Source organism: Bos javanicus, chromosome 20 (assembly GCF_032452875.1).
Source record: "Bos javanicus breed banteng chromosome 20, ARS-OSU_banteng_1.0, whole genome shotgun sequence".
NCBI classification, from domain to species: domain Eukaryota; kingdom Metazoa; phylum Chordata; class Mammalia; order Artiodactyla; family Bovidae; genus Bos; species Bos javanicus.
The window spans coordinates 62,176,875-62,303,915 of NC_083887.1; the positions used below are offsets into that span (position 1 = coordinate 62,176,875).

Here is a 127,041-nt window from a genome sequence, read left to right on the forward strand (position 1 = left end):
CTTCCCTGGTGGCTCATCTGGTAAAGAATCCGCCTGCAATGTGGGAGACCTGGGTTCAATCCCTAGGTTGGGAAGATTCCCCTGGAGAAGGGAAAGGCTACCACTCCAGTATTCTGGCCTGGAGAATTCCATGGACTGTATAGTCCATGAGATTGCATGCAAAGAGTTGGACATGACTGAGAGAATTTCACTTTCACTTTCACTTTAGGAGGGCATCACCTCGGAGGTAAATGTCTCCCTCTAGCCCTGCGATGGTTCTGAGAGGTCTAGGGGGTGAGGGTGGGCATGGAGGGCCCAAACACCCGGCCTCTGGCAGCCATGGGCTTTCGGTTCATTTCACTGATGCCCACACAGTGCCCACCAATGACACACATCCAGGGCCTCACGTGGCCCTGCCCACCAGGCACCTGGGACATTGCTGTATCTCTTCCTAGATGGGCCCTGTCCTCCTGCAGCAACTCCTGGGGGATGACAGTGGTGATTTCCCACTGCCTTTCAAGCTTCTCATGCACCCACCCCCACCCCCAGCAGTGCCCAGAGGTACCCTCTTGTACAGGGAGGGTACCCTCACAAAGGTCTGCAGCTGGCCTGGTGGAATGTGAAGTCCACAAGCTGTCCACAATCTCTACTCACTAGGCTGTAGTTTCCCCCCGAGCAGAGCAAGGGGCAGATTCGGGGAAGGACTCCCACCTCCCTGGGCCCTGCCTGCAGAGTCTAAGAGCAGTGGTCTCCCCGGGGCAGCACAGTTGCACACGTAATGCAGGAAGAGTTAAAGGCTCCTGAAGTCATGGATTCCTCTCCTGGCCCGGGGAAGCCAGCGTTCCTAGGTCACATGTGAGATTCTACATCGGTGGGAGACAGAGTCAAAGGAACCCACAACTAAACTGAACACTTGCCTCTGGCCCCTGAGAGACTGAATGGTGATGAAGGGCTGGAACTTTGGCCTCCAGTTCTGCTTCTCCCACTTGCTGGCTCTGAGATTTTAGACAAGTTACTTCAAGTCCTGGAATCTGTTTACCCACCAGGGAAATGGGAATACGAGTTACCTACCCCAGTGGAGCTGGCCTGATGGATGCGAAGAACTGACTCACTGCAAAAGACCCTGATGCTGGGAAAGACTGAAGGCAGGAGGAGAAAGGGACGACAGAGGATAATATGGTTGGATGGCGAGTCAATGGACATGAGTTTGAGTAAACTCTGGGAGTTGGTGATGGACAGGGAGGCCTGGCATGCTGCAGTACATGGGGTGGCAAAGAGTCTGACTGACTGACCCCAGTGGATCCTTGTGAGGTTTAAGGCTTCTATGGTACATAAAGATTGTAGGGAAATGCTGGCAAATTGTAAGCCCACAAAAGGACGGAGCAGCCTAGCCTCGGGGCACAAAGTGGAGGCCGGGGCTCCTGCTCACATCTCTCACTCTGGTGATGACTCAGGCCTCTACCCCGAAGAGCCTAAGCAGTATCTACAGAGGTCAGGCAAGAGCCAAGAGCTCACAAAGGTTCAGTATCCTCAGGTCAGTCTGAATTTTCAGTGATGAGGAGGAAGAGGCCCAGCTGGAAGATTCTGGAGAAGCCAGGAGGCTCTGACACCATGGCCGGTCCAGACTCTCGCCCCACTCCCACCCCAACTGCCTGGCATCAGGCCACATCAGCTTTCCCTCCCCCATCATTCCCCACCAATGCCCCAGCCAAGGCATCTTCTCCTGTTTAAAGGGCCCAGAATGTTAAGTTTAATGGGCAGGCAGGAGTGGTGGAGGAGAGAAGGGGAAGGATGTGATTGGCATGGTCCCAGCCTCACATTGCCCTGGGGGTCACTCTTCACTCCCCAAAAGCGTGTTCAGCTCTGAGCAGCTGTTTGCCCATTTGCCTGGCTAATGAATGCCCCACCAGGTCTGGCAGGCTCAGGCAGGGAGGGAAGGGTGAGGAGGAAAGAGAAACCATGCAGAAGGGAGGAGTTGCCTGGGCCTCGGCCACACGCAGAGGCTCACTTCAGTGTTCACACGGGCACATGCACAGGTGCATGCATGAATGCATACAGAGGTGCACACTTATGCACACACGCACATATATACCTTCTGGCTCACTGATGGCAGAGGCAGTGGTTGTAGGACCATCCAGCATTCTCCTCTGTTGGTGAAGCCCCAGACCACGTCCCTGGATGATCACTCTTTGTCCAGCGCTTGTAACATGTCTTCTGGGGCTTGAGTCACTGAGATGTGACAGCCGCAGGCACTGGGCAGCTGTAAATATTTAACAGACTTAATGGCACCCCACTCCAGTACTCTTGCCTGGAAAATCCCATGGACGGAGGAGCCTGGTAGGCTGCAGTCCATGGGGTCACTAAGAGTCGGACACGACTGAGCAACTTCACTTTCACTTTTCTCTTTTCATGCACTGGAGAAGGAAATGGCAACCCACTCCAGTATTCTTGCCTGGAGAATCCCAGGGACAATGGAGCCTGGTGGGCTGCTGTCTATGGGGTCGCACAGAGTTGGACACGACTGAAGCGACTTAGCATAGCATAGCATAGCATAGGGAGCGGTGGGTGGGCCATGATTTGTTACTGTTGTTGTTTAGTTGCTAAGTCATATCTGACTCTTTGCAACCCCAGGGACTGTAACCCACCAGGCTCCTCTGTCCATGGGATTTTCCAGGCAAGAATACTGGAGTGGGTTGCCATTCCCTTCTCCAGGGGATCTTCCTGGCCCAGGGATTAAACCCAGGTCTCCTGCTTGGCAGGTGAATTCTTTACCACTGAGCCACTAGGGAAGCCCGCCATGATTTGTAGGGCTTGCCAATTTCTGGGGTGTAAATGCTCTCTTGAGGCTAGTTTCAGGCCATGACATGTCACTGAAAGTGTGGTCAGGAAGAGACTCCTCGGACCAACTGTGGTGAGCATCCCTTCTGCTCGGGTACCAGGGAATCACGGGTGATGTGAATAAAAGTTAAAAGACCACAGTACTCAACCCTCGCAAGAAACGGAACCAAACACCAGCCCAGCTGCTGGCCAAAGTTTGTTTATTCAACTGACAATATTTATTGAAGTAAACAAAAACCAGGGATAAATCTTAGGGGGAAAAACAGTCCTTTTGACTTTTGCCAAAATACATAATTAACACTGACTCAGTGGACATGAGTTTGAGAAAACGCCAGGAGATAGTGAAGGACAGGGAAGCCTGACGTGCTGCCATCCGTGGAGTTACAAAGAGTCAGCTGTGACTTAGAGACTGAACAACAACAGTTAACATAGGTGGGATGCTTTTCAGTCTAGAAATTGGCAGGATAAACATCACCAGGTAAGCGTAAGCTCAGGGAGACATCATCTCTTGAAATTTTTGTTTGTTTTGGTTTAAAATAACTTCAAAAGGCTTTATAATGCACAAAGCCAGAAAAGAACTTACTAGAAAGGCACCTCAATCTAACTGAGGTCACATGGAAGGAGTCTCTGCCTCAGATGTGTGGGATCGCTTTGTATGAAGGGTGAAGGGTCGTGTGAACCTTCTGGAGTGACTAGCTGGGGTGGGCAGATGTAAACTTCCCCCTCCTGAGAAAAAAACTAAGTCCTTCTGTGAGCAACAGCCTCGTCCCATTGTTCTGCAAAATCCTCACCAAACAATTTCTTTTCATTCCTCTGCTTTGGCCTAGTTGTGTGCAGCTCACATTTTTATTAGGTTTTTTAAATAAACCTGAGATGACTCTCAATGCAAACAGAGAAAGCCTCGGTTACAGTCCATTTGAAAAACCGCTCACTAGAATAGGGGAAGCGAAAACACATTTTTGTATTTATCTAAAAGCAATGGAGCCTCAAACAGTAGTTAAGATTATAATATTCTTGAGGGAGGCAAAATCCTCAATTCCAATATAAACTATACAATTGGTTATCTCTATACTGTTAAGAAAGTGTCCCTGCCAAATGAGCTAAATATACTCTGGACAGTCAGGATCCTTTACAGAACAGCAATCTGAATGAAGGCAAAGAAGAGATAGAAACAGAACACCACCCCCAGACAGTAACCCAAAGCAGAAGACTGTAAACCTATTGGAAATGTGGGTTTAATGTCTCATCCTCCAGGAGCTCATTAGTGACACTGTTGGGCTATCAGAGCCTAGATTTATGAGACTCAAACTTTAGGACTGATAGACACAAAAAGGTGAATGTCCAGCCACAATCCCACTGTGGGAGGTAGGAGTCAGGACCAACCCCAAGTTCAAGCTAAATTGGGTCAGGAGGGCATGCAGATGCTGCCTTATCAAAGCGTTCTTTTCAAAACCTTTCTTTATAAAATAACTTCCACCTCTTGAATTTGAAAGTTACAAGAATCCTATCTTGTACATTTTTCCAGAAACTTGGACATTGAATGAATGGAGGTGAACCTGCTTTTCCAGGTAATGGGGGATAGAACAAGAAAAGATGCAGCCTTGTGTTCCTCAAAAGTCAAGGCATGAGGGTCCTGGAGTCCTCTAGTTGATTCCTTCTTCCACCATTTTGAAGTTGTACAATCCTTGGCAAGTTACTTAACCTCTCTGAACCTCAGTTATCCTCATCTGAAAAATAGAGGTAGTAATAAGTATCATCATACGTAATCAGCATTACTGTTGAAATTATTCATTGAGATACACCAGGCACGTGGTGAAGGCTCACCAGTTGTCAGCTATTGGTTCTACATTTCATTGCTCCAGTTCTCCCACATTTTACCATTTCTTCCATGCATATGACAGTCTGCAGCATCCTGGCACCGTGTCAAACTTTAACTGCACATCTTACAATCAATTGAGTCTTGGTTTGATGAAACACAGTGTTGTAATTATCAGTACTATTATTACCAAAGAGATCTGACCATAAAACAATAATGAGACTGCTTTCACGGGCTGTGGACAATAAGCAGCCTTATTATTTTAAAACAGCATGGCACAGACTTCCCGGCTGGAAGACTCTCCTGGGGGCCTCCATGCTGTGGGAAAGAGGGATGGATGTTGCCTTCTAGCAGTAAGTGACTTGCTATAGATCTGTCTTGTCTTAAGCAGCTCAAGATCTGAAAATCTGGATCTCTAATTTAAAAATTAACTAGGAGATCATACTTTAAAATAGAGACCTTCACAAAAGTATCATCCATTTAAAGTAATGTTTCTCAACTCAATTTTTATCACCTCTACCCCTCAAAGATTCTTTTTAGATATTTTTGTCCTAATCACTTCCCAGTGGAATATTAAGACTAAAGACATACTGTATATCTATTTATGTATTATATATCTGTGCTTTGTTCATAAAAAGCTATACAAATTATGCACTGAAAAAGGATTTTTCACCACCCTTTGAGTGCAGAATTACTCCCCTTGAGAGTGCATGCTTTAGAAACAGATCTTAGAGAGCATTTGAAATACTACATGACAGGACAGTTTTATTTGCACTCAATTTTTACATGACATGTCAACTCTGAAAAGAAGGAAACCCAAATACTCCTTGGAAGGAAAGTTATGACCAACCTAGATAGCATATTCAAAAGCAGAGACATTACATTGCCAACAAAGGTCCATCTAGTCAAGGATATGGGTTTTCCAGTGGTCATGTATGGATGTGAGAGTTGGACTGTGAAGAAAGCTGAACGCCAAAGAATTGATGCTTTTGAACTGTGGTGTTGGAGAAGACTCTTGATAGTCCCTTGGACTGCAAGGAGATCCAACCAGTCCATTCTGAAGGAGATCAGCCCTGGGTGTTTTTTGGAAGGAATGATGCTATAGCTGAAACTCCAGTACTTTGGCCACCTCATGCGAAAAACTGACTCATTGGAAAAGACTCTGATGCTGGGAGGGATTGAGGGCAGGAGGAGAAGGGGATGACAGAGGATGAGATGGCTGGATGGCATCACCGACTTGATGGACGTGGGTTTGAGTGAACTCCGGGAGTTGGTGATGGACAGGGAGGCCTGGTGTGTTGCGATTCATGGGGTCGCAAAGAGTCGGACACGACTGAGTGACTGAACTGAACTGAACTGAAGTAGCATATGTGATAAAATGTTCACAGTGAGATGTCCACACCGTGTTCATTACAGGCCAGTGTCTCTAGTTGTTTTTTAGACCATGCTACCTGAGCAATTCACCAGGAAGGTGGGACGTATATCAGCTGGATTTGCCTCTACAATTAATGTAAACTTGCCTCAAAGTCAGGTTGACATTTTTTGATATGCATAAGTGTTTATCCACCTCGTGACAAGTAGCCGTGGATCATGTCACTCATTCATATGATAGTTATTAAAATCATTTCTGCAGTAGCTCCCTGATAATTTTCCTTATCTCACCTTGCTTTGTCGCTGAAATCAGCATCCTGGTTAACCATCTTCCTGAATATTTTCTACAGTTTAGCCCCAAGGGCAGGATTCTCTGCATCCCTAATCTCACTGGTCTTGACCAGGATGAAGTTTCTTGGGCCCCAAAGGAAGGAATCTGGAAGCAGCAGAAACAACTGCTTCCTGCTTCTCACTTCCCACTTGCTGCTTCTGGCTTCTCACTTCTCACTTCCGGCTTCCAGTTTTGGCCCAAGCTTCCGGTGCCTCTGCCTAGAGGCAGAGACTTAGTGCAAAGATGGACAGATGATACTCAGGAAATGAGCTCTGTGGAGCTGAAAATCTTTGCACAGGAGGAGGAAAGAACAGAGGCTAAAGGAAGGGGAGGAATGAGGGGAGAGGGAGCCACACACTCTGTGAAGGCAGCAAAGGGAGGGAGCCAGTGGGGAAGAGCCAGGAAAAGGGGTAGTCACCCCACAGGGTAGAACTCCAAGGAAGTTGGACTGGACTCGGGCCTGGGGCTGCAGCCGGGGGAGCCCGGATGCCCCAGCCCCTGCTTGGATTACCCCGTCAGTAGCCCAGAAGTAACCGAGATGACCTGACCCAATCCAGAGACCACTCAGAAGCAGGCTGGGAGGTTGCCCTGGGAACTGCTCCAACCCAGAGCGGGGTCTCCCAGGGACCCAGAGGCTGGGCTCAGGATAGCACCCAGACTCCCCACCCCACTCCCAGTGCCCAGCAGACAGGCAGCTTAGGTGGCTTGTGTCTGAGATGTCGTTTAAAGAGGGTAGGCCCTCCCACTCCACAAGAGAGAGTGGTTCCTAAAATGTTAATTTTAAAAAGCAGCCTGAGATCATTTTCCCTGAGTTATAGCCCAAGTAGGGGCTCTAGGACACTCAATATGACCATCAGCTCTGTCCTGTCGAACCTCAGGGAAAAGGCCTGAAAGAGCCTTCTCTCCATCCCCGGACTTGAGGGCCTTTGCCCTCCATGGAAGGCAGTATTTGTTCTGATATGGATCTCATCCCTGGTTGCCTTGTCTGGGCCTTACTGATGTAGGCGGGGCCAGCACTGGCCTCATAGCTCCTCTTTCCTTGTGTGATGACCTGCCAGGGTCCCTGACCTAGAACTTGCTTGGCAAAGCTGGAGGTCCTCAAGAATGAGAACTGTGGAGGTTATTGAAAAATGCACCGTTATTCCTGAAAAGAGGGTCCCAGGCCTGGTAACCGTGACCCTGATTTTCCTCCTAATCATAAATAAATGATAGCCTCTTTTTTCTTGTTTTGATTAGTGGAGAGGATCCAGGATGACGAGGGCTGAGAGGTGGACAGGGGCATTGTCAAGGAGTTGAAAGGGCAGAGGAACAGGAAACAAAGACCATCTTGCTGGACTCTGCAATTTCTCCAGGGCTCTGCTCTGCTTCCACCGACTCTCACAAAATAGAGGTGGTGTCGAGGAGTTCATATCATATCTGAAGTCCAGAATCGTGCCGGGCTGACTGAAAACATTGGCAGGAACCACTTGTAGTTTTAAGCTGGTTGATTGCATATTTAATTTAACTCCACTATTGGGGTAAATTCAAAAGTCACTTTGCAGAACTTCACCTGACAAACTAAGGGGGCTGAGACAGGTGAGCTGGTACTGACACAGGATGTATCAAGAGACTGTAGGTGTGCTAAGAAAGCAAAAATTAGAAGCTAGAAAGTTGAGCACTGGACAGACTTGGTAGAAGAAGGCTCACACACACACACACACACATACACCCTTTGTTATCCTGTTTTATTTCCATCATTGCAGTTAACACAACCAGAGCACACTTCATGGGCTTACTTGTTTGTCACCTGTCAATCCACCATTAGAACGCCCCTGAGAGCAGGAACCCTATGTGTCTTGTTCAACTGCAGGGACCCCAGAATCTAGAACACCTGGAGCCAGAGCTCATCACTGTTTGGGAGGGAGGGGAAGGAGGCTAGCAGCTGGGTTCTTGTCCCATAATAGACACTGAAATCAACCACACTGAACAGCCCTGCACAAGTTGGTGATGTCAATCTCCTCCATACGCAGCAGGCCAAGTACAAAACCATGGATGTGGGACAATGACCATCTCTAGAATTCTAAGGTTACCTAAAGGGCAACTGTATAAACCAAAGAGTGTAAGATGGAGAGAAGGAGAGTCCTTCCCAGTTCCAGAGGCTGGAATAAGCCCTGGATAATTCCAAATAATTCCAACCATGATAAACCCGCTTAAGAGGGGAGTTTGTGGTTGGCACTGTACAGTGAGCTGGAAACCCCAGAAATGGTACCAACAGTAGGGTCTTGTCCCCGGAATACTGAGGCTCACTTTCCTTGGTTTGTAACTTTGCCCTGGTCAACACAGTGGGAATGCATTGCTTAGGGTGATGTATACATAGAGTCCTGGCCCACAATGTATGCTTAGCCCATATTCTGATGTACTTACGTGGAAGGAACAGAAGCTGTGTGGTCTGTCTTGATGCGACAACAAGCACACTTGACTGGGAGATGTTTCTTTACTCTGAGCATAATAAGCCAGCTCATTTATAGCAAGACTGTGTGTAAACCTAGCTCCAGTCTACACCGGGACAACACGTTAAGATGCATATCAGCCAACTGGAGGGTCCAAGAGGTGGACTGTGGTCAGAGGATGCTGGGCATGCACCCAAGGAAAGAACAGGGGTGTGGACCCTGGAAAACTAAGGGCTCAAAAGGGCCTAGAAAGCTTATGGAAGCATCTGACAACGAGGAAAGAATGTAGTCACTCAGGCTACAGAAGGGGAACAAAAAAGTTAGACCAATGAGATAGGGAAGAAAGACCAGCTAAATGCAAAGAGGCTTTGGTAACAATTAAAACATAACGAAAGCTGAGCACCAAACAATTTATGCTTTTGAACTGTGGTGTTGGAGAAGACTCTTGAGAGTCCCTTGGACTGCAAGGAGATCCAACCAGTCTATCCTAAAGGAGATCAGTCCTAAATATTCATTGGAAAGACTGATGCTGATGCTGGAACTCCAATATTTTGGGTACCTGATGCAAAGAACTGACTCATTAGAAAAGACCCTAATGCTGAAAAAGATTGAAGGCAGGAGGAGAAGGGGACAACAGAGGATGAGATGGTTGTATGGCATTACCGACTCAATGGACATGAGTTTGAGCAAGCTCCAGGAGCTGGTGAAAGACAGGGAAGCCTGGTGTGCTGTGGTCCATGGGTCTCAAAGAGTCGGACATGACTGAGCGACTGAACTGAACTGAACTGAAAACTTTATAACAATTAATGTACAATAGAGAAAAGGATGGCTTCTAGAATTGTTCTGACCTGGACTGGGGCCCTAACCTGCATCTACTACTTCTGAAAGTGAAAAGTCGCTCAGTCATGTCCAACTCTTTGCAACCCCATGGACTATACAGTCCACTGAATTCTCCAGGCCAGAATACTGGAGTGGGTAGCCTTTCCCTTCTCCAGGGGATCTTCCCAGCCCAGGGATCAAACCCAGGTCTCCCGCATTGCAGGCGGATTCTTTACCAGTTAAGCCACAAGGGAAGCCTTAATTCTGAGGTCTTGGCCAAATTACCCAATTTCCTTATGCCTCAGGCTTATTATCTCTAAATTAGGAGACATGACAGCAATTTCTTCAAAGTTTGCTGTGAAAGTTAAAATTGAATAATGCATGTAAGACACTTTGCACAGATAGTAAGTGCCCATAAACATAGCCATGATCATGTTATTATTGTGGAAAATTCAGGACATACTATTATGGGCTATCACCACCCAGCAACCCATGGTTTCTCAACACCTCATTATTGACTGTTGAAGCAGGGAGCTTCTGGAGGAAGTGAAGGGTAAAACTCCAAAGTTTGGAAAAAAGTCAAAGTTGGATCTGTTACCATTCAAAGTATTCAATGGGTTGAATTGTATTCCCCAAAAAGACACGTTAGAGTCCTGACCCCAGTACCTCAGACCATGACTGTATGTGGAGAGAGGGTCTTAAAGGCTGAAATCAAATTAAAATGAGGTCATTAGTGTGGGTCCCAATCCAATAAGATGGGTGTCCCTATAAAAAGGGGACATTTGGACACACACGGGGCAAGACCCTGTTGAGAGACACAGAGAAGACGGCTGTCTACAAGCTGAGGAGAGACTCCTGAAATCAGGTCCTCCTTCCCAGCCTCAGAAGGAACCAGCCTGCAGGCATCTCGAGTCTGGACTGCTGGCCTTCCGAGCTACACGACAGTAAACACCTCTGGTTCAAGCCCGTGAGTCTATATGGTACGTTGTTACGGCGTGTTTGCTCAGTCATGTCTGATTCTTTGCAACCCCATGGACTGTGGCCCGCCTGACTGTTCTGTGCATGGGATTTCCCAGGAAAGAATAGTGAAGTGGGTTGTTGTTTCCTCCCCCAGGGGAATCTTCCTAACCTGGGGATCAAACCCACGTCTCCTGTTTCTCCTGCATTGGCAGGTGGATTCTTTACCATTCCTCTACCTGGGAAGCCTGTTAACAGCAGCATAAATAAACTAAAACAGGTCACCACTCACCAAACATATAGGGTGACTTGGTGGGTGGAGATGGCTATGGGCAAACTACCATCCGTCGTAAATACAGACTCCTGGGCGCCAACACCAGCAACTGATCCAACTAGGTCAGGACGGGACTCCAAATCTGCATTTAAAAATCACCCCCAAGGTACAGCAAGGGATGGTCGGTTTAAAGGCACTGGATGGACAAGCTCCAGAGGACTCTTCAGCTCTGTTAACCATCCACATGAAGCAAACATGAGAACGAAGGTGTCTGCACACACATGTGTGTCTGAGTGTGTGTCCACATGTCCAGGGCTGTGTGCTTTCTAAGCATATACCCATGTTCAGAAAATAGCTTCAAGATTCTGCAGATGAGAATGACCGAAGAAGAGCAGAGCATACAAGTTGAGTTGATTTGTCTTTTCCAGAAGCAGCTTATCTTGGGCCAAGCAGCCTTGGCAGCTGAGTCCTGCTCCCGCTGCCAGCACAGCTCTGGCTGACAGCCACTCAGGCAGCTGCCAGGGGTCTGAGGGGCAGCGGGGTGAGCGGATCCAGCTGGGGTGATGCTGGGGCAGCTGCAGCTGCCCAGTGCCCGCTGCGCACGGCTCCTCTGCAGAGCGCAGGTGCTAGAAGCTGCTGAGCACGACAGCTGTTCCACCAAGTGAGCATGGGTCAAAGCGGGAATGTTTGCAAAGTCCACACCTGTATCTGTGATGTGCCATAGTTTCATTTTCAAAGAAAGAAATAGCAGCAGCTCAATACAAAGTAAGCATTTTTCTGGCATTTTCTTTTGTATAAATATTAGCCAGTTCATATGTATAAGGCCATTTTTCCACAGGAGCTTAGATATTACGTCTATGCATAAAGATAGCTGAAGACCCAGCACACTATGCAAACCTATGAGAGGACAGCGAGCCCCAGCATGTGTTTAAAAATAGGTGGGGATGTCTGAACTCATGTCAAATTAACAGTCTGCTTCTAAAGGGGGATAATTTATTAATAGCTGCATAATATTCTCCAATTGCATTTAACTTAACTAAAGCAGACTGAACAAGTTCTATCAAGCTGAAAGCTATACCATTCCCCTCATTCAGCTCTGGGTTGTCTTTTTTTTTTTTTTTCTCCTGTGTAATGGTTATCTATAGCTGCATAACAAATTGTCCCCAAAATGTAGCTACTTATTAACAGATGACTGGATAAAGAAGATGTGGTACATATATATAATAGAATATTAGCCATAAAAAAAAGCACAAAATAATGCTATTTGCAGCAACATGGATGGATCTAGAGATGATCATACTAAGTGAAGTAAGTCCGACAGAGAAAGATAAGTGAAAGTGAAGTCACTCAGTCATGTCCAACTCTTTACGACCCCATGGACTGTAGCCTACCAGGCTCCTCCCTCCTTGGGATTATCTAGGCAAGAGTACTCGAGTGGGTTGCCATTTCCTTCTCCAGTGGATCTTCCCGACCCAGGGATCGAACCCAGGTCTCCTGCATTCCAGGCAGATGCTTTAACCTCTGAGCCACCAGGGAAGCCCTATCCCTTGCAGCTTTTTACATTTAAGAAAAAAGATGCAAAAAGATAATATCATATGATATCCCCATATGTGGAATCTAATTTTTTAATGATACAAATGAATTTATTTACAAAACAGAAATAGGCTCACAGATTTTTAAAACAAACATGGTTACCAAAGAGGAAACATGGGAGGGAGGGGTAAATTAGAAGCTGGGGATTAACATACACACACTACTATATGTAAAATAGATAACTAACAAGAACCTACTGTATAGCACTTGGGAAATCTACTCAATATTCTGTAATGACCTATATAGGAAGAGAATCTGTGCTCGCTTGTAACAGACCACCCCTTGTAGCTTTTTACATTTAAGAAAAAAGGTCTCAGGCTGATAAACCGGAGACAAACAGACCTGATTACTGGGTACCTGACAGCAGCTCTGTTTTGAAAAAAGGCAAGAAAAAGAAGCAAGCAAGACTCTCACTGCTTTGTTCTTACCATATACCCCGGACTGCGAGCTCCACCTTTGTGATCCCCCCGACTGCCCATGTTGGGGGTGGGGCACAGTTCTTGAGATGTAGCCTGCCGTGTCTTCCCCCCATGACTGGCAGAGGAATAAAGCCATCTTTCATTCCCTCCAAACTCTGTCTCTGTATTTCTATTCAGCATCGGTTACAGCGAGCCAAGACTTTGGTGACATGGGCAGAGCTGAAACAGGAAAGAAGCAGCCTTTACCTGATTTCACGTCGTAAAGAAGCCAGTCTGTGCCTAACCCTTGAGGCTGTCTCTCTTGGTGTCATTAAGTGATGCAGTTGACAGGGGTGGGCAAACTTCCTGCAAAGAATCAGACAGTAAACTTTTTTTGGCTTTAAAGGCTATATAACCTCTGTCCCAGCTATTCCACCTTACCATGAGAGCACAAAATCAGCATTAAGTAATATGTAAAAGAGTGGGCATAGCTGTGTTCCAATAAAACTTTACTTACCCAACAGGCATCAGGCAAAATTTTGTTCACAGGTGTAGTCAGCCAAACCTTCAGTTGAGAATAGCATATATTCTATTTGGGAATAAAATAAAAATTAGCAGTAAATGCACAGTAGTGCTAGTATGATCCTATTTTGAACAAAGGTATTTTGGTCACATGTATAAAATCCTTCATCACAAACAGATGCAAATCATATTGAGTCCGTAAGGATAATCACCGTCCAAGTAGAGGACGCATAACTGGTGAATTCTCCTGTTGTTTTTCAAGTCGTGTGACAGTTGAGTCAATGGGGTGACCATGGGAAGACCTGAAATTACCTGATACTTTCCCTTTGCCATTCTAATAATGAATTTCTACCAAATCAACCAGAAGAGGAGTACTATTTATGTATTTATTTCAGTTAATGATATAACAGAAAAACATCCTGCTGTCCATGAAAATCCTATGTGTTTGGGGGATACAGATGAAAGACAAAGCACATGATGGAACTTACTAAACCTAAAGCTGAAACTCCAGTACTTTGGCCACCTCATGCCAAGAGTTGACTCATTGGAAAAGACTCTGATGCTGGGAGGGATTGGGGGCAGGAGGAGAAGGGGACTACAGAGGATGAGATGGCTGGATGGCATCATCCACTCGATGGATGTGAGTTTGAGTGAACTCCAGGAGATGGTGACGGACAGGGAGGCCTGGCGTGCTGTGATTCGTGGGGTCACAAAGAATCAGACACGACTGAGCGACTGAAGTGAACTGAGACTGAAGACAGAGGAAGAAGGTTGATGGAGCTCCTTTGAGTCTGAGCACCTGGAAACAGGAGTCAGGCCATTATCACAAGATCAAGGAAGTTTGATGGAATCTTTCTGTTAGGGGGACCACTGACCCAAACTGCCCACCGTGGCCAGGCACAGTAGTAACCACTTACATTAGTTATCTTATGACAGGATGTCCTGGTAAGGAACATGGAGCTAACAAGCTACCACCAACTAGAAGAATTTGGGAAAGATCAAGAGTAGAGAGGAGATTTCAGTCTGTATGTCCTACCAACCTCCAGAATCCTTCTCACAGGAATCCATTTGACTGAGTGATGCATGTGCCACCAGGAAGGACCCTGAGTCAGACTGATTGGTCAGAGACAACCCAGAAACTAAACAATTACCGTAAAGCCTGAGACTGTGAACCATGTGGCAGACCAGTCCTCCTGGGTTCCCCAACCCTACTACTCTCCACTTTGGTGTTCCTCCTCAGTGATGTCTCTTGCTTTGTCAGCATGTGTTATCTCCTCGGAAAATTCATTTTTGAGCACTAGATAAGAGCTGACTTCCACAGTGGCTCCGACAGTAAAGAATTTGCCTGCAAGCTCTTGCTCCTTGGAAGGAAAGCCATGACAAACCTAGACGACATACTAAAAACCAGAAACATCATTTTGTTGGCAAAGGTCCATATCAGTTCAGTTCAGTTTCCCAGTTGTATTCCATTTTTTGCCACCCAATGGACTGCAGCATGCTGGGCTTCCCTGGAGTCTGCTCAAACTCATGCCCATCGAGTCGGTGATGCCACCCAACCATCTCATCCTCTATCATCCCCTTCTCCTCCTGCCCTCAGTCTTTCCCAGGATCAGGATCTTTTCCAAAGAGTCAGTTCTTCACACCAGATGGTCAAATGATGGAGCTTCAGCTTCAGCATCAGTGCTTCCAATGAATATTCAGGACTGATTTTCTTTAGGATGGACTAGTTGGATCTCCTTGCTGTCCAAGGGACTCTCAAGAGTCTTCTCCAACACCACAGTTCAAAAGCATCAATTCTTCGGCACTCAGCTTTATGGTCCAACTCTCACATCCATACATGACTAGTGGAAAAACCATAGCTTTCACTAGACGAACCTTTATAGGCAAAGTAATGTCTCTGTTTTTTAATATACTGTCTAGGTTGGTCATAGCTTTTCTTCCAAGGAGCAAGTCTTTTAATTTCATGACTGTAGTCACCATCTGCAGTGATTTTGGAGCCCAAGAAAATAAAGCCTGTCACTGTTTCCATTGTTTGCCCATCTATTTGCCATGAAGTGATGGGACCAGATGGTATGATCTTTGTTTTTTGAATGTTGAGTTTTAAGCCAACTTTTTCACTCTCCTCTTTCACTTTCATCAAGAGGCTTTTTAGTTCTTCTTCACATCCTGCCATAAGGGTTGTGTTATCTGAATATCTGAGGTTATTGGTATTTCTCCCAGAAATCTTGATTCCAACTTGTGCTTCATCCAGCCTGGCATTTCACGTGATGTACTCTGCATATAAGTTAAATAAGAAGGGTAACAATATACAGCCTTGATGCACTCCTTTCCCAATTTGGAACCAGTCTGTTGTTCCATGTCCAGTTCTAACTGTTGCTTCTTAACCTGTATGCAGATTTCTCAGGAGGCAGGTAAGATGGCCTGATATTCCCACCCCTTGAAGAATTTTCCACAGTTTATTGTGATCCACACTGTCAAAGGCTTTGGCATAGTCAATATAGCAGAAGTAGATGTTTTTCTGGAACCCTCTTGCTTTTTTAATGATCCAATGGTTGTTGCCAATTTGATCTCTGGTTCCTCTGCCATTTCTAAATCCAGCTTGAACATCTAGAAGTTCATGGTTCATGTACTATTGAAGCCTGGCTTGGAGAATTTTCAGCATTACTTTGCTGGTGTGTGAGATGAGTGCAATTGTGTGGTCATTTGAACATCCTTTGGCATTGTCTTTCTTTGGGATTGAAATGAAAACTGACCTTTTCCAGCCACTTCTGAGTTTTCCAAATTGCTGGCATATTGAGTACAGCACTTTCACAGCATCATATTTTAGGATTTGAAATAGCTCTACTGGAATTCCATCACCTCCTCTAGCTTTGCTGGTAATGATGCTTCCTAAGGCCCTTGACGTCCATGTATTCAAAGCTATGGTATTTTCAGTAGTCACGTACAGATGTGAGAGTTGGTCCATAAGGAAGACTGAGCACAGAAGAATTGATGCTTTTGAATCACAGTGCTGGAGAAGATTCTTGAGAGTCCCTTGGACTGCAAGGAGATCAGACCAGTAAATGCTGGTCTGGAAAGGAAAATCAACCCTGAATACTCATGAGAAGAACTGCTGCTGAAGCTGAAGCTCCAGTACTCTCCACCTGATACAAAGAGCCAACTCAGTGGAAAAGATCCTGGTTCTTGAAAAGATTGAAGGCAGAAGGAGAAGGGGGAAACAGAGAATGAGATGGTTGGAAGGCATTACCAACTCAATGGGCATGAGTTTGAGCAAACTCAGGGAGATGATAGTGAAGGACAGGGAAGCCTGACATGCTGCAGTCCAAGGGTTTGCAAAGAGTTAGACGCAACTTAGTAACTAAACAACAACAGATAAGAGCCACTCTCGGACCGTGGAAGGGGTCCTCCTTCTTGCAAAATTTTCACTCATCATTCATCTACATAACCAGGAAAATATTCCAAACAATGAACTAAAGGCTTCCAGTGCTCACTCTTCCATTTCCTCATTTAGACTACACTTTGGAAATCCCAAACATTCAAACTCAGAGTGCCAAGAGGCAGGGGGATTTTTCCTTTAAAAGAGGGTAATAGTGGGTAAAAGTTAGCAGCCTCAGGGGCAGCATCAACCTTACCCTCTTGTGCCTATACATTGTTGCTTTTATTCAGTTGCTCAGTCATGTCTGACTCTTTGCCTTTACATGGGAACCTGTAATGAGACTCATTCACAACCTCCTGGGATAATATGGGGAGTTGTTTGTAGTCACGGAGCACTAATACACATAATCAATCAATGTCTTCTCCTCAACTGTGATCAAAAACTGAAGAGATTTAACTTTTAAAAGGGAGACTGATGTGATGTTCATAAATCAGTGAGCTAAACATTAGCCCTCGTGTCATAAAATCAGTTAATGATCCTTTCTGTGGTGAATACAGTTCTTAATCAGTAACGCCCACATTACTGTATATGATGCCTCCCTTAAAATGTCTCAGCCAATGCATCTCAACATGCAGCATTCACTTTCTTAACAATCACGTGAAAAAATAAGGGTATATCAGGAATTCAAAAACTGCTTTGGAATTTCAACTTCCTAGCAGGTCCCGAAAAATTATAGAAAAAAAAAAAGTCAAATGTTTGATGGTTCTCAAACTTTAGCATGAGTGGGAATTAACTGGAAGGCTTGCTAAAATACAGGTTGCTGGGCCCCACCCCAGAATTTCTGACTGAGTAGCTCTAGGGTTGAGAGCTTCCATTTTTGCGAGGTCTCAGGCGACGCAGGTGCTGCTGGTCCAGGGACCACACTTTGAGAACTGTCGACTGAAAAGAATTGCACAAGCTAAAAATTAGAAGATGAGCATTCTGCATCTCTGAATGTTTGGAGACCTCCCTTCTCTTCCTTAAGCTCCCTTATTTCCTTTCCATTTATCTACTAGTCAAAACCCCACTCACTGTGCTGATGGTGGAGACATTAACTGAAGTGGTGATTGGGGATGATACAGATAAGAGGTTGAACAGGAAGGATGTGAAGGCAGAGCTCTGGGAACCTGGGCTAATGAAGGGTGAGACTGAGGGGCTGGGACAGAACCCAAGAAACTTCATGGAGCTGGGGACATGGATTTCCAAGGGAAAGAAACTCCTGTTGCACAGAGTTAAATTCCCTGATTTTGGCGGTGTCCGAGTGCTTGTAAGCGAGATACTAGAATTCAATAGTACAAAAGAGCAGGCAAGACTGTCACCTGGAGAAACCAGGGGTAAGCAAAGTGAAAAGCCCCCAAACTGACACAACTTGTTGACTTGAAAAGATCCACAACCTAAAAGCTGAGAATTGTGTTTTATTTGGCAGACACAACTGAGGACGTAGGCCTGGGAAGCAACCTCTCAGACAGCTTTGAGGGATTGTTCTCAAAGATAAGGCAGGAGCCAGGATATATAGGGAGATTTGCAAACAGAGACCAGGCAGTCGGAATATCAAAACGCTACTGTTAAACAAAGGAAACCAGACATCTCAAGTTAATGAATTTAACTTGAATTAATGAATTTCTCTGTCAGAAAACTAAGATCATGGCATCCGGTCCCATCACTTCATGGGGAAACAGTGGAAACAGTATCAGACTTTATTTTGGAAGGCTCCAAAATCACTGCAGATGGTGATTGCAGCCATGAAATTAAAAGATGCTTACTCCTTGAAAGGAAAGTTATGACCAACCTAGACAGCATATTAAAAAGCAGAGACATTACTTTGTCAACAAAGGTCTGTCTAGTCAAGGCTATGGTTTTTCCAGTGGTCATGTATTGATGTGAGAGTTGGACTATAAAGAAAGCTGAGCACTGAAGAATTGATGCTTTTGAACTGTGGTGTTGGAGAAGACTCTTGAGAGTCCCTAGGACAGCAAAGAGATCCAACCAGTCCATCCTAAAGGAGATCAGTCCTGGGTGTTCATTGGAAGAACTGATGTTGAAGCTGAAACTCCAATACTTTGGCCACCTGATGCAAAGGGCTGACTCATTTGAAAAGGCCCTGATGCTGGGAAAGATTGAGGGCAGGAGAAGAAGGGGAAAACAGAGGATGAGATGGTTGGATTGCGGCATCACCAACTCAATGGACATAAGTTTGGGTAAACTCTGGGAGTTGGTGATGGACAGGGAGGCCTGGCGTGCTGCAGTTCATGGGGTTGCAAAGAGTTGGATACGACTGAGAGACTGAACTGAACTGAGCTGAACTGTGTATCGAAAGATGCAAGAGTCTGGACTCACTGAAATCATTCCTTTGATCTGCCCTCAACTATCTGTGGCCAGAATCCTCTTCTTTCCCGCCCAGATGCCCTCAGGGTGCACAGTTGGGGGTGGCTGCAATCACAGAGGCAGCCTGCTTGGCTCCATCCTGAGTGCCCTCAGGGCTCACCACTGGGGGCAGCTGCAGTGGCTTGAAGGCTGCAACTTCCTTTGTTTACTGATGGCAGGCAACATTTTTCATGCACAGACCCATTATTCTGAAGGAGTCTGTAAACTTTCTATGAAGGCTCAAATAATAAAATTTAGGCTCTCCAGCCTGCTTCATATCTACCATATCTCAACTCCAGCACTGCAGCATGTGGCTAGTAACCATAGACAATACACAGATGAATGCACATGGCTGAGTGTCTATAAAACTTTAATTAAAACCAGAGGCAGGTTGGACTTGGTTCATGAGCTGCAGTGTGCCCATCCCTGCCCCAGAGGAGGAAGGACCCTCACCAACAGACCTACCCTGGCTCTCAGGGTCTGAGTCACATCTGAAGGGCATAAATCCCTCCACGCCCACAGTTTCTTCCTGAAGGGTCTCGCTTGACCCGAACAGAGAACCACAACCACCAGCACACCTGGATTTTATCTTTTAAAATGTGTCCCGGAGGAACTCTTTGTTCAGTACACCTGCACAAACAACACGGCATGTTAACATCTCAAAGCTTCAGGATCTGGGGAGTTGGCCGGGGTTCAGCTGGTTTAGAGAATATCAGAAGCTGACTTCTGTCACTGGTCACCTTGCACCCTTTCAGCCTCCAGTCATCCAGAATATAAGCTCTAAAAAAGCTGAGAAAAGTGAAAAGGAAAGTTGCTCAGTCGTGTCTGACTATTTGCGACCCCATGGACTATACAGTCCGTGGAATTCTCCAGGCCAGAATACTGGAGTGGGTAGCCTTTCCCTTCTCCAGGGATCTTCCCAACCCAGGGATCAAACCCAGCTCTCCCTCACTGCAGATGGATTCTTTACCAGCTGAGCCACAAGTAGCCCCCAAAAAGCTGAGAATTTATCTTCAATTTCTAGAAAAGTGCTTGGCATGGAGTAGGTCCTCAAAGGTGTCTGCTGAATTAAAGAAAGTCTATAAAATCAGGAAACCCCTTTTTAGTCTTGAGATTTCTAGGTCTGTCCTCAGAGTCTGGTAAGGGACTGTAGTTCCCTCCTCCTGCCCTTATAACCCTGGGATGGTAGCGAAACTGCTTAACTCAGATAGGACTCAAACCCAGCCAAAACCCAGACAGGGGCCTGAACCCATGGGCTGGGATTCAAATCCACCATCTTTTAATTAAAATCACACACCTGGTCTCAGGACTTAATGAAGCTCAGTTTTTGTTTTTGTTTTTTTGTTGTTGTTGTTGTTTTTGTCTCACCACAGAAGGAATTTGGTGAGAGGGAAAGTACATGGGTTTACTTAGTGAGAAAACACATTCCATAAACAGAATGTGGTCCTTAAAAGAGCAAGAGTGATCCTGGGAAAAACACAATTCACAGACAGAGTGTGGGCCATTTCAGAAGGCAGGAGGCTCTGAAATACTGCGTGGCTAGTTTTTATGGGCTGGGTGATTTCATAAGCTAATGAATGGGAGGATTAGTCCAACTATTTCAAGGGCAGGGATTTCCAGGAATTGGACCACCACCCAGTCTTTGGCCTTTTATGGTTGGCTTTGGAACTGTCAACTGGCGGGCATGTCATTAGATGCTAATATTTTATAACAGGGGTTTGTTGTTATTTTTCAGTTGCTAAGTCATGTCCAACTCTGTGACCCCATGGGCTGTAGCACGCCAGCCTACTCTGTCCTCCACTATCTCCCAGAGTTTGCTCAGATTCTTGTTCACTGAGTCAGTAATGCTATCTAACCATCTGATCTCTGCTGCCTGCTTCTCCTCCTTCCCTCCGGCTTTACCAGCATCAAGGTCTTTTCTAATGAGTCAGTTCTTCACATCAGGTCTAAAGGATTGAAACTTCAGTTTCAGCATCAGTCCCTCCAATGAATATTCAGGGTAATTTCCTTTAGGATTGACCGGTTTGATCTCCTTGTCCAAGGGATATAGGCTATTGGAAGTCAAATCTTTCACTGTCTTGGACCTAGTTGGTTCTAACCAATTTATGTCACATCTCTAACAGTAATGTCATTCTTTTAAAGGTTATGCCTTGCCCTCTTCCCTTGTGGCTCAGTAGGAAGGACAGGGCTTCCGGGGGCAGGGGGCCAGGCATGGGGGGGCGACTTGGAGCCAGTATATGTGTATCAGGACCATCCCCTGTGAGTGGGTGATAAGAACAAGGTTCCTTCCTCTTTCTCAGCTACAGTAGCTGAGGATCCTGCTGGAATCTCAAGGACCACTCAGTTCTCCAGCCATGTAAGTGACATTGGAAAAACTTGTGAAGAACACCAGGGAGGAGCCCAGGATAAAAGCAGAGCGCTGTGGGCAGCTGATGGAGAGCCTGGAACCAACACTGTGTCTCATGGGATGGGGCAGATTTTAGCACCAGAAACTCCAGCAGGGTAGTATCAAAAAGAGAGTGGCTGAGGGGAGCAAACCTTCTATTTATGTCACAGATCCACTAGAGACAATACTTTTTATTTACCTGCAACCTGCAAGCATGGAAGGAGAAAAAACTAGACCCTGAAGTCTGAGAATCTTCCAACAAGCAAGAGATTTGACATAAGATGTATAATCTATGGTGGGAGCTAAATTGATACAAAGCCAGGGAGCTTTTGCAGCTTGAGTTCCTAACAGTAGGCGTGATTTATGCACTAGCACTATTCCTCACTAGGTGTGGGTTTAGGGCTTGATGCAATTCTCTTACACGTATTTCTGACTTGGTGTTATACAAGGAATGGGGTTAAAGATTATATTCCCCAATGAGTAAGCAGCAGATAACAGGAGAACCCTGACTAGTACACTACCTATGGGAGGTCTTTTTTCCCCCCCCCATTAAGACCTTCAGCTGGTTGGAGGGTAAGCTGCTTTACTCAAAGTCTACTGATTTAAATGGTAATCTCATTCTTTACATGTCTTCAGAGAAACATTTACAGTGCTATTTGACCGAATGCCTAGGTGCTGTGGCCTAGCCAAGTAGACACAAAGATGAACATTTGCCTGGAGTTATCCTCTGATGGTGTTGTAGAGAGAGAAGCTCAGGTATTGGTCCACATTTCTTCCTGAAGTTACAGGAGCCCTCTCCTTAATTCCACGAATTCTTCCAGTATTCTACAAGATTCCAGTAAATATTCAGAGTTGGTTTCTCTTTCTGAGACGAAAAAGGAAGAAGAGAGGGGAGGGGAGGGGAGAGAAGGTGGGAAGGGGAGCAGAGGAAAGAACAATAACATCCTTAAGTGAAAAGGGAGCAGTGAATAAGCCAAATCCAGCCCAGGTGTGGCCCAGTAATTACTCTCCCATCTTGCTGGAGTGACATCACACCACGTTTTAGCTCTTCTGTGGACCCTGCAAGGATTAGCTTAAGTGTAACTTTTCTTTACCCAAACGTTCCATGGTTCTTTGTTTTTCTTTTTTTGTGTGAAGTTGCTCAATCATGTCCAACTCTTTGCAATCCTGTGGACTGTAACCTACCAGGCTCCTCTGTCCATGGAATTTTCCAGGCAAGAGTACTGGAGTGGGTTGCCATTTCCTTCTCCAGGGGAATCTTCCTGACCCAGGCATCGAACCCAGGTCTCCCGCATTGCAAGCAGACGCTTTACCGTCTGAGCCACCAGGTAGGGAGATGAACAGTTACATTGTAAATTTCCAGCACGCTACTGAAAGTTGTATATTTTCTTTTATCTTTTCTATAGTCAGTGGCAGTTTATTAATTTATGTCAGTGAAAAACTCTGAATGGTGCCCCGGGGGCCCCTCCAAACCTGAAGGATCGGCTCAGGGTATGTTCTTATCTAAATTAATAGCAATCATATTTCCCAAGCTTGGACCTTTTTTTAAACATTGAGCAACAGTTGAGCTGACTTTTCTTGCAAACATGGTAAGAGCTAGGATACTGGCTAAAATCATCATTTACAGACTTCTCTGGTCTACAAAAATCACACACAGATACTTTAGCCTACATGGAATAATTAATCAATTATTTGGCTGAGATAAAAAGATGGCTTAAAAAGAAACCAAGGTAACTTCAGCAGGGAAAATAGGCTTTAAATTTGTAGAAGAAAGTACTTTCTATTTCTAACCCCAGAACTGTGAGAGAGAAGAAAACTGCAAATGAAAGAGCTCAAAGGTTATCTTCCAGAATCAAGGCCAGGTATACACTTATTAATAGACTATTATCAGTTTTTTTGGAGAAGGCCATGGCACCCCACTCCAGTACTCTTGCCTGGAAAATCCCATGGAAGGAGGAGCCTGGTAGGCTACAGTCCATGGGGTCTCAAAGAGTCAGACACGACTGAGTGACTTCACTTTCACTCTTCACTTTCATGCACTGGAGAAGGAAATGGCAATCCACTCCAGTGTTCTTACCTAGAGAATCCTAGGGACCGGGGAGCCTTGTGGGCTGCCGTCTATGGGGTCACACAGAATCAGACATGACTGAAGCGACTTAGCAAAATTATCAAATTCAAAAATTAGCAAAATTATCAAAATCAAAAATTATCAAATTCAAAAATTAGCAAAATTATCAAATTCAAAAATTATCAAATTAGGCAAATTCAAGATTAGGGTATAAAAAATTTAGTGTATGTTCACACTGATTCCTAATAAAGAGCTGAATTCATGAACAAATTAACCTAAATCTATAAAATATGTGTGCATACTCAGTTGTGTCCAACTCTTTGTGATTCCATGGATTATAACCCACGAGGCTCCTCTTCCCATAGAGTTTTCCAGGCAATAATACTGGAGAAGTTTGCCATTTTCTACTCCAAGGGATCTTCCTGACCCAGGAGTGAACCCACACCTCTTGGGTCTCCTGTATTGGCAAGTGAATTCTTTACCACTGGGCCACCTGGGAATCCTTATAAATCCATAAAATAACCATATTTAAAACCCTTTCTGAGACACATGTACCCCAGTGTTCATCACAGTACTGTTTACAATAGCCAGGACATGGAAGCAACCTAGATGTCCATCGGCAGATGAATGGATAAGAAAGCTGTGGTACGTATACACAATGGAATATTACTCAGCTATCAAAAAGAATGCATTTAAATCAGTTCTAATGAGGCGGATGAAACTGGAGCCTATTATACAGAGTGAAGTAAGTCAGAAAGAAAAACACCAATACACATATATATGGAATTTAGAAAGATGGTAACAATGACCCTATATGTGAGACAGCAAAAGAGACATAGATGAACAGACTTTTAGACTCTGTGGGAGAAGACGTGGGTGGGATGATCTGAGAGAATAGCATTGAAACATGTATATTATCATATGTGAAATAGATCACCAGTTCAGGTTCCATGTATGACAGGGTGCTCAGGGCTGGTGCACTGGGATGACCTTGAGGGATGGGATAGGAGGGAGGTGGGAGGGGGGGTTCAGGATGGGGAACACATGTACACCCATGGCTGATTCATGTCAATCTATGGCAAAAACCACTACAATATTGTAAAGTAATTAGCCTCCAATTAAAGTAAATAAATAAAATTTTTTTAAGCCAGTAACAAAAAAATACAAAAAATAAATAAATAAATAAATAAAACCCTTTCTATTGGGGAGGTGATCTAGGTGAACATCATCAACATAAAAATGAAACTTCACTTATGTGGCCTTCCATCCCAAAACTCATAACCTCTGTTTAACAATGAAACAACAAGCAAACATAAATTGAAGGATAATTTACAAGATGATATAGTAAGCAAGAATCCTTATCTATTTTTTTCCTGGAAGCCTGAGGGAACATACAAAGAATAAATGATAGACTCTAATGCCTCCAGGATTATTGATATGTAGTGATTCACTTTCTCCTTTGGACATAGAGAATACTTCTATTTAGGTTTTCCAAAGTATATTGTTTTCATCATTTTTCAAAACATATTCATAGAAAGTATTTCTTGAAAGCAGTCAAGACATTCAGATTGCCTAATGAGAAAAAGGCACATTATGCAGTTTGGAAGAGAAAAATGTGGCCAAGAGTATCCTGTTTGAGGTTTTTGCCATTCCTTACTTAAAAGCCTGTGAAAAATGGGTTTTTCTAGTTCTGTGGAAAATGCCATTAGAATTCTGATAGGAATTGCACTGATCCAAAGATGGCTTTGGGTATTATGGACATTTTTAACAATATTGATCCTTCCAATCTATGAACAAGGGATATCTTTTCATTTGTTTGTGTTTTCTTCAATTTCTTCCATCAAAGTCTTGTGGTTTTCATATTCATTTCCTTGGTCATATTCCTAACTATTTTATTGTTTTGCTGGAATTGTGAATGGGAAGGACCTTAAGGGCATTATACTAAGTAAGATAAGTCAAACAGAGAAAGATAAATATTGTATGACATCACTTACAAGTGGAATCTAAAGGAGTTAAACTCATAAAAACAGACAGTAGAATGGTGAGGGTAGGGGGGAGTGGGGAATGGGAGAAATCTTGTTCAACGTACAAATTTGAAAAGTGAAAGTGTTAGTCACTCAGTCATGTCTGAATCTTTGTGACGCCAGGGACTGTAACCCGTCAGGCTCCTCCATCCACAGAATTCTCCTGCCTAGAATACTGGAGTGGGTAGCCATTCCATCCTCCAGGGGATATTCCCAGGGATCGAACCAGGGTCTCCTGCACTGCAGGTGGATTCTTTACCATCTGAGCCCCCAGAACTAGTAGATAAAATGTCTTGGAGATCTAACACACAGGATAGTGATTATAGTATCTGTATTCTAAACATCACAGTTCCTAGAAGACTACATTTTAATTGCTCTTACCACAAAAAAAGAGAGAGAGAGAGAAATGATAATTATATGACATTATAGAGGTGTTAGCTAACGCTAAGGTGGTAATCATCCTTTGATATATAAATGTATGAAATCAACACATCATAAGTGTTAAACTTACACAATGCTGTATGTCAATTACATCTCAATTTTTCAAGCCTGTGCAAGGCAGCCCTTTTGAAAAATCATGTCAGCGACACTATTAAAACTTGGAGACTGCTCAGACTGCCTTTTCAAAGGCAAACAGCACAGCGGGTGAGTTGTGTGAATCCAGAAACAGCTGTCATGAGTGGGGAAGCCCATCTCTGAAGGCCATCCTCACACTTCCCTCCCAGCTGACATTGCTGGCCCAAGGCCAGTGAGTCAGCCTAAAAGAGGGGAGCCCCTGAGAGTCCCCCTGCTGCCTTGGGCCAACCCGGGGCAACACCCCCAAGCCATTGTAACCCTGGCCCGTTGTAGGGTAGACATTACCACTGACTACAGTGTGGTGATTGTATTTTAATCCAAACATAAATATTTTTCTTATTGTTAAATCAACAAGTGTCTGAAGAATGATCTAGGACAGCAGTTCTCAAAGTGTGGTCCATGGAGGTTTTCTATCTATCCACGGCACTTGTGAGGTCAAAACGAATGTTTTTAAATACTACTGAAATGTTATTTGCTTTTCTTTCCCCCCTCTTATTCTCTCAAGTGTACAAGGAAGTTTTCCAGAGGTTGTGTGTGTTAGTTGCTCAGTTGTGTCCAATTCTTTTGCAACCCCATGGACTGCAGCCCACCAGGCTCCTCTGTCCATGGGATTCTCCAGGCAAGAATACTGGAGTGGGTTGCCCTCCCTTCTCCTTCCCAGAGGTTACATGACATATTGCAAGAGACTGAATGCAGAGGCAGAGTTAAGAGCCCAGCGGTCTCTTCAGTGGGACTTAAACCAGGACCTTCTGGTGCATCATTACTCCCACCTCACGTCAGGCCGGACCAACCAGGCCTCTGGCACGTGGGCTGCTGTTCCCTCCACGTTTCTCTCCTGGGGTAATGCCCTCCTGCTGCCTTCTGTCACCAGGAAGGTTCTGTTCCACACACTCCCTCCCTTGAAACCTATTCCTTATCACTATTCCTAACCACTCACAAACCTGCAGGAATCTCCTTTCTGTCCTAGAACTTTCATTGTCTGTTTTGTATTTTAAAATAAATGCCTAGTTGGATGTTGATCCAAAATCTCTAACAAGTAATGTGCTTTGGCTAAACTCATGCTTAGCCCTTTAAAGTGTAGCCAGAACTTTCAATGTGGTGTCACGTGTATAATACTTTCTGTGAACATTCTAGAGGGGCATGTTACGATCCCCACCTTTAGGTGAGGGCGCTGAGGCGCACAGCGAGTGGTTTCTCTGATGTTGCACATTTCGTGTGTGAGAAGGCTGAGACTCAAACCTCAGCCATTCACAGGTTCTCCTCCTCAGACTGATTTCACATGGAAAGCTGAGTCGAGGCTTCTGGGCCTGAAGAGAAAGGAGTGAAGCCTAAGTGTCCTTTGGCTGGTCATCTGTCACTTAAGCTCTCTAAATGTGACATACTCACAGCCTTTCACACACACACACACACAAACTAAGAAGAAAAGGGTAAAATAATGTCTTAGTACCACTAAACCTGGATGAAAGTGAAAGTTGCTGGGTTGTGTCTGACTCTTTGCAACCCCATGGACTATACAGTCCATGGAATTCTCCAGGCCAGAATACTAGAGTGGGTAGCCTTTCCCTTCTCCAAGGGATCTTCCCAACCCAGGTCTCCTGCATTGCAGGCAGAGTCTTTGCTAGCTGAGCCACCAGAGAAGTCCAAGAATACTGGAGTGGGTAGCCTATCCCTTATCCAGCAGAGCTTCCAGACCCAGGAATCGAACCGGGGTCTCCTGCACTGCAAGTGGATTCTTTACCAACTGAGCTATCTGGAAACCTGGCTAGATTCTTTAAAAAGAAAAAAAAAAGCTAACAAAAGTACGTTGTTCTTCTATTTCAGGTTTCATACTCCCTTGAGATGATTTTATCCTGCTGAAAGCCTCTTTATTCTTGATATCTTTGTCATGTTTGTTTTTCGTACTTATAGCAATTCATATACGCTTGTAGGACATTTTATACAAGGGATAAATGCTAAGACATAATACTGAGTAACTATTTGAATCCCCGCCTGAGAGGTGTATTATTGCCTCCACTATAATCACAGAATGTGGAAGTAGCTTGCGCAAGGTCAAATAATGACTCAGTGAAACAGCCAGAAACAAAGTTATCCCTACCCTCCACCCTCATTTCTTGCTAAAACACATTTTTCATAAAGAACTTACGTAGCATTTGCAATTCTGTGCCAAATCAGTATTCATGGTTGTCGTATTCCCATCTTTTTTGCAGTTTCTATTTTCCAACTTCCAAATAAAGATAAGAGGAATATTTTGCTGAGATTTGAGCTGGTTTTTTTTTTTTTTTCTTCAAATATCCTTAGCTAAAGGATGACCTCAGATGTGATGAAAAGTGACCCAGCTGTTGAATCACTTTTGCAAAATGCCTCAAAATGCTTTTCAATTACCCTGTGACTAACTGACAAGTTGGGGTCCAATGAAACCCTGAAGGACTCCGTGTGTGTGTGTGTGTTTGTGTGTGTGTGAGAGAGACAGAGAGAGAGAGAGCCGGAGGGAGGGAACGAAATTGCCCACCATTCTTATTTGGCTTTGGGACATGCTTATCTATCTTCTTCAAGTATTGTATGTGACTTGTGGGTGTCAAAGAAATTATATTTAAATAAATATTACTTAAACCCCCACAACATAATATACTGAGAAACATCCTGGATGTTACAAAGCAAAGTTCAGAGTGGCTGCTGCCCTCACCTTCCAAGCAAAATCAACAATGGAAGAGAAATCCTGTGAGGTGAGCAAGAATATAAAAATTCTCATCCATTAGACAACAGCACAAGAAGACAGAGGCATGGGTCAGCACGAAATGAAAACGCAATGTTCATCAAACTGATTGATAGGTGCGGTTATTTTAAAACACCGTGGGATGATTCTTGTATTTAATGAATACAACCCAGACAGCATATTAAAAAGCAGAGACAATACTTTGCAAACAAAGGTCCATCTAGTCAAGGCTACGGTTTTTCCAGTGGTCATGTATGGATGTGAGAGTTGGACTATAAAGAAAGCTGAGCACCGAAGAATTGATGCTTTTGAACTGTGGTGTTGGAGAAGACTCTTGAGAGTCCCTTGGACTCCAAGGAGATCCAACCAGTCCATCCTAGAGGAGATCAGACCTAAGTGTTCATTGGAAGGACTGATGTTGAAGCTGAAACTCCAATACTTTGACCACCTGATGCGAAGAGCTGACTCATTTGAAAAGACCCTGATGCTGGGAAAGATTGAGGGCAGGAGGAGAAGGGGATGACAGAGGATGAGATGGTTGGATGGCATCACCAACTCAATGGACATGAGTTTGAGCAAGCTCCAGGAGTTGAGGATGGACAGGGAGGCCTGGCATGCTGCAGTCCATGGGGTCGCAAAGAGTCAGACACGACTGAGAGACTGAACTGAGCTGAACTGAATAAGAACTGCATATAGACTGCATCACCGACTTAATGAACGTGAATCTGAGCAAACTCCAGGAGATGATGAAGGACAGGGAAGCTTGGCATGCTGCAGTCTATGGGGTCACAAAGAGTTGGTCTATGACTTTATGACTGAACAACAACAACGAGAACTTCTTCTGCAGTAACAGCAGTACATACCATAGTACATTCTACTTATAAAGCACTTTTAAAGGTGCATCCAAGGACCGTGGCAAGAGCTGGGCTCTCCTGGGTCTCCCCAGTGAGAGCTTGTGCTTGGCCTTTCACATCCCTGAGGACCAGCCCGAGTTTAGCCTTTCATAGGCTTGGCTCCTTCATCCTTGAGGGCAGAGAAGCTCTGGTATCTCAGGATCTTATGGAGAGCAGATGATGGAGAGCTATATGGGTGTGCAGGGGGCACTGGGAAGGCCCTGGATTCTCCAGGCCTGAGGGAGGGCAGCATTCACATCTCCAACTTGCAGATAAGGAAACTGAGGTTCGGAATGTTTCAGGGACGTAACTGAAGGCACAAAACACACACACACAGAGGAGAGAATCTGCATTTTCTGTTTCTTCTTTGAATACTTTTCCAGTGTTTACAGCATTCATATTAAGTAGTGTCTTAGATTCAGTGCCATTTTCCCCAGTATCATTTGGGATGACAAGAGAGCCTTCTTAAGAGAGGAAGGGAAAATTAGCTCCCAAAACTTACTTTAAAAGGCAGCCAGTGGTGGGAGGCAATGGGTTTGGGGCTTAATGCTCTGGTTTCTGGTACCAGGATGCACTCAACAGGGTTGTGTCCCACATAAGTCCAACGATCCTTTCTTTTCCCTTTTGTTTGCCTTTTTTCTTGGTAAAAATGGGTCAGCCTATCTTACTCCCAGAGGTATGGTGCACTTGTAAGATTATTCACTCAGGAATTCTAATATTTATTGTGTGCACATCCACATAAAGAGTTGTGTCTGACATTTATCCTCAGGATAGACGACTTGTGTGCCTGGACACACACACACACACACACACACACACACGAACATATAACACACAGAGGGACAAATGTACTTATGAGTGAAAGTAGAGTATCAGAAGAGACTCACGGCCACCTGAACTCGCGCCATCTCCATTTGCTGTTGCTGTTCAATCACGAAGTTCCATCCAACGCCGCGACCCCATAGACTGCAGCACGCCAGGCTCCTCTCTCCTCCGTGACTGTGTTTAGTTCTCATTCTGTGTGTAGACCTCATTTGCTGCTCTTCATTTATGCAACAGTTGTGAGAGTAAATGTATCTACACTCCAGAATGATGGGGGAGAATGTCTATCTGTGCCCACCCCGGTTTTGGGTGCTGAGAATGCAGCGGGCAAGCTGGACAGGAACTCTCTCCTTGTGGGGCTGAAACGGACTGTGCGTCAGAGGAGAAAGACAGCAATGCCCAGGCAGAGAGATGATTGATGAGGATGAAGAAAAAGTGGTGAGAGTCAAGGGCCTGGGCTGCCTTCTCTAGATCAGGACCTTCTCTAGGTCAGGCTAGGCTCTTTCAAACCCTTATTCAACAATGGGGAGGTGTTAGCCATGCAAGAATCTGGGGGAGATGATCCTAGGTGGAGGGAACAGCTAATGTTAAGGCCCAGAGGGAAGGACTAGCTTGTCACATGGGAGGAACATCAGAGAGGCCAGTGTCCAGAGTCGCTGTTACAGAGGAGCTTCTGGGGACAGGCAGGGCCCCATCACCGGGGAGGGGTTGCATTTAGCTGCATGTCAAGATACCATCCACAGAGGCTGGATCTAACAGGGGACTGTTTTCCACAACAGTCTGGAGGCAGGGTCAGCTGCTCTGTAAAGCCTCCACAGAATCTCAAAGCCCCACCTCCATCTGTCTTCCTGCTCTGCCACCTCTTGCATATGGCTTATATGCCACTGGTTGCCTCATGGGTGCAGTACAATCACTCTGGCTTCTACCTTCTGTATGAATTCAAGGCCATCTGAACAATGAAGTCAACAGGAAGAAGAGTGGTCCTCTTTCAAAAATGTAGAAACTTCCCCAGAAAACCCCAGTCAACTTCCACTTGTATTTCAATGGCCGGAACTGTCTCTTGACCACTCCTAGCTGCAAGGGAAATATCGGTATTTTTTTTCAAGCTCAATTCCTTAAATAACAGTATTTTCTGCAGTAAAATGCAAGGGATTAGGCAGGTACTCCCATCATAATGAATAGTCCGGATTCTCCTTTAGATGGGAAGGTCTCTGTGGGTAGGTGGGTGACTCAAGAGTTCAGGTTCTACATATAAAACTAGGCACAGCTGTTATACCAGAAGGTCTTGATCAGTGTAGTCCCAAAATAGGTCTCAGGCAAGTATATGGATACTCTCAGTCCTCATTGCAGCCCAGTGGGGACCAGAGCCTCCAGGGCCCCTGGGTAGTTAATTCCTTCCTCAGAAGGTTCCTTACCTCCAGGGTTACTTGCAATATCATGGGTCACTGAATCTAAACTGCCATCACTCTTAACATATGACTTTATGTGCCACTAAGGGGAAAAAAGCCATACCAAAATCAGATTGGTTATATTCTTTGCAGCCAAAGATGGAGAAGCTCTATACAGTCAGCAAAAACAAGACCGGGAACCAACTGTGGCTCAGATGATGAACTCCTTATAGCAAAATTCAGACTTAAATTGAAGAAAGTAGGGAAAACCACTAGACCATTCAGGTATGACCTAAATCAAATCCCTTACGATTACACAGTGGAAGTTACAAATAGATCCAAGGGATTAGATCTGATAGACAGTGCCTGAAAACTATGGACGTAGGTCCATGACATTGTACAGGAGGCAGGGATCAATACCTCGCCCAAGAAAAAGAAATGCAAGGCAAAATGGTTGTCTGAGGAGGCCTTACAAATAACTGAGAAAAGAAGAGAAGCAAAAGGCAAAGGAGAAAAGGAAAGATATACCCATCTGAATGCAGAGTTCCATAGAATAGCAAGGAGAGATAAGAAAGCCTTCCTCAGTGATCAATGCAAAGAAATAGAGGAAAATAATAGAATGAGAAAGACTAGAGATCTCTTCAAGAAAATTAGAGATACCAAGGGAACATTTCATGCAAAAATGGAAACAATAAAGGACAGAAATAGTATGGACCTAATAGAAGCAGAAGATATTAAGAAGAAGTGGCAAGAATACACAGAAAAACTATACAAAAAAACACGGCTTAATGACCCAGATAACCACGATGGTGTGATCACTCACCTAGAGCCAGACATCCTGGAATATGAAGACAAGTGGGGCTTAGGAAACATCACTAGGAACAAAGCTAATCGATGTGATAGAATTCCAGCTGAGCTATTTCAAATCCTAAAAGATGATGCTGTGAAAGTTCTGCACTCAATATGCCAGCAAATTTAGAAAACTCAGCAGTGGCCCCAGGACTGGAAAGAGTCAGTTTTCATTCCAATCCCAAAGAAAAGCAATGCCAAAGAATGTTCAAACTACCGCACAGTTGCACTCATCTCACATGCCAGCAAAGTAATGCTCAAAATTCTCCAAGTGAGGCTTGAATAGTACATGAACCAAGACCTTCCAGATGTTCAATCTGGATTTAGAAACGGCAGAGGAACCAGAGATCACATTACCAATATCCACTGGATCATCGAAAAAGCAAGAGTCCCAGAAAACACCTACTTCTGCTTTATAGACTATGCCAAAGCCTTTGACCATGTAGATCACAGCAAACTGTGGAACATTCTTAAAGAGATAGGAGCATCTTACCTGCCTCCTGAAAAATTTGTATGCAGGTCCAGGAGCAACAGCTAGAACTGGACACGGGACAACAGACTGGTTCCAAATCGGGAAAGGAGTATGTCAAGGCTGTATATTGTCACCCTGCTTATTTAACTTCTATGTAGAGTACATCATGTGAAATGTTGGGCTGGATGAAGCACAGCTGGAATCAAGACTGCCGCGAGAAATATCAATAACCTCAGATATACAGATGACACCACCCTTATGGCAGAAAATGAAGAACTAAAGAGCCTCTTGATTAAAGTGGAAGAGGAGAGTGGAAAAGTTGGCTTAAAACTCAACATTCAAAGAACTGATCATGGCATCCAGTCCCATCACGTCACGGCAAATAGATGGGGAAACAATGGAAACAGTGATAGGCTTTATTTTCTTGGGCTCCAAAATCACTGCAGATGGTGACTGCAGCCACAAAATTAAAAAATAAAAGATGCTTACTCCTTGGAAGAAAAGCTATGACCAACTTAGACAGTATATTTAAAAGCAGAGACATTACTTTTCCAACAAAGGTCCATCTAGTCAAAACTATGTTTTTCCCAGTAGTCATGTATGGATATGAGAGTTGGACCATAAAGAAAGCTGAGTGCCAAAGAATTGATGCTCTTGAACTGAGGTGTTGGAGAAAACTCTTGAGAGTTCCTTGAACTGCAAGGAGATCCAACCAGTCCATCCTAAAGGAAATCAGTCCTGAATACTTATTGGAAAGACTGATGCTGAAGTAGAAGCTCCAATACTTTGGCCACTTGATACAAAGAACTGACTCACTGGAAAAGACCCTGATGCTGGGAAAGACTGAAAGCAAAAGGAGAAAGAGGTGGCAGAGGATGATGCTTAAATAGAATCACTGACTCAATGGACATGAGTTTGAGCAGGTTCCGGGAGTTGGTGATAGACAGGCAAGCTTGGCGTGCTGCAGTCCATGGGGTTGCAAAGAGTCAGACGTGACTGAGTGACTGAATTGACTGACTGAAGGGGAAAAAATGAGTCCAGTTAAACTATAACACAGTGTTTTCTAACCCAGAATGTTTTTCCTGTACTTCTTAGAAATGGTTCTTTTAGACTTAAGTTTTTAACTATATAGCACTCACAGAAATTATTCTTACAATTAATTTGGTTACATGTCCTTCAAGTGTCTATTTAGAATCCAGATCGTCAGTGTCTGTGTATTCCTCAGTATGTTCTATCAATAGTGTTAGTGATGGAGCATCTCTTAAAAGTGTCCCACTATTGATTTCGGATTTTCTTCTAAGCTGCTGACAGCTGTCTGCAAGTTTGGATGTGAATGCAAGACAATGACAACTACATCATGACTGCTGCCTGGCCAACAGCTCTCTTGCTAGTAGTGCCACTGAAATGGGGGGAATAGTTCCAGATCCACCTTTAGTGTGTGCATTTCTACACGTGCCCTGAAGCAAAGAGCTGGGCAGCACTGGGTGAGACCTCCAGTTAGGGAGGCTGAGGGAGCAGTGGAATGTGAGCCTGGCGCTTAGTGGAGGGACAGGTGTAGAAAGATAGGTTTGCAGATTTGTGACCCACAAGCACACAGATAATGGGCCTCATGGGCCAAGGAAGCCAAGGCAAGGCGGAGAAAAGGGTTGGTGTTGAGCCTTGGGATTCTCAAGTGTTTAGAAACCTACAAGAGGAGCCAACCAACACCACTGAGAATTAGCAGCAGGTATCCAGTCCAAACCCTGGATATCAAGGCAGTGATAGCAAAGCCTGATGTCAGTTAACGAAGAGGGGCACAGTCAGCGAGGTCAAGTGCTACCCAGAAGTCAATGAGGATGAGAGCTGAAGAGTGACCACTGGACTGGGCAGCAGAGAGGACATGAGTGACGTTGATAAATGGACCTTCCTGGTGAGCGGCAGCCTCTGTGGAGCTGGATGACAAACAGATGGATTGGACTGGGTTGAGGAGTGAGAGTGGGTGAGGTGGTCTTCAAGCAGCTGTGCTGTCAAAGCTAGACGTACGGCCGAGAGAGATCGTGGTGTTTCCATTTCAAAACCACATGACATGTGTGGATACTAACAGTACAGTGGGATTGACTGTGCAGGAGAGGATACGAGTCGTGGCAAAGTGCTTGAGAAGGTGAGAAGGACGTGATCCAGAGTACGAGACCAACTCAGCTTTGGGCAGAATCAAGACCCATTGCAAAGCCATCATCTTGGCACAAACGCACAACCTTCCAAAACCTTTATCCAGGTTTCCAGGCTTCACAGCACTGCCTCATCTTCTTTCGGGGGTGGGGGACACCCCCGAATGTCCTGTTTCTAGCATCTTTTCAATAAATCCTGCAGCCATGAAATTAAAAGACGCTTACACCTTGGAAGAAAAGTTATGACCAACCTAGACAGCATATTAAAAAGCAGAGACATTACTTTGCCAACAAAGGTCCTAGGCAAAGCTATGGTTTTTTCAGTAGTCATGTATGGATGTGAGAATTAGACTATAGAGAAAGCTGAGCACCTAAAATTGATGCTTTTGAACTGTGGTGTTGGAGAAGACTCTTCAGAGTTCCTTGGACTGCAAAGAGATCCAACCAGTCCATCCTTAAAGGAAATCAGCCCTGAATATTCATTGGAAGGACTGCTGCTGATGCTGGAACTCCCAATACTTTGGCCCCCTGATGGGAAGAACTGACTCATTTGAAAAGACCCTGATACTGGGAAAGATTGAAGGCAGGAGAAGGGGACGAGAGAGGATGAGGTGGTTGGACGGCATCACCGACTCAATGGACATGAATTTGAGTAAACTCTGGGAGTTGGTGATGGACAGGGAGGCCTGGCGTGCTGCAGTCCATGGGGTCGCAAGGAGTTGGACACGGCTGAGTGACTTAACTGAACTTCAATAAATCCGGGCTATTCTCGTACCCCTGGTCGGTCCCCGTTGGTGTCTCATTTCCTAACTGCGGCTCCAGATGTGAGTTGGACGACGTGGCAGACCGGCCGGTTCCCCGACGACGACACGCACCACCAGCCTGGGCGCCCAGCTCTGGAGGCTCAGCTTCCCCACCACGGTCACAGTCCTTCTGGCGGGTTGGCGGACCACCGCCCACGTGGGTGACACCCTCCCGCTGGACTACGCTCACCCAGTCTCCCGCTCCTGCCTCGCCAGCATAGCCAGCGTCTACCGACGCCCAGCCCTCCCCGCGCCCCCTTCTTCCTCCTCAGCTTCAAGCCTTGGCGTCCTACGTGGCGCTAAGGACTGCGCATGCTCAGTCTACGGGGCGCGCGCGGGGGCCGGCGGGGCGGGGCTGGGCTGGGAGAGCGCGGTGACGCCACTGCGCAGCCGCGGGTGGGCGGGACCGTGCCACGTCGGCGCGCGCCGGCCGCGCCCCCTCCCGGTGGCCGCGGTCAGCAAGCCTGTGCGCGACCCCGGAGCGCAACGCGCGCGCTTCTCGCTGTCGGCGCGCTTCCCTCCTGGCCGCCCGAGCCCGCCGCCGCCTAAGTCCGTCCGAAACCGGCTTCGCACCATGTCTTCGCCTCCCGAGGGGAAGCTGGAGACGAAAGCTGGACATCCGCCCGCCGGTACGGACGCATTCCCACTTTCTCTCCTCTCGCGGGTCCGGAGGGCGGGCTCGAACCCGCGGGCATGGGGCGCGGGGCACGCGGGGTGCCGGGCGGGGAGGCGGCGGCCCGCCGGTCCGCTCGTGCGGTCTGAGGTAGACTCAGCCCCGCGCGGGCGACACCTGTTTTCTTTACGCGAAAACATCGCAAGTCCGTGGGAGTTGCGTGCAGATTAGACTGACTTGAAAGAAGCCCAGCCGAACAATGTGTCCCCAAAAGTTTGTGCGGTGAATGCTTCCTTAGAATACACAGATGCTTTAGAAAGGAAAACGAGGAGCCGAAACAATGACAAATCACAGAGTTCTCAGCGTCTTGGCGATGATTAATTGTAAGCTGACAGCATTACAAAAAAGAACCAAAGGAGTGGAAATCTTTTTTTTTTTTTCCTTTCGTTAACCACTCAATATGACTTTTTTTCCCGCCCTCCAGTTTCTTTCTCATTCTGCTTTTCCTCAAAAGTGGTTTTGTTTTGTTTTGTTCTGCTTTTTGCTTCTATACATCCTAAACTTCTGAGACAAGGAAGTTAAATGCTGGAGTCTTTTTCTTCGAAAATGAGACTCTGAGCAGCCTTTATTTTCATATCGTCTCCTCCCCCTTTTGAGCACAGTTCCTGTTTGCTCTTTCGAATCTGCCCAAACAGGTCGATTGCTTTTTTCACCTCTCCTTTGAAATGACCATCAATCCATATGGACGGGCACTAAGGGAATCAGAGGTGACTGACTCCCAGTGGCTTCGGCGTGTGGGGTTTTTAGGGTCTTCATTCCACACGTCAGTGAAGAGTATCAATTCAGTCTGCTAGTAACAGAGGCCTGAGCCAAACATGGCTGCTTTCTGTGGAACATTTATGCCATCTTCTTGTTGAAGGAAAGATTTCCCCAATTTCTGCCTGCCGTCCCCACCATAGGGCACTAATTCTTTGTCTCCACAGTGAATATAGCAGTTCCTTAACATATGTTGCATTCCAGCGTAGGTCATACTTTTCATTAGTGAAACAAGCTCTCAACAGCAAGACAGGCACCAGGAAAGAAAAATGGCTAACCGATGCATGGGGGTGGGGGTGTGAGAGGTATGGGATTGTAGAAAACAGTTCCACTGTAACGGAAAATAGATTTTGGGGACCTCTGTGTTGAATTAGTTTTAAGTTAAAAAAGAACTTCAAAGCGTTTCCTTTCATGATAACTCTGGCCTATAAGTCCTACCACTGCGGGTTCTTGCCCAGCTGCCTGATGACCTGGGCAGCCAGGCAGGAGGGAACACCTTCGTTTACACTGGTGACCCTCAGCCACACAGCCGCAGTCTGCTTGGGGCTCCCCTGTCCCCAGGGAGTGAGTAGCAGTAGAATGTCCGTGTTGGGACTATACCAAAGCAAAGTGGCAGTAATTGCATACAGAGACAGCCATATGGAGATCTTTAAGATCGGAGGAATAAACTGTTGCTATTAACTCCCTGGGAGAAATTTCAGGAAGGACTCTGAGTTTTCTCTGAATTGTAAACAGCTAAGCTGTGTGAATCACGAATTAAGTATCTTATTTATGTCCAAGGAGAAGGGAGCCAATGTATTTGTGCTGGCATAGCGGTGAACTTGAGTTCTGAGTTTGAGGCTGGTCACTTCTCTAGGGCTCGGTTTTCCTAATCCGTGAAATGGGAGGTTTGTGTCAGATGGTCCCTGAGGAGATAGCAGGGCAGAGCTTCCTTTCTGCGCTTAATGTCACCATCTATAGGATTGGAGCCCAGGGACAGTCAGTGCCTCAGATAAACTCCTCCAGTGACTTCAGGTTAGTGACTCTTAAGGCTTTGAGACCCCAGTCCAGCAGGAGCCACTAAGGAAGCCGTCACTGTCATCCTGGCTTTCGCAAGGGTGGTCACACTTGGCCAGAGCTGGAGGAAGGGCCTGGCATTCTGGCCCAGGGGTACAGGTTAGAAAGAGACCTTTCGTTGGTTGCAGTGTCTTGCCTCTCAGTTAGTACCGCACAGAGACCTCTGCGTGGAAGCCTTTTCTGGCAAAAAGGTCTGGGTGGTCTTGTTTACTCCAGCATGACCAGAGAACAGACAGTTCTGTAGAGTGAATGTTAAAAGAAAAAAAAGCATCTACTATAATAAAGGGTAATCATCACGGATAGCCCAGAACCCAGTTCCTAAGTCAAAATAACAGCCTTGAAACATTGGGAACACTTTCATTAAGTGCTTAAGTTGGATGATAAAATCTTGTGCCTAAGTCTGCAATCAAAAACAATAAAATTCTCCTCCGTGACTCTCTTCATGTTCTTTTGTGTTTTCTCATTATTGTTCTCTGAACCAGGTACGCTTCTCTGCACCCCACAACCTCTACCTGTCTGCCTGTGCCCCTTGCTTCTGGGCCTGGGTCCCGTTGATGAGCAGGGCCTGGCTCTGTGATACCTAATAAATAGCTTGTGAGTTTCTCCACATCCTCTTACTGCCTCTCACTTCCTCCCTGGCACGCGAGGCCCACAACTTCCCTCCACTGCTGAGCTGTCTCCAGCGTGTCCTGGTGGTGCAGGCGGGACTCTCAGCCAGCTTAGGCAGCAGCAGCATCATGGAAATCGTAACTCATGTTTGCCGAGTGTTACAGGGCGTGGGGTGCTTCCCGGGTGGCACTAATGGAAAAGAACCCGCCTACTAGTGAAGGAGACGTAAGAGATGCAGGTTCCATCCCTGGGTCAGGAAGATCCCCTGGAGGAGGGTATGGCAACCCACTCCTGTACTCTTGCCTGGAGAATCCCATGGATGGAGGAGCCTGACAAGCTATGGTCCAGAGGGGTGCAAAGAGTCGGATAGGACTAAGTAACTTAGTATGTGTGCATGCTTAGGGTGTGGGGTATAAGGGAGAAAAATAACTTTCCCTTTATTCTTCTAGGTTTCTGGCTGAGATCCCCCTTATGATAAAGAACAGACTAATAAAGAAAAAGAAGCAGTTCAATAACATATATCTCTCCTGTATGCATAGCAGATGCTCAAGAAAAATGAGTGACTCCCAAGCCCCACCTTAAATACTAATGATAAAACATGCCCTAAAACATGCCCTGGAGAGGAGGTTCCCCTTGTGGGAGGGAGCCAGGAAATGCCTGGTAAGCCAGGGGAAGGTCGTTATGCAGAGTAGGATTCTCCTGTGACTTAGTCATCTTTCTCTTCCTGTTAGAAAAAGAGATACTTACACGTGGAGATCTCCCTTTGGAGTGTAAAAGTTCCCAGCAAGGGTGACTTCTCTGTATCCAGCTTTTCCTTGTGTGCTGTTTCTTAAATCAACTCAAAATCATACTTGCCCAAGAGTCAGGTTTTGGGGGTGGCAGCCTGCTCCCCTTCACCAGTTAGTTCTAAGTGCTTGGCACTAATGAACAGTCACCTTGCAGTTGGGATCAAGGGGACAATGCCGTTTTTAAACCTGGCCAAGCCCTCTGGAGTGTTGCCAACACCCCCAAGTCAGTGACTTCAGGGTGGCTCCCCTGGGCGGGGGGGCGGGGCTTTGCCTCCTGGAACCTCAGCTGCTGCTGCTGAACCTCAGCAGCCCTTCTCAAAAGGGCTCCATTCTTCACCAGGTCCTCCTTCCGGGACGTGAGGTTAATGAGGCTCCTAAAGAGACTCGGAGGAAGGGGACTGTGTGCATAAATACAGAGTCCACCCACTGAGTGCTGGTGGGCACTGCCTGGCATCCTGTGATGTGCTGGTGGCTGGGTCCTCTGTAAAAGTAGCCAAGTCTTCATGATTTGAGAGCTCGCCACTGCTCTCGGCGACCAAGTATTTGTGGAGAAATGAAATGAGATTGCTGCTTTTCTGGGAATTCTTGTAAATAACAGATGAACCGAGTGAGTGAGGTTCTGTTTCATCTAATAGCAGAACTCTGATCCCCAACAGAAGGGGGGACTCGGTGACAAGCCACACTGTGACTCACTCCTGCCAGTTTCCGTGAGTTTCTGGCAGTGGTGGGAATAACGTCTCTTCATAACATACGTTTTGCCAACCCTGGTCCCCTCCCATTTCCCCAGGGGACGCAGACTGTATGTCAGTAAAGTCCTCATAAATCTAGTACGTGATGGCTTGAAGTGTTACTAATCTTGTGTGTGGTTTCCTTTCAAGAGTAGACTTTATGTCCCTTCTAGAACTGAGTCAAATGGAAATACAAACACAATTCTATTCATTATAGTGGAAAAAAGACCACTTTGTTTTTCTTTAGTAACTTCAAAATAATTCAGTTCTCTGGTCTACTGATCATTCAGGATGCATTTAAAAGGTTGTGGGTGACACTTCCCCCTGAATTACCTCCCTTTGGAGGTTTCGTATTATCCAGGCCACTCTGTTGCTAGAAAGGCAAGACTGATTTGGTTTTTATTGTATTAGCCATGAAATCAAAGGTGTGCTAATCATGACCCCCAGTGTGCTCAACCCAGTCACACTGATCAGCGCTTGAAGATACAGGACAGAGGTGTCTGCCTTTGCTCCTGTGTGGGTGTGCTCTGTTGCTAAGACATGTCCGATGTCCGACTCTTTGCAACCCCGTGGACTGTAACGCGCTAGGCTCCTCTGTCTATGGAGTTTCCTAGGCAAGAATACTGGACTGGGTTGCCATTTCTTCCTTCAGGGGATCTTCCCGACCCAGGGATAGAACCCACATCTCTTATGTCTCCTGCAATGGCAGGCAGGTTTTTTTTACCACTAGTGCCAGTTGGGAAGCTCGCCTTTGCTCCTGAGATGCCAAGTAAAAAGAGAGACCCTTTTAGTCACGGCATTTTTTTGTTTTTTTCAAGAGCTTCCAGTTGGGGTGGACCAGGCACTTCTACGACGTGTTTAAGATTTCCCCTCTGTGCTCTGAGACTTTGGCTGACATGTGCCTCCTCCCCCTCACTTCTGTGAGTGTCCTGTTCAATTCATAAGATGCCTGCACACTCTTACTTGGTCTTGTGAATGGCCTCCCCTTCCCAGCTTCATAGACTCTTTTGTTTGTATAGGGACTATACACTTTTGTATCAGGTCCTGTGTTAGTTACAGTTATATCAGCTGTATTACGTTGTATTCACTGTTGTAACAGACAGGTCCAAATCGCAGTGGCTGAACAAGTCAAGGTTTGCTTCTGTCTGGACTCCTCGGAGGGGACTGAGCGCAGGCTGAGGTGTGGGGGCCTGGAGATGCCACCTGCAAATGCCAGGTGTCACTGTGTTAGTTTCCCGTGGCTGCTGTAGCAAAGGACTATAAACTTTGTTGTTTAAAACAGCACCGCTCTATCGTCTTACGGTTCTGGAGGTGAGAAGTCCAAAATGAGTCTCACTGGACAGACATCAAGGCATTTGCAGGGCTGGTTCATCTGGCGGTTCCAGGGGAGAACCCCGTTTCTGCCGCTTCCACTTTCCAGACGCCCCCACGCTCCTGGGTGTACGGCCCCTTCCTCCACCGCAACAGTTGTTCCAGCCTTCCTCACAGTAGGCACGCTGATGCTCCTGTGTCACATTTCAGGTTCCCCTTGTGGACACAGTTGCCCAGCCACGTACTCTAGAATAGCCTTCTTATTTTGAGGTCAGCTGATTAACAACCTCAGTACCATCTGCAACTTTAATTCCTCCTTGCCAAGCATAGTCACAGGTGGGGGACTAGAGTGTGGCCAGCTTGGTGGGGAGGGGGACATTACCCTGCTTACCGCAGTCTATTTTCCCTGGAATCAGCCACGACCCAGGTACATGGCCCCACTCACTGCAGGGAAGACTGGGGTTGTGGTCAGTGAACACTGTCGGGCTGCCTGTCCCCGAGAACCTCCAGGCAGGGATCTTGCTCTTCCCTGGGCTTTCTGAAACCAACCTCCCTGAACTCAGTTTCCCGTGTCTGCCTCTCCCACTCCTCACCTTTGGACCAGTCACTGTGGCAGGTCTTGGCCCCATCACCACACAAGCTGAGCACCGAAGAATTGATGCTTTTGAACCGTGGCCCTGGAGAAGACTCTTGAGAGTCCCTTGGATTGCAAGGAGATCCAACCAGTCCATCCTAAAGGAAATCAACCCTGAATATTCATCGGAAGGACTGAAGCTGAAACTCCAATATTTTGGCCGCCTGATGGGAAGAGGTGACTTCCTGAGAAATACGCTGATGGAGGCCACGAGTTGAAGTAGCCAACAGAGAATGAGATGGTTGGATGGCATCACCGACTCAGTGGACATGAGTTTGAGTCAACTCCAGGAGATAGTGAAGGACAGGGGAGCCTGGTGTGCTGCAGTCCATGGCGCCATAGAGTCGGATAGGATTGAGCAACTGAACAACGACCAGGCACTCTGACCTCTGGGTCACAGCCGCAGGGGGATGGAGCCCGCACTGCGTGGAAGACCCAAGGCCTCTCTAGTCCCAGCCCACGCGCGAGGTCTCTGAACCTCACCCCGCCTCTGGAGAGCGAGCAAGGTTCCTCCGTGTCAGTTAAGGGCCTTCCCACCCTAACACCTTTCGCCTCTGAGTGGAGAATAGCAGTTTCCCTTCTTTCATCCTCTGTTTTCTCAGAGAGGAAGCCATCAGGGGTGCAAGTTCAGCAATTTATCGGGGACTCATTTTTTCGGGCAAGCATCACCCGTTGTGGAAAGCCCCTGTGGGGACTGACTGAACGTGGCCGCGGGGCTGGGGAGCTCCCGGGGTCCCCTTAACTCAGAGCCGCTGCCCCTCTTTCTCCCACTCCTTGCGGCGCGCCCCTCGCTCAGGACGCCAGCCTCCCTGGCTGGGCGTGGCTTCTTTGCTGGCCAAGGAGCCCCTCTCCGGGTGGGGCCCCTCCTCTTCGCTGAGAATGACCGCCTCCCTGTGCCTTGGTCCCACCCACTGTCCCCATCCCAGGGCCATCCAGTCTCGTGCCCACTTCGCTTTCCGGCCACAGCGCTGCTCTACCTGGGAGGATTTGGTTCACCCCTGATCTGCACCTTGGGCGTCTCTGGTTTGCTCGCCTTTTGTTCTCGCCGGAACAATTCTCAGAGCCTTTCCTGGCTTCTTTTTGGTGGGTTTGCTTTCCTTTGAATCACATTTCAATAGCACTTCCCTGCAAGAGCAAAGGGAAGCCTCTGCTCGGGGGTCCTGCCCTGCTGGTCCCCGGGGCTGGCCCCTCCCTGGCTCCGGGCGCTCTTACCGGCTCAAGCCCGCTGGGGACACCCTCCTCTTCACCCTGCCTGGCCCGCAGCTGTGGGTCTTCCTGGCCTGCTGTTGAGGGGATGGAGCCGTCTGTTGGGGACCCTTTCACAGCCAGGCACCCCTGCACCTGGCGGGGTGGGGGCTGCCCCGCCCCAGGGCGCACTGTCCTCGGTTGCTTCCTCCCCTGACAAAGGCCGAGGTTTCCTCCGCCCTCTTTGCTCTGTGGGCAGGAAAAGCTGCTTCACAGAGAGCTTTCCACATCAAACGCACTTTCTTCCTGGGCAGGTTGGGCCTAGAACCTGCCCGGAGGCATCTCTCTGAGGAGCACTGATGCTCTGTTTCCTGGAATGTTCAAGCAGGAAAAGGCCTGTGGGGTGAGATTAAGGGCACCGGCTACCTCTGCTCGCTGTGGCTTCCCCTCCTCCTGGGGTTGGGGTTGGGGGGGTGATCTGCACCACAGGGTTAGGGTGAGGTGGGTGGGGTGGTAACTGGCCAGTGGTTAGAACAGGGCCTGGCACGTGGCCACCCAGTGGGAAGGGTTATCCAGGGTCCTCAACTCTTCCAAAAGCTTCCTTAGATGGTGATGGGCTGAGGACAGTCCTGGAGGTGGTCAGCTGCTGGGGCGGGGAGTCCCTCACCATGGAGGGCGCACGGCTCGCTCAACGATCTGGTGTTCAGGTCCTGCCACCCCCACTTCACACAGAGGAAACTGGGAGGAGGTGGTAAGCCACCAAGGACACACACACAGAGGGCTCTGAGCACTGGGTGCTCAGTGTTAAAACAAACCTTAATAACAAACTTAACTAGCTTAATAACAAACCTAGACAGCATATTAAAAAGCAGAGATATTACTTTGCCAGCAAAGTCAAAACTATGGTTTTTCCAGTAATCATGTATGGATGTGAGAGTTGGACCATTAAGAAAGCTGAGTGCCAAAGAATTGATGCTTTTGAACTGTTGTGTTGGAGAAACTCTTGAGAGTCCCTTGGACTGCAAGGAGATCCAACCAGTCCATCCTAAAGGAGATCAGTCCTGAATATTCATTTGAAGGACTGATGTTGAAATTGAAACGCCAATCCTTTGGCCACCAGATGTGAGGAGCTGACTCATTGGAAAAGACTCTGATGCTGGGAAAGATTGAAGGCAGGAGGAGAAGGGGATGACAGAGGATGAGATGGTTGGATGGCATCACCAGCTGGATTGACATGAGTTTAAGCAAGCTCCAGGAGTTGGTGACGGACAGGAAAACCTGGTGTGCTGTAGTCCATGGGGTTGCAAAGAGTCAAACACGACTGAGCAACTGAACTGAATGAGAGTAGCCAGGAGTTGAGCATTTGTGGGAGTCAGGCCCTGATGGAGGTGTTCCATGTGGGCTCCCTCTTCAGTCCTCAGAAAACCTCTGGGGGTAGAGCATTGCCACCCTTTCTTCACAGATGGGACCCGGAGGCAGAGTGCCAGCAGCTTGCCTGGACACTCACAGACACACAAACACATACACATGTAGAGCTGGCACTTGAACCTGGGGATCTGGCTCCCAGAATTCATAACTAAACCTTAACTTCTGCCCAGGATTCCTACCAAGAGGAAGCTTGTTATTCTTTACATTTGAAGCTCACATTTGAATAACAACCATCACAACAAAAGTCTGTTTTAGTTTTTACTACTGTCTCAGAAAAATACTTGCATTTGCAAATAATTCTGCAAAGATTTCTGCAGAAGTAACTCTTCCTTTGTTTTTCTGACCAATGAAGGGTCCTAGTGACAGTGATAAAACAATCGATAAATATATGCTGTCATATTTTTTGGCAGTCATGCAAGTTAAAATGAATCTGTCTCAGCCTTGAGTTATTATTATTGCCACTTTATTGCAGCATTAATCACCACCCATACTGTGAGAGACTGATGAAGTTAATTGTTTTTATAAACTGGATTAAATGAAGTGCTGAAATGGAGGTGTGGGTCTGGGAGTGTGTGCCTACTTCAAGAGAGGAGTGGACAGGCTCCCTGCGAGCTTCTCAAGACTTGATTATTTTGAACATCACCTTGACATTCATCATCTGTTCCTTTTGTAGTGAGTTGCACACCCTTTTTACTTTTAGCCAGTTGATAGAATACACCCGGGACTTACAGTGTCAAGGTGTTTTGTCTGCCAACTTGAAATGATTCAGAGATTATTTTTAAATGGGCATCTGTATTACTTTGTGCAGGCTGCTATAACAAAATAGCACAGACTGGGTGGTTCCATCAACGGAAATTTATTTTCTCACAGTCGTGGGGCCCAGGAGTCCAAGATCAAGGTGCCAACAGGTGCAGTTTGTCCTGAGGCCTCTCTCCTTGGTTTGCAGATGGCCACCTTCCCTCTGTGTCCTCATGTAGCCTTTCCTCTGTGCACGTGTGTCCCGGGTGTCTCTTCCTCTTCTGATAAAAAGACCAGGCCTATCAGATTCGGGCCACCCTGTGTGTGTGTGAGTGTGTGACTCTGTGTGTGTGTGAGTATAAAGTCAGTCGTGTCCGACTCTCTATGACCCCATGGGCTGTAGCCCGCCAGGCTCCTCTGTCCATGGGATTCTCCAGGCAAGAATACTGGAGTGGGTTGCCATTCCTCTCTCCAGGGGATCTTCCCAACCCAGGGATCAAACCCACGTCTCTTATGTCTTCTGTATTGGCAGGTGGATTCTTTACCACTGCACCAGCTGGGAAGCCCTAGGGCCACCCTAACAGCCTCTTTTTCACTTGATTAGTTCTCTTTTTTTTAGCTGCACTAGGTCTTTGTTGCAGCATGCGGGCTTTCTCTAGTTGAGGTGCCTAGGCTTAGTTTTCCTGCAGTATGTGGGATCTTAGTTCCTGAACCAGGATCAAACCCAGATCCCTTGCCTTGGAAGGCAGATTCTTAACCACTGGGCCACCAGGGAGGTCCCCTTAATCACCTCTTTAGAGGCCTGTCTCCACACCCAGTCAGGTCTAAAGTTCCAGAGATCAGGGCTTCAATGTACGAACTTGGGGAGGTCATAGTTCAACTCATAACAGCACCTTTGATCCATTTCTTATGGACATGGGATAGGATTGGGATAAGTGGGGCAGGAAAACGCTTTTTTTTTTTAATGTTTAATGGGACGATTCTAGCCTTATTGTTCAAACAAAAGCATTCATAATCTTACATTTCAAGAGAGTGGGTAAAGAATAACGTAAACATAATTGTAGAATTTTCAGTCTCCATTTCTTAAGGTTTGGCAGGCTTCATAACCCTGGAAATCTTGAGAAGCCACCTGAAAATGGTATTTTTGTTTTCTTTTTCTTCTTTAAATCTTAGCCCAAAGTGAGGGTGATCTCGAGGAGCAACACCCAAAGAAGAAACTAAATTGAGAACAGTTAGTCTGAGCCTTGGGCCCCCAAGAGGCAGGAAGTGACTTGGTGTCTCCTCTTCTTCTGATAAGAACACCAGTCGTGTTGGGCTTCCCTGGAGGCTCAGATGGTAAAGAATCTGCCTGCAATGCAGGAGACCTGGGTTCGATCCCTGGGTAGGGAAGATCCCCTGGAGAAGGAACGGCTACTCACTCCAGTATTCTGGCCTGGAGAATTCCACAGACAGAGGAGACTGGCAGGCTACAGTCCATGGGGTCGAAAAGAGTTGGACATGACCGAAGCGACTTTCACTCATGTTTAATTAGGCAACCTGCCCCCTCCACAACACACACACAGCCTCATTTAACTTAAGACCCCAGCTACAAGCTGGGTGCTCAGAAGCCAAACCTGTGGAGAAAGGGTGCAGTCAAAAGTGTCCAGCAGCACAGTGGGTTGGTGAGGAAGCTGGTGTGTTTCAGCCTGGCCTCCAGATGGAGAACTGAGTCTCCTTGAGAATTTGTAACTGCAGATCTGCCTGTACATGGGCAGTCTGTTCAGATTTACACTTTGGTCTTTCCTGTCCTGAGAAATCAGATGTAAAAAGGATTTTCTGCTGCCCTTACCCTTGGTTTGATAGAAGCATGCACAGCATCTCTCCAAGGGGTGCTGCCTAGACCACCCCTGGAGGATCCCCACAGACAGAGGCTCACTGAAGACGGTCCCCCTAAATGAGCCAGATTCAGGAAAACGAACAGTGGGGGTGAGACTCCTGATGATAAAATAGTTACGTAGGACTTCCCGGGTGGAACAGTGAATAGGAACCCACCTGCCAACGCAGGGGTCACTGGTTTGATCCCTGGTCCAGGAAGGTTCCACATTCTGTGGAGCGACTGAGCCTGTGCCCCACAACTTCCAAGCCGAGCTCTGGAGCCTGCGAAGAGCAACTCCTGAGCCCGTACTCCACATGAGAAGTCACCTCCGTGAGAAGCTTGTGAACCACAACTAGAGAGGTGCACAGCCCCAACTAGAGAAGCTTGTGAGCAGCAACTAAGACCCAGCACAACCAAAAGTTAAAACTAAAAAAATTAGGTATACAACCATAAGACAAGTATGCCTAGAATGATAAAATGTATAAAAGAATCAAAAACATGGGAAACAAGTAAAATACTCTCAAATAAAGACCAGATGAATTCGAGGGGGGAAACGCTCTAGAAATGAAAGGATAAAATGATTGGAATCAAAATCAGTCAGGATAATTATTCCTACTTCAAAAAATTTCAGGATAAAATCAGATTTTTGAGAGAATTACTGGACAGGATTATACTTCTTTCTTAACAAATGGAATATCCACACTGAAAAGAAGTGGTGGCGGCAGCAGGGAGAATCTCGTCCCAAACCTAGGCCAGCAGACGTGTCATTAAATGCAGTCTTTTATTTCTCGTGCCTCCGCTTTACCTTCCTCTGAGCGAGTGCCTCTGGGTACCAGTGGCCATGCTGCAGCCACCAGCAGCTTTCTGAGTTCTCCCAGGGAAATTGAAAACTAATAAACCTCAAGTGTATAAGCCTCAAGGTGTCTCACATTCTCCTTCCTGTTGGCAGCATCACAAAGAAAGCAGTCCTGAGCTGTCATCAGCAGGGTCCAACTTAAATTTGGCTGTACCAACTCAATGGACATGAGTTTGAGCAAACTTCAGGAGACAGTGAAGGACAGGGAAGCCTGGCATGCTGTAGTCCATGGGGTCACAAAGAGTCAGATGAGACTTAGCAACTGAACAGCAAGAACAACTTAATTTGAAACACTGGAAGAAGTGGCCTGACCAGCTGGCTGTACTTTGTGATCGAAGCAGGGCTGTGACAGAACATGGAGTGGCTGTCCTGGGGCAGAGGGGGAGGGGTGTGGGTAGGTTGGCGGGTGGGTAGTGCTGTGAGCCCCACATACTAACCCTGGACAGTGAGCTCAGTTAGCAAAGTCTGCTTTCCATTAAGTGCTGGGAAGCTGCCGTGCACCTCTGTCTTAGTCTGTTTGGGCTGCTACAACTGAATACCATCGACTGGTGGCTATAAACAAAGGACATTCTGGAGGCTGGAAGTCCAGGGTCAGGCCAACAGCAGATTCAATGTCTGGTGATGTCCTGGTTCACAGACAACTATATTCTCTGTCCTCCCTGGCAGAAAGGGTGAGGGAGCTCTCAGGGGTCTCTTTAGGAGCGCGCTAATCCTGTTCATGAGGGCTCCACCCTTATGACCTAAGTGAAAAGGAAGGAAAAAAGTGAAAGCCACTCACTCATGTCTGACTCTTTGCGACCCCATGGACTGTAGCCTGCCAGGCTCCTCTGTCCATGGAATTCTCCAGGCAAGAATGCTGGAGTGGGTAGCTGTTCTCTTCTCCAAGGGATCTTCCCAACTCAGGGACTGAATGGTCTCTTGCAACAAAGGTGGATTCTTTACCATCTGAACCACCAGGGAAGCCTGATGACCTAAGCACTTTCCAAAGCCCCACCTCCAAACAGCATCACTTTGGGAGTTAGGACTTACAGCTTCTCTTCTCATCTAAACTCCTCCAATTTAGGACGTGGCTCTTAACCCCTTTCTGGAGATGAAGCATTGAGACTTTGAGCAGCTGACTACTCTGAGAACATGTAGCTGAGGACATGGAGGGACCTGCTGACTCTAAAACACAACGCTGTCAACTGCTGTGTGACACTGGCTATTCATATAAGGCCAGCATTTCCAAACTTTATCCCGTGGAATACAGGAGTCCGAAAGGATGATAACCAGCATTACTGGGGAAGGAGGGACATTCTGTGGTCAAATACACTTGGGAAAGACTGCACACTCTGTGTGCCCACGTAAAGCTTACAGTGCATGCTAAAGGCAGAATATCTGTCTTGAGGAAACCCGCTTAGTTTGTTCAACCTAGCTCTTTCCACACTTACTAGATCCTAGAATCTCCATTATTATTGCTGCTTTTTCTCTTGCAAAACAGCATTAACGTATTAATTATTAAGGAGATACAAGTAAAATTATAATAAGATACCACACCTACTAGAACAACTATATTTACAAAGAAATGCAATAGCAAGTGTTGGTAAGCATGTGGAGAAATTGGAACCTCCACTGGTTGGAGTGTAAAACAGTGCCATGGCTTTGGAAAGCATTTGAAGATCTTTCAAGAGAGTGAATATGGGATTCCTATGTCACTCAACTATTCCACTCCTACATATGTACCAAGGAAATAAGGGTATAAGTCCGTGTGGCCACACAAAACTTGTGCATACACAGTCGTTCATAATGGCTTTATTCCCAGTAGCCAAAATGGAAAAAGCACACATGGCCATGCACAGATGAGTGCATCTTAAAATGTGGGCTGTCCATGCAGTGGTGTATTATTCAGCCGTGAAAAAGAATGAAGGGACTTCCCTGTCGGTCCAGCGGTTGGGACTTTATCTTCTAAATTCAGGATGTGTGGGTTCCATCCCTGGTTGGGGAACTGGGATCCCACATTTCTCGAGGTCAAAAGGCCAAGAGAGAACCAAGACAGTGTTGTAACAAATCCAATACAAACTTTGAAAATGGTCCACATCCAAAAAAAAAAAATCTTTACAAGAAAAAAGGAAGGAAGTCCTGACACATGCTACAACATGGGTAAACCTTGGAAGCATGATGTTAAGAGAAAAATCTTGTCACCAAAGGCAGCGTATTTTACGAATCCATTTGTCAGATGTCCGGAATAGGCCAGTGCAGGTGACTGGTTGCTAGGAACTGAGGGGAGAGGAGGGGTTGGAGAGGGACCCTTGATGGGTTTCTGTTGAGGGTGATGATATTGTCTGACAATGATTGTGGCCACAGTGGTGTGACTCTGAATATACACAAAACTGCTGAACTGTACACTCTAACTAGGGGGACCACATCGTATGTGAATTATATGTCAATAAGGCTGTTTTTTAAAAACGAACTTAACTTCTGCCAACCCCAGGGTTTCACAGCACAGTCTGGGAAAGGCCGTAACCAGAGCGGGCTTTGTGCTGTGACATGGCCGATGTCCTGTGTCGCCTGTGGCTGTATCCCCATCAGAGCACCATCGGCATTTGAGAGAATGTCACAGGCAGGGATGGAGTGGCCGCTGCTGCCTCACAAAACCGTACAAAACCTAAAAGCCGGCGGCCGCTTTCTCCACGTGGTTTGTACTCTGGTACCACCGCTGCTCTTACCAACTTGAAAGGAGACCAGACACACAGATGAGCCTTGGAAAGTTTCTAAGTGGCTCCAGAGCATGAGACAGTGTTGAGCATCCTGTCATACTAAATCTCCCACAACAGTACTGGGGCTTCAACACGGTTCAGTCCCTGGGTCAGGAGGATCCCCTGGAGAAGGAAATGGCAACCCACTCCAGTATTCTTGCCTGGACAATCCCATGGACAGAGGAGCCTGGTGAGCTACAGTCCATGGAACTGCAAAGAGTCAGCTGTGACTTAGTGACTCAAGAACTGCAATAATAGCACTATTCTCCATGATTAATAGCTGTCACTGCCCGCTGGCCTGGACTTGGGGCCACAGGACAGCCACACACCTTTGAGTAGCTCCCCTGCCATCTGGTGGTTGCATGTCCACACTGATCACACACCTTCGTCTTCATTTCAGTGAAAGCTGGTGGGATGCGAATTGTGCAGAAACACCCGCATTCTGGAGACACCAAAGAAGAGAAGGACAAGGACGACCAGGAGTGGGAAAGCCCCAGGTAGGAAAGTTCTGGATTCACAAGTCACCCTTATTCGGTTAAACATTAACGTTTGTTCTCTGCTGCTTGCTTCTGATAAACCCTGAGCTCCTGGGGCCCTGTGCTGTGAGCTTTTCCTCTCCTGCTCAGTGAGGAGGGGGTTCTGTCCCCCAGACAGAGGAGAAACAGGACAGCTGGAGCACGCCTTCTTCTCTTGCCCCGAATAAATCTAAGTGGATTCATCCGTCTTTGGGCAGAAGCCCTCCACCACCACATTGAAATCACCCACAGACCTTTGAAAATGCTGTTCTGGTTGAGTCTCTGGGCTGTCAGGGCAGAGAACCACTGATTTAAATAGTGTTCACAAGCGTTAGAGCTTTGCCAGTTTCAGCCAAACCTTGAATCATTGAGGCCACACCCTGATGAGTAACTGAGTACCCTTAAATGACATCTTTGCCCCCAGATCCCTGGGTCCCCAACAGCTCACCTTCCTGCAACACCACCATCTCTGTTTACACCTGCTTTCCTTGCAGGTTCTGATGTCAAGTTTGGTCCAAAGACCTTGTTACAAGCCCATCTCCTTCCACCTGTAACACACAGCCACGCGCCACCAGTCCCCACCTGTCTGAGCGTGTCCCCAGAAAGGGAAGTGAACACTAAGCTTTGCACCATGTAACTCATCTCCAGCCGCGTCTCAGCCAGAGGAAAAGGAAGTGTGGAGAGCAGCCAGCCCATCTTTGTGCATTTCATTCCAAAAGTCCTAAATAGCAGGTGGAATGCTCCCCAGGTTACCCATGGGAGACTGAAGTCCGCAGAGGCCAGTGCTTGCCACACTGAGTAGGAATGAACCCCAAGCCCAGGGTCCCGAGCAGACCAGGCTTCCAAAAGAATAGCTCCTGACAGCAGGCACCCTCCGAGAAGGACGTGCATGGGTTTGGTGACCCCACATATCTGCTTATGTATATGCTGTGCCATTGGGTATTTTCTGGAAAACGTTGAGTGTCACTTAGGGCGGTCCCTGGAGGGGAGGACAAAATCTGGGGAGAAGTTTCTGAGTGATTATTGCCCATTTTAAGTCATGAGATATCAGCACCAGGAAAATCAGCTCAAGTTCTGGTTTTTTAAAAGAAGAAGGTGGTTTAAAGAAAAGTCTCGAATTTTCTTCCACTAACTATTTTCACAGATTTGTGTTTGGAACATAACCACATCACGAATTCTCCTACAGGTCCACGGTCCTGTATCTGAAAACCGTGGGGCCTAATTTATATCATAATTCAGAAATTCTAATGTTTTGGGAGAGGAAGCAGGTTTTAGCAGAAAAAGACCATATGCATTTCATACAGTACCCATTGTGGGGTCTCGAGCAGCCTGTTGGAATCTGTGTATGATGTTTATACCAGCTGAGATGCATTTTAAAGATTTACAGACTTGGACCAGTTCAGGGTAAGTTTTGCCTGCATAAAAGAGTTAGAACGTTAGGTGTTGAGAACATTCTTGGACTTGGAACCGAGGATAAAAACATGTGACCTGTAGCATTCTTCCACTAGAAACCTGGAATGTCATTTCCCTTCAAATCCACGGGTTCCTTAAGAAGGAAGAGAGAGGATGAAACAGAGAGCTGTATCTGGGGGGGTGGGGGGGGGCGGGAATCCTGGGAAATTAATGAAATATGCTTTTCTGCATGTTTAAGTGGAATAAGGGACAAATAGCTACTTCTGTGTGTAACACAGTGTCAATACAGTGACAGCTGATCATTTCTTATCGTGTTTAGAAATAACGACAGAACAGCCCATTCATTTTCTATTGATTTTTTTTTTCTCTTGAGATGAAATACAGCATTTATGGAAGATGCACAATGTGAATAAATGTTCCAGAGGGTGAATGATTGCAAGAGAAAGGAGGGGGATACCCAGCACCCTAGGTTTTAGTCTCTTACCCACCATGAAGGCTGGTTTGCTCTGGAACCAGGTACTTTTGAATCAGGCTGACTGCAGGGCGGGGTTTGCACATGAGCCAGGGTATGTTTGTTCCCTGCAGTCACACTGTTGCGCCATGTTCCTGGTCCGGCTGATGGCTCTTGTCCTCTGGACAATGGCTTCTCTCCTCGCTGCTGTGGGTTAAACCCCCCACACACCGTTGACAGAGGCGAGGAAGCCTCTGTAGACGCTGCAGCTCTCGACATATGTTGCCAATACAACATCCAAACTCCCCGCACCAGACCTGGTATTCTGTGTAACAGTCCACTTCCACCACCACGCAGCCTCCGTTTTTCTAGGGCGCTGATTGAATAATTTAGTTAATAGCGATCACTGATGGTATTACAGAGTGCAGGGAACCTAGCCCAGTTCTAACGGGGGCTCTGCCCATGTTGATTCATTTGATCCTTGCAACTACTCTATTCTCATCCCCCTTTGGGAGTTGGCTTTTCATTATTATCCCCATTCTGGATTACTACTCCCACTTCAATCACTCAGAGAGATTAAGTGACTTTTGCAAAGTCACAGCAAGTAAGGGGCAGAGCCATCATCCCAGACTGGAAGCTGGGTTCAGAGCCCCCTACTCTTAGCCCCTGGACTATGTGTACCAACTGAGTGTCTGTTTTGTGCTGAGCACTTAGTAAGTGCTCCCCATTGGGTTTAATGTTCACACCACCTAAAAGCTGCCCATTACACAGATGAAGAAACGAGGCTTAGTGAGCTTATCTGACCCAGTCAGTGGGTCAGATTAGGCCAGGATTCAGCCCTAACTCTGTCTTGACTTGGAATCCCGTGTCCCTCGTGTCATCGTGAAGTCGCTCAGTCGTGTCCAACTCTTTGCGACCCCATGGACTATAGCCTGCCAGGCTCCTCTATCCATAGAGTTCTCCAGGCAAGAATGCTGGAGTGGGTTGCCATTCCCTTCTCCAGGGGATTTTCCCAACCCAGGGATCAAACCCAGGTCTCCTGTATTGCAGGTGGATTCTTTACCATCTGAGCCACCAGGGAAGTCCTAGATCTCTCTATAAGATAAACACTGATTCTGGGCTTGCCCACAACCTTTCCTATATTCCTCAAGCCCACAGTCCCACCCATGCAACCTCACCAAAGTAGATGGCCTAATTACAGCTTGTAACAAGCTTTTGGGACACTGGGCTGGTTTTTCTTTACATATGGAAAGGCCATAGTTATTTCCAGAAATTAGTCAGACATGTAATGTTTTACATTAATTTCTTTTGGAAATGTCATGGCATGTGACTTCAAACTTCACATTACCCTCATCCTAAAGTTTTCTATTTTACCATGTTTTGAGCCAAGCGCTCTCCAGATATGAAAATAAGTGCATAAGCTCAGACGCCAGTTTCCTCCTTGGGTCTGCGTTTGCAAAACTCTCTGCTTTCCTTCCTAGATATTTAAAGCTGGCTTTGCGTTTACTGATTCATCTCTGGTGGCTTCCTTTCCCAATCAGAAAATCAAATACTGCTTGCAGAGAAAATGAACAACTGGAGCATTAAAGAGGTTGTTGTATGACCCCAAAAAACCTCAAAGCCCTCTTACTTGTACTTTTCTTTTGCAAATCTTTATGTTACCCTTTGTCCCCTTAGTCCTATCATTTTTCATATATTAAAAAGATAATTCCTTATACCACCAAATTGTTTTAAAATGCTATTAAAAAAAAATAATGTAGCAGAAATTTGAAAATGTTTTCCAAACATTCCCATCAGGCTGAATTCTAGTTACCTGCGGCCCTTTGTATCCAAGACGAGTAAGAGGTTTCATTGTTGTGAGCTCATACTTTCCTGAGTGGGTGCAAGACTCGATCTCAGAACTGACCCAATCAAGGAAAGCTGTGATTGTTTTCTCAAATCTGTCTGCTGAGCATATTAAGTCAAAATGTCCAGTTTCATTATGTAACAGAGAAACTGCAGACATAGAATGGACTTCAGGGGTCATTAGCACCCACTAACATACAGGGTAGTGGCGAGCATGCGCTGAGGCCCGAGCGTGAATCGAGCTGGGTAGAAAGTATTTTAAAAGGTAGGCGGCAAGAGGAGTAAAGTAGAAGTGGAAGGGTTAGGTGTGGACTGGGGGTGGATTGGGAAGGGCTAGAAGGAGTGAGGTAGGGGAAGGGGAAGGGTCAGGAAGGAACAGCCCTTCCTGAGCTCCACAGTTTGTACAGGACTGACTTAGGGCTGTGATGCTGTTTCATGTTCACATACCTCCCCCATCAAAATAAGCAAACAATTCCAATCTTCCAGGATGTGGGAAACACCCAAGATGGAATACACACAGTAACAGATGGCCCTAAGTGTAACACAAATGCTTAGTGTTATCGACTGCAAGGAGTACAGTGGAAAAAAATGACCTAACCTAAGTAACTTCAGGAAACGTTATTTTGACTGGATACTATAAGGCTAAAGACAAAAAAAATGCAAAAAAAGAAATGCATAACTGCTGCACTCCGATTAGTCAGTGCTTCATACAGGACTTTGGGTCAGTGATTCTGAAATTGCTTTATGTGTGCACCAAGACTGAACAAGATAAATATGTTGTGACTGATGAAGAGTCAAGTTTCTCACGGTCAGAAAAAGGGGAAGACTAAGATAACTGTAATATTTAATTAGAATTAGAGGTATTAGTATGAACTCAGGCTTCCCTGGTGGTCCAGATGGGAAAGAATCTGCCTGCAATGCAAGAGACACAGGTTCCATCCCTGGGTCAGGAAGATCCCCTGGAGAAGGTAATGGCTAACCACTCCAGTATTCTCGCTTGGAGAATCCCATGGACAGACCAGTATTCTTGCCTAGAGAATCCCACGGACAGAGGAGCCTGGAGGGCTACAGGCCATAGGGTCACAAAGAGTTGGACACGACTGAGAGACTAACACTTTACTTCAGTATGAACTCATAGCTTAACTGGATGAATAGATGGACGGATGGATGGACAGTAGGCATAGATGCGAACATACATATGTAAATAAACATACATGGAAGAGATACATACATCCGAGCTGTGTTCACTGACAGGGCATTAAAGAACTGTCACCACATAGCCATGAGCACCCTCTAGGGCCAGGATCTTGGTTTCCAAACACCATTCCCCAGTCAAGGGTATTTTGGCTGCTGCTGCTGCTAAGTCGCTTCAGTCGTATCCAACTCTGTGTGACCCCATAGACGGCAGCCCACCAAGCTACCCCATCCCTGGGATTCTCCAGGCAAGAACACCAGAGTGGGTTACCATTTCCTTCTCCAATGCATGAAAGTGAAAAGTGAAAGAGAAGTCACTCAGTTGCGTCTGACTCTTTGCGACCTGTGGACTGCAGCCCACCAGGCTTCCCCGTCCATGGGATTTTCCAGGCAAGAGTACCAGAGTGGGGTGCCATCGCCCTCTCTGAGGGTATTTTGGAGAAGTGGTTCATTCCAGAACCAGGGCTGGAAAAGTACCAGATGAGCCTGGCACAGCTTGTAGTGCCATAACACAAGGAAGTGTTCCCAAAAGGATGGGGACATGTCAGAACAACACAGAAACCAACCAGAAGGCGCACCTAATGGCAAAGCTGGAATAATTTGTGATAACTTAAATAATGATAGTATTAGATTATAACCCCTAGAGTAAAATAGATATCCATGAGTCCATACTGATATAAATAATTGAATACATAGATGAGAAGGGGCAGCTCTTCTTTATAGAAGAATTCCAATGAATAAATGTGTAAACTAGAATATTACCAATAGGCAAACACCGCAGTAATTGTTGTCGGCAGGATACACTGAGGGATGCTACAATTAGAGGGCAAAAACTCAAGGAGAAATGGGCTATTTGCACAGTCTGTTTCCCCTAATATACTTATTAATTGCTAAGCAAGGAATTTACATGGAGACCACGAAATTACAGTAGAAGACACTCATTTACAGTAGAAGACCTGAAATAAGAAGGCAGAGAGTTGCTCAGTGTTATGTGGCAGCCTGGATGGGAGGGAGGGAAGTTTGAGGGGAGAGTAGACACATGTATATTATGGCTGAATCCCTTCGCTCTTCACCTGAAACTATCACAACTTTGTTTGTTAATTGGCTGTCAGTTCAGTTCATTCACTCAGTCCTGTCCACCTCTTTGTGACTCCATGGACTACAACACACCAGGCTTCCCTGTCCATCACCAACTCCTGGAGTTTACTCAAACTCAAGTCCATCAAGTGGGTGATGCCATCCAACCATCTCATCCTCGGTTGTCCCCTTCTCCTCCTGCCTTCAATCTTTCCCAGCATCAGGGTCTTTTCCAAGGAGTTAGCTCTTCGCATCAAATGGCCAAAGTATTGAAGCTTCAGCATCAGCCCTTCCAATGAATATTCAGGACTGATTTCCTTTAGGATTTGATCTCCTTGCAGTCCAAGGAACTCTCAAGGGTGTTCTCCAACACCACAGTTCAAAAGCATCGATTCTTCAGCTATACCCCAATACAAAATTAAAAGTTTTTTTAAAAAGGTAGGGGGAGCAGAGAGTCATCCCGTTGGACCTCAGATGGAACTTGCATATCCATGACGTTCCTTGTTGTTGCTCTGTGTCTGTGAATGACCGTGAAAGTGCTGTATTTGTTTCACAACAAGCTTTCACCTGTTGTTCTTCACCGTCACTGATAACTCCAGCCTGAAACAGTTGTTACTAGATGTAGGCTGAGTTACCATGGGGCTGCTGTAACAAATGCCACAAACTGGGCAGCTTAAAATAGCTGTATTGTCTCACAGATCTGGAAGCTGGAACTCCAAGATCCAGGTTTCCTCAGGGTTGGTTCCTTTGCTGGCCATCTTTGGCTTATAGATACATCACTTTTTTTTGTCTATGCTGTGCAGTACTCAGGCTCTTGGTTCCCCAGAGAATGAACCTCCTGAACTGGGAGCTCAGAGTCTTAACCACGGGACCACCAGGGGAGTCCTAGATACATCACCTTGATCTCTGTCCTCATGTGGCCTTCTCCCTGTGTCGTCTCACCTTCCCTCTGTGTGTGTCTCTCTCCCGTTTTGTAAGGACATCATGCATGCATGCTAAGTTGCTTCAGTTGTTTCCAACTCTTTGCACCCTATGGATGGTAGCCGCCAAGCTCCTCTGTCCATGGGATTCTCCAGGCAAGAATACTAGAGTGGGTTGCCATTTCCTCCTCCAGAAGATCTTCCCGACCCAGGGACTGAACCCGCATCTCTTCTATCTCCTGCATTGGCAGGGGGTTCTTTACCACTGGCGCCTCCTGCAAAGCCCCACTCATATTCGATTAGGACCCACCCTAAAAGCTTCATTTGAACTCATTTACTTCTCTGAGACCCTGTTTCCATAAAAGGTTAAATTCTGAGGTCCTGAGGGTAAGAGCTTCCCATAGTTGGGGGTGGGGAACGAATCAATCTCTAGTAGATGCCAAATGATAATCTGTGGCCATTATTAATGATTCTTTCAGTTAAAGTTAATTCTTAAGTAAAAAATGGAAAATTGAAAACATTGAGGTTAAGAGATAGTACACCCTATACGCCTGAGAATTTTTATCTTTAAGCCATTATCTTCATGTTTGGACTTGAATGAGGCTTGTGAGCCAATTTCAGCATCATCCTTACTTTGCAATAGGATCATCTTTTATATCCAGGCTAGTCGTCAGCTATCTTTTAGAAACATTGTAACCCTTTCCCCATAATGTGTGGAGTTGCCAGTGGACTAGGAGTGCTGAGTGCCAGCCATCCACTCCTGTGCTGTGTGGGTGCCCCGGTTAGCAGGCAGGACCCATGACATGGCAGCCAACCCCTGCCCTCAGCCACAGGAAGAGTCTTAATGAGGTGGGGTGTTGAATAACAGGGGATGTCCTTGTGATGGAGTAACGGGTTATCAACTGCTTGTGGACTGAGATGCCACCTCCAGGGAAGAGCCTTCTTGAAGGTACAGCAAGATCCTCCAGATAGAAGGCACATGAGGCACGTTGTCATGGCAGCAGGAAATAGCGATGGACGGTCCTGTCTGCCTTGATGGGGACACGGGGAGAGTCTCGTTGCTGTTGGGCAGCTCTGTCAGGTTTGCCCGGGAGTCTCAATGGTCAGTGGTTCTGTGTCTGTAGGCCACCTGGGCATGGATGAAGTGGTACAGTTTGTATGCTGACCAGCGAGCTGTGAAAGTCATTGTTTTGCCTGGAGCTGCTTGGGCTGCAGAAGGTTAACAGAGCTCATGCAGGTGCCCGGGTCCCCACATGGCAGCCCGGGTCAGTGGGTAGCACGGGAGAACCTGCCAAGGGGTAGGGAGCATCTGTCTGCATCACGGAGTCTGCAGCCCCTCCTCAAGGCAGCCCTCCTGTCCCCATCACTCTGCAAAGGCTCAGGTACACCTGCTGGCATTTCCACCTGGGTTATAGTAGGACCTTCTCACCAGGCAGCCTGCCTCCCCTCAAAGAAGCAGTGAAGTCATTTCCTTAGGGCTTCCAGAATAAAGTGCTACAGACCCAGGATTGTCTCACAGTCCTGGGGGTCGAGACATTTGAGATCAAGGTGTTAGCAGGCCCGTGCTCTCTCGGAAAGCAGTAGGGGAGGATCTGTTTCAGTCCCCCTCCTGGTTCCTGGGCTGAGGCAGGAGAACTCTAGTGTTCACACGGCTGTCTCACTGTGTGTGTCGGGGGCCTGTTTCCCTTGTTCATAAGGATGCCAGTCATATTGCATCAGGGCCCACCCTAATGACCTCATCTTAACTAATTCTTGTTTAGTTGCTAAGTCGTGTCCAACTCTATGTGACCCCATGGACTGCAGCACACTGGGCTCCTCTGTCCTCCACCATCACCCAGAGTCTGCTCAAATTCATGTCCATTGAGTCAGTGATACCATCTAACTATCTCATCCTCTGCCACCCCATCTCCTTTTGCCTTCAATCTTTCCCAGCATCAGGGTCTTTTCCAATGAGTCGGTTCTTCGAATCAGGTGGCCAAAGTATTGGAGCTTCAGCTTCAACATCAGTCCTTCCAATGACTATTCGGGACTGATTTCCTTTAGGATTGACTGGTTGGATCTCCTTATAGTCCCAGGGACTCTCAAGAGTCTTCTCCAATACCACAGTTCAAAAACATCAGTCCTTCAGCACTCAGACTTCTTTATGGTCCAACTCACATCTGTGCATGACTCCTGGAAAATCATAGCTTTGACTAGTTGGACCTTTGTCTGCAAAGTTATGTCTCTGCTTTTTAATATGCTGTCTGGGTTTGTCATAGCTTTTCTTCCAAGGAGCAAGCGTCTTTTAGTTTCATGGCTGTAGTCACCATCTGCAGTGATTTTTGGTGTTCAAGAAAGTAAAATCTGTCACTGCTTCCATTAACTATGCAACAAGTTTATTTTCAAATAAGGCCACGTGCTTAGCTACTGGAGGTTAGGACTTTAACATAAGAAGCAGGGGAAGCAGAGGGACACACAATTCAACTGTTAACAAGCTTCAGCACCTCATGGCATGAGGCACCGGTTGGCAGTGCCCAGCTTCCGTGACATCCCACAGCAACAGCAGCACAATAACTTAGGAGCTATGAGGCCCACACGGCAAATGGCTCCTGCTTCTGTGCGAGCATGTACAGTTGCCTAGGCGGAGCACTGCAGCAGTCTGCCCCTCCCATCCCGGTGGGTACCCTCTATCAGGGGAGTGACTGTGCACCCCCCAAATTAATTTTTTTAATTTTTTAAAAAAGTATTTATTTTACTCATTTCCTCGGTTGCACTGGGTCTTAATTGCGGCACGCGGGATCTTTGATTTTCACTGAGGTATGCAAAGTCTTTTAGTTGTAACATGTGGAATCTTTAGTTGTGGCATGTGGGATCTAATTCCCTGGCCAGTGATCGAACCCGGGCCCCCTGCATTAAGAGCTCGGAGTCTTAGCCACTGGGTCACCAGGGAAGTCCCCCCATCAATTTAAAAATTGCTGTTTGCCTGCACCCCCATATTTGTATATTCATTTTTAAATTATGCTCTGCATATTTTGCTACTGTTATATACATTGTAAAATGTATACAAAATGAATATTAATGTATGAGATCAAGGTGAAATAAGCAATGTTTTAAATGTCCTGCCAACCATTATGACTTTTTATTGTCATTAGCTCATATCTCAAGGTCCAAATACCCTTGAGGTAGTGTTTCTCATTAATGATTCAGGATGTAAATCTAAATTTCTAATGTCCTTCCTGGTGACTTCAGGTTTTGTGGGAAAGGATGGCTTCCTGTCAAGTCTAATTAGATCTTCAGTGTTTGTAATGTGGTTCGTGAAAGACTTGTACCAGGGCAAGAAGCTTGAGCTTGTCTCTTTTTTATTGTGCGTATCTTGGTGGTAACCTCAGCCTCTGGAGGGTTCTTTCTGCAGTAGTTTTTGAAGCCACATGTTCATTTTGTTATGTGTGTGCTAAGTCGCTCAGTCGTGTCCTACTCTTTGTGACCCCATGGACTGTAGCCCGCCAGACTTCTCTGTCCATGGTTTTCTCCAGGCAAGAATACTGGAGTGGGTTGCCGTGCTCTCCTCTAGGGGATCTTCCCGACCCAGGGATCGAACCCTAGTCTCTTACGTCTCCTGCATTGGCAGGCATGTTCTTTACCACTAGCGCCACCTGGGAAACCCCCTCATCTTGTCACAGTTAGTTTAAATTCATTCATTGTATATTTGAGCACAGTTCTAGGTTCTTGAAATGTATCAAAGGTAGAACTAGAGAATTTACTTAGCCCACTAACCAGACAGTGTCATGCGTATGTTGTCAGACACAGGAAGCCAAGGAAGGGGCACCGGGCCCTGCGGGTGGTGACCCTGCTGCTCCACCCGGAGCCCCAAGGACCAGGAGGCCAGGTGGGGGACAGTCAGCCACAGACGGGCAAAATGGTCCCTGTGAGTAAACAGCGCTGATGCTTAGTTGATTGTGTTTGAGGTTTTTTTAGATAGAGGATAGATGTAAATAAAATAATTTGCACGTTTATCCTTTTCCTTGACTGTGCTGTGGCCTTCTAGAGACAAGGACTGCCTTCATCATTGACTTATGGGTGGGGGCTCTGACAGGAGTTCCCTGGTTGTATGCGTGTCCTCAGTCACAAAGTCACATCCGACTGTGCAACCCCATGGACTGTGGCCCAGCAGGCTCCTCTGTCCATGGGATTCTCCAGGCAAGAATAGTGGAGTGTGTTGCCATGCCCTCCTCCAGGGGATCTTCCTACCCAGGCTTCCCATGTCTCCCGCTGAGCAGGAAGATTCTTTACCCCCATGACACCGGGGAAGCCCCTCTCTGGTTGTATGTAGTTCCATGTCTTCCAAAACCCATGGCTACATGTATTTTAGGATGATCGGGAGGAGCACAACGAGGTACATTAAGAAGTTTTGTCCAGAATTGCTCAATGAATACAGAGCCACTGGTGTGGGATGCAGAATACTTTGTGTCCCAGGAGTCGTGGGCAGTGGTGTCATCAGGAACTCAAGAGTCTGAGCTCCCCTTAGATGGGCCCTGAGGCAGGCTGGGGTCTGGTGGGTGGTGAATCAGAACCTCACCATGCAGTGGAGTGAGGAAGCATGTGGGCATCCCTGCGTCAGGGGAGCCTGGCTGGACCCTGCCGGGGTGAGGCTGAGAAGGGATGTGCGACAGGCTCCACTGTCCTCCGGCACCTGGCGCTACTGGTCATGGGCTTGGAGGCAGTATTTAGCCAGTATCTGGTTCCGTAAGGGATGCAGAAACGATGTGTGATTGATGCGCTCTGAGCATCCGCTTCCCTCCCTTCACAGTCCCCCAGCCTCCTGACCAGACCTCCACGCTGCCCTCCGCCTTTCATCAGATGGAAGTAGGGGAGAAAGGAGATGGAGCTATCGGCTTCCGTCTCCAGACACAGCCCTGTGCATCTGCACCGGAGCCAGCCTCTTGGAATGGATAATTCTTTTGTTTTTATGGTGCTCCTCAGAGGGTTGCAATATTTATCAAGAGCATTTCCTTATTACATAAACATAGGAACTGAATTTAAATCAACTCTCCAGTGGCTGGATTTTACAGAATGCAATATGTAATAATAACGACATAGAATAATGCTACCTAGAAAAATAACTACATAGAAACAAGAGCCCTTTATTGAGTTTATTACATTACAATGACTATGCCTGAAATTTTTAAGCCCTCTATTTAAATAAACTCTATTTTTAAAAAAAAAGAATGAATGAGGAAAACAAAAATAAACTCTGTTGACTTCAACTGGGTCAGAATGCACAGCACTCAGAAAATGCTTAGTGAATCAGTAATAATGAGCTTAGCATTTGATTCTTTAAAGGTAAATAGTTAATTAACTTAGTAACTTGGTTACCTCTTATTTTCCAGCGGGTGAAAGAGGTGAGCCAGGTAAGGTCGGTGTTAAGGAAGAAAATTCTTCCTCCTTCTGGGGTATTCCATTGAGCACTCAGCTCTCTCTAGGGAGAGATTGACTTTGATTTCTGGTTGTGTACATCTTGTAGGGGAAGATATACTCATTAATGTGCGCCAGAGTCATGAGGATGGCATTATACTCAAGAAATTCTTATAGAATCGTTGGATTAGAGCTGGACACACCTGAGAGGTCACCTAATCCAGATTCTCCAGGGGGAGCTCCTGACAGATAAGATGCCAGATTTTATTAAGGACCTAGAAAGGTCAGATACCAGAAGCAAAACATCTATTGGGAAGAGATCCACAGAGATTTTTATGTTAAGAAGAAGCCCTTGCCCACGTATGGGTATATACGCAAAAGTATTGAAAACAGCGTCTCCAAGAGTTATCTGCATACCCGTGGCAGCATTATTAACAATAACCAAGAGGTGGAGGCAGCATAAATGTCCATCAGGGATGACTAGGTAGCCAGCATGTGGTGTAGACATACAGCGGAATACGAGGCAGCCTTAGGAAAGCAGGAAATCCCGTCACAATGCCACAGCATGGATCAACCTGTGTCAAGTGAAATAGGCTGCCCAGGTGCTCGGTGGTAGAGAATCTGCCTGCAAAACAGGAGACGTGGGTTCGATCCCTGAGTCAGGAAGATCCCCTGGAGAAGGAAAAGGCAACCCACTCCAGTATTCTTGCCTGGGAAATCCCACAGACAGAGGAGCCTGGCAGGCTACAGTCCATGCGGTCGAAAAGAGTCAGACATGACTGAGCAACTGAACAATAAAAACAAGTGGAATAAGCCACTCACAAAAGGACAGATATTACACAGTTCTACTTACGAGCTGGTTGGTGTGCTGGTAGGGGTGGTTGGCTTCTTTCCCGGCACTTCAGGTGAGCACAGCCCCACAGGGGAGCATCCCAGAACGTTCGAGAAGAGTATGTCCTTGGCACCCCCAAGAATTTGTCCAAAAGTTGGACCGCCACCACGAACTTTTTATTCTGGCTAACTCTGAACTTGTGTAAGTCAGGACTAAAGATGAAAAGTGGGGGAGCAAAGATTCCAAATGGCATCTGTTGCTCCTTTTGTAGCTGATTCCCTCAGTGTGATGGTGGTGAAATTTAGAGCGTCTTCAGCCAGGCTGACTAAATTTAGAGAAGTAATTGCTGTTTACCCTTCTGGGGACATCGTGGGAGGCCTGAGAATGAAAGGATGGAAAGCCAAGATGACAGAGTAGAGACAGCCAAGTTCTGGTTTGGGTGCCCGTTTTCAAAGATGACAGTGGAGTATAATCTTTAAGTTTGATTATAGGGGGGCTAACTGGTTTCCTTGTCTTTAACAACATTCCTTCCTACAGAATAGCTGGACCTTTGCTGCTGAAGTTCACTTTATGACACAGAGATTCAGTAGAAAGCGGACCAGATGCAGTCATTTTTTGACAGTTTTGAAATCTACACTTTTTGCGGAGAAAGTACCATTGATACTCTGCACTACTGGATAAGTTCTGGGAGTTGAGAGAAAAGCTAAGATGGTTAACATGTGAGTGTAGTTACTGAACCTGCTGTTCAGTTAACAATGAAGAGTTGATACTCTGAGCCTGGGAACATATATGAAATTTTGACAGGTAGGGAGAGACTGCAGCTGCCAGGGAACAGCATTAAGGGGCTTTTGCGGACAGGTTGGGTGAGCGATGCTCCTGCTGGAGTGTGAGCTGGGCGGGGTCTCCCTGCCGCCTCCTCCTCCCCATGCCCTCCTCTCCTCACTCACACCATGCCTGAGGTCTCCACGTACAGGTGTTTCTCTCCCAGCAGCTGCAGCGGGTCGTGACCAAAAACACCTACCGTCAGGCAGGATATGCTCCTCCTGGCCCTCGGTTCATTTGAACCTGGGACTTTGATGATATCCATTCACTTGGACTTACTGGCGGGTCACCTGTCTGAAGAACATTCACAGAACAGTGAGTATAGATCGGTAGCACTACTTTAACTTCTTGCACCCAGAATCTACCACTCTGTACATCTATTTATATTTCATTTCCCTGAAGCTCTGAAAAATAAGGCCAAAGGAAAGGAGTGCTGGTCCATCAAAGGTACCCAGTGTTGTCTTTCTTGCCTGCCCCTTGGGCTGTCTAAACCTTTTCCCCAGCATTTTAAGTAACTCCATACTTACATTTTTTTCTTTTTTAATAGCTGCTGCTGCTGCTGCTGCTGCTAAGTCACTTAGCAGCAAGTGGAGAAGGAAATGGCAACCCACTCCGTGTTCTTGCCTGGAGAATCCCAGGGATGGCGGAGCCTGGTGGGCTGCCGTCTATGGGGTCGCACAGAGTCGGACACGACTGAAGTGACTTAGCAGCAGCTGCTAAGTGATGCAACCCAGTGATGATTAAAAGCCAAACATGGACTGCAAAAATGAATGGGGAGAATATTGATAGTAAAACTCTCAGAGTCCCAAGGAATTAAAAAGAACATGAATAAACAATTCATAAAACAATAGAAATTTGTCAACAAATATTACTAGTAAACAAATAAAATTAAAAGTAAACAAATAAAAAAATAAGACTTCACTTTCTGGTGTCTAAAAAAGTGAACTAAAAATATCCTAATGTTATATGTAATTGTCTATTAAATCTCTATTATATAGAGATTGGATATCTCAATCCTAAAAAATGTTTTAAATTGCCTACAGATTTGAACACATCATTTTCTTCCACCAAACCCTGATCCCCTCCAGGTTTTCCACTCTTATTATCTTTTCCCAGCTTTAATGAGATATTACTGACATATACATAAATTCAAGGTGTGCAGCATGATTTGATAGGTATATACATTGTGAAGTGACCACCACAATAAGGTTAGTTAACACCTCCACCCCCTCAAGATAATTAACATTTTTAGTGATGATAAGATTTAAGATCTACTCTCTTAATACAGTATTAAGTTATATAATAGTATATGTGTGTGTATATGTGCTGTTCTCAGTCATGTCCAACTCTTTTGTGACCCCATGGACTATAACCCGCCAGGCTCCTCTGTCCATGGGATTCTCCAGGCAAGAATACTGGAGTGGGTTGCTATGCCCTCCTCCAGGGGATTTTCCCAACCCAGGGATCAAATGCAAGTCCCCTGCATGGCAGGCAGATTCTTTACTGCTTAGCCATCAGGAAGCTATAAATACATACATACATACATATATATATACACACACACATATATATGCATACATACATATATATATGACTATATATATATATTGGAGAAGGCAATGGCACCCCACTCCAGTACTTCTGCCTGGAAAATCCCATGGACGGAGGAGCCTGATAGGCTGCAGTCCATAGGGTCGCTCAGAGTCGGACAGGACTGAGTGGCTTCACTTTCACTTTTCACTTTCATGCATTGGAGAAAGAAATGGCAACCCACTCCAGTGTTTTTGTCTGGAGAATCCCGGGGATGGTGGAGCCTGGTGGGCTGCCATCTATGGGGTCACACAGAGTCAGACACGACTGAAGCGACTTAGCAGCAGCATGTATATATATGACATCTGTAACTGACAGCTCCCCGTTTCCCCCACACTGGCTGGCTGGCAGGTAAAGTAAAACCCAGATCCTTTACAGGTTGCAGTTTAACAGGTGGGGTGGAGGTAGGAGGTGTGGACAGCGTGGGACTTGCCCAGTGGTGCTCAGCCAAGCAGCAGTGCTCCTCAGGAGCGGACAGAGCCTCTCAGGTTTCAGAGAATTTATGAATCACCTCGGAATGCCATGGGCTGGCGGGGGCAGGGGGTGTGGTGCGTGGGCCTGAGGTTCCGGGAGGGTGGCATGGTGCTGCCTCCTCCCACCACACTTAGAGTAGTCAGACCCCATCCCTGTCTGTCTGATGAAGTCTATGTGCCTGTCAGAAGTGTATCAACACTACGCCAAAGGTTGCATATCCAGTCGTATCTGACTGTTTGTGACCCCATGGACTGTAGCCCGCTAGGCTCCTCTGTCCATGGGATTTCCCGGGTAAGAATACTGGAGTGTGTTGCCATTTCCCCCTCCAGGGGATCCTCCCCACCCAGGGATCCAATCCACAACTCCTGCATTGGCAGGAGGGCTCTTTACTGAGGGTTCTCACCTGAGAAGCCCATGTTTTATAAAAGGTAGAGAATGTTATATGAACAATTTACCTTTTGGCTGTTCATAAGTAGTTATAACTTCCTAATTGGTCACCGTATTTATAAGTCCTGCAAAGAGAAGGAGGCAGACACTCTGAGAACTGTCCAGAGAGCAGGACTGAACCCTGTTTCTATGGGACTTGAATCTATTGAGAAAGCATCTATCACTCAGCTGGGTGCGTTTATGACTATGTCTCATCTTAATCAGGCCTCAGGGAATAAGTTTAGAAGATGGTCCCTGCTATCAAACAACCAATTCAACATCATTCAGAAAGTCTGATAGTCAAATAATGATAAATACCGGCCGCTCTTAAACTAGTGCTTTATATACTTAGTCTTATTTTGTCCTCCCAACCTACAGGAAAGGTGGACGTTTATTTTATGAATGAGGAAATTTGCTCAGAAAGGCTAATGATGTGCCCAAGGTCATTCTGATAGAAACTGACAGAAGTAGCATTTGAACCCAAACCTACGATTCCAAAGACTCACGCTGCTATATTTAAAGTGGACCATCAAGGACCAGCTGTACAGCGCAGGGAACTCCGCTCACTATTATATAACAACCTAAATGGGAAAAGAACTTGAACAAGAAGAGATACGTGTATATGTATGACTGAATCATTTTGCTGTACACCTGAAATTAACACAACATTGTAAGTCAACTATACACACATATAAAATAAAAAGTTTTTTTAAATATCCTTTACTATTACATTAAAAGAAAAATCAAAACCCACAACAAAGACTTGCTATTTTTCTGCCCAGCCCTTGTCTTCTGGCAACTGGCCCTCTTTTCACAAGGAGTTGGAGAGCAATTATTGAAAAGAGAGCCTGGGACTTCCCAGGCAGTCCAGTGGTTAAGACCCTGTGTTTTCATCACGGGGGGCATGGGTTCAACCCCTGGTTGGACGAGACTGGGTCCAGCACTATCTGAGAAGCCATAGATTCAAGGTTTCCAAAGTCAGCTGCAAAGAGAGGAAACCAGACCGAAGTACAAATGAGAGGAAGTTGGCGTCAAGGTAAAACCAGTGACTCACGGTTCCTAAATTCGTTATGACTTTAGGTGGAAAAAAGAAATAATGGCCTAAATGGGAAGGGTGGTGCCACAGGGACCCAGAACAAATACTGTTACAGAATGGGAGAGGCTGTTTTCATTTTGCCAGAGCTTCTGAATGTGATTATAGGTAGAAACAGATGCAAACCGCTGCCACCCTCTGCACGGCTGAGCCTGTGGGGTGGATTTCTACGAGAAATCTTTTTTTGCATTTGTGGAGTCAGAGGGGAGCCTGAAGTGGAGTGAGGCTTAGGCCAGCAAGTGTCAGTTGACACCCACCTCTCCTCCTGGGAAGGGGAAGGAATCCCACCCTGAGTATCTCTGGACACTCAGAGCCTGTGGCTTTGTGTCCAGATGGCTGTCATCCTGAATGAGAAGCGCTGAACACCCAGGTGTGGGGCCGAGCACGAGGGCTTCTTAGGGAGACCCAGAACCAGAGCAGAGAAATAGTCCCCTGGAAACCGGCTCAGGCCTTTCATCTGTTGGTTTATCTGTTGGTCTTCTCGGTTTCCTTTTTAAATCTCGACCACCCTTAAGACCGTGCAGTCAAGTCACTTGGGTACCCGTCATCCTCAAGGATCAGGTTTCCACGTTTTCCTGAAATGTGCCTACAGCATGTTGGCTGGGGAGGTGGAAATGGGGGCAGGTGGGGGACATTGGCGGCTCCCTGTGTCCTGGCCTGTGGCCCCTGGGTGGTCCCAGGTAGAATGCTGGCCTTTGGGGCCTATCTCCTCATCTGTAGCACAAGGTTTGTAGACCAATCTGTTTCTCTTTCTGGACTTTTGTAGTGAAACGGGAGGAGGCAGTGAATCTCTGCAAGCTTTGAGGAGAGAGAACTAACAACACAGCATGAATTAACATCAGTCTCTGGTTGTTATGGAGATACTTCCACGTTCTAGAATTCCAATACACGTGGGAGGAGATGAGAAAACAGAATTCTGTCCTCCAGAAACTTGGGGAGATGGCTTAGTCCTCACTGAGGTCCTCTGCATTCCCCTGTGGGTAGAGTAGTTCCTGGGTGCTCCTGTGTGCTCAGTCGCTTAGTTGTGTCTGACTGTATGTGACCCCATGGACTGTAGCCCATCAGGCTCCTCTGTCCTTGAAATTCTCCAAGTAAGAATGCTGGAGTGGGTTGCCATTTCCTCCTCCAAGGAATCTTCCCAACCCAGTTCTTGGGTAGGTATTTATAAACCATTTCAGGCTTAAACAGGATGAGAGGTGCTGTGCTCTTAAATCTTTTTAAGTTTTTACTAAAAATTATTGTAAGACAGTTTTAGGGTAGCACAGGGAAATGGGCTGCCTGTGTTCAACAGCTCATTAAACAAATCTCTCAGGTTTACTTTTGTGCTATATGTGTCTTTCTGCCCCTGAACGATGCCGCATCTGTATTTCGGCATTTCTTCAATAATCTTCCAAATGGATGGCTGGCAGATGCGCTCGGATGGCAGCCAGGCCCCTTCAGATGCAGGTCAAGATGGATAAGCATCCTTTTCACACATCCTTAGGAGCCCCAGCAACACTGCACTGTGATGACTCCGCAATATAATGAGGAGGAAGATGTTATTGTTCAGTTGCTCAGTAGTGTCTGACTCTTTTCGATCCCATGGACTGCAGCACGCCAGGCTTCCTTGTCCTCCACTATCTCCCAGAGTTCACTCAAACTCATGTCCATTGAGTCAGTGATGCCATCCAGCCATCTCATCCTCTGTCACTCCCTTCTCCTCCTGCCTTCAATCTTTCCCAGCATCAGGGTCTTTTCCAGTGAGTTGGCTCTTCACATCAGGTGGCCCAAGTTTGGAGCTTCAGCTTCAGCATCAGTCCTTCCAGTGAATATTCAGGATGGAGTTGCTTTAGGACTGACTGGTAGAAGATGGTGACATATAGTAAAATGTAGAGCCAACTCAGACCAAGACTTCTAATGAGACAGGCGCTTGCTTTCACACATTCCTTCTTTTACTTCGGACCCAGAGTCTGCAATACAGTCTCTCCTTGAAAAGCACTCTTAACAGTTGTTTCTATAAGCACCTCTATTTCTCATCTGTTATTTCTCCCCAAATGTCCCAAGGACATGGGCTTACCAATAAACATTATGCTGCTCCAGAGGAGCTTAGTATTGTTTCTAGGGTTCGTAGCCACATAATTGTTCTCATGGGGTATCAAGGTAGAAGGATCCAGCTGGAAGACCTGAGTTGGGCCAGTTGTACCACTACCTAGTTGAGGGATCTTGCACAACTCAAATGATGTTTATAGGATAGGAGACACATAGGCTTCCCAGATGGTGCTAGTGATAAAGAATCCGCCTGTCGATGCAGGAGACATGAGAGATGTGGGTTAAATCCCTGAGTCTGGAAGATTGCCTGGAGGAGGAAATGGCAACCCACTCCAGTATTCTTTCCCGGAGAATCCCGTAGACAGATAAGCCTGGTGGGCTACAGTCCACGGGGTCACAAAGAGTCAGACACAACTGAGTGACTGAGCACAGGAGATGTGTATATAAGGGATTAAATTAATTGCCTTTTTTTTTACATTCTTATTTGTTATCTAATAAGCTATTAATGTATCTTCTCTTTCCTATCAGCTTAAGAGTTTATTGTCATAAATACTGTTTCAGATGAGAGAAATGGTTCGCTGGTTTTCTTTTGTAAACTGCTTGCTCTTTAGGCTTCTCTGGTGGCTCAAAGAATCTTCCTGCAATGCGGGAGACCTGGGTTCAATCCCTGAGTTGGGAAGATCCACTGGAGGAAGGGCATGGCAACTCACTCCAGTATTCTTGCCTGGAGAATCCCCATGGACAGAGGAGCCTGGTGGGCTACAATCCATGGGACTGCAAAGAGTCGGACACTACTGAGCAACGAAGCACGTGATAGCAGGAAGGAAGTGAGGCGGCAGAGGAGTGAGGCATGTCTGACTATATTTCTTAGGCTTGGCCATTTCATCAAGGGGCATGATTCTGAAGGACGGCTGACCTTCTGACGGCCAGGACTCTGCGGCTGCAGCTGCCAGGGGCTAGAAGACATGTAAAGAGCATTTCTCAGTACATTGAACACCGAATGTCTCGCTGTGCAGCTTTGGTGATTGATATTTGGTTCTGTGGTCTCATTCCTAACTGAATCCCTTAAAGGGAGGTCGGGAATAGTGATTTCCAGAAAGAGTCAGCGTGAGGGCCCGTTGCTGGGTGGTGGGTGTGAGCTGAGAGGCATCACTGTCAGGGGACAAGTGTCTTCATTTAGACCCTGATATATTTCCCTTGGGCTTCCCAGGTGGCGTTAGTGGTAAAGAACCCGCCTGCCAATAAGAGACAGTGTTCAATCCCTGGGTCCCCTGGGTCCGGAAGATCCCCTGGAGGAGGGCATGGCAACCCACTCTGGTATTCTTGCCTGGAGAATCCCATAGACAGAGGAGCTGGGCGGGCAATAGTCCATGGGGTCACAAAGAGTTGGACACGACTGAAGCGACTTAGCACACATATTTCCCCTAAACCGTTCTCCTTAGGGGGACCAGGGCATCTGCTCTCGGGGGCAGGGGACCCACACACCGGGTTTAATCGGCAGCTGCTTGTCGGAGGGGAGGAGATGGAATGAGGTGGCTGCCCGTGGATGTCTAGTCCAAAGGGCGTTTACCTGGCACCATTGATGGGTTCCTGCAAGGTTCATCGTTAATCAGGTTCCCCAACCAAATGCTCTTCCTTCCTGACTTGCTGTCAGAGTTTATTCAGCCTTGCTTTCCCACTGATTCTCCAGCGGTGGCACTCAGTCTCTGCCTGTCCTCCTCACATCCTGAAAACTGTAAATGATCAGTGAGCAACCCTGGGACACGCGCTTCCTAAAATCGTCCACAGCTGTCAGAGGAGGGGGCTGCACGGCCGCCAGCCGGCGCCCATTTCTAGTGCTCTGGGAATTAGAATCAAGGCCCCGGCTGATCCTTGCGTCTCTGCTGGAGAAATTAGAAATGGTGTTCACCTCTGCCGAATACCAGGCGTGCCATATCATCAAGAGGCTTCTTGTCAGGTCCAATTTGGGATCATCAAATTAATTGTTGCATGTGACAAGCTGACATGCAAAGAAAGTGATAAATGCTTCGGTGCAGCCTCCCGGTGAAAATTCCACGGTGAGCTTTCGTGGCCCCAGGGCACGGATGATGGACAAGGCAGGAGAGCTCCCGTCCTGCTCAGCTGCCCAGCTCTTTCCACAGCATGGGAGAAACAGCCCCGTTTGCCTGGAAACCTGCACTAACCCCCTCCTTTCCTGACAGTTGTGTGACTCCTTCACTTCTGTCTTGCTTCCTCCCCAGATAAACTCTTGTGAATTGCTTTTCAAGTAAAGAATCCGCCTACAAGGCAGGAAACCTGGGTTCAACTAGCTCAGAAAGGTCCCCTGGAGAAGGAAATGGCAACCCACTCCACTATTCTTGCCTGGGAAATCCCATGGACAGAGGAGCCTGGCGGGCTACAGTTCATGGGGTTGCAAAGAGTCCTATACGGCTGAGCAACTAACACTTTCACTTTCCTCCCCAGATAAACTTGTGAATTGCTTTCCAGGGGACACCTTTGCTGCTGCTGCTGCTGCTGCTGCTAAGTCGTGTCGGTCGTGTCCGACTCTGTTCGACCCCATAGACGGCAGCCCACCAGGCTCCTCTGTCCCTGGGCTTCTCCAGGCAAGAACACTGGAGTAGGTTGCCATTTCCTTCTCCAATGCATGAAAGTGAAAAGTGAAAGTGAAGTCACTCAGTTGTGTCTGACTCTTAGCGACCCCATGGACTGCAGCCCACCAGGCTCCTCCCTCCATGGGATTTCCCAGGCAAGAGTACTGGAGTGGGGTGCTATTGCCTTCTCCGAGGGGACCCCATTACCCCCTAGAAATAACCAAGCAACCATTTCATAGGGGCCTTTGCTGGGGTCTCAGGAACTGCTAGTTAAATGGCCTAAGGGACAGGGAGATCACTATCTGAGTTTTTTTGTTGCTCTGGGAACCACACTGTTGGCTGCTGCCGAAGTCCTGTGGGGAGAGGACGCCGGGCACGGCCATTAGACTCAGCTTGTCCAAGTGTCACCTGGAGGGGCCAGGAGTGTCAGCAGCCCATGTGCTGGGAGGTGACCCCCCCATGTTCTTTATTTCCTTTTTTAATATTTATTTACTTGGCTGCACTGGGTCTTCACTGTGGCAAGCGGAATTGAGTTCCCTGACCAGGGATCAAAGCCAGGCCCCCTGCGTTGTGGAGCTCAGGGTCCTAGCCACTGGGCCACCAGGGAAGTCCCTTAAAAAAAGTCTCTTTTCTTGGCTGCACCACACGCCCTTGGGGAACTTCCCAGACCAGGGGTGGAACCCAGTTCCCCTGCAGTGGAAGCCTGGAGTCTTAAGCGCTGGGCCACCTGGGAAGTCCACTCCCCATGTTCTTTAGAGCCATCTTTGGAGTCCTCCCCATCACGTCACAAACACTTTCTAGTATCAGGTGTAGAAGCGTTCCTCCACGGAGCAGACCCAGGCCATCAGGCTACGGCATTCATTTAATTTTTTAATATTTGGACTAGGCTGGGGGAAGACAAACAAACCAAAACCGAACCCTGTCTTTTCATTTTCATTCTCTCACTATGCTCTGCAGCATTGGCCCTCTGTGGTGGTGGGGGCGGGGAGTCCTCCCTTCTCCCGGCTCTAAAAATAGCAGCTCAGCAACTATTCGCTTATTTCCCCACAGTGGGTGCGGGCAGTTTAAAGCCACATTTGAGACTCATGCTATCAGAAGGACCCACATAAGAAGCCCCTGCTCTCTTAACAGGAGAGCCTACCGTCTGTCCATCTATGTTTCCTCGTTTTTCAAATTCTTTTGAATTTTTTCCTCTATTTTTTGTTTTTGCTTCCTCCTAATACAAATTTTCTTAGGTGTGCTAAGAGGTATGAAATGCAGTTATCAAAATATTGTGTGTGTGTGTGTTAGTCACTCAGTCATGTCTGACATTTTGCAACTCCATGGACTGTAGCCCGCCAGACTCCTCTGGGATTCTCCAGACAAGAATACTGGAGTGGGTAGCTATTCCCTTCTCCAGGGGATCTTCCCAACCCAGGGATCGAACTTGAGTCTCCTGCATTGCAGGAAGATTCTTTAACGTCTGAGCCACCAGGGAAGCCCTATTTTAAACTGGGCTGCATTTACTTAAAGAATTTAATCACAAGATTGCATGATCGTGGCTGTCACTTTGAAATGGTGGTGACTGTAAACTGTTTTTCAAGGTAGCTGTGATGTAAGAGCGAATTTGGAGTTACAGGTTCTGCTCACACTACTGTGGCTTGTTGTCTGAATTCACAGTGAGAGAGAATGAAAATTAAAAGACAGGGTTTGGTTTTGGTTTGTTTGTTTTCCCCTAACCTAGTTCACGGATTGCCTGATTTTTTTATCTCTGGACCCCTCGGATTAAGAACCCTTGTTCTCTTAGAGCCATGTTATAGCAGAACGTCCCTAGTGGTTCAGATGGTAAAGAATCTGCCTACAATGCAGGAGACCCAGGTTTGATCCCTGGGTTGGGAAGATCCCCCAGAGAAGGGAATGGCCACCCACTCCAGTTTTCTTGCCTGGAAAATCCCATGGACAGAGGAGCCTGGCCGGCTACAGTCCATGGGATCGCAAAGAGTCAGACACGACTGAGCATCTTTCACACAAGTTCAAATTCACTCTAATTTTCTGGCACATCAGACAGGTTTTCGAAGGTCTGGGTGCTGGCGTGGTTCTCAGGGTTCTACACCCCGTACGCACCTCCGTTCGGGGGGAGGGCCCACAGCTTAGTTGAAGCGACTGGACAGCAGGTCTGCAGCTCTGCCGGTCCTGAGTACCTTCTCCAGTTCCAACTATAACAGGGTGGACTGACGAGACTCCCTCTAGCCTGATGAGGGCTCTCAGCTCAGCCACCTGCACTGCCAGTTCATTACAGAGCTTGTGCTTCTTCTTCCTCGGTCCTCGTCCAGCAGGGCTCCCTGCAGCACCACCTGCTCCAGCTCTGCTGCTCCGCAGGGCACCCCAAGCCTGCCCGGAACTGGGGGGACTGCACCCTGGAGGGTCCCGTCAACCTCTGCAGTGGGACGGGGTGCAGAGTTAGGGCCAGAATGCTTATTTAAAATATTTCTTTATTTCCCTGTGCCTTGCCTTAGTTGGGGCTTCCCTGCTGGCTCAGACAGTAAAGAATCTGCCTGCAATGCGGGAGACCCAGGTTCTATCCCTGGGTCGGGAAGATCCCCCTGGAGGTGGGCATGGCAACCCATTGCAGCATTCTTGTCTGGAGAATCCCCATGGGCAGAGGAGCCTGGCGGGCTACAGTCCACAGGTTCACAAACAGACACGACCGAGCGGCCGCCACACACACTCTTGTCCCGTCGTCAGCACCCCCACACGCGGGAGCAAGTGTTCCCCTAGTTGTTTCTGAAGGTGGAGGAGACTGGACCTCCAGGGCGGCCCCTCTCCCCGTGAGCACCATGACCTTGGGGACAGCTTGGTTCTCAGCCTGAGTCAAGGCGGCATCTCCTGGGAGTAGGTGAAACACAGATCACCAGCCCTGCACCCCCTCCCCACCCGGCATTTCTGGTTGAGTAGATCTGGGGGTAGGGGGCGGGGGGAGTGTCTGCCTCTTCAGCCCCTTCCCAATAAATTGACGCTGCCGTGTGGGGCCCATGCTTAGAGCCACTGCCCTGAAGCACACGAGGGACACGTGATAAATTAGGCTGAGCACTGACAGCCATGCTTGCCTTTCGAGGACTCCCCCTGGGACATGTTACAAGGAGCTAACTGTCAGCTTATTTTACATTAGCCATGTTTTTCGATGATACTGTGAGATGTGGGTGCATCCTTGTGTAGAATTTTTCAAGCCTGCTCATCCCAGCCGGCCAGCCCCGTAAAGGACCCTGATAAAAAGTCCTGTGGCCCCAATTTCCCCGCCTCTTTGTCTTCCTGTGCCCTTGGGGTTCCTTGCAGTCTCTCCCAAGAGGCCTCTGGCTGAGAACCAGGGGCCCGCTGGGTGGCCTCAGGGCCCACACCCACTGATTACCCACCAGACAGCGGGTCCCACACAGAACAAGGTAGGCCCAGGAAATGACCTGCGGGCCACCCAACGAACAGGGCACAATCAGAACAGCATTTTTTAAAGTGTTTTTTAATACAAATATTTTTAAAGTTCCACGTATTCTTTTACTGCTTCAAACAAACCAAGGGAAAAAAGATTTTTTATTTTCAGCAAATCAGGAAAATTGAACACATTATTGATTACATACTACTTTTTAAATGAATATTAATTGCGTTGGGTGTCCTAAAATGGTATTGTCTTGTTCTGTCAAAAATCCTTGTCTGTTAAAGGTATCTGCTTAAATGTTTATGGATGGAATGACGTGACACCAGGGATTTGCTTTAAAAGCCACCACGAGACCAAGTTTAGTGGGGAGGCACAGATAATGGAGCAATGTCAGCATGTGAGCTGTAGGAGCTGGGTGCGAGTGCATAGGATGCTATCTACTCCTGTGTATGTTTGCAAAGTTTAAAGGAAAAAGCTAAAATTGAAAAAAAAAATTTAAGAGTCCCGCAGTCAGAGAAGTCTCGTCAGTGCCTTTCGTGGTCACCTCTTGGGAATTCCACGGGCACCTGAGCTGTGACCTGGCCTGGGAGTCCCAGCACAGAGAAAACCGCAAACCCCGTGCAGCCTCAACATCTGCGGAGCCCGTCCACAGCCCTCTGCAGGGGGCAGCGGGGAGCTCACAACGGCGTGGGAAAGGAAGCCTTCTCTGCGGGTGGAAGGCGCTAGCCCTTGGCCTTTTTGCCTCATTCCTCTCTGGGGCGCGCTCTGTTTGGCTCTTGCCCCCTGGGCACAGCTACACAGCCTCCAGGAGACTAATGTGGGGTCAAATGGAATTCACTGGACTTTGACTTGCCACCCGCCATCCCAAGTAATTTGCCTCTTTTTAGAAAAATGTTTATTTATTGGGTGCACCAGGTCTTAGTGGCAGCACGTGGGATCTTTAGCAGCAGCATTTGGACTCTTTAGTTACGGCGTGGGGGCTCTAGCTTCCTGGCCAAGGACCGAATCCAGGCCCCCTTCATCGGGAGCTTGGGGTCTTAGCCACTGGGCCACCGGGCAAGTCCCCTGCCTGACCGTTTATAGGAATGCGTGTATGTATTCTGAATGGCATACCTAACAGCTCTTATAAAGTATAACTTCATGCAGTAGAACTTTACCAGTTCATATTAATTGTATTCAACAACTGGATACTTTTTTTAGAATTCCAAGTTAGAAAATAAAAAGAAATGTGATGTTGTTGCTTTTGCAACCATACTGTAACTCAGGCTTGTCTAATTAGAGTGTTGCCAGTAAAATTCCTCGTAGAAGAGTCGTGCTTTCATGGCTAAGTAAGAATTCTTTGTAATAAATGTATTCACTATTTGTGTATACAGATGATACACAGATAATATTTTCACTGTTGAGTGTTTGGGGTTTCTTCCCCAAACCTTTCTTCCGTAAGGGGTTTTAATATCCTTCCTGCCATCTTGTTTATGTTGCCTACTCATCCAGACTGTCTCCTAATGGATATAAACTTCAAATCAGTGAAATCTGACTAAATAAGGTTTTCCTCTAATGGAAAAATCAGTCGCCTGACAACACACTCAAGCCACCCTCCAGCGCCTCACCATCTGGTCCAAGGACTGTGTCCTGGTCAGAGACCCTTAGCTGTTTGCCAACCAATTCTTGTAACCGCCCTGCAGGGCAGGCATTTCCCTGTGAAGCCCTACAGTGATGTTCAGGCATTATTATAATTACAGACAAAAGTGGAGGCACAGGAAGGCCTATGGTTTCCTGTGACTCCTCAAAGTAAACTGGACTTTCCAAATGCAGGCTATAGTCCATTGGTAGGTCCTGAAGCCCGTTCAGTGGGTGGAAACAGACCAGCATTTTTTTTTTAATGGAATAGGATCAAGCAGAAAATATGTGGGTGCCTCCCAGGCTGCAAGAGTCAGAGCTGTTTGTTTAGGTGTGCCAGTGTGCACACACTGGGTCCCGGTGTTACATGACCCGAGTTTTTATTGTGGGTCTTGATCAAAGCTGTCCGATAGAGAGTAGTTTAAGCAATGCCAGACTTGTTCTGTCGCTAAGTCCTGTCTGGCTCTTTGCAACCCTATGAACTGCAGCACACCAGGCTTCCCTGTCCTTCTCCATCCCAGAGGTTTACTCAAACTCATGTCCATTGAGTCGGTGATGCCTTCCAACCATCTCATCCTCTGTTGCCTCCCTTCTCCTCCTGCCCTCAACCTTTCCCAGCATCAGAGTCTTTTCCAATGAGTCGGCTCTTTGCATCAGGCAGACTGGAGGATTAATAACTGAAGATTCAGCTTTTTCTCCTTAAGTTTTAATTTGGGTGTCTGTGCCCCCAAGTCATTTCTGTGCCCTGGCACACTCTGGCCTTTCAGAGGCACCTGCTACATGGAGCTGCAGTGATGCCTGGCCATCGATTAGTAAAGTGAGTTAGTCTTAGCAACTCATCAGTCACCGTCTGATTTTCTTATCAAATAAGCAACATTTGGGTGAATTCACAGGATTGTGTTGCAACCTCAAAAGACTTTAAAGTATGTGGAGGTTTGGACTCTGAAAAACACTGCCTGTCCCGGAGGGCCCAGATTTGTGAGTGTGGATCCCAACTTCCCCTCTTACTCGCTGTGTAGCCTTGGGCAGCTTGCTAAACCTCTCTGTGCCCTGGCCTCCTCATCAGTGGACAAGTTGTGGTTGATGATAGAGCTTACCTGATCAGGCCCCTTGTGAAGACTGCATGAGTTAACACACCACCCGCACTTGGATCTGTTCCTGGCACAGACTCAGAGAAACATTAGCTCTTAGCAGGATGTCCGAAACAGACGCTTCACCTCCTTTACGGTCAAAATCCTAGAGCTGAAAGCAGTCCTCCCACTGTAAGTAGATCCCTCTGGTGGTCCTAGAACATTAGGGCACAGGGGGCCGCCGGGGTCTGTTCTGACTGTGGAATGCCATCCACAGGACAGGCTGGCAGGAGGCAGTGGTCCATGCTGCCCCAGGCACTGCCACCTGCTTCACAGGTTTTAGTGCATCTTTTCAGTGTCCCTGGGGCTTCCCTTGTAGCTCAGTCAGTAAAGAATCTGCCTGCAGTGCAGGAGACCCAGGTTCGATCCCTGGAAAGGGAAGATACCCTGGAGAAGGAAAGGGCAACCCACTCCAGCATTCTTGCCTGGAAAATCCCATGGACAGAGGAGCCTGGAGGGCTACAGTCCATGGGGTCTCGAAGAGTCAGGCGACACCATGGGCTGAGCGACTGAGTGACTAACCCTTACTTAACTTACTCTTAGCCTTTAGTGTCCCACTGTTTGATACAAGTGCTGACCCTGAGCAAAGCTTGAGTTCCCCCGTCCTAACTTTGGAAATAATTGTTGCTTTCTTGTCCCACCTAATAGTACATGTTTGAAAAATGGTTTGTTTCTAGGGATCTCACATATTTTCAAGGGCAATTTTACTATTACCCAAATGAAAGTAAAATTCCTAGTCACCACTTGAATGTCGCTTTGTTCCAGCTCCGGGAACAAATGTTCACCAGTGATACTTGGTCTAGTTCTCCCACCTGACCAAGAATTTCATAATTTCTGGAATTTCCCAGCATGTTGATAGATCAAATAAATTCCAAAGGAAAAATCAGAGCCAAAGGTATAACTTCACTTTGCTTTTAAATCTGCTGCTGTGCCCTCGTCATCTTGCTCAGCCAGGAAAAACGGTATGTGCATTCATGTGTGCAAAGTCATCTCAGTCCTGTCCAACTCTTTGCAACCCTGTGGACCGTAGTCCACCAGGCTCCTCTGTCCATGCAGTTCTCCAGGCAAGCATACTGGAGTTGGTTGCCATGTTCTCCTTCAGGGGATCTTCCCAACCCAGGGATCGAACCCCCATCTCTTAGGTTTCCTGCATTGGCAGGCAGGTTCTTTACCACTGGCAATGGGGAAGCCCCAGGAAAGGGTATACTGGCTTGGAAAGGAACGCTAGAGGAGAGCAGAGGCTTAGACCACAGATGGGTCCCCTTTCACCGTGAAAAATGCCCATTGTCCACCAGGTTTTGCACAGACTGTGTGTGCCAGTGAGGACATTCAGCTCTCGGTGGGGGTGCTATGTCTCCCCGTGAATGACAAGGTGCTCAAGCATCTGTGAGCAGGATTCCCAGCCTTGCTCACACTCAGCAGTAGAGGGAGCCCGGCTTGTCCATCCAGGACTCCAACAGCATGTGGCTGGGGATTACTGGCCGTGAGAAGGAAAAGAAGGAGGATTAGAAAAATGGGTTCTAAATCACTGTGGTTTCTCTTCCAACCCTGGAGATAAAACACTTTCCAAGTGCATCAGCCGCATTCACCGCTATGCACAGCCTGGAATGCAACTGGAGCTGCCTTTAATCAGCGTCCCTGAATGTGTCAGAGCCGATGGGAGTTCTGCCCCAGAGATTTCATATTCAAATGCATTTAAGAAATACATGTGAAATGAAGTTCATCTGGGTTCCTTACGACATCTCGGGGTCCTCGTGCGCTCAGGACATTTAAATCTCCAAGAGGAGGAGATGGGCAGCAGGGTTTCCAAGAATTAGTTGACCAAGGTTACTCGAATCACATTACAAGACTAGAGGTGGCTGGCACACAATGTGTGTGTTAGCCACTCAGTCGAGTCCAACTCTAGGCAGCCCCGTGGACTGTAGCCTGCTAGACTCCTCTGTCCGTGGGATTCTCCAGGCAAGAATATTGGAGTGGGTTGCCATTTCTTTCTCCAGGGGATCTTCCCAACCCAGGGATCAAACCAGGGTCTCCTGCATTGCAGGTGGACTCTTGACCCTCTGAGCCACCAGAGAAGACAACAACAATACTATAAAGCAATTATCCTTCAATTAAAAATAAATAATAATTTTTTAAAAAGACTAGAAGTGATTGGAACATTTGAGGGCCACAGTCCTGAGAGTTGTGCATGTGGCCGGTGTTAGGAGGACAGTTTGTCCAAGAATTTGAGGACCCAGGTTCCTGTCGGGACCCCACTTCCTCTCAGACAGGGGACCACAGGAAACACAGTCTCCTCTGTCGCTAGGTGGCTTCCTCATCTGTATAAAAGAGGGCAAGCGCCCCACGTGCCACCCGCGCTGCCCACCTCACAGAGTGGCTGGAGCGTGGGCTCTGAGATCAGCTGCAAATGCAAGACTAGGTTATTAGTGCAAGTTGTCTGAACCCAGAAAACACTGGGGCGGGCTGCCAATCTGGGAGGAATTTCCTGGTTGCATCTGTTTCATTCTGCCTTGCCAAAGGTTTGGCTTAAATGCATGAATCAGATTTTGCTGTCTATAGATAAATGTACAGAGCTGACTGCAGCTTCTCTGTATAATCCCAGACTAATGCCTACGATTCTTTTTACCCCTCGACAGCTGTACTGTCTTGTTTATTTCAAATCCATTTCTCTTGCTTGGTAGCAGAGGGAGCCTCCTAGGAGGCAGCGAGCGGAAAGTGCCCCAGTGTCCCCAGAGAAGCAAAGTGCACAGTCCAAGGGGGCTCTGAAAACTGCAGAGGTTTTCATATTTTCACAGTAAAACTCATACAGTGGCAGAAACTGAACTGCAACTATTTGTAGTTCTTGTTTATCCTACTTGGTGGCACCTTCATATGTTTGGCTGTAGAAAATATGAGTGGTTTTGACTAAGGGGTGCTGCCCGGACCCCTTCAGGAATATTCATTAATCACAATTTATGCAGTGTGGTGCCTTTGTAATGTTTGCAACAAAATCTGAATTCTGAAACTTATCTGGCCCCAAGGGTTTTGGTTTGAGGTCAGGGGAGATACTGGAGACTCTGAGGCACAAAGGCCCATGTGAAGATGAACATTACCTGCTTGGGCTCGGGGTTGGAGGCGCAGGCTGCCTAGTTCCTGGGTGCAGGTGGGAGGTTGCTACACCCTGTGGATCGCTTGTCACTGTCACAGTCATCATTGTCACGGCACCTGGCAAGAGGCTTCATCTGTGACCCTCTCTCTCTCCTTCCTCCCTGCCTCCCTCTTAAAGTCACAGCCAGCCAGTGCCCAGCCCCAGGCTGGGTGGCAGGGACCCACGTCACAGCACAGGGCCGTGCTCTCTGCTCCACTGGGGCACCTTGGGAGGCCAGCCACGGAGAAGGCTCCCTGGTACCCCACACCCAGGCTGCTGGGTTAAAGAAGCCGTTGGCATGCACCCCAGGTGCTGCTCGTTGTTTTTGGTTAGCTGCCAAGTCATGTCTGATCCTTTTGAGACCCCATGCACTGCCAGGCTCCTCTGTCCATGGGATTTCCCAGGAATGGAAATACAGGAGTGGGTTGCCATTTCCTTTTCCAGGGAATCTTCCTGACCCAGGGATCAAACCCACGTCTCCTGAATTAGCAGGCAGATTCTTTACCACCGAGCCACCAGGGAAGCCACAAACCAGGTGCTAGCTACCGCCAAAAGCCAGCAGTATTTTATGAGCCTTGGAAGTCTTGTAGAACCAGTCCGTTTTGAGTGATCAAATGAACACTGCTTATTTATAGCAATTTCTTAATGATTTAATGTTTTACTCAGCCCTCATAATCCTGTGGTATATTTCTTTTAATTGTTAGAGGAAAGACCCCTTTTAGAGCTAATGTCACTGGGCTCCTTCCTTGGTGATCCTTCCAAAATTCTAAAATAGAATTCCCAACAACTACTCCCGATACACATATTTAAGAATCCAGCTGAAGAGGCAAGTGTTAGTCGTTCAGTCGTGTCTGCCTCTTTGTGACCCCAGGGACTATATAGCTCACCAAGCTCCTCTGTCTATGGAATTCTCCAGGCAAGAATACCAGAGTGGGTTGCCATGCCCTTCTCTAGGGGGTCTTCCCAACCCAGGGATCGAACCTGGGTCTCCTGCACTGCAGGTAGATTCTTTACTGTCTGAGCCACCAGCAAAGCCCCAAAGGGAAGAGGTAAATGGAACTTAAAAACCTGTCTGTGATGTGAGTTGGAATAGCAGGTGCCCGAGTGCATCTTCCCCAAGCTCTGGAGACAACGCCTTGGACATCATGGTCCCTCTTGCAGTAAAGTGAAGTCACACTTTATTAAAAAAGACTCCAGTTTCTTTACAGGGTTGGCTGCCTTTGAACCTGTGCCTTAGGTCTGTAATTTTTGATATTTTTAGGGAAATGTGATGAGAGTCCTGCAAAGAAACCCAACCCATCTGTTGACATCTACCAGGAATGGCCATAGAAAAAGTTGATGGATTCTTTTCCTGTGAAATTGAATTCGTAGACTCTGGACAGTGGTCTCAGTAAGGTGCTCGCCCCTTCTCTCTCTTCCATCTGCCCTTGGCTAACTGTTCTTATCCTCTAAGACTCAACTCATCGTTCCACCAACACTCTCAGTTTGGCATGAGATGATTTAAGAGGTACCTCTTAGCCTGAGCCCTGTCTTAATAGGGAGAGACTGTGTATTAGTCTTCAAGGTCATTCTGGCAAAAGCTGGGGAAAGAGCCCATTTGATTGAAAACACCAGGTCCACCACCCCCTTCGCCAGTGGATCTGGCCCAGCCAGCCTAGTAGGTAACAAAAGCAAAGCTTTGAATTGCTCCTTGCAAGCCTTCGAGGCTCTGGTGCCAGAGGAGCTCTGTGCATTCCTAAGACATGAGCCACAACTCACCCTCCCACACCCCACTACTATAGACTGGTGCCCACCACTCAATTCGTGCTGACGGCATCTGTTAAGGCTCTATGTGCACCAGATACTACGTCAGGTGCTGGGGACAGTGTAAATTCAGCCATTAACCTTGACCTTGAAGGGGCGCTGGGCACGTAAGCACTTCTGCTGTATCACGATACGTGGGAAGTCCTCAGGGGAACACAGCTGGGGAAGGGTCAGTGCAGGGAAAACAATGGAAAGAAAACCCGTGTGCCGCCCTCGAAGATAGCTCAGGTTTTCAGGTTATATGGGCAGGAGTTCAAGAATTGCTAACATGCATGATCAAATGCCTACGAGCCCGAGTAACGGTGAGGATCCTTCTAGAATTCTGTCTTGGCTTGGAGCTGCCATGCAACGTGTTTAGACTGGTATGTCTTCCAGCGTGAAAGGAGGTGCAAATAGTAGTGACACTGTGACCGAGGCCTAAAGCTGGACTGTCCCAGGGAGTCAGGGACATGTGACTCCCACGAGCACGGGGGCCAATTCTGTCTTCTCTCTGCTGGCCAGGGAACGGGCAGGAGGGGGTTGGCTGCTTTGTTTCTTCTTCCAAGAAAGGGTAGTAGACAAATATACAATGCCTTCTGCCCTTGTGATCTGTTTTGAAAACTGTGATGCAGAAAATGTCTGAATTTATGTCACTAGTAATTGTTTTAGGAACTCATAGACCTGTTGGTGCTGCTGCTGCTGCTGCTGCTAAGTCGCTTCAGTCGTGTCCGACTCTGTGCGACCCCATATACGGCAGCCCACCAGGCTCCGCCGTCCCTGGGATTCTCCAGGCAAGAACACTGGAGTGGGTTGCCATTTCCTTCTCCAATGCATGAAAGTGAAAAGTGAAAGTGAAGTCGCTCAGTCGTGTCCGACTCTTCGCAACCCCATGGACTGCAGCCTACCAGGCTCCTCCACCCATGGGATTTTCCAGGCAGGAGTACTGGAGTGGGTGCCATTGCCTTCTCCAATAGACCTGTTACTGAACCATAAAGATGTTGTTTTTTTCCCCTTTATATTCAAATCAGTGCCTTTTTGAGGCAAATGCTGAGGAAAGGTAACAGAACATCTTGAGCTTAAGAAGAACTCCTCTTTGACTGGGGTTTCCTATAGGGGATACAAATTATTTCTTTTAAAACAGTGTTTGAATCCCAATTGGAATTGACATATATACACTGCTGGGCATAAATAGGCTTTCCTCCTAGCTCAGTCGGTAAATAACCTGCCTGCAATGCAGGAGACCCAGGTTCAATTCCCCTGGAGAAGGAAATGGCAACCCACTCCAGTATTCTCGCCTGGAGACTTCCATGGACAGAGGAACCTGGCAGGCTACAGTCCATGGGGTCACAAGAGTCAGACACAACTTAGCAACTAAACCACCACCATGAGTAAAATAGGGCTTCCCAAGTGACTCAGTGGCAGAAGAAGCTGCCTGCCAGTGAAGGAGACATGGGTTTAATCCCTGGACCGGGAAGATTCCCTGGAGGAGGAAATGGCAACTCACTCTAGTATCCTTGCTTGGAAAATTCCATGGAGGAGCCTGGCAGGCTACAGTCTATGGGGTCACGAAGAGTTGGACATGACTTAGCACACAGGCACAGCATAATATACATAAAATAGATAACTAACGAGAACCTACTGTATAGCACAGGGAACTCTACTGTCTCCGTGGTGAGCTAAATGGGAAGGAAATCCAAAAAAGAGTGTCACCAAGTCCCAGGTCGCTCTGCTCACCTCACGACAGGCCAACAAATCGGAGACAAGGTGTTGAGGCGAGGAGTATTACTTTATTCAGAGAGCTAGCTGATGGAGAAGATGGCAGACTAATGTCTCAAAATAACCATCTTATCGGGATCTAGATGCTAGGTTCCTTTATGGGGGAGGTGAGGAAGCAAAGTAAAAGGGCCGTTAATCTTGCAAGAATCTCCTAGAACAGCAAGCCTCAGGCAGGGGAGGTGTTAATTTCTTCCTGCCGTCCACTTTGAGGACAGGGTGCTAAATGAACAAAAGCGCTTTGGTTTAGGTCAGGCAGAGGGGCAGGATTCTCTGAGGCAGCCCATTATGCGTGATTATAATAACAAAAGCAACGGAAAGCAAGTCAAAGAAACAGTTCCAACGTGGAGTCAGCAATGGCTTTTTCCTGTAACAGGGATATATACACACACATATATATATACTGATTCACTGTGCTGTACAGCAGAAAATAATACAACATTGTAAAGCAACTGTACTCCAGAAATATTTAAAAACAAACCAAAAAACCCACACAAAAAACAAAAACCAGTGTTTCAAGTTAGTACTCCCGTTCCATCCTCTCCTGCCTCCGTGAGAGAAGCACAGACACCGGTGATGTTTATCTGGGTGCTCGGTCGAGTGTCTCATGTGGAACACGGCCCTCTGATTCCCCCAGGCGAATGATTCTCAGCCAGGCACCCACTCCCCAGCAGACTCCCTGCCCCACACCTTTCCAGGTAGCCCCCTGGGAGTCACGTTTCTTAGTCTAGGGTCCTTCCCTCTGGTGTCCATCACAACAGCTCCACCATCGAATGCAGTAACCGAGGCTGCGGACAGTGCAAACCCAGGGGACTCATACCCTCTGCTCCAGAGACCACGTGTCCCACATTCCCGGGAAGAGCTCTGGTTTTAAACACTATTTCCCTGTCACACAGGAGTTTCTACTTGTCTGGCAATGTGTCCTAGTTTTCAACAACAAGGTGCAAATCAATGGCAGGGTTCGCTCACCTGTGGCACGTGACCCAGAGAAACCCAGAGGTACTGGGGCCCTGGGTCCACTTGCATGTAGGTCAGATGTGTCCTGAGCCCCAGACCACCCTCCAGAGTTAGGCTCTGTTGATGGTGTTGGGTCTGTAGAACTCAGCCCTCTGGCTGAGTTGTTTAGTGTTTATTCAGCACACAAGCCCAGGCACAGAGGGTGGTGAACACACCCATGTGGATGAACCTGCCAAACCCTAGACATCTCTGCCACCCCGGATCCTGATGGCAGCAAGTCCAGCTTCCCAGCCAGAACCTGCTCTTCAACTGAACTGCCCGCCTCTCCCAACCCTAACAAAACTCTCCCAGCCTTAGTTTACATCCCAAATCCTTTACGTTTGTGACGGTAACTCACAGTTGCCCTTGACTGAGGGCAACCTTTGGCTCCTCTGAAATGTGGCCACACTGTCCTCACACATCCCATCACCCCCTCAGAATAGATGGGCCTTCAGTATGGGTTTATTTGCCCAATGGTGGTGGAAGGCAGGCCCTGGGCGGCGTGTGTAAATGCCTGCCATCTCAAAATAGAGGTTCTTCTTTGATGTCTTAAACACTGAGTTTACATTGGCACTTCCCTGCTGGCTCAGACAGTAAAGAATCTGCCTGCAATGCAGGAGACCCAGGTTCACTCCCTGGGTTGGAAAGACCCCCTGGAGAAAGGAATGGCAACCCACTCCAGTCAGTATTCTTGCCTGGGAAATCCCATGGACAGAGGAGCCTGGTGGGCTACCATCCATGGGTCGCAGAGTCAGACACGACTGAGAGACTAACACTTTCACTTTCAAGCTTACATTTAGCCCTAATACCCCCAGGAGCTCAGTCATCACCAGCCTGCTGAGAGCTCAGCCCGAAGTCTCATCCTGGGCGCCCTCTGTGTGACTGTGGCCGTGGGACCATCTCTCCGGGTATAACTAGGCTTGGCAGGAAGCTCCAGGCTGCACTGGTTCAGCTTCAGTTCTTCCCCCAAAGCCCCAGGCACAATCCATATCGTGGTCTCCCAAGTACTGCCTCATGGTTACAGGTTACACTTCCTCCAGCCACAAGAATGTGCTTCTCTGCTTTAATTTTTGCGAGTACTATGACCACCGTCCAGTTCGCCGTCCACACGGTGACATGGGGATAAATCTGCTTTCGTTCACATGCTAACCTCATGACAGCTCCTTCTGGAGTCCCACCTCGTATGCAGCATGCCTGACAAACAGCGCTCCCCTGATCTTCCTGAATCCCTGTGGGATCCAGGGGTGACGAGCTCCACATCTCAGATGAGGACGCTGAGGCTCAGGTGCTGCATGGTTATTGTTGTGATTGTCATTCAGTCTCTCGGTCTCTTTTCGACCCCATGGACTGTAGCCCGGCTCCTCTATCCTTCACTGTCTCCTGGAGTTTGCTCACATTCATGTCCATTGGGTTGGTGATGCTATCTACCCAACTCATCCTCTGCTGCCTCCTTCTCCTGTTACCCTCCTCACATGTTAATATCGGGTACCATGAATGCATCATCAGTGGCAAAAGGAGATTATCTGGGTGCCTCCATGGAAAGCAAAGGGCCTTCAGGAAGACAATACCCAAAGGGACACTGGAAAGGAGGGTGGCAATGAGAGCTTTGGGGGCTCTGCCCTTCCTTCCCCACTTGGAATCCTTGGTCAAGTTCAGAGTGAGCCTCTGGTCCCCTGCTGGTACTCAGGAGCAGCCCTGGAGGATCCTGTCCCCATTGGAGGATCAGCCTGTGGACCTCCTTCCTGTCGATGAGGACGAGCTTGGTTTCCCTGTGGTTGTCATGGAGACTGGCCACACTGAAATAAGGAAAACCCATTTCTGGAACATGGTGATGAGCCGTTTTCCAGTTTGGCATCTGGGGAACCTCACAGGTGTGCCCTGTGGGCTTCCTGATGACATTCGAGGGGTCTCCGGGCCCAGCTCCCTGAGGACTTTCATCTTCCCCCCTCCCCCTGGCCCCTAACCCAGAGTGCTGCCCAGTGGGTGTTAGTGGGGGAGAGGAGGACCGTGATGAGAGGCGGGGGGAGGTCCTTGCAGCCGCCGCCCAGGCAGCAAGTGGGAGACGCATCTGATGCAACTTGAGGCCTTCTCAATTCTGAGGCATGTTGGGTACTTAGGCTGTGTACGTGTATACACACACATATTCTTGTTGAATGAATAAGTCAGTGAAACTGATGAATCAACAAATAACCCAACAAATGAAACTGATGAGTCAAGAATAAACCATAGGGTCCCGAACAGTGATTTCCACCCCCGACAGTGACCTGGACTGTGGAGGGAATCTTGGCTTCCTGACTGTTCACCAGCAGGGAGAGAGTGAAGGCTCTGACCAGCGCCCAGCGTGCACTCCCCACGATCGCAGGGACCTTGACGCAGTCTGTCCTGCTGCGCTGCGTGCTAGCAGGATATTCCCAAGAGCTTGCTCTCAGTGCGTGGGACAGGGTGGGAGCTGCCTGACTGAATGGGAGTTGTCCTAACTCACGCGTTGGCTTGTTTCAAGAAGGCAGAATTTGCAGTGCATTTAGTTTTCTGTGTACTTGACTCGGCGCCTCTTTTTCTGTTAATTCTGGAAAAGGCAGGAGGGCGTGGTGCAATCTGAAGAGGGTCCACAGAGGCAGGGTTTTAATCAGGCGGCGGGTGAATCTGCAAATCCGCAGACCACTGAGGACCGCAGCTTATCGCTTATCGTGTGCACCGGGCTGCCTGGGGAGAGAGCCACGGCCCCTATCAGCTCATGGATTCCCTCTGCGCCGTGAGTTTGGAGGGTGGATTAAGGATGTAATTACTGGGGAATCCAGCAGCAGAGAAATCCAAAAGCTCTCATCCATCTCTCCATGTACTTGACTTTAACCTGAGCTGTGACTGGTCCTCCCAGGCCATGTCTTGACTTTTGTGAGAGGCAAAGCTCCCACAGCCAAGATAGACCTGCTAACAGTCTCCTGGGAGAGAGTTAATCCCGGTCTCCTCTTTCTTGGCTGGGGTCTCCCAGAACCAGCCTAGCAAGAGCTGGTCCCACGCAGAGCCAGCCCCCTGCACCTCCCAGGATGGGAGTAGACCCAGATCAGAGGAGGGTTTTGGTGTCTGTATTTGATTTAACATCAGTGTGTACCTCTTTCTAGTAGGAATTCTACTAACAGTCATCTTGTCAGGGTTTTTCCTACTTACACAGTCATTTTCCTTTTTATAGCCATAATAGCTGTCTTCTAGAAAATACATACTTTGTACTTTGAACCATGAACCCCCAGCTCATTATAAAACATGACCTTGACCCTGAAGACAGCCAATGAGATCTGATTTCAAGCTGTAGGCCACAAATATATATATATTTTTAGCACCTGTCTAGTCAGCATTGGAGAAGGAAATGGCAACCCACTCCAGTGTTCTTGCCTGGAGAATCCCAGGGACAGGGGAGCCTGGTGGGCTGCCGTCTATGGGATAGCACAGAGTCAGACACGACTGACGAGACTTAGCAGCAGCAGCAGCAGCAGCAGCAGTCAGCATTAGCTATTCACTGGTGAAAAGTGTTGGTTGCCCAGTCGTGTCCAACTCTTTGCAGCTCCGTGGACTGCAGCCCACCAGGTTGCTCTGTCCATGGGATCCTCCAGGCAAGAATACTGGAGTTGGTAGCCATTCCCTTCTCCAGGTGATCTTCCCGACCCAGGGATCGAACCCAGGTCTCCTGCATTGCAGACAGACTCTTTACCATCTGAGCCACCTGGACTTCCCAATATTGGAATTCAAAAGCATGACACTGAAACAAATGTGTTCAGAATCGAAGATGGGTTCGCTCATCGTAAGTGCTACTTACTGAAATGAGGTAACATTTAGAATATTTAATACATAGAATGATCGCTACACTCAATGTCGGATAGTTACATGAAGTATTCTCAGGTTAAGCTCAGAGCAAGTCTCTGTTGTAACCAACTGGTTTTGCCAGTGGGGGCAGTATCCTACCGTAAGCACAGTTTATATACATTATTTCACTTGAACAACTCTTCTTGAAAAGAGGAATTGCTCCCATTTTGCAGATGGACACGGAGGCTCAAGGAGGCTACTCCTCTGAACTAAGATTTGAACCCAGAGCCCTTTGTCTCCAAAGCCCAGCCCTCAAACACTCCGTTACACAGCTTTGCTCTCTGCTGCCGAGTCCTCACTGCACTTGGTAGAGACAGTGGCAGAAGGCGGTGCTTTCCCAAGCCCTGCAGATGCTCGGCTCACCCCAGCACGCTCAGGCGACCAGGCTAGGTTTCCCTCATCGGACGTGGTGACCACTCTGTATCGTGATGAATGCAGACACACACACGCTGGCCTGGAACGGCACATGTGCATGAAATCCTTAGGATGCAAGCTAAGAATTAGAATCAGGACTGTGTTTATCTTATCCTCTTTGCATCCAGCAAGAGAGAGAGAATAAGGTGAGAGCAGAGGGAAGACGGAGGAGGGAACACTTGTTAGGTCACACAATGAGACGGTCCTATGTGTAAAGACACTGGTGGGAAGCTTAGAGTAGCTTTCTAGAAATACGTGTCTAGAGGGAAGAAGGGGCTTCCGAGGTCCTGGTAAGGCAGCTGCCACCGTGGCTAGAGTGTCTGTCGGACACTTGTTTATACATAGTCCATCCTCGCCTTACACAGTCAGTACTAGGGGCGGCAGTCTTCTCGAAATAAGCAGGTGGTGAGGTGCTGGCATCTGGATCAACAACCAGTCTGGTATCTGTGGGCGGAGTGTCATCTGGAGGGCAGACTTTTTGCAATTCCAAAGAGCATCTTCTGGCATGGAGACTCATGTCTGGGACAGAGGAACAGGCTGGGCTGGGCTTTTTCCCAAAGTCATGGCCCCCTGGGATCAGCAGGCCTGAGTCAGAGAACTAGAGACACCATGGCTGATGCTGAAGCTCGGTCTTCTTGTTGAAACGAAGATGTAAACACAAATTCAGACTTTGTCCCCCAGAGGAGCGCCTTTGCTCACGCCCTTAAAAAGACATTACAGGAGACTTCCTCAGTGGTCCAACAGTTAAGAATCTGCCTTGCAATGCAGGGGTCGCGGGTTTGATCCCTGGTGGGGGGACCAAGACCCCACATGCCATGGAGCAACTAAGCCCAAGCTCCGCCACTACTGAGCCCACACGTCGCAACTAGAGAGAAGCCTGTGTATCACAACAAAAGATCCCACGTGAGCCACAAAGATCCTGAGTGCTGCAGCGAGACCTGATGCAGTCAAATTTTTTTTTTTTTAAGGATTTTGCAAACTCCGAATGCCAAATCCTGGAAGGAGTTGGATTCCTGATCATTTTCTTTAGATCTAGAATTTCTCCTAAAGCCCTTGAGTCGTACTTGGTTTCCCTGTAGTCAGACCCCCTGAACAATGGCCTCGCCCTTAGGGAGAAGGGGGCACACCCTAGGGTGCCAGTGTCCCCTGCCCACCCTGGACTCCCAGTTTCCTGGGGCAAGTTTCCCGGGCTTGGCCGAGCCGGACAAAGCCTGGCTGGCCTGAAAGTCGCAAGCTCAGAGGACCAGCAGTGCCATCTTGTGGGAGAGCTCTTGAAACGCCTGACATCAGGCCGAAGGAGGGAGGCAGCCTTGACTGCCAAGCTTCGAACAGTTAGAGACAAAGCGGTGCCTGGGCGCAGTCAAGTGCGAGGGCTCCCTCTGGGCACCAGGCATGCTAATTAGGATTTTGGTGTCCAGAAAATTAATAACTTTAATAAGCGAATGCCAAGCCAGAAAGATATTTCAAGAATTAACAGTGGCCAGGAAGGATTTTTTGCTTGCCTTCCATTTACTAGGAAATCTATTCAACATCACCCCAGGTGGTATATATTTCTCAGTAAACTCTGAACACAGAGTCACAGACTATAGCCACAGCTTCAGCTTCTGGACCACCTCCAGGCCCAGTCCTCCCAGCAAGGAGATAGCTTTTCTCAGGAGTCCGTCACAGGACCTGAGCCCAAACTGGCCCACTTCCATCACTAAGAGATGAGAGGCTTGGACCCCAGGCACTCTGCTGACAACAGCAGATGAAGCCAAGCCCCTTCCTTCTCACTGGGCTGTGGCGTCGTGTCCTTCCTGTTACACACGTGGGTGCACATGCTCACACTCAGATCTCAGCCTAAACTCCACGTCTCAAGGTCTGCTCTGGGTTCCTTCTACAAAGTACCCCCACCCCAACCACCCGCACCCCGCATCCCGGGTGTTAGCCGCTCTTCAGAAAATGAAATCGAGACTCTGATGCAACTTTCTGGGTCTGAGCATTCATCAGAGCCCTGCTGCCCGATTCCCAGGCAGCTTTGACCTTTAGGGAGATTTTAAGAGTACAGTCCCTTTCTGAGCACTCACATGCTTTCTCACCAGGAAGGGCGGGAGCATCACGTGATGATGGCTCCCAGGTCCTCACGTAGCCGACATGAGGATGCTCCCGCCGCCACTACCAGCGTCCCCACCAGCTTCCTTGCCGGCTTGCTTCCTGTGCTGTGACCACAGCTGTGGGTGGACAAGAAGCTGGTAGGCCAGGTGGAGCTGCCCCCTGCAGGGCAGCCGCCCCACCTTAAGCTCAAGCGGCCTTATCACTGTCCAGGCTTTGTTCCAGTCTTCCGTGGGCTGGGAAACTAACAAGCAGGCCGTTCCAATCGGGTCAAACAGGAATCAGATAGACTGAGGACCCAGAGGGCTTCTTTTCTTCAAGTCCATGGTTTGGTGACATCTGTGTATGTATCTCAGATCCTCTTTTTGCTTACCTGGAAGCTTCTCTGTCCCAGATCAGCAGGGTTATTCTACACGGTCAGGGGATCTGAAGATGAGACAGAACTGAGCCAGCTGTGAATCAGGGGTGGAGACATAGGAGGACTGGGGATGTCCTCGTCACCCCAGCACCTGCCATTTGTGGAGTACCTGCTGTGTGCCAAGCAGCGTGCGTATGTGTAGCACCTGGTGAGAGAAGGTCCACTGCCACCCATTCCACAGATGAGCAAACTGAGCCTCAGAAGGTCAGACACCAGCCCACCCACCAATCACTGGCAGAGTTGGGATGGTCTGACATCAGAACCCACACTCAGCTGGCATCCACCTGCCACCGTCCTCTGGGCCTCCTTCTTAGACCGTGTAGACTACATTTTGACTCAATGGATAGTTTGAAACCAAGCTTTGCTCCTGAAGCTTGGGAGCTGAGACGTGGGCAACGGTGGGGCCCATGAACCAACACAGCACAGAGCTGAGGGGTCCAGGCCTGCGTCCTCCAGGCTGTGCTTCCAAGGACCACGAACAAAGTGCAGCCTCTTCAGCCACCGCGCCTTCACCTGTAACGAGGGAAACACCTGCTGAAGAGCATCAGGTGCATTAATAACTTATATGGAAGTGCTCCGTGCCCTAGTTAAGTGCTAGAGACATAAATGATGGTTTTCAAGGAAAAAGAATCTGTTACCAAGTCAGAAAGAAAGTGCTGAGGCTGATTTGAATACCTTGTACTGTCTGCCTGGATAGTGGATCCTCTGACTGCATGTAGATTACTTACTTTAAAAATCTGCAACTCTAAATCGTGTGTAAAATCCGGAATCTAAAAATAGAGGCTGTTCCATGACCCAGTTCTCAGCCCTGAAATGAGGGCAACAGGCTAACGCTCTGGGCTGCCCTTGTTCCAAGTCTGGCTCAGAGTGCTTATCCACTACGCAGGCATCAGGTGACTTACTGGACCTCTCTGATTTACTGTCCCCTCACCTGTAAAATGGGCTTCCCAAGTGGCTCAGCAGGTAAAGAATCCATCTGCAATGCAGGAGACCCAGGTTCGATCCCTGGATCGGGCAGATCCCTGTGGAAAAGGAAATGGCAACCCACTCCAGGATTGTTGCCTGGGAAATCCCATGGTCAGAGGAGCCATCATAGAGTTGGACACGACTAAGCACCTAACACATATATGACAGGTGAATACTGGAAACCCACATGCATCAAATGTTTGGCAGCTACACAGGCCAAGTGTGAGAGAGCTGCGGTATCTGCTGATGTATGGGAGGGTTGCTGCTGCTACTGCTAAGTCGCTTCGGTCATGTCCGACTTTGTGTGACCCCCACAGACAGCAGCCCACCAGGCTCCTCTGTCCCTGGGATTCTCCAAGCAAGAATACCAGAGTGGGTTGCCATTTCCTTCTCCAATGCATGCATGCATGCTAAGTCACTTCAGTCGTGTCTGACTCTGTGCAACCCCATGGACAGCAGCCCACCCAGGCTCCTCTGTCCACGGGATTCTCCAGGCAAGAATGCTGGAGCGGATTGCCCTTTCCATGGGACAGTTAAAGGGGCTCTAAATTCCCGCTAATTCCATCAGGTTTGCGGTTCCTTTAAATTTAAATAAATATGGTTTTCAAAGACTGAAAAGGCCTAAGGATGTGGGGAGGGCAGGAATGATATTTTTCACTGTCTCTGTTTCGTGAAAGTAATGTTGCTTCTTCAAACCAACATCTGTCAGAATGATTCTCATCAGATTAAATAAATCCTCAAAGCTGCTCTCACAGTTTATAGAATCTTGGAAATGTAGGTTATGCTTCACGTGGAACCCTAATGGAATTTAAACAAGTGTGTTTTTGCAAGCACAGCTTGGAGAGCACACACTTTACTGGGGTTTGTGAATTTAAGCTACCATGTCTCAAGTTTAGAGAGGGTTTTTACTACAGGAAGGTAATAGACAATCCCTGACCAGTTTGAGATGCTATTAATTGAAGATGGAAAAGACCAAGTCTGATGAAAACCAGCACTGCACACACAGTCTGCCAAACAGACATGTGGAAACAGAGATCGCTCTTAGATAAGACACGAGGGGCTAGCCTTCAGTCGGTCACCTCTGCACAGGCAGTTGCCTTGTGTCCTTATGGTTGGTTATGGCCTTTTCAGTGTTTTAGAGGAGAGAGGACTTTGTTGGGGGCAGTGGATTTTATGCTATAAAGATCTTGAATGATCAATACAAATGTTTATTATTCCCTGCCATAAGAAAGCTTATCCTTAAAATTAGTTGCTAAATCTAAGCACAATGAAATACCACTTCACACCCACTGGGCTGGCTTCTATCAAAAATAAATAACAGAAAATAATTAGTGGTGAGGGGGCTTCCCTGGTGGTCCAGGGGCTAAGGCTCTGAGTTCCCAAAGCAGGGAACCCAGGCTTGATCCCTGGTCAGAGATCTAACCAGTCCATCCTAAAGAAAGTCAACCCTGAATATTCATTGGGAGGACTGGTGCTGAAGCTGAAGCTGAAGCTCCAATGCTTTGGCCACTGATGGGAAGAAGTGACTCATTAGAAAAAACCTGATGCTGGGAAAGATTAAAGGCGGGAGGAGAATGGGACGACAGAGGATGAGATGGTTGGATGGCATCACCAACTCTATGGATATGAGTTTGAGCAAGCTCCAGGAGATAGGAAAAAACAGTGAAGCCTGGAGTGCTGCAGTCAGGGGATTGCAAAGCATCAGACACGACTTAGCGACTGACCAACAACAGGGAACTAGATCCCAAGTGCTGCAACTGAAAGCTCCTGCATGCCACAGAGAAGATGGAGGGTCCCAAGTGCTGCAGCCAAGACCCGCCCTCACCAAATGAATAAATTAAATAAATAAATGTATAATTTTTTTAAGTGGTGAGTGTGTGGAGAAATTGAGCCCGTATGCATTGCTGGTGTGAATCTAAGATGTGGAAACACTATGGAAAGCCATTCGGTGCTTCCTCTAAAATATTAGAATCCAGAGCATGGTTCTCAAGCTTCCAATGGGAAACCCTTGGCTGTGAAATACCTGGAGGTGGAGCTGGTGGGTGATTTGGAGCAGTCGAGGCATGGTGTTCTTGGATTCCAGACAAATCCAAACATAATGACATCAGAGACTTACACTTGGACCAAACTTACTCATCCCTGGCTTGCTGTTGATCCTGTAGCCAAGCCATATTTGTAAAAAAAAATAACCAACCCAGTTAACCACACAACAAAAGCTAAATAAAACAAAACCAGCGTCATGTGGGGAACATTTCTGTGCTGCTTAGTAAGACTTGAAGTCCTTAGTCTCATGGAGTAACAGAACTTACTTGGGGGAATTTCAAGTGTTTTTGCTAAACTCTTTGGTATTAAAAGACACTTCCTCCTTGGAAGAAAAGCTATGACCAATCTAGACAGCATATTAAAAAACAGAGACATTACTTTGCCAACAAAGGTCTGTCTATTCAAAGCTATACAGTAGTCATGTATCGATGTGAGAGTTGGACTATAAAGAAAGCTGAGTGCTGAAGAATTGATGCTTTTGAACTGTGGTGTTGGAGAAGACTCTTGAGAGTCCCTTGGTCACCAAGGAAATCCAACCAGTCCATCCTAAAGGAAATCAGTCCTGAATATTCATTGGAAGGACTGATGCTGAAGCTGAAGCTCCAATACTTTGGCCACCTGATGTGAAGATCTGACTCATTTGAAAAGACCCTGATGCTGGGAAAGACTGAAGGTGGGAGGAGAAGGGGACGATAGAGGATGAGATGGCTGGATGGCATCACCAACTTGATGGACATGAGTTTGAGTAAACTCTGGGAGGTGGTGATGGACAGGGAGGCCTGGCGTGCTGCAGTCCATGGGGTCGCAAAGAGTCGGACACGATTGAGTGACTGAACTGAACTTCCAATGTAAACAGCGAACTTTCTGAATGCTGGGACTTTTGCCTGCAGCAAAAGAAAGCTAAAACGAGTGATTTCCTTCCAAGGTAGAGCAGCAGAGCTGGTGGGAGGTGGGCTGGGCAGCTCAAGGGTGATGATTCCACTCTGTCTGCCCACAGGACCAGCCTTAAGCCAAGCCACCTGCTTCCCAGAGCTGCCCTCACCCCACTGTCCACCCTGACTGGCCAGCCTTGGATTCACCTAATGGCTTCTGGGTCCTCTTATCTCTCATTGAGACATTTCAGAAGCGTGCACACCTGTGTACTACCTGGAACTGTGTTGGGGGCCAGAGTGAGGTACTCCACCCATGGCAAAGGTCATGAGGAAGGAGGCTCGACATACGCAAAGGCGGGATCGAGCCTCAGGAGTCCCCCTGGAAATCCTCGAGCGTCTACCCCCATAACCAGAGCCTGCCTACTTTACTACTTTGTGCTCTTACCTACGCCTCTGACTTTACGGGGGGCTGTCCCCCACCACCTCTTTCGGAGAAGGAGTTAACCTAGAGCTCCAGTCAATAAAAACTCTTGGGTGTGACAAGAGTATTTTAACCTACAAACTCCTCTGAAGGTTCTCTGGCCTGCCTGACAGGCTTGTCCGGCCACATGTGATCGCTCACAGCCTCCCAACCGTGAGAGGCACAAGATGCTTTAAACCTTCTAAAAACAGGTTCCTTAGAAAAGTTAGAAAACTATTAGTATAAGTATAATGGGCTGATTAGAAATTGTATTGGTGAAGGGTTTTTCATTTGTTGAGCCAATGTTTGTTGCTAAGTCTCCATATCCCCTGCCCTTACACACATTAATGAATATATAGAATTAACCTTTGATATTAATCACGTTAGACCTTAGGCTAAGTAAATTCTTTCCTTAACTGAAACCCACTACACCCTCACCCTGTAGGAATGTAACTTTATTTGGGTGGCGTCTGTTTTGAGAATAATCAGCCCTGGAGAAATAAGTGTCCTGATTGACTGACCGCTGTCACAAGGAGAGGGTCGTAAATTGTCAGCAGGCCCCCCTGGCCAGAAGATGATGTAACACCCCTAAGACCTCTGTATACATTTGTATGAAGCACCTGACTTTGATAAAAGTCAGGACTGCTGACCCCGCGTGACTTTTGCATAACATCTCAGTGTATAAAAGTAGACCATGGAAAATAAAGAATTGGGATCAGTTTCTCGAAATACTGGTCTCCCCATGTCGCTCTCTCTCCCACTCTGGCTGAGTCTCCATCTGGAGCGCGGAACCCACCATGCTTACTAATTATGCCTGGGCTTCTAAGATCCGACCGGGGAGGCCTCAGTGTCTCCTCTCCTTCGGGAGAACGGAAGGACGCCTGCGGCCTACGTAAGTGGTGCAAACTTCTTGTCTTGAAGTTTTATTGGTCTCCCGCGTAAACCAAGCTACTCAGCCTCTTTTCTCCACTGAATTTTCCTACTGAGCTATCCTTATTCTATTACTCTTTATATCTTTAATTAATATCTAATTGAAGCTATTGTATCCTGATCCTCGCCTATGCCGTCTCTCCTTCGAATACCCTGGATCAGCCGGGGCTGGTCCCCGGCAGAACTGTGTTGTGATGCTTCTAAACTATGACACGTGCGGTTATTTTTATAAAGGCATATGTGTGAGTGCTAAGTAACCTCAGTCATGTCCGACTCTTGCGACCCCATGGACAGTAGCCTGCCAGGCTCCTCTGTCCGTGAGATTCTCCAGGCGAGAATACTGGAGTGGGTTGCCATGCCTTCCTCCAGGGGATCTTTCCGATCCAGGGATTGAACCCATAGAAGAGTTTATAATATCATAGAAGTATGCTCACCAGATACTAAGTGCAGAATGCAGACTACAAAACAAGGAGACTCTTTTGGTAAGAAGACAATTTAATAAGGAAACAAGTGCATCTCTCTGTCCACAAAAAGGAAGGCTAGAAGGACGTCCCGCACGTCAACAGTAGTTCTCTCCAGGTAGCAGAACTACAAGTGATATTAACGTGCTTGGCTTGTTGCTTTTGAACAATGAACATGTAGTGCTTTCATCCTAAATCCTGTTCCCTCAGTATTGGTGACAGGGTGGGTCAGTCAGTATGATGAAAGAGATTAAGAAATAGCAAGAGCTTCACAAGGACCTTACTTTTTCTTTTCTTTTCTTTTTTTATTCTTTGGCTACACCATGGGACATGCAGGATCTTAGTTCCCTAAGACAGTGAAGTGAAAGTGTTAGTCTCTAAGTCTTGTCTGACTCTTTTGTGACCCCCATGGACTGTAGCCTGCCAGGCTCCTCTGTCCATGGGGTTTCTCAGGCAACAGTACTGGAAGGGGTTGCCATGCCCTCCTCTGGGGATCTTCCTGACTCAGGGATCGATCCCAAGTCTCCTGCATTGTGGGCAGATTCTTGACCGTCTGAGCCACCAGGGAAGCCCCTCAGTTCCCTAACGAGGGATCAAACCTGTGCCACCTGCAGCGGAAGCATGGACCTTATGTTTTTAATACTTGGCATCCCAGAAAGGCCAAGAGCTTTGCATCGATCGGCTCTGAGAATCTCACCCGTTAGAAGTTTCTGGAAGCCAAGGACTCTGGCAAGGGGAGCGCCTCACAGCCCAGAGGACCAGAGGCTCCTTGCTGGAGTCTCCTGTTCTCTTGTGACCCTGCCCCTTCCCTGCTCCAGGGACCACCCAGGTCCACAGTCTGCTGAGACCAAAACCACTGGGCTTGCCCATAGCTGAAGGATTGACCAAAAACAAAGAGAATGCTTTTCAGCAACACGTCCTCTGTCTGCTACAGCGTTCTCCCTCTCCGCCTGAGCTCAGCCTCAGGAGGAAGGGGACCCCCGGGTGTCTGGAGCATGGCGGCCATCGGGTCCATGTGATGAAATAACAGCCAGAGGCGTGCTCCCGCCTCCCTCCGGGGGCTCCTTATGTGCCATGTGGTCACGAAGTCAGTCTCCCCATTCGCATCACCTGCGTGTTCCTCTCTGAGAGTCGTGGTGGTCCATGTCTTTTCCTTCTTGTCTTCCAGTCCACCCAAGCCGACCGTGTTTATCTCCGGAGTCATCGCCCGGGTAAGAGCCCTTTCATCATTTCAGGGTTTCAGCACGCAATATCCTGATTCCTCCTGTCCTTACTCCACCCCGCTCATCCACCCGGGAGCCGGGGGTGGGGTGGCTCTTAGTTGCCCGCCTGTCCACGGAACGTGCTTCTGTGGTCAGGGACAGACTGGGTGGTGGCCAGGAAGAGCCCAGAGCACCTGCCTGCCTCTCCTCCACCCTCTTCTGTCTTCTTTCTCTTTAGACTTGACCAGTGTCAGCAGCCTGTCCACAGGCCAAAGGGTTTCTGGGGGATCTGTGAGCTGACAATGTTTTTACATTTTTTAATGGTTGAAGAAATTTGAAATAAGAATTACATGGCAATACCTGTGAAGTGTTAGTCGCTGAGTCAGGTTCAACTCTTTTGTGACCCCATGGACTATAGCCCACCAGGCTCCTCTGTCCATGGGATTCAAAACGACCACAAGAACTGCTCTAGCAGAAGAAAGCCACCCAACACCCAAGCTTAGTTCTGAGTGAGTCATGTGGTACCTGACCCCTGGTGTGGGGGCAGAGATGGTGAGCTTTCTCACCTTCTGGAAGGTACATGGGTCTTTGTGCCCCTTTAAACTCCCCAAAAAGCCTCAGGACCTCCCCACAGTCCTAGGAGATGGGTTTCCACCTTCCAACAGGTTGTCCACTCCACCACCCACCCACTCGCACAGGGAAGCCAGAGAATGCTGGGTTTGGTTCTTGCTCATGAACTTATTCAGGCTTCCCTGGTGGCTCAGACAGGAAAGAATCCACCTGCAATGGAGACACGTGTTTGATCCCTGGGTCAGGAAGATCCCCTGGAGGAAGGAAATGGCTCCCCCACTCCAGTATTCTTGCCTGGGAAATCCCATGGACAGAAGAGCCTGGTAGGCTACAGTCCATGGAATCACAGAGAGTCAGACATGACTGAGTGACTGAGCAGACAGGCGTGCATGAACTCAACCAGCTGTCCACGGTTGATGAGACAGTGCTCTGAGCCAGTGCTTTCCGTGTCTTCCCACAGGGTGACAAGGACTTCCCTCCAGCGGCCGCCCAGGTGGCCCACCAGAAGCCCCATGCCTCCATAGACAGGCATCCCTCCCCGAGGACCCAGCACATCCAGCAACCTCGCAAGTGACCAGCGACGACCCAGCGCCCTCACCAGCCACACCTTGGTTCCCTGACACTATTTCCTCTGGCGAAGAGAACTGGCATCTTCCTCAAAACACTGCCCCATCGGGAAATCTAAGACAAAGCAAAGCGCCCATTCTTTAGCCTTCAATTTCCAGCTCTAGAATCAGACCCCCAAACCTCACTTCCAGGGAGTCCTGGCTGATGTCTTTCAAGGACCATCACGCCTCTCTCTGTGCCCTGAGCAGAACTTACCAAGACCTGAGTGACGTGACATTGTTCCCAGTTTAGCTTCAGTTCTGGTTCATCAGTTGCCCTGCCAGTGGTCTTAAAAATTAGCAGGCACAAATCTGGGAGGATTAGATTAAAGTCAGGGGAAAGCTCAATCATTGCATGCTTTTTAGTAATAGGACAATCAAATCTTAACACCTAGAGGGAAGAGAAAGAGATGAAGGCGTTAATTTCAGAAAACCTGAGTAGGGAGGATATGCAGCAGACAACAGCATCGCTGAATTTCCCTCCCTTGTGTGAGGAGGGATCCGAGCTCTCCCAGAAAAGCCAGAGAAGAGCCTACCACTTTGAAGAGGCTCTTTTATTCCAAGAGTCACCTGGCTGAAAAATATTGCCCAAACACAATACTTCCAGAATGAGATTTCTCAGTGTGGGTCCCAAGTCCTGCACGGCCCCACCATCCACACAGGCTCACCAGGAAATCAAGGCGAACCTTCATTTTTTCAGTGATCACCTCGAGAACCGCTTTGGAGTTCTTGGAGTGATCCCTGACCAGGTGGAGGAATAGACACATGGCTAATCCTGGAACGCTAGAGCAAAAGCATTGACCACAGGGAAAGACGGAAGGGATGAAAACCTGCCTTTCCTCCCCGAGGGAAAAGTAGAAGCATCACCCACCACTGGAGCTGGAAAAGCCTGTTTGTCAGTCAGTCAGTGTCGGAACAACCTCTGCCCCAGGGCACCGTTCACTTAGGCACCTCAGATTACCCTCCGCTTTCTGCCTGGGTTTCCTGCCCAGAGCTGCCCTACACTGCTTACTGCCTCACAGTAACCGGGCGCCCTGCTTTTCTGAAAAGCAGTTGTTCGAATCTCCCGGAGCAGATGCTCTGGGAGCTGGTGTGGCCTGACTGGCCCACTTGCCAGTGCAGTATTTGCAGCAGGTCCGCAATGGGGGCAGCAGGCCCCCCACAGCCTTTCTGACACTCTTTCCAACTCCACGTCCACGACTGGTAAAGGTGACGCAGACCTAGCTTTCGCCCCTCTCTAAGGGAAAAGCCAGCCCTGCTTCACAGCCTAAAGGCGACTTGGTTTCCCCTCTCGTTGACTTCTGGAGCCGGGGTCTCACCCTCAAGGCAGTGCATAGTCACATCTCATATTTCTTCATCACTGAGATGTTCCTATAAACAGAGGCTGGCTTTTGGAGATGCCACCTGGGTGTGTAGCCTCCTCCCGGCAACCTCCCGGAGCCAGCATCTCTGAAGGATCCTGAGAGCAGGCAGCGCTGGGCCAGTCTGTGGACCGCTGCACACGCGCTGCAGAGATGAAGGCGCATCCTTGGCACCTTGCAGCGCTGCAGCCAGGAGCGCCGTGCTGTGCATTTTTCTTGTCCTTTTAGCTACATCTGGTGTGTATCTGTGGGCTTCTGATCATTGAAAGCAAATTGTTCCCCTGAATGAATTTATCAATGGTTAACTTCAAGAATAATCATTCTAATAAAGCTCCTGCGTGGTTTGTTTTCTCTTATATCTCAGAAATTGTTCTTTCTCATCTCGCTAGGGTTGCCAGATGGTTTCAAAAGAAATACGAACATGCAAAAATAAGGAGTATGTTCACAAATTGTTTCCCAGACACAAAGCCAAACTATTGGACCCCTGGCACCTCGAGTCTAATCGCCTCCTTTGAAATGTCATAAAGTGGAAAAGCTTTAATATGGTGGGTTAAAATGCACTCCTTGGGCCGAGCAGCTGGCCCTGTGCTCAGAAGGTCCTTTGGGAACAGACTTGGGAAGAATGATTAGTAGTAAGCCCAGGGGTGGCTGTGAGCAGCGTTTGACAAATAAGACATTCACCTAATTTATCCAAAGATCCCCTGGAACCCTTATGAGCAGGATGAGAAAATAATCCTAATTATTAGCTTTGAGATCCAGAGTCAGACTACAGATGTGAGCTGGGAGGGACCCTGACCTGTTTTCACCCTAGAAGGACAGGGCAGCTTGGTAGCCCTGAGCCAGGGGAGGGCACGTATGACCAGAGTCTGTGTCCCCAGCCCTGGCCTCCCCCGGCCCCTGGTGTCACCTCTGGAGGCTGCTGTTTGCATTCACGCCTCCACCCCCCTTTCTACGTTGAGGACAGAATGAGGGTCTTGCGCATTTAGTGTCACTGGGTAGAGAGTTGTTCTAGGTACATAACATTGACTTACCAGGCCATGTCACCTTCTGAGAAATGTTTGTGTAGACATTTGTTGGGAGGAGGTTACCAAACACTTCCTATGACTCATTAGGGCCCAGACCCTCCACTTAGAGAATGCAGCCTACCTTCTTCCAAAGTCTGTATTATCTTTCAGAATGATCTATATCTAAGCAGACCTGAGAATGACAAGAGCCACAGGTCTTCCACCATTTATTACACTCATTATATCTAGTTACTATATGACTGTGAAGGGCTTCCCTGGTGGTTCAGAGGGTAAAGAATCTGCCTGCAATGCAGGAGACCCAGGTTCGATCCCTGGGTTGGGTAGATCCCTTGGAGGAGGGTTAGGCAACCCCCTCCAGTATTCTTGGGCTTCCCTGGTGGCTCAGATGGTAAAGAATCTGCCTGCAATGCAGGAGCTGCAGGAGACCCAGGTTCGATCCCTGAGTCAGGAGGATCCCCTGGAGGAGGGCATGGCCACCCACTCCAGTATTATTGCCTGGAGACTCCCATGGACAGAGGAGCCTGGCTGGCTACAGTTCATGGGGTCACAAAGAGTCGGACATGGCTGAGTGACTAACACACACAAATAGAAATACCAAGCACACAACAAACGGGGCAGAATTGCCCCCCAGGGCGTTCCACATTGTCACAAACATCATTGTCACCTGCATTTGTTAGTTGCCACCATGACAAAGTACCCCAGACTGGAAACAGTGGAAATGCGTGAGCTCCTGGTCCTGGAGCCTAGAGGTTTGCAGTCAAGGTGTGGGCAGGGCCGCCTCCCCAGAAGCGGCAGGTGACTATCATCCTCGGCCTCCGCCACTTCCGGCGGCTGCTGGCAATGCCTAGTGATCACTGACTTGTTGCAACAGAGACCCAGGCTCTGCTTCTGTTGTCACTGGACTAGAGCCACCCCCATCCAGTGTGAAAAGTGGAAGCATTAGTCATTCAGTTGTGTCCTACTCTGCCACTCCATGCACTGTAGCCCGCCAGGCTCCTCTGTCCATGGGGTTCTCCAGGCAAGAATACTGAGGTGGGAGCACACCGGCCCTGGGAACGCAGGGGCCCCTCCGGGAAGGGTTGCGGGCTCCGCTTCCGCTCGCTGGGCCCCCGACCCGGCCACTGCTCCCAGGCCCAGGAGCGGTGATGCTAGCGGCCCCATGCACTGGGGGCTCCGGGCAGCGGGAACAGCCCGCTGCTCTCCCAGGGCACCTGGGCAAAAAAAAAAAAAAAGAATACTGGGGTGGGTTGCCATGCCCTCCTCCAGGGGATCTTCCTGATCCAGGGGTTGGACCCAGGTCTCCTGCATTGCAGGCAGATTCCTTACCATCTGAGCCACTAGGGAAGCCCACCTAGATGACCTCACCTCAACAAATCAGATCTGCAAGAAGCCTAATTCCAAATAAGGTCGTGTTCATGGACCCTGGGAATCAGGACCTGAACTATCTATCTTCTCGGGGGGACACTATTCAATTCAGGACCTCAACCACATGATGAAAAGCCAGAAACCTTGCTCCCAGCTCACACTGTTGGAATAGCTGTTCATTTGGTCAATTGGTTCCTGAGCTTTACTGTGAGAAAGTTTTGCCCACCACAGATTTTGTTACAGTGTTGCTGTACACAGAGCGGCCAAAGCCTGTGTGGGGGGGGGACAGGGAAGAGAGCAAGGCAGAAGTGCCAAGGGATGAGTGACCCAGGCCGTGGGGGGGCCGTCCACCCCCAGTTCTAGTAGCTCCTGAGATTGCAGCTCTCTGCTGCATGCATCCTCAGGTCAGAGTCACTATGTCCCAATAGCACATATCGTATCTTCTGTAAGAGTGCTCTACAGGTGGTAGTCAGCCCATTTTTCACAGATGGGAAGACTGAGACTGAAGCTTAGTGCCCAGGGTCAAAAGCCACTGTTAGCCAACACTGGTCCAGGGAAGATACACAAATGGCCAATAGGCACCCAAGAAATGCTCGAGATCATCAGTCACCAGAGAAATGCAAATCAAGACAGTGAGATACCTGTTCACACCCACGGAGATGGCAGGGATCAAAAGTCCAAATAATAAGCCTTGAAGACGGGGGGAAATCAGACCCGTGCGCAGTGACTCATAGAGAGAATGAAAAACGGTGCGGCCACTTAGGAAAACAGGCTGGCAGTTCCTCAAACAATTAAACAGAGTTACTGTGTGACCCAGCATGTCTATTATTTCTGTATATACCCCAAATAAATGAAAACACATGTCTGCACAAGAATTTGTACACAGATGTTTAGGGTAGCATTATATATAACAGCCAAAAGGTAAAAACAACCCAAATAGGTCCATCAACTGAAAACTGAATACATAAAATGTTATATACACACATACACACAAATGGAATATTACTCCATTGTAAATATCGTTCCATTATTTGGCCATGCAAACGAATGCAATACTGATCAATGGGACAATATGAGTGAACCTTGAGAATATTATGCTCAGTAAAAGAAGCCAGTCACAAAAGACCATGTATCATAAGATTCCATTTGCATGAAATGTCCAGAATCAGGAGATATCTAGAGACAGTGGCTGCGCAGGGCCTGGGGTTGGGGGGCAGGCAGGATACAGGGGGTGAGAGCTTAAGGAAACAGGGCTTCTTTTTGAGGTGATGGAAATGTTCTGAAATCAACTGAGGATGGACCTAGAGACTGTCACACACAGCGAGGTAAGTCAGAAAAACAAATAGTGCACATTAATGCATGTATGTGGAATCTAGAAAAATGGTATGAAAGTGAAGTCGCTCAGTCATGTCCTACTCTTTGCAACCCTGTGGACGGTAGCCTCCCAGGCTCCTCCATCCATGGGATTTTCCAGGCAAGAGTACTGGAGTGGGTTACCATTTCCTTTTCCAGGGGATCTTCACAACCCAGGGATCGAACCTGGGTCTCCCGCATTGTAGGCAGACGCTTTACTGTCTGAGCCACCAGGGAAGAAAAGGGGTATAGATGATCTTATTTGCAAAACAGAAATATATAGACAGACAAATATATGGCCACCAAGGAGGGGAAAGGAGTTGGGGTGGGAGTAATTGGGAGGCTGGCATTGACATGTATGCACTACTGATGCTGTGTAGAAAACAGGTTCCTAATGAGAACTTCATTGTAAGGCACCTCCTCAGTGCTCTGTGTGCGTTAGTCGCTCAGTCGTGTCCAACTCTTTATGACCCCATGGACTGCAGCCCTTTGGTCTCCCCTGTCCGCTCAGTGCTCTGCGGTGACCTAAATGGGAAGAAAATCCAAGAAAGGGGATATGTGTACTGGTGCAGCTGATTCACTTTGCTGTACAGTAGAAACTAACACAACATTGTAAAGCAACTCTACTCCAGAAAAAATTAATTTAAAAAATAAAATCAACTGAGAGGATGCTTGCATGTGTCTGTGACTACGATAGACCCGTGGACTCTTACACTCCTTTCAGGATCCTTAAGGAAGGTACCAGTCAGAGCAGACATACCAGTAATTATAAGGTGATGAATAGGGGGATTCCCTGGTGCCTCAGCTGGTAAGGAATCTGCCTGCAATGTCTGAGACCTGGGTTTGATCCCTGGGTTGGGAAGATCCCCTGGAGAAGGGAAAGGCTACCCACTCCAGTATTCTGGACTGGAGAGTTCCCAAGAGTCAGACACAACTGAGCGACTTTCACTTTCAATGGGGGTGCTTGAGGAAAGGGTTAGGGTGGTGGGCTTTGCATTGGTGCAGGCTCACACCTGCCTGGTTCCAACCTGGCCCCTGTTGGGGTAAGAAGTTTCTCAATCAGCATCTCTGGATCTCAGCCCTTCACCTGTCTAATTGGGCCACTGTGTACGCAGAGTTTGGTAAAAGATGAAAATTGCAGGCATTAACCCCCTGGTTAATAGGGAAACCAGTTTCGGTAGGACAGGGTTTCCAACATGAACAGCATGCTGGAACTGTGCAATGCTGAGACTGTGGGTTAGCAGGGAGAGAAGATTCCAGAAGGAGATGGTTGGCTCAGTGCCACTGTAGATGCTGTGCAGGACCAGCAGCAAGGAAACACAGAGAAGACAGGAGGCATAGTGAGTGACCTGTGGAGCAGGGATGGGCACCCTGGGATCAAAGGACCCCCTGGGGATCCCGTGTGACACTGAGATCAACCAAGCTGACTTCTGCCCCGGCTCCTGCATGCTGTGCCCTGGTCTCTGTTGGGGCTCATGTCACCCCAGTACAAACTCAGCCCTTGAATGGTTTCAGCAAGAAATGCGATTGTAACTTACAGGTGTTACTGGAGGGAGTCCAGCCCTGGGAGGTACCGGAGGGGAACACGTCATCTTCCAGTGCCTCCAGCTTGCCCAGCTGCTGCTGCTGGAGCCTGAGACCCACCCGGGCACCAAGAAACAGGCACCCTCACGCCAAGTCCCCGTTGGCCCTCTGCTGCCTGGCCTGACCTGGGAAAACCAGTTCACTTTTTGGCACATGCCCTCCTAAAGGAATGAGAAGCCCTGGGACAGTTCCTGTCTGGGGCCAGAGAAAGGAACTTGGGCTGCTTCTCAGGTCCATGTCTGTGGCATCGATGCCTGTCTGCTTCAGAGGACACTCAGCTGCATCCTCAAACGAGGGTCAGAGTCAGCACCCCCGATGCAGTCCCAGGGAGGTGCTCCCTCAGAGTCTATGTCCCTCCTCCCCCAGCTGGGCAGCTGGGTTTTCTTCTCTGGGTTCAGCTTCATCACCAGCAAGAGGAAGCCTCCAGAACCTCCCCGATGGGGCTGTGTAAGCATGCCATCTATGTTCATTTATCATCATTATTGTGGTGGTTGTTAATTGATGATGCAAGACCAGAGACATCGTGAGAGTCTGCCCAATTAAAGCCAATGCCAGGAGGGAGCTGAAGAGCAGGTGCAAAGGCAACCAGGCTCTGAGCTGAGCATTTTGAACCTGCTCAGAGGTTACACTGCCGAATGCTGACTCAAGTGTGCACCGGTGCACACCAGCCTGGAACGATCCTGCTCCCAGACCCAGTCCTGGCTCTCCCACAAGCCGGCAGCCCACGTGTGCTCAGGAGCAAGGCTGCAGGTATGACAGCCCATGCAGCGGGCGGGGACCACCTGACCCCAGTGGGCACTGGGCTCATGCACCCTGACAAAGGGCAGGACTCAAGGGAGAGCCTGCAGGGTGGGAGATACCACAAGACCCAAAGTGTTTTTAATTAATGAATTCTTTTTTAAACATCTGCCTCCTACCTCAGCAGCCTGTAGGGTTCTTCTGCAACCCTGCAGCTTTTTCTAACTTCGCAGCTACTGTGCTGGTTAAATGCTTCCTTCTACAAACTCCAAAGTAAACTTTTCTCCCCCAAGAGTTGGCATCCTGCTGCCTCTGCAGTGTAAAAATGAAAACAAAACAAACAAAAAAATTAAAAAACAGGCATTTCATAACCCTCCCAGGAGACATCTATAGCCATATGCTCCTGAAGAACAGAGAGGGAGTGAGTGGGTGGTGGCGGTCAACCAGAAAGTGTTGTGTACTTGAAATATCCTCAATTGTTGTATTAGCTGAGGTTCTCCAGGGAAACAGAGCCAGCAGATAGGTGACAGATAGATGATCGATAGACGATAGACAGGAAGAACAGATATAAACAAACATATAGATGGTACATGGATAGATAGAATAGATATAAAGAAATAGGTACATGATAGATTGATAAATAGAATAGATACAAATAAGTATGTAGATGATGGAGGATAGATAGAATAGACATAAAGAAATAGATGATAGATGGATCCATTCAGTTTAGTCGCTCAGTCGTGTCTGACTCTTTGCAACCCCATGGACTGCAGCATGATAGATGGATAGAAAAAGAGATTTAAGGAATTGGCTCATGTGACTATGGAGGCCCGTGCTCACTGAGTGCTCATTTGCTCAGTCATCTCCAACTCTTTGCAACCTGGTGGACTGTAGGCCATCAGGCTCCTCTGTCCGTGGGATTCTCCAGGCAAGAATACTGGAGGGGGTTGCCATTTCCTTTTCCCGGAGATCTTCTCAACCCAGGGATTAAATGCATATCTCCTGAATTGTCAGATGAATTCTTTACCACTGAGCCACCTGGGAAGTCCCGTATGGAGGTTCATGAGTCCAAAATCTTCAGGGTGGGCCAGCAGGCTGGAGACCCAGAGAAGAGCCAACACAATTCAAGTCCAAAAGCATTTTGCTGGGAGAATTCTCTCTTCTCTGGGAAGGACAATCTTGAGCTCTATTCAAGCCCAAACACATTATGAAAGGTAACCTGCTTCACTCAGGAGTCCACTGGTTTAAATGTGAGTCTCAACCAAAACTACCCTCATAGAAACATCCAGCATAATATCTGACCAAATATGTAGGCATTGTGGCCCAGTCAAGTTGACACATAAAATAGACCATCACAAGAGTTCATGGTAGTTCATTTTTCTTGGAATTCTTGGAGCATCATGGATCTGTTTTTACTTTGACCATGTGGCATCCTCACAACCTTCTGTCTAACATTGAACTTGCTCTTCTGAACAGACATTCTAAAATTCAATTAAGGGCATGCACGACAAGAGAAAATAATTTTTCCCTCATCTTCCCACTTAATCTTAAATATTATTACAAATCCAACTGCCATGCTTTAAAAAAAAATCCAATTTGTCAACTGGAAAAGAACCCACATGATCTGATATAATGACCTGTTATAGTCTGGATAAGATTTAGGACTCTATCCAGAAGCCCGGAGTGAGCTTTTTGATTACATTTCAGCATTGTCATTCTATGCTAGCAAGGGTCACCTAAAAGAGAGTTACACATTTTGTAACACAAGGGCTCAGCTTCTGTGCAAATTTAACAGAAACCTGCTTGGGTCTTTCTTTGAACAGAGATGTATTGAAGCCTTTAGAGTATTAGTAAGGATCTTCATTATCTCAAGGGCAGTGGTTTTCACAGAGGGAGTGGGCAGTGTCAGCCCCAGAGAACACTGGGTGGTGTCTGAGGACATATTTGGTTGTCACAACAGGGGGACTGGAGAGGAAGCGGGGATGCTAGCAGCTGAATCTTGTAGGTAGAGGCCAGGGATGCTCATAAAAGTCCTTCGATATTCAGGACAGCCCCTGAAACAAAGTATCCAGACCAAAAACATCGGCAATATGGAGGCTGGGGAACACTGTTGTGTTCTCCTTGTTGTTCAGTTGCTAAGTCATGTCCAACTCTTAGCAGCTCCACGGACTGCAGCAGCCAGACTTCCCTGTCCTTCATCATCTCCCGGAGTTTGCTCAAATTCATGTCCATTGAGTCGGTGATCTATTCTTATAGTACTACAATTAAACAATAAAAGGCAAATTCCCCTCATCCTGGAATCATGAGGAAAAAAAAAAAAAGTTATATGTGTGTCAGAGACAGAGCATGTTTCGTGGAAGCAGCTGAAGTAACTCAAGCTTGTATGCTTTTCAGTCCCTGGAGCAAAAGATATCAAATTGCTATGATGCAGATTCACTCCTGGGTGCGATGGAAAATTGTAGATAAAGCAAGCTTTTTCCTTGCTCGACAACGTAATGGCTGTTTTCTCAGTCACCGATACAAAGAGTGGAGACCACGGTCTCTGGTTGGCTTCCCCTGCACTCTCCCTCAGGACAGGCGGGACAAATGCTCAGACTCTTGGCTCAGCTGATTTAACAGCCTCAAAAGGAGGTCTAGAAACTTCTCTCCAAACAATTGCAGCCTGTTTTCCAAAATAGATCGTGTCTGTCTCAAGCTGATTCACCTCAGAGATATCCGTACAAGCGGCAGAGGGGAGGACGGAACCGGAAGAGGAAACCGAGCGCCTGCATCAAGCGAGCGGCCAAGCGTGATGTGGGGGCGGGGAGACCCTCGTGGAGGCAAAGCGCGCCCTCGGCTCAAGACTGTGTCCTCGTCCTGTATCCTTGTCTCCTAGCATAGTCCCCGCCTCCAGCCCTCCGCAGCGCCTCCCACAAGTCCCTGTTTCTCTCACAGAAGGGCTAAGGCTAGCTGTGCACTCTTGAGAGCGTGGCCATATTTTTTTCCCTTAGAACTTACCACGCCACCTAGATCCTAGGCTAGGACTCCACATCACCTAGACCCTAGACTTGGAATGCTGCCATCCTGTCCCTCCTTCGGTTCTGAAAGCATTCAGTGACTTTGTTCTACTTTTAGCTGCATCAAGTACCTAGAGTGCCAGAGTACAGCACAAGGTATGTAAAAGTCACCTGCTTTATCACCAAATTCTCTCCCTTAGTGCTAAGGATGCTGATGCCATTGTATGTCAGTTGGCTAGAAACTCTCAGGTTCAGTCACTTCCGAAAAAGCACTATTTGTCAGGGAGCCATCACTGCCCAGGAAGCCATGTGGAACCACACCAGTCACTCGGTGTAAATGAGCAACACTCAGTTAGGGGGAGATTCCTCTCAATGCCGGTCACCAAAATTCACAAGTACCCAATATATCACACTGGAACCAGAAAGGCTACTGCAGTGTTTGTGGTTCCCACATCTTCTCAGTCTACCTGCAGACTGGAAACCAGCGCACTGTGGGAGAACACCCATCCTCACCCAATGGGACCAGTGTGAGAAACCCACATCTGGACAAGTGCCACCTGTCAGCCACATACAAGGTGCACATAAGTGGGCAGATTTTAGGAATGGAAATGACTTCTGAATGAAAACAATAACAAAAAAGAGGAAAAAAAAACCCATAACAAAATCTAATAAACATGTTTGTGTAACCATAGTCAGGTTTCCATAAAGCATAATAAGAGAACCCCCTCAAATTACACAGAATGTCACATCATGTATATTTAACATTCCTAGGCTGATGCTCGGAGAAGGCAATGGCACCCCACTGCAGTACTCTTGCCTGGAAAATCCCATGGACAGAGAAGCCTGGTAGGCTGCAGTCCATGGGGTTGCTAAGAGTTGGGCACGACAGAGCAACTTCACTTTCACTTTTCACTTTCATGCATTGGAGGAGGAAATGGCAACCCACTCCAGTGTTCTTGCCTGGAGAATCCCAGGGACAGAGGAGGCTAGTGGGCTGCCATCTATGGGGTCACATAGAGTCGGACACAACTGAAGTGACTTAGCAGCAGGCTGATGCTAAGCCCATCATGCCAGTTAAAAAAACTAAAAAAGTTCCTCATGTCCTTTTTGTTTTGGTTTCACAGTTAAAGCTTTTCCTGGCTTAATAATTACTTTATTTTACCTTCATATGTTAAATTGGACTTCCCTGGTGGCTCAGATGGTAAAGCATCAGCCTACAATTCGAGAGACATGGGTTCAATCCCTGGGTCAGGAAGATCTCCTGGAGGAGGAAATGGCAACCCACTCCAGTATTCTTGCCTGGAAAATCCCATGGACGGAGGAGCCTGTTAGGCTACAGTCCATGGGGTCACAAAGAGTTGGATACAACTGAGTGACTTCACTTGCATTTTCACGTTAAATTATTTAATTATCCTCATAGAGGTGCTTAACATATCAAAAAGATCTCCAGAAAAAAAAAAACTTTCCTAGGAAACAACAGCAAAAGCAAAGATTTTTATTTTGCAGGCACAAAACTGCAATATCTAAGAATGTAAACTCGTTTTATAAACAAGTATTTTCTTCAAGGACAATTAGATAAACTGAACATAAGAAGACATGATAAATGGGTATTTATTAACACTTTGTTTAAACTATATAAGCTAAATCAAACTTACTATTTTTCATAAACCAGAAAAGAATCCAAGTAGACAGATTACCCACAGGAAGAGATTCTGAGCCTAAATTAGTTATCACCATCACTACCATCACCATCACACCATTATTGTCCCTCTCTCCCTCTTAATAAACAAAATATGCCAGCAAATTTGGAAAACTCAGCAGTGGCCACAGGACTGGAAAAGGTCAATTTTCATTCCAATCCCAAAGAAAGGCAATGCCAAAGAATGCTCAAACTACCACACAATTGCACTCATCTCACACACTAGTAAAGTAATGCTCAAAATTCTCCAAGCCAGGCTTCAGCAATATGTGAACCATGAACTTCCTGATGTTCAAATTGCCAACATCCACTGGATCATGGAAAAAGCAAGAGGGTTCCAGAAAAACATCTATTTCTGCTTTATTGACTATGCCAAAGCCTTTGACTGTGTGGATCACAATAAACTGTGGAAAATTCTGAAAGAGATGGGAATACCAGACCACCTGATCTGCCTCTTGAGAAATTTGTCTGCAGGTCAGGAAGCAACAGTTAGAACTGGACATGGAACCACAGACTGGTTCCAAATAGGAAAAGGAGTACGTCAAGGCTGCATATTGTCACCCTGTTTATTTAACTTATATGCAGAGAAACGCTGGACTGGAAGAAACACAAGCTGGAATCAAGATTGCCGGGAGAAATATCAGTAACCTCAGATATGCAGATGACACCACCCTTATGGCAGAAAGTGAAGAGGAACTCAAAAGCCTCTTGATGAAGGTGAAAGTGGAGAGTGAAAAAGTTGGCTTAACGCTCAACATTCAGAAAACGAATATCATGGCATCCGGTCCCATCACTTCATGGGAAATAGATGGGGAAACAGTGGAAACAGTGTCAGACTTTATTTTTCTGGGCTCCAAAATCACTGCAGATGGTGACTGCAGCCATGAAATTAAAAGACGCTTTCTCCTTGGAAGGAAAGTTATGACCAACCTAGATAGCATATTCAAAAGCAGAGACATGACTTTGCCAACAAAGGTTCGTCTAGTCAAGGCTATGGTTTTTCCTGTGGTCATGTATGGATGTGAGAGTTGGACTGTGAAGAAGGCTGAGCGCCAAAGAATTGATGCTTTTGAACTGTGGTGTTGGAGAAGACTCTTGAGAGTCCCTTGGACTGCAAGGAGATCCAACCAGTCCATTCTGAAGGAGATCAGCCCTGGGATTTCTTTGGAAGGAATGATGCTAAAGCTGAAACTCCAGTACTTTGGCCACCTCATTCGAAGAGTTGAGTCATTGGAAAAGTCTCTGATGCTGGGAGGGATTGGGGGCAAGAGGAGAAGGGAACGACAGAGGATGAAATGGCTGGATGGCATCACTGACTCGATGGACGTGAGTCTGAGTGAACTCCGGGAGTTGGTGATGGACAGGGAGGCCTGGCGTGCTGCGATTCATGGGGTCGCAAAGAGTTGGACACGACTGAGCGACTGATCTGATCTGATGTACCAGGTACTCATAGCAACTCTGTTTGGTAGATGCTTTTATTATTGCTATTATGCAGATGAGGAAATTAAGACATGATGTGCAAAATTTACTTAATTTATGTAACCAGTAAGTGGCAAAGCCAAGATCGATCTGATGCCAAGTGCTATGCTCTTCACCACCAGTCTTTAAAGAGCAGAACACTCCACTGTCATTTCTACACAATCCGTCCCCCACTGTCTCATTCCCATCCCACACTCTGACCAGCCAGTATGGCCCCCAGAGTTGGAGGAACAGTAAGGTCCTCTGCTTGTCAAACCCTGTTTGGCATCTCAGAGATGTTTGGCCGTGCTTTCACGATGGGTAACCCTAGGAGAAGTGTGAAACCCATTCCTCCTGAAGGTCTTCTTTGGACCAGATTGTGAAAGGGACTAAATCTTGAAAGACTAGATCTCACTTTCACTGCATGGAAATCCAGTGCTAAATTCTCCCAGAGGCCTAAGGACGGACCTCCTAGCCTGGCTTCACACAGGCTCTGGGGAGAAAGGCATCACTTATCCTCAGGAACTATCCTTCTTCCTTTTCACCATCATTGGAAAGATGGTGACCCAGCCAGTATGGGACACTGTTCTGGGCACTATAGACATCTCAGCAGTGAAGCCAACCCCAGATCATAGAGTTCACTAGACCTCTTGAGAAACCTGTATGCAGGTCAAGAAGCAACAGTTAGAACCACACATGGAACAACGAAGTGGTTCAAAACTGGGAAGGTAGTACATCAGGCTGTATATTGTCACCCTGCTTATTTAACTTATAAGCATAGTGCAGGCATGCGTGCTAAGTCACTTCAGTCATGGCCAACTCTGTGCCACCCTATGGACTCCAGCCTGCCAGGCTTCTCTGTCCATGGGGATTCTCCAGACAAGAAAACTGGAGTGGGTTGTCATGCCCCCCTCCAGGGTATCTTCCCAATCCAGGGATCAACTCTGCACCGGAGTGGGTTGTCATGCCCTCCTCCAGGGTATCTTCCCAATCCAGGGATCAACTCCGCATCTCTTACATTTCTGCATTGACAGCCTGGTTCTTTACCACTACTGCCACCTGGGAAGCCCAATATAGAAAGTACATCGTGCAAAATGCCAGGCTGGATGAAGCACAAGCTGGAATCAAGATTGCCAGGAGAAATATCAATAACCTCATAAATGCAGATGACACCACCCTAAGGGCAAAAAGTGAAGAGGCACTAAAGAGCCTCTTGATGAAGATAAAAGAGGAAAGTAAAAAAGCTGGCTTAAAACTCAGCATTCAGAAAACTAAGATCATGACATCCGGTCCCATCACTTCATGGCAAATAGATGGGGAAACAATGAAAACAGCGTTAGACTTTATTTTCTTGTGCTCCAAAATCACTGCAGATGGTGATTGCAGCCATGAAATTAAAAGAAACTTGCTTCTTGGAAGAAAAGCTATGACAAATTTAGACAGCGTATTAAAAAGCAAAGATATTACTTTGCAGACAAAGGTCTGCTTAGTCAAAGCTATGGTTTTTCCAGTTGTCATGTATGGATGTGAGAGTTGGACCATAAAAAGAAGACTGAGTGCTGAAGAATTGATGCTTTTGAACTGTGGTGTTGTAGAAGACTCTTGAGAGTCCCTTGGACAGCAAGATCAAACCAGTCAATCCTAAAGGAAAATATTCATTGGAAAGACTGAAGCTTCAATACTTTGGCCACCTATTTGAAGAGTCAACTCATTGGAAAAGATCCTGATGCTGGGAAAGACTGAGGGCAGGAAGAGAAGGGGACGACAGAGAATGAGATGGTTGGATGGCATCACTGACTCAATGGACATGAGTTTGAGCAAATTCTGGGAGATAGTGAAGGATAGGGAAGTCCAATGTGCTGCAGTCCATGGGGTCACAAAGAATCAGATATGACTAAGCAACGGAACCACAAAGGCCATGAGTGCAGTGTGGCCCTGGGGACTAGGAGTTGGGTCACCTTTCCACCTTCTCAGAGACCATGCTCAAGCCAAGGCAGCTCACCAGAACTGGGGCTCACATAGGGTCTGGGCTGAAGGGCTCTGGTCTGATTCTCTCTGGGGAGGATATGAGCACCCAGAAGGCCTTGAAAACCCCTGTCTCACCTTATGCCCCCCACAGGCCTTATTTTGTTGATCTGCCTTTCATGGAGAGTCACTGGGGTGCTGAGAGATATTCCGGATCAGGAATGGAGGCAGAGAAGAGACAGAGAACGCCTGAGGACTGTCAGTCAAGGTCACCAGCACACAGTCTGTGCTCAGAGTGGCCCCCAGCACCCTTCTGCCCAGCGGTACCAGGCAGGGTGTGGAGCATTCACACGGGGACCTGTTGTTCTGTAGGAAAATGACTGTCCTGCCAGCATCACAGCGAACATGCAGCAAAGCCAGGACCAGACCCCTGTCTGTCTCCAAAGACCTTTCCCCATACAGCTTAGGACATGCCTGTCTCTGTTTGGTTTAATTAAGCAAGCCAAGCGTCTTCTTCCCCGTATGCTTTTCTGGGAGGAGAGCCAGGCTGTGTCTAATGACGCAGAGTATTTTCCATGTTGCTGTTTCTACAGAGCTGATGTAGCTGGTTTTCACATTCATCACATATCTTCTTAGTTAAACACCAGTGCCCCCATCAACAGGGTCTTAATCAGCAAGGTCCCAAGAGGCACTGGTTGCCACCCACCCCAGCGTCTCCGCTGATGGGAAGCTGCAGGTGGCAGGTCTGTTCCTCAATGCCTGGGCAGATGACGTGAGGTGTGGGTGGCTGCCCCAGGTGTGTTTCCAGCTTCCTTCAGGTCCTGCTCATCACTATTCTTGCCTGGAAAATTCCATAGACAGAGAAGCCTGGAGGGCTTCCATAGCTCCATAGCTCCATCAGATCAGATCAGATCAGATCAGTCCCTCAGTCGTGTCCAACTCTTTGCGACCCCATGAATCGCAGCACGCCAGGCCTCCCTGTCCATCACCAACTCCCGGAGTTCACTCAGACTCACGTCCATCGAGTCAGTGATGCCATCCAGCCATTTCATCCTCTGTCGTTCCCTTCTCCTCTTGCCCCCAATCCCTCCCAGCATCAGAGACTTTTCCAATGACTCAACTCTTCGAATGAGGTGGCCAAAGTACTGGAGTTTCAGCTTTAGCATCATTCCTTCCAAAGAAATCCCAGGGCTGATCTCCTTCAGAATGGACTGGTTGGATCTCCTTGCAGTCCAAGGGACTCTCAAGAGTCTTCTCCAACACCACAGTTCAAAAGCATCAATTCTTTGGCGCTCAGCCTTCTTCACAGTCCAACTCTCACATCCATACATGACCACAGGAAAAACCATAGCCTTGACTAGACGAACCTTTGTTGGCAAAGTCATGTCTCTGCTTTTGAATATGCTATCTAGGTTGGTCATAACTTTCCTTCCAAGGAGTAAGTGTCTTTTAATTTCATGGCTGCAGTCACCATCTGCAGTGATTTTGGAGCCCAGAAAAATAAAGTCTGACACTGTTTCCACTGTTTCCCCATCTATTTCCCATGAAGTGATGGGACCGGATGCCATGATATTCGTTTTCTGAATGTTGAGCGTTAAGCCAACTTTTTCACTCTCCACTTTCACCTTCATCAAGAGGCTTTTGAGTTCCTCTTCACTTTCTGCCATAAGGGTGGTGTCATCTGCATATCTGAGGTTACTGATATTTCTCCCGGCAATCTTGATTCCAGCTTGTGTTTCTTCCAGTCCAGCATTTCTCATGATGTACTCTGCATATAAGTTAAGTAAACAGGGTGACAATATACAGCCTTGATGAACTCCTTTTCCTATTTGGAACCAGTCTGTTGTTCCATGTCCAGTTCTAACTGTTGCTTTCTGACCTGCAGACAAATTTCTCAAGAGGCAGATCAGGTGGTCTGGTATTCCCATCTCTTTCAGAATTTTCCACAGTTTATTGTGATCCACACAGTCAAAGGCTTTGGCATAGTCAATAAAGCAGAAATAGATGTTTTTCTGGAACCCTCTTGCTTTTTCCATGATCCAGTGGATGTTGGCAATTTGATCTCTGGTTCCTCTGCCTTTTCTAAAACCAGCTTGAACATCAGGAAGTTCACGTTCACATATTGCTGAAGCCTGGCTTGGAGAATTTTGAGCATTACTTTACTAGCGTGTGAGATGAGTGCAATTGTGTGGTAGTTTGAGCATTCTTTGGCATTGCCTTTCTTTGGGATTGGAATGAAAACTGACCTTTTCCAGTCCTGTGGCCACTGCTGAGTTTTCCAAATTTGCTGGCATATTGAGTGCAGCACTTTGGGTTGCAAAAAGTCAGACACGACTGAGCAACTAACAATTTCACTTTTCAGCTGTCACCAGACTTTTAGTCTCCAGATAGAAAGGCTTGTTGGATCATGGGTGTGGCCTCTGTAAAGTCAAGCAGCTTTCAGAGCCAATGGGAAGCCAGTGGGTGGGTGTGGAGATTGGGCAGGAGAAGGGTCAGAGTTCAGAGCTCTACTCACTTACCTGGGAGTCTGAGCTTTTATGCTAAATGAAGTAAGTCAGACAGAGAAAAAATATATATATTCTCACTTATATGAGGAATCTTAAAAAAACAAACAAAAGCCTAACTCATAAGATACAGAGAAGGGACTGGGGGTTGCCAGAGGCAGGATGTGGAGGGTGAATGAGATAGAAGGGGGTCCACTGATACAAATTTCCGGCTGTAAAATAGTGAGTCTCATAAGTCATGGGATGTAACGGACAGCTCAGTGACTATGGTTAATAATACTGTACTGCATATTTGAAAGTTGCTCAGGTAGTAAGCTTACTCCGTTATGACCAACCTAGATAGCATATTCAAAAGCAGAGACATTACTTTGCCAACAAAGGTCCATCTAGTCAAGGCTATGGTTTTTCCAGTGGTCACGTATGGATGTGAGAGTTGGACTGTGAAGAAAGCTGAGCACCAAAGAATTGATGTTTTTGAACTGTGGTGTTGGAGAAGACTCTTGAGAGTCCCATGGACTGCAAGGAGATCCAACCAGTCCATTCTAAAGGAGATCAGTCATGGGTGTTCTTTGGAAGGACTGATGCTGAAGCTGAAACTCCAGTACTTCGGCCACCTCATGCGAAGAGTTGATTCATTGGAAAAGATCCTGATGCTGGGAGGGGTTGGAGGCAGGAGGAGAAGGGGACGACAGAGGATGAGATGGCTGGATGGCATCATGGACTCGATGGATGTGAGTCTGGGTGAACTCCAGGAGTTGGTGATGGACAGGGAGGCCTGGTGTGCTGGAATTCATGGGGTCACAAAGAGTCAGACACGACTGAGCAACTGAACTGACTGAACTGACCTACTGAAGGTAGTAAATCTGAAAAAAATTCTCATCACAAGAAAAAAAACACGATCACTGTATGTAGTGATGAATGTGAACTAGATATGGTAGTGATTATTTCGCAAAAACCCTGATTCAGGGTAAGATTGACAGCAGGAGAACAGGGTGGCAGAAGATGAGATGGTTGGATGGCATCACTGCCTCAATGGACAAGAGTTTGTGCAAACTCTAGGAGATAGCAAAGGACAGGGAAGCCTGGCACAGTGTAGTCCATGGGGTCGCAAAGAGTCGGATGTGACTGAGCGACTGAACAACGACGAGGGTGAAGCATCATGTTGTACACCTGAAAGCAATATAATGTTTTATGTCAATTATGTCTCCATTTTTAAGAAAGAAAAAAAATTGGGGTACATGAGGTCTTCAGTGCTGACTCCACATCCAGATGGAAACACCCACCACCTGGACTGGTGCCCAAGCAGGAGTCGGCAGGCTTTCAGAGTCAAAACTTGAGGCTTTGTGGGCACATGGCCAGTGTCACAGCTGCCCCACTGTGCCCCTGGAGAATAAAGACTTCCGTAGACGACATGTCACTGAGCGAGCGGGCTGGGCTTTAGTACAATCACACTTACAGATACAGGTGGTGGCTGGCTTTGAACTGTGGGTTGTGGGCCACTAAGGCTAGAAGTGGTGGTCAAGATGACAGCTAAAGATCAGCAGCCTCTAGCTGGCATGTAAAGCCAGGGGCTGTTGAGATGCCCAGGCAGGGATGCAGAGAATGGTTCTCAGGATGGAGACCTGCTTCTAGCCTTCAGGGGTAAGTGAGGGCTGCGGGGGAGAGGGTGGCCATGACATGACGCCAGTGGTCAGAGAGGTGGGGCAGAGCGTGAGTGTGTGTGTTGAGAAAGGGCCTGGCCAGGGCACCAAGTTAGGGAAGATGAACACCCAGGCTTTCAGCATCTCTGACACATCTGCTGGGTGCTGCAGATTGAACTGTGCCCCCCAGAAGGACTTACCCCAAGCCCTTGTGCTGTTGTTGCTGTTCAGTAGCTAAGTCGTGTCTGACTGTGACCCCAGAGACTGCAGCACGCTGGGCTTCCTTGTCCTTCACCATTTCCTGGAGTTAGCTCAAACTCAAGTCCCTGTGAATATGCCCTTAGTCAGAAATAGGGTCTTTGCACATATACTTAAGTTGCAATGAGGCCACGCTTGCTTAGGGTAAGTGGGTGTGAATCCGATGACTAGTGGCTGTACATAAAGGGGGAAATGTGGGCACAGATGCAGAGAAGGAAGACGCCATGTGGTGATGGAGGCTGCCACAAACCAAGATTGCTGGCAACCACCAGGGGCTGGAAGAGGCAAGGAAGCACCTACCCTCGGAGCCTTTAAGGGGGCGGGCATGGGAGATTTTGATCTTCTGCCCTCCCAAACTACTAGGGGATGCATTTCAGCTGCTTGAAGCCATGCAAATAACCTTTTACAGAAATCACAGGAGAATAATCCAGGTGCAGCCTGAGAAGCTGTCTTTCTGACAGTTTTCCAAGTGGTGCTGATGCTGGCAGCCTTGGGAACCCTGGCCTTTGGAGCATCATTGCTTTATGTAACTGCAGACGTCCATTTGCTGGCTCCAGGAGAACACAAGGGTTTCCCAGATATCACAAGAGCCACCTGGCCTGGTACTAGGACTAGGAGTGTGTGAAAAGGCAAAGTGAGTGAAAGTGTTAGTCGCTCAGTGGTGTCCGACTCTTTGTGACCCCATGGACTATAGCCCGTTGGGCTCCTCTGTCCATGAGATTCTCCAGGCAAGAATACTAGAGTGGGTTGCCATGCCCTTCTCCAGGGGATCTTCCTGATCCAGGAATCAAACCCAGGTCTCCTGCATTGTAGGCAGATTCTTCACTGCCTGAGCCACCAAGGAAGCAAGAGTGTATAGAGTCAGAGAAACACAGACTGGGGCTCAGGACAGGCCCAGTATGTGCACAGCAGTGGGAAGGAGAAGGCAGGAATTTTTGCTTTTCTGACCCCCCAACCTCTGACCTCTCACCTCACAAAGGACATCATACGCTTCAAACAAGGGAGACCCATTGCAATGGGGCTTGGTCAGGAAGGATGGCCAGTCTGCAGCTTTCAACCATCACTCAGGTTAGAAGGTAAAAACTGGTCCCCCCAACCCCATGGGCAAGAAGTGGGGGGACTGTGGGATGGCTCAGGGACTCCTCTGGCCAGGGAGTGGGGACATTTGGCAGCCTTCTTCACAATAGGGTGGCAACCTCCCCACCACAACCCGTGTTTCCAAACCCTCCTATCTCTGGTGGCCCAGAGCGGAGCCCTCCTGGTTCATCTTTTCCACTCAGTTCTTGGTCCTATTAAAGCTTCTTTTTCCAAACCATGAAAAGCTGACATCATATCCTTGCAGCTAAATGCCTTCTTGATTTTGTGTTTTAAATAACACTTTTGAAATAGCAAGGTGGATTTGAGTTTTGTTTATATACTTATAATTTTTTTATCCAGAAAAATGCATCAACATCTTGTTCGGTTTTGGGGGTTTTTAAGTGAGAGCAGTGATGAGCTTGGGCAGGATGAACAGGCAGACAATGAGGGGTGGGCAGGGTGGTCCTGCCACAGGGACAGTGGTCCCTGGGGGACAGGGGGCTGTGGGCGAGCTGACAATTTACCTGAGCCATCTTCACATCAAAGTATTTTGTCAGCAGACTAGGGGTTTTCCGGGTCACCTTTCATATCCTTGGCTGGAAACCAGCCTGGTCATCATTATGGGAGACAGCAGGAACTACCTGCTGGGAGCCACTGACCACATGAAGGGCTGCATGCAAAAGCCCTTGAGGAACTCAAGGGGCATGGCTTCTTTACCGCAGGACTGCCCAGAGCAGAGGCACTGGTCCTGGGGCCTGGCCGGCAGACCCGAAGAACATCCCAGGAATACCGTGCCTTATGGCCATCTCTCACCCCTCCTCACTCCCCCAGTCACCACCCCCCAACCCCTCTCGCTGGAGCCTCATGATGCTGGAAGAAGGTTCCATCACCAGAGTCAGTGAGGAGAATAAAGACTGCCTCTCTCACTTTTCATGTCAGCTCACAGATTTCCTAATAAGGAGGGTCCTTTGTGTATTGAAAATCCTTGGACTGCAAGGAGACCCAACCAGTCAATCCCAAAGGAAATCAACCCTGAATATTCATTGGAAGGACTGATGATGAAGCTGAAACTCTAATACTTTAGCCACCTGATGTGAAGAACTGACTCATTGGAAAAGACCCTGAGGCTGGGAAAGACTGAAGGCGGGAGGAGAAGGGGGCGACAGAGGATGAGATGGTTAGATAGCATCACTGACTCGACGGACATGAGCTTGAGCAAACTCTCAAGGAGAGGGACAAACTCTCAAGGACAGGGAAGCCTGGCAGTCCATGGGGTTGCTGTAGACACGACTTAGTGACTGAACAATAACAACAATATATACTTACATATAAATTTTGTACCCACCCACACATATATATATCTGAATCACTTTGCTGTATACCTGAAACGAATGCAACACTGTAAATCAGCTGATAAATAAACACACATATAAGTGCATTTCTAGAAAGATGCACAAGTGTCTGAGGGACTACCCTGAGGGAGCATGAGCCATTTTTCATCCTTTATTGTATTTGGTGGATTTCTCTTGTTTTTGTGCATTACTTTTTTAGCTGTTAGAAGAAAATGAAATTAATTGTTTAATTCTTTAAAAAGCTTTCCAAGGATGTGTTTTGGGTAAAGAAAAGAAACTAAAATGCAATTATGCTGCGCCACTTACATAAAAGAACACAGATAAAAATAAAACTACATTTCTGTTTCTATATAGCTGTTGTTCAGTTGCTAGCTCGTGTTTTACTCTCTGCGACCCCATGGACTGCAGCACACCAGACTTCCCTGTCCTTCACTATCGCCCAGAGTTTGCTCAAATTCACGTCCTTTCAGTTGGTGATGCTACTTAACCATCTCATCCTCTGTCTCGCCCTTCTCCTCCTGCCCTCAATCTTTCCCAGAGTCATAGAAGACATGTAAATAAATACAGAGGGGCATGGCCGAAGGATGCCTCCCCACCAGTGGGCACTTCTGAGAAGAGGCAGGATGCAAAGAGATTATTTTCACATGTAAAAAAAAATCTTCCCTTTGCGATACAATGTGAAAAATAAGAGTGTGTCAGATGAAGGGAGTGCACACCTACTTCGCTCAAAATGAGTAACATTAAAAATACTGGTATCATAGTATCATTTCCTAATTTATACACACTTAGGTTTATCCCAACAGAACACTGTTGTACCATAAGACTGTTTATTTCACAAGTGATTTTTAATTCTGTAGCCACAGTTTTACATGACCACATCTTGTTATACTTTTTAAACTTTAGGTACAGAGTTTGTTCAAAGGTCAAAGGGAAAGACACATTCTTTCTGCTGAACAATATATCCCATCTAACTTAAAGATGATTAACCTTTTGGATATCAAGAATTGAAATGGCTGAGGTCACCTTTATTTGTAGGTCCCCAAATAGCCCTGAGGTCTAAATAGGAAAATATCTTTTATAAACCGTAACAAAACTCTCACCTCAAAATAAAACGCTATGAAATTTACACAATTATATCCTTATTCAACATTTTTACAATGTCCAGAAACCCACCGGATTTTTAGAAATGACAATGAAAATAGTTTTACATTCAGAAAACAAAGCTTATACCAACGTGACATAACCTGAAGCCTGGCCCCTGTGCAGAGTGCACACAATTCTTCATCACCCTTGTTAAAGACACGTATCTTCAGACACCCAGCGTCTGCCAGGGAGAACGAGGGTTTGAATGAAAAGGATTCCAATGAGATTTGCCTTGCCTGTTTGTTTCAATGGGGTCTATTACTCAAATTCCCTGGGATGTCCCAAAGGTTCACAGGGTTGCTGGTAACACTGCCAGGTTTCTAGCATCCTTTTCTGGTTTTCATCCAGTTTTGAAAGAGCCATGAGTTTCCAAACCAGCTTCCAGAACGTCTGCTCAGAAACTGGTGTTAAAGTGCTTCAATGCGACCTCCCAAAAATCTCATAAAGCATCAGCACAGGCCACTGCTGGGCCTGCCTGGGTTCGTTTAGTTTCTCATCCACATTTTCTTCAAAAACAGGAGAAAAATGTCCCGTTATCATGAAG

At 47.4% G+C, this 127,041-nt stretch overlaps 1 protein-coding gene and 1 long non-coding RNA gene across 6 annotated transcripts; one reads left to right on the plus strand and one right to left on the minus strand.

The window, feature by feature from the left end:
• Positions 1–2,731: 2,731 nt before the first annotated feature.
• Positions 2,732–36,695, minus strand: LOC133233751 (uncharacterized). Of its 5 annotated transcripts, XR_009731827.1 has the most exons (5): positions 36,220–36,695; positions 30,660–30,808; positions 13,323–13,394; positions 13,073–13,171; positions 2,732–4,544 (listed from the first exon to the last, which is right to left on the minus strand). It is a non-coding gene; the product is annotated as an uncharacterized LOC133233751 (long non-coding RNA). The 5 variants fall into 5 exon arrangements; XR_009731829.1 differs by lacking the exon at positions 30,660–30,808 and having other exon boundaries at positions 2,733–4,544; XR_009731830.1 differs by lacking the exons at positions 30,660–30,808; positions 36,220–36,695 and adding an exon at positions 14,479–14,831 and having other exon boundaries at positions 2,733–4,544.
• On the plus strand, positions 36,634–104,696 carry DAP (death associated protein). Its single transcript, XM_061393868.1, has 4 exons — positions 36,634–36,876; positions 52,000–52,096; positions 101,771–101,813; positions 102,835–104,696. Exons 1-4 carry the CDS (start codon positions 36,822–36,824, stop codon positions 102,946–102,948), a joined length of 309 nt encoding a protein of 102 aa, XP_061249852.1. The 5' UTR covers positions 36,634–36,821; the 3' UTR covers positions 102,949–104,696.
• Positions 104,697–127,041: the final 22,345 nt, after the last annotated feature.

What these genes read in the sequence shown, in the direction of transcription:
- DAP (XM_061393868.1), top strand. Translation starts at nt 36,822, where the DNA reads ATGTCTTCGCCTCCCGAGGGGAAGCTGGAGACGAAAGCTGGACATCCG. An exon ending in CAGGAGTGGGAAAGCCCCAG is followed by an intron (nt 52,097 to 101,770) that starts GTAGGAAAGTTC and finishes CTTGTCTTCCAG; the next exon opens with TCCACCCAAGCCGACCGTGT. An exon ending in TCTCCGGAGTCATCGCCCGG is followed by an intron (nt 101,814 to 102,834) that starts GTAAGAGCCCTT and finishes GTCTTCCCACAG; the next exon opens with GGTGACAAGGACTTCCCTCC.